General features: G+C 39.2%; 3 long non-coding RNA genes across 3 annotated transcripts; 1 reads left to right on the top strand and 2 right to left on the bottom strand.

The window, feature by feature from the left end:
* The first annotated feature begins 46,154 nt into the window (after window positions 1-46,154).
* LOC309848077 lies at window positions 46,155-75,996 on the top strand. The gene is made up of 3 exons (XR_014302812.1): window positions 46,155-46,365; window positions 72,555-72,605; window positions 75,789-75,996. It is a non-coding gene; the product is annotated as an uncharacterized lncRNA (long non-coding RNA).
* LOC309848076 lies at window positions 58,717-140,680 on the bottom strand. The gene is made up of 3 exons (XR_014302811.1): window positions 140,511-140,680; window positions 137,089-137,277; window positions 58,717-58,864 (listed from the first exon to the last, which is right to left on the bottom strand). It is a non-coding gene; the product is annotated as an uncharacterized lncRNA (long non-coding RNA).
* Window positions 126,432-130,785, bottom strand: LOC309848075. The gene is made up of 3 exons (XR_014302810.1): window positions 129,751-130,785; window positions 128,352-129,252; window positions 126,432-127,291 (listed from the first exon to the last, which is right to left on the bottom strand). It is a non-coding gene; the product is annotated as an uncharacterized lncRNA (long non-coding RNA).
* Window positions 140,681-144,179: the final 3,499 nt, after the last annotated feature.

The following is a 144,179-nucleotide window of genomic DNA, read 5'->3' as shown; positions in this document are numbered from 1 at the left end:
GAGCCAGGAACCGTGGATATAAATATTGTTTTAAAGTAGAGTCTCGGCTTTCATATGATTTCACAAGCATATACTTAAATAGATGATTACAATAACAGGTTGTTGTCAATTCTATTCCTTCTATTTGGGAGGACTGGAAAGAGTTTCTAAAGGAGATGTTGCCTACTGGAGCCTTCAACTATGAGTAGAGTTAGCCAGACAATGGGTAGCAGAAGACTGGGGCTGGGAAGAATTCATCATTTCAGCAGAAAATAAAAGCAAGTATAAGAGAAAAGTAAAAACACCTTACAGTGTAGAGCATAATAAAAGCAGTCCTAGATTGCTAGAGAATAAATAGCAAGGAAGGAAATGGGAAAAGAGAGATAGGCAGAAGCTAGCTCAGCAAAAGTCTACTGTCCCTTGTTTAAAAATTTAGATATACCTTAACCTAATTAAAGAGGAGAGATGTAGAAGTGTTTGAAACTGTGTTGTGGTTAAATTTGTGATGTCTAGGGGCGCCTGGGTGGCTCAGTGGGTTAAGCCTCTGCCTTCAGCTCAGGTCATGATCTCGGGGTCCTGGGATCAAGCCCTGCATTGGGCTCTCTGCTCAGCAGGGAGCCTGCTTCCCCCCCCTCTGCCTGCCTCTCTGGCTACTTGTGATCTCTCTCTGTCAAATAAATAAATAAAATCTCAAAAAAAATTTTTGTGATGTCTAGTGGCTAGGAGGATAAATATAAGCAGAAAGGCCAGTTCAAAAACTTTCAACAGTTCTGGAATGGTTAGTGGAAAACTGAATCAGATGACTGCAAAGAAAGGGTGAGTCACTCAGACATACCCTATTACACTCGCTAAAGTACCAGCAGACCTGAAACAGGGTAGCACACCTTGTTTCCCAACCTCCTTTGGGGAGTGGAAGTGCATGCACCGAGAAAGAATTCTTTGACGACTGAAGTGGAAGTGAGGACTGCTCAGCTCCCGTGGGGTCATACTTTGTATGAAGAGTGTATACTCAGTCAAGTACAGACATTTTGTATCGCTAGGTGGGGACACAAAGTTTGGGGCAGGGCTAGATGACTCTGAATAGTAGAAGGGAGACTGATCCTATATCCATCAGGAGTCCTGTTCCCTGGCTAGATTAGTGAGAGCAGGAGTAGAGCAAAAGAGATGGATTCTAGAAAAAAAGATAAAGATTGTCAGGACTTGATAGCTGACCAATACGGAAGGTGCCAAAGACCAAGAATCAGAAATAGTTACTAGAGTGCCTCATCACAACCCTTTATGGGAAATCCAGGTGGTCAGAAGTATTTCAGGTTGTGGAAAGTCTCAATTTAATAAAAATACTATGGTATATGTACCATGTATAACAGAAGATAAGCAGGAAGATCTACATGAAGGGCTACACTCCAACATGTTAGTAGTTCTTCAGTGAAGTATATGAATATTCCTACAAGTGAGATAAATAAAACAATTAAGATAACTTCATTTCAGTCCAGTCAGGCTTCACTTCGAATTGAGACAAGGTCAGATTTCATTACCAAGAAAATGATGAAAACTGTTTTTGGAGCTCTTTCGATTTCAGAACAGTGACACCTATATTTTGCTGGGACAGAAATAAGATTGTTGGGTTGGATTTAAGCAGGTGTACCCTCTATTTCTTCCTATCTCCAAAGGTGGGGACCTTCCTATCATGAACAGAGGTGGGAATATGGCTACCTCACCACATCTGCTGATGGCCATGGGACTCAAGAACTCTGTGGAAAATCATCTGGCCTCAGCCATATAATTAGAACTTGTGATTTTTTTATGATCTTGGTGTGTCCCCTAGGGGTCTGTTTTAGAGCAAGAGTGAATGAAGTCCCTGAGGGAACATCACTATGAGATGGCAAGAAATCTAGCCAAAATAGCCATACTGGGGAGCACACTGTATACTGGGAACCTTGACCCAGACAGCAGCTCCAGGTGGAGTAAGACTCTGCCTGGCTGTTCCTGAGCTAGATACTCTCTCTTCACCCATACCCAACTCCAGCAAAAACCTAAAAAGACACATAAAAACTCTCTCAGTGAGGTGGTTATCCCAGCCAGAGGGAGAAGAACACGGGATGTGAGATGGAGGGATTGTAGCAATTCAGAGAGTGGCCCAGGGAGACTAGGGGTCTGCAGGATACCCCTGAGGACAACAGAGAACTAGAGAAGGTTATAACGATGAACAGCAGAGCAAGAGCAACCCACAGAACAAAACAGGGCTCATGTGATAGACAACAGACTGTGGGATCTGCAGAGCTGTAGAGTAAGGACTGATCACAATGCTCGAGCACACAATCTCCTCACAATCTCCTCGAGAGAATAATGGCAAAGGCAGACAACTAGGATGAATGAGTTTCTCGCTTATAACAAGTAGGAGGTTGGTCTGTATTTGGAGCACTACTGTATATTTGATATCCTTCTGCTCAATAGCAAGAAACATGTGGAACACAGTGTTTTAAATGACTCACAGGCTTAGAGCTGGATGATGGTGCGACCAACAACAACAACAAAAAAATTTAAGTGATGTTTTCGAGGAAAGATGGTTAGTACATCTGGGGTCATACTCAGCTGGGGTGCCCATATATTACCAAGGTAGCAAGCTATAGGGTGTACAATCTCAAGTTGGTAGGAGATGTCTGTGCTGAAGATAATGATTTTAAGGTGTAAGTATAAAATAAAACCACAAGAATTTTGAAATTATTTAAGGAGATGAAAATATATTGATAGGCTGATGATACAACCCTGAAGAACACCAGGATTTCAAAAATGAGTAGTAGAGTAAAAACCACTATTGGCAGAGAGAAAAATAACAGTAAAAAGTTAACAAGAAGAACCACTTTGTACAGAGACAAGGCAGAATAAAGATTGATAAGGAGGCAATGGTTGTCAAGTGAGAGGAAGAATAAAATGTATCCACAAAATCTGGAAAAAGAAGGCCATGGGTGATAAGATGGGAACAATTTCCGTTCAGTGATGGAGACCAACAGTAGGCTGTAGTAAACAGGTGGGATGTAAGCAAAAAGCCTAAGTATAGAATATTCTTTCAAGGACTTTCAAAAAGACTAAATTTTTTTAGTAGTATTTGGTAATTAATGGGGCCCTTTGTGACACAAGGACTTCAAATCACATTAATGTTTAAAGTGTGACATCCCATCCTTTCCTGGGAAGGTATTTGTGGACAATTAACAAGACAATTGTTGATTTCCTGTTCTACTCTCCCTGCCTCTATTTTGGCATACCCAACCCTCCAGGCATCTGGCAAGGGAAGTGGGGACAACCTGAACCACAAATTTAGTGCAGGTAAGATGTTTGGACCCCCCAGAAAATGGGGGTCCAAACTGATTCACAGCAGTGGTTTGCTTTTAGAAACTACATTGGTTTCCTGCCCTACAAGAGAAGAGATTTGATGTGTTTACTTTGAAACTCATATATTCCTTGTCAAAATCCTTGACTTGCAACCAGCTGTCAAGCTGGTTACAAACATGTAACCACCTTTAAAGTATTTTCTTATAAAATAGGATAGCTGACTTCAAAGCCACCCCAAGTATCACGCCTATTTGTCTAAAATCTTTGACAACTGTACTATTATTATTATTAATAATAACAATATGATTATACCTCTGTATCTTTGACATTTCAGAGATCCTTCCCATTTTCTTATGAGAGCAGAGGACCTTGCAAAATTGCCAAACCATTTTCCTAACTATCACTCCATCTTATTTAACTTTTCCTACTTCCCTCACCATTCTAATCAAGGATGACTGGTAGTATAGAAATCTCACTGACCAAAGTTAACTGTGAGAGATTCTGATGTCCAGGTTGGAAAATACCTTCCAAAACAGGTGATTACTACCTTTTCTACAGCACCCATCATATTGAATGAAGTAAATGGCTAGTACAGGGTGGTCAAGACTCATTGACAAGAAGATCAACCTCCTGGTTTTTAGTCCTCGTGCCCTCACAATCATTTTTCCTTTGGGCAATAGAAGAGGCAAAAGTCCTTTTCTTTTTCTGTCTTCCTTATGGAAATATCCAGCTCCCATTTCTAAGGATATAGCTGCCACTATTTTGCTCCTGCTATCAGAATAATTGTGAGAGAACATTCAGAGGTGATTCACTGGGTTCATTAGCATTCTATGTGTATTTCCTTAGAGCCAAAATCTTCAGACCCCTTTATTCTCAACCCTGTGCACTGATTCTAAACCAATTTATTCTGGTCATCAAAAAGCTACCTTTCACCTATCTAAAGTTCCTTCCAGATGTCAGTTCTGATGGGCATGCAACAACATGATTAATGATTTAATTGTTTGTGATTCAACCAGTATGAGAAATCAGGTCTACAGTAACTCAAAGGTGATCTCAGGTGAGCAAGATTGATTTAACCCTTTCGAACATGAACAAATTATTTAGCTGATGAACCACCTCCAAACTCCTCCCTAGACCATTTCCAAAGATGGTACTAATTAGACCACATATTGCTCTGTCTCTAATTATAATATATTTAATTAGCATGCATGATTTTTCCCCAATTAAACTGTCATTATCATAAGGTTAGGAACCCTCCTGCCAGGGCAAACGGTGGGAATACACACAATGCAACCTTTATTAAAATCCTAACTTAGCTCAAATTCAACAATGTTCTTGGTTGCCACCACTAAAAAGTCAAAAGAATGTTAATTTATCTCTCTTGTCTGTCTCTCCAGAAATATATTAGTGACTTGTATATGTTTCTCTGAATTTACTGACCTCAATATTTCTACTCCTTGCTACCATTGCTTCTTCCAAAACCATAAGTTTCCCTCTTGGATCCTCATTTTGGTCAATCTGCCCCCAAGAAAAGAGTACTGCAGAAGTAGGAACAGGGTCACCAAAAGTCTGTTCCACCCAGTGTTACTTTAAATTCCAACTACATTCAAGACTGAGCTCAAGTTATGCTTTCTCCATGAATTCCTTTTTAAGCCTCCCAAACCTTCCTCTCCTCTGAAACTTCTCATTCTATGAATCTCATTGGGCATTTGCCCATGTTCTTTGTATTGCTAATTTATGGTCTTATGTACATTGACTTGCTCTATAACTAAATCATAACTTCCTTCTAACATTAATTCCTTTGACAGCCGTCTACAAAGCAGTAACAGTGTTCCAGACACAGAGCTATATGGTAAAGTTTTTAAAGTGAATAAGAAAAAAAAAAAAAGAACTTGTCTTCTAGAAGGTCAAAGTGCAATTAAAGAAGCACTGATTTGCATACTATTTTGTCTCCCCAGGACACAAATGTTAAATTAAGAAAGCGATAATGACATCAATAGGATAAAATGATATCTAGACTTGTCCAGTGGCTAGAGACTCAGATAATTCTTCATAAAGCTGTCAGTCCTTCATTATCAACTTCCTTAAAGAATTCACAGCAATGACTTCGAAAGTGCCTTCTTAAGATTATGGGAATCTCTTTTTGCTCTGGTATGCTGACCAACCTCAATTATCTCTTAAAAAACTGTCTTAATAAAAAAACAGCATGGTTCTTCCCTGGAGTAGCTCTGAAAAAGAAATAGTCTCCATTCTCTTCTACCTCCTCCACATTATGCCAGAAGTTATTTCCAGGCCCCATGATGTCAGTGAGGCAGTTAAATGATGCTCTTAGAAAAACTTATCCATTATATCTACTTCTTGAAGGACTGATCCCTTAAAGAATTAGGGAAAGATATCATCATGATCCAAGACCTATATCATAGGATATTGCTAGGTTCCAACAAATACAGCTGATTGTGACTTTAAAGTACTTTTTACTTGTGATTAATAAAAGGACTGAAAATCATGGGGGTAATTTGGTTATTTGCTTAAGATTCAAAAAAATATATTGTATGAAAGTTTATTTTAACCCATTATTCTAGGTATCATAAAGCAGAAAAGACCACCTTGTAAATTGTCATGATCCTTTTGGGATGATGAGAGCCCTATTTCTGACATCTTAGATAGTCCATCAACATTAGCTAGAAATTTGTATGATAACTTTCTTATTCTCCTTTATTGCCCAAATCACATAGATGGTCTGTGGGTCTGTGGTTAAAAAGCTCTGCCTGATCCTGGATAGTAAATGATTAATGAATAGCACTCTGAACAACTCTTACAGGGAGATGTTTAATATCACAAGAAAAGTCACTGCCTCATTCATTCTGCTCAGTGTAGTAGTAATTTTTCCTAGGATCCCAATTAAAAAGGCACTCTCCTTTCCAAATAGTGAAAAGGATAAAACATTACTCCAATAAAAAACATTGCCAAGGATGTTCTACATAAAGGAGAAGAATGCACCTCACACAATAGCAATAAGTCAACCCTCCAAATATCATTATGAATAGATATCTAGACAGGACTTGCTTGACCTAAATATTGCAGTGCATTCAATGTTCTATAAACCAGGGGGCATCTGGGTGGCTCAGTGAGTTGAGCCTCTGCCTTCAGCTCAGGTCATGGTCTCAGGGTCCTGGAATCAAGCCCCGCATCCGGCTCTCCACTCAGCAGGGAGCCTGCTTTCCTTCCTCTCTCTGTCTGACTCTTTGCCTACTTGTGATCTCTCTCTCTGTCAGATAAATAAATAAAATCTTCAAAAAAATATTCTATAAATGACAAAAGCATGCTCTCAGTGCACTCAGAACATCATGTTCGGGGGCCTGGGTGGCTCAGTGGGTTAAAGCCTCTGCCTTCGGCTTGGGTCATGATCCCAGGGTTCTGGGATCGAGCCCCGCATTGGGCTCTCTGCTTAGCAGGGAGCCTGCTTCCTCCTCTCTCTCTGCCTGCTTCTGTGCCTATTTGTGATCTCTGTCTATCAAAAAAAAAAAAAAAAAAAAGAACATCATGTTCACCAAGATCACTTTTGACTGGATCTCATACCTATTCATTCTACCTGCATGGTATGAAAAAACAGGGAGGGTCCAGAAGATACTCCTGACCTGGTATGACACTCTGTGACTAACAGCTCAGTCATCACTGTCCCATGGAGGCACACAGAAATTCTCGATTCTACTTTGTGTTTGCTAGGGCTGGCTCAAGTAGAAAGTATCACTATAATTCCATTTCTGCCTCATTTTTTTTAATTTATTTTTATTTATTTTTAACTTTTTTTAATCAACTAATTAACATATAGTGTATTATTAGTTTCAGGAATAGAGTTTAGTGTTCCACCAGTTACATAGAACACCAGTTTTGTGTCAAATGTCCTCCTGAAAGACCATCAACCAGTTATCCCATCCCCCCACAGACCTCCCCTCCAGCAGACCTCAGTTTGTTTACTAGAGTCTGTCATGGTTTGTCTTCCTCTCTAATTTCGTCTTATTTTATTTTTCTGTCCCTTCCCCTATGCTCATCTATTTTGTTTCTTAAATTCCACATATGACATTTCTTCCTCGTGTTAACTACTTTAGAAGCCTGTTTTTTTTTCTCACATGACCTCCATACTCTTCTTCTCCTACACCTCCTAAAATCTGCTCTCTGTCCCTTCCCTCAGAGAGAAAATTTGGGAATATCTTTGCATGATCCTTCCCAGGGCTATTTGTGTCAATAGCTAAAATGAAATTTCCTCTTCCAGCAGGAAAACTAAATCGGGGCCCTCCTGAGGAGAAGGTGAAGTCACAGCATGCACACTGTGGCCAAATCCACTTGGGAAATGACCAGCCTGGAGTTAGGAACAGGGCTCTAGGGAAATTAAAGCTCTGATTGACCCCGTTTCTTCCACATGATTGGTAGTCATTAAGTGTTACATATCTCTGACACCCTAAAATTTCACCATTATTTAAAGATTGAGGCTGTTAGGAAATCAGGATTCCTTAGCACTAGCTAAGAGAGGCGGAAAGTTTGCCAAATAGTTATATAGAAAAAGACAGCTGAGCCTGAGCTATGTCTGTTTAAAGGTCAAATTAAGCATATCCATACCATTTCTGATTAATGGGACAAGTAAATACAAGCCTCTACCTCCCTTTGCTTAAAGGAGATTTCACCATGACAAGCAGAGTGTCATTTATTAGGCTACTTTCAGACAAATCCACTCAAATTTACCTAATTACAGGATGTGCTCTGTCCAGAAGCTTCTTCAGCACATTCCAGTGAAGAGAAACATCAGTAATTGTTCAAAATGTGTCAGATACACAGCCTTTCAAGTACAGAAGTCTCTGCAAATGCCATTTCACACAACAATGATTCTTGATAGAATACCAAGGAAATGTGAAGCCAAAGGGGTATCAAAGGAAATAATACACTCTGCTCGATGCATGTCCCTTCATTCTATCAGGGAGCATTTATGGGATTTCAAATGAGGTTACAGATGCCAAGGTAAGGTTTAATACCTCTGTCATAGACACAAATGTACAGAGATAGAGAAAGAGAACCTAAGTAATGGGGACAGTGAGAACGCCAAACTAAATCGTCAGTTACCTACATCCGCCACTTTGACTTTCCCCTCTCTCTCTGCTTGATGGTTTGTGTGCCTAAAGAATGATAACAAACCTAGACCAGGCGTGATTTGGAAGGCAGCAGAACCATGCTAAAAGAACTTCAGAGCCAGCACAGAGATAAGATGAAGCAGATAGAAGGCAATACTCAAGGAATTGTAAAACAAGAATAGGCAATAAAGAAAAGGGACATTACGTACTTTCATCCCCTGTGTTCCTTTGCACAATCTTCTGTTACCATCTGAAACCAAGAAACCACTGGAAATGGATCTTCTTTACTTCCAGTGATTCCTGGACATAAAAGTGGTATAGCACTTTTCATCTCAGGGACCACAATATCATTAAAAGCCTTTTAATACCATGAAGTCTGATACTAAGCTTTCAAGTGAGTCCCTTAAAGAATTTAGCCACAGGTAGCAAACCATCGTTAGCTATGGAGTAAGGTCCTCTGCTAGGCAGACATCCATGTGCTGGGTGCAGTGGAAAGGTCACTGAAGGAGACAGACGCCATGTCACCGACTTGTGAAGTTCAGTCCAATGAGTCAGGGACAAGGGGAGAGGGGAGGTAGACCATGAATAAACAACTAGCCCCATAGGGTCAAATCTACCATTCTGGTGCTAAAAGTGGCATGGGTCACTCCTACTTATTCCCCATGGGTGGGTCCATGACATCGTCTTCAGATCTGGGTCTCTGAGTCACAGCCCTGAGACGCCACTCAAGTTGTAAGAAAGTTAGGATGAGAGGTCTTTTATTTCTGTTTATTTCCAATCCAAGTCATTGCACCAACCGTTTGAATGCCTCCAGGTGACTGAGTCATGAATGCTCTTGTCAGTGGCACTTGACATTAACTAGATTGATTGCACCAGAATAGAAATCAGCTGCGTGATAAGTGATGATGGCTTCTCTGAACTGGAGGGGGTGGGAATCTTTCTACTCCTTTCAAGACTTTCAAAGTCAGCAGCAGTGGAGGATAAAATTAATATCTTTTAATAGAAGGAGACTTATCACCTTCTCTTCCACTAGTATCAATATACAAGGATTCACTTCATACCAACGTTTTCTAATAGCACATTCTAACCGAACCAACTGGAACTGAACTTAAACCTCGTGTTCAGTTAGGATATTCGAACAGCCAGGGGCCTGACTGGCTCAGGAGGTAGAGTGGGCAATGCTTGATCTCAGTAGTGATGAGTTCGAGCCTCACATTGGGCATAGAGCTTACTTAAAATTAAAAAAAAAAAAAAAAGAATTATTCTAACAGCTAAAAACATATCCACATGGATTATCATTCTTTACCTCAATTTATTACTTATATTCTTAATCTGACAATTATAAACTTCTTAGAGTATTTTTGTTAAGCATCTGCTTGTGTTCATACTGAGAAACAAAGACTTGAAACATAATCTTAAGGATTTTATCACTTAGAGTGAGTAAATATGTATGAAATCATTTATAAATAAGCAAGTGCAATAGTATTTGAAACAGTATTAACTCATAAATACTAAAACTGCAGTTAGAGGCCATTAGAGTTCAGGATTATAATTCATACCACTTCATAAGTTTCTAATTGTATCCTAGAATGAAATTAAGATGCTAATGACCAAGTAAGCTAATGTTTCATCAAAAAAAGGGCAGGCTTCTCTGAGGGAGATGTGTGGATTACATACATGTAGCCCAATACAGAGCTATCTAAAAACAGAAACCACATCTTCTAAGTCTTGTGTATGGGCCCACCAGAGCCACCCTTAGGGTATTTGACCCCACAGGCAATTACATTTTGTGATATCCCCATGTAAATAAACAATTTGATTTAGAAGTATATTGAAAAGTTTCGAGCCTTCTTGATATACAGTGATATCCTAATGAAGATTTAGAATCATGGGTAGAGAAGATTTACATGCATACTTGTTTAGCACCCAATTGGTTAATGCAAAGATCCTTCATAATGTCTAGGCACCTTCCCTTCTTCAGATCCAGAAACTATTCTTTTGTGTTTTTGTCTGGCATACCATTCTTAGCTAATTTTTATCTCTCACCTCAATTAAAGAGGTAAAAAATGCTATTACTCAAAATTCCATGGCTCTTTGGAAACTATTTATATAGAAACAATATTGATCTTGCCCAAGCCACACCATAATAACTTTCATTTAATGCTGCTTACATCATTACTCATGATGCTGCCTTATCTATTGAATACTGGCTTTGCATAATTCTTTCTCAGGTTATTATGCTAGTTGATGATGGAGATAAATTCAAGTTTATCCAAAAAATGTAGGAGATGTGAATAATCCATTGGCTAGTTACAGTGAACTTATAGTTCAAAATTTCATAGTGTGACTGTAGAACAACACAACTTCCAATCACATCATATTAACCAGTCATGATCATGATTACTTCATTTCTACAACCCCATCTCCTTTGAGTTAACTGCATCCCTGCCTTTCAGTTATCACCACTAGACCCATGAATGGAAGGAGAAGAATGGTCTTATTCATGTAGTATGTCTAGTCCCTGTGGAGCACAGCATAAGATCAAGCCAGGAAAGCTCAATGTCACCACATTGATCTAGGCCACTCTGAGAAGACATTGTCTGAAGCGCCTGTTGGTACTGAGGAACAATGCTATTGAAAACCCTTGAAGAAGATAGGGGCAGTCAGGCCCAGAGGACTACATGACCTTGGCAAATAACTGGCAGAGGAGGTGGGTAACTGTCCTGAGTGCCAGTGCTGGGGCCATCACAGGATAAAGGATGGCTGCTGTTACTTCCACCGTCTTCAGGTGCCCATACATGGCACATGTGTGCATACACATATGTGCACACATGGCTTAAACCCACAGGTCATGAGTCCACCATTGGTACACCAGACCTCTGAACTCATCTGTGCCCAGTGTGAGTGAGGATCATCCAAAATCAGCATATCATCACCATCCTCCTAGTGTGGTCTCACAAGATTCCATGAAAGAAATTCTGCACTGGCCAGCAAGAACAATCATCTTGCTGCCAAACGGCCCTCTTGAAACTGGGACTCATCACAGAGCCCTGAGACAATCCCACTGGGCCATCTTCTAGAGGATGAAGGCACATAGTAGAAAGGAAAGATGAAGAGGAAGGGCCACACGGGTGCAGGTAAAGGTCCGGATACGTACTTTGATGGTACCGCCAGCCCTGATCAGTCCTAGACACAAGAGGGAGATTCACAAAATGTTGAAGTAAATGTTTTTAGTGACCAGGACCCACACACAACCAAGTCTGAGATTAGATCTCCCTGCCTAAACTGCCTTGCTGGAAGAAGTCCCTCCCATGCACTCGAAAAAGACTTCACAACTTTTAAGAAAGTTTCTCCAATATGAGTAACCATCCTGGGAACTGAGGTGTGTAACTGTATATACTGTATTATTGAATATTTTTGGCAGAAAGAATTTCTGAATGGACAAGGTGTTGATGAGAACCTAGGTGTTAATGAGAATCCTCCATTTATAATAATTTTACATATCAGATGACTTCTGGCTTCACATAGTTCAAGCTTTCTTTGTCTTCTACTATCTATGCATTTCCATTCCTACTATGATATGACCTCTGGTCTTCCACCTTTTAGCCATGACACTGGTTGAATTGGCATAGCTGGAGAGTGTTGGTAAGAATATTACTAGAAGGTGCTCTTTCACAGGGACAGCAATAATTTAACTGGATACATGGAATTCTTGGCAAACTACATACATATATCCCAGTAAGTCCAAACTGAGCATATTATCAGCACAACTTCCTCGTAGCCCGATCTCGAAATGCCTGTGACCAACCGGAGTCACCTGATAGAGGGTAAGTATAATAAATGGGAATCTGGACTAGAAAGAAAATTGGTCTTAACTTGTTAAAGCTAAAATATCTTACTCTTACAAACTTTGTAAAGCTATAAAATCATGTATACACATTAGTAGATCTCTTCCTTGGGCCTTGGAGGAGTCCACCACAGTGAGGATCTCTAAATTCATTGTCTTCATGTAAAATCGCCTCTGCTATAGAGACAAGCCACTTTCTATGACAGTGATGCCAAACATTTGAGTTTCTAGATTCATAAACTGATAGCAGGTTGTATGGGTTAAATGATTGGTGAGGGATACATTTCTAACATTTATGATTATTCTTTTCTGCTGCTAAAATTTATAAATTTTAAAGGAAAAGTTAAAAGAGCAACTCATGGACCTCTCTAACTTGTCTAGTTAGTTTCTATGAAAAGGTAGGCAGCAATCTGGAGTGGTTGAATAGAGATCCTGCTTCTTTCAAGAGAAACGTGACTTCAACATGACATATCTTTTAGACTACTTCCTTTTGACACTGAAATTAAACAAGAGGAGCACCTGGGTGGCTCAGTTGGTTTGGGCTCACTTTCGGTTTTGGCTCAGGTCAGGATCCCATGGGGCATGAGATCAATCCCCGCTTGAGGTCTCCTCCCTTTGCCCCTACCCTAACTCACGTGCCTGCTCGCTCGCACGCTCTCTCTCTCTCTCTCAAATAAACAAATAAATCTTTAAAAAAGAAATTAAACAATAAACCACAGTTTTCTCTTATAGAATCTCTATTGTTCTGGATATACACAAATTAACTTTCCCCATGAAATCAGCAAGAAGTCTTTGGAATCAGGGAAAACCAGCTTCTATTCATTCCTCCTATTTATTTAAAGCAGAATTGTATGATTTAACATATATAACTGCTTGCTTAATTATGTTTCTGGAATTGCCAACATGCTTATATATGTTTAATCACTGTTACTTACATTCTAATGGTCTTTCTATTCATCTGCTTGTGTTTCTGCACTATTGATGCCAGCTTTGCAAATGCCCAATTTGCTGAGATGTTTTTTAAAGAGTTCAATCCACCAGTAGGGACTACTTGGTTCTAAATTTTCCCATTTGACTACCAAAAACCATTCAGAGGAAGAGGGAAAATGGAAATAATCATCATTTTCAGTGGGACAAGTAAGCAGAGAAAACCCCAGACTCCAAATTAAAGTAAGTGCTGCCAAAAGCAGCTGGGATTTTGTCCTGCAGAGAGCCTCAGAGGAAACAGCAACAGAAAAGACACAGCAAACAGGGAAAGTGGGGGATCTGGTGTGGTCAGCTGCAGAAATACTAGCAAATACACAGGCAGCAGAAGAAAAAGAATGGGAGCTTCCCAGACAACACCCACATGATCATACCTTCAAAAGTGAAGGGAGTCAACTTGGAATGCCAAATCTGTTTCCCTTGGCAGCAGGGGCCAGTAAAAGAGCAGTGGAATGGACTGTTGGTAAAAATCCTCCTGAAAAAATTAGGTTTGGAGCAACCAAGAAGACATACCTAATGGAGACATCGTATATAAAAGAAATCATCTCTCATAATAGCGACAGAAGAGAGATCCTATCATTTAAAAACCAGAAGGCCAACCCTCCCTGTCTCCTCCCTCTACTACCATTATACTTGTCTAAGAAATTTCAACTCATTTAGGTATGGGGAGGGGGGGGATTCACATAGAATCCATGCAGAAAGAAAAATAAGTATAAGGTGATGGGAACTCACCAAGGGGAGGAACTGTTGCCATGAAAAGGAACAAAATGGTAACAAGACATTCTACCATAAATTTTTAAAACATATTATAAAGCAATTACAGCTATGAAGAAAGATCACAAGAAGAGGTAACAGTCAGATATCAGAAGAAAATGAAATAGGAATAAAAAGACATCAGGGGAAAAAAAGAAGAAGAAAAGGAAAAATTTTCCAGATGTAAAGACAAAACTGGAATGTAAACTGGGAAAAGGAATTCTGTGGGGAGCTCATTAAGAGACATACAGACGGAAATTGAAAAACCAAATGAAAGAAAATTTTTAAATGAAAATGGGTAAATAGTATTCTAAGAGGCATATTTGGAGTATCTGAAAGACAAAAAATAACTATACTCAACAGGACACAAGTTTTAAGGTACAAGAAAATTTTCCTGGAATTAAAAAGGACTTAATCTACAAATTGCAAGTATGTACTCTGCATCAGTGAAAATTTGTTCAGGTCAGTCAATATGAAAAAATATGCTGGTAAAGATACTATCATAATAAAGGACTTAATTACCAAAAAAAAAAAAAAAAAAAAAAAAAAAAAAAAGGCGAGAGAAGAAGAAAAGAGGAAGAAAAGAGGAAAAAGAACTCTCTGGGGAGCCAGGCAAAACTTTCAAGCTACATATATAAGAAAAGGAAAATTAAGCTGGCATCAGACTTCCTCCCAGCAAATTCAACACCACAAGTCAAGGGAAGAAAACCTACAAAATACTTGAGAAAAGGAAGCATGAGTGGAGGAATTGGCACACAGCCAAGGATTTTATATCCTTGAAAGTATAAGACACAAATTTTATCTTCAGCTTCTAGTTCATGAAGCATAAAGACTGCTGACAGTTTTGAACATGTAATAAATCAGGGACTCCTGTTTACATGAGCCCTTCTTGAGAAAATTGCCACTGGAGAGAAAACCCCAGCCAACAAAAATGGTGCACAGATCTTTGGCAAAAGGCTTGTGGTGAAACTGAATATATTAAAATATAAAACTAAGACAAAAAGAAACGTGGGAAAAGAGGTCATAAAATGACCTAACAATGTAGGAATGATATAATTTATAAAAACTAAGAAAGGGCACAGAGGAGAGGTAGAATAAGGTCACGGCTCGGCTCATCTTCATGTAAATCGAGTCAAAGTGTTATCATTCAAATGTAAGACATCAATAATGGGAGAAAATGCCTATTTCAAAATATGAAGCTAAATGCTCAACTTGACTAAAATTGGGTGATATAAGAGAGGGAGTATGGCCAAAGAAAAATTATGTAAACCAGGCAAATTATTGCTCATAGTATGGAACTAAGTGAATCCATTAAAAACAAAACAAAACAAACAAAAAAACAGAAGCAGCAGCACGTGGGTGGCTCAGTCAGTTAAGCATCTGACGCTTGATTTTGGCTCAGGTCATGATCTCAAAGTCATGAGATCTGCCTCGGGCATGGAACCTGCTTAAAATTCTCTCTGCCTCTGCCTCTCCATCTCCCACCTGCGCCTGCACTCTCGCTCTCTCACTCTCTCTTAATACAAAACAAAAAACAAATAAACAAACAAAAAACCCTCAAAAAGCAGAAGGAACTAAGGCTGTTATCTTAAGGTATATTTTTAAACACATATTTATGTATATTTAGAACAAAAAGAATCCTAAATATCAGAAAAATTAAAAATGGCAAAAGCAGCTAGAACAAACTACATAGTATAAGACCTTTATACTATATAAAAATAAGCACATAGAATACATTCTGAATACATGTGCCATATCAATAAATGAAACAAGCATAACTCATCTTTTAAACAAATAGATTTTCAGATTAGATCACATTGGAAAACCCAACTCTGCACTATACAAGAACAGACACACTCAAAACAATGTGAGTCAGAAATGAAAAAAGAAAGGATGGAAAAAGGTATTTTAAAAAATATATAATTGGAAAGAAGCAGGAGTTAGGGTATTAATTTCAGGCAAAATGAGATTCAAGTGGAAAAGCCCAGAGGTAGACATTTATAAATTGATTGATCATAAAATTTCCTGAGAAAATCAACAAACAAGGATCACCAAGCAAATTCTGGAAAAAGAAAAACAATAGTCTAAGACCTGCCCTACCAGACACAAACATGTGATGTTAAAGCATGTGGTAAAGCCTCCATAATTAAAACAGGGCAGCTCTGGTGTATGACTGGACAAACCAGTGATAAAAATAAGAAGGTCCAGAAACAGATACAAAAACATAGAAGAATTAGTAAACATTAAGGTGGCATCTCAAATCAGCGGAGTTAACAGAGATTATTTAATATAGTGTGTTGGAACAACTAAGTTACCTTGGGAATAGAATCAGAGGCCAGAAGAGGAGGAAAAAAAGATAAACTGTGGTGGATCAAAGATTGAAATGTAACCAATTAAATCAGGTAAAAAAAAAAAAAAAAAACACTTGGCAAAAACGTTGGGGGCAATTTTCTTTATAACCTTGGAGTAGAAGAGGTCTTTAACCATAATTTACAAATCTAAAAGCCCTAAAAAATAGATAAATGTGATGCTAAAAATAAAGACATAAAACAAATCTGAGTTTTGTTTTTTAAAAAAAGAAGCAGAGTGAAAGGAAAAAAACAACCACCTGGGGTAACATCTCAGCTAATACTACCCAGGCCAATACCCCTAATGGAGGAAAAGCTTTTTAAATCAAAAAGAAAATTTGATCCATTAGAAAAATGAGCAAAATATATGAGCAAATAATTCATAAGGAAAGAAATTTAATATCACTTAAACATATAAAAAGAAGCTGAATTCCTTCAGAATAAGAGAAATGCAAATATATATATATATATATCTATATTTTTATATATAGATATATATATATATATATATATTCTAGAAATTACATTATTCCTCTATAATTTTGAAAAATATTCCAAAATTCAGCAATACTGTCTACGACGCTATGAGCATACTTTTGCTTCTGCTTTGTTACTTACAGTGCAAAATGGTACAATTACTACAGAAGAGAATTTGGCAACATCTCCCCCAATTATACCACAATCATAGTCTGAAAATCTATCCTTCAGAGATTGCTGGGCACACGCAAAATGGTGTGTATAAAATGGCGTGCACCATTCCAAAGGTTGACAAAAACTTAAGTTTAAGTTTATAATGAGGGCAGCCCAAATAAATTATGGTAAATTGATTAAAAACTGAAGATTGCCTCTGTTAAAAGAAATGAAAAAGTTCCCCATATCCTGAGATGGAAAGACTTTTAGGATATAAGAAATGGAAAGAGGCAAGTTTCAAAACAATGGATATGGTGTGCATCTGGTTATTCTCCTTTTAGCCCTAACCAGATCTATAATTCATAGTCCATGCTTCTGGGCCTTGCTCTGTGCCCCCGAAGCTTGATCTGTGGGAATGGCATCAATAGGGCCCCCTTGCTGTCTCATTTCGGGTGGGTTGGGTCATTGGAGCCACAGACACGTGGGTGAGGGGAGAGAAGCCAGGGTGTTTCTTCTCCACTTCCTGTCTAGCCTTGACTGTGACTGCAACCTACAGGGGAAGCCTCCTCTGTGGCTCCAGCTCTCACTTGGCTGTGGTAAACCTCTCTCATCCCTTTGCCCCTTCTGGTGCTTCTCCCTGAACACTACAGTTCAATCTCTATAAAAACTTGTCTCATTAAATCTGTTCCGTTGAATTATCATAGTGGAATTCTGTTTCCTGCTGGGACCCTGACTTATGTAGCATACTATCTTTTTCCTAAGAATGAAAGAGAAATAAGTTGATTAGTGTTTGCTTGCACTTGCATAAAGAAATTGTGGAGGGAGACACACACACAAAAAAATCTAAATGCTGACCTTTAGGAGGTGATCAAGAAACGAAAGTAGGAGCAAGATTATTCACTAAACATCTTTTTGTGGTCTTTCAATTGTTAAACCTTGGGAATGTATTATCTTCTTTAAAACATTAAAAAGAAGCAAAATGAGGAACATATACAAGATTATGGAGGGGGATACGCTAAATCAAGCTTGGTTGATTAAGGAAGAAAAATGAAACTGCTCTCTCTATATTAATACAAAACAATCTCCTAAAATATATTAAGTGTAAAAAAGTATAGAAAATGTGTATAAAGTGCTTCTCTTTGTGAAGAAGGAAGGAAGGAGATGAGAGGGCAGGAGAGGGCAAACTGAATATGCATATACACACAGGTGTGTCTAGAAGACCTTAATGATACACAAGAAACTTGTAGCTGTGCATGCCTTGAAGAAAAGAATCAGGAGTCTGGGGCACAGGCATGGGAAGATGAATTACTTTTTACCTTATACCTTTTTTTACTTTTTAATATTTTTTTTACCAAAAATGCATAAGTAGCACATGTTTATTTTAGATAAGGAAGAAAATATGAATACATTCATGACATCCCCAATAATCCTGGCAACTTTTGTTTCTCTTTTTGCTACCCTAATTTTTTTTTCCTTCTTTTGTAATGATCATGAACAGGCTAAGGATATTTTATACATTACAACTTTTGACAAGGCAATTTCACTTTTCGTAATTTATTATAAGAAAATAATCAAGGATGTGTGCAAAGATTTGTTTATAAGATGTTCATGGCGGTATTTTTTATAACAGTGAAAAATTGATAGCGACCTACATGTCAGTAGTAGGATATAAATTTTAATGAATTATGGTACATCCTACCAAAGGTATAGCCTAGTGCTACTAAAATTATTGTTGCATAAGACTACTGGTTGCTCTGGAAATAGTTGGTGCTCTACTATCTAACATAAAATCAGGTTACAAAATACAACATGATTCAAGAACATTAGCTTATAAATTTCTCAAAATTAATTCAGACTCTATTAGGCATTCTACCAGTTGTCAGGGATGCAAGAGATTTGCCCCTCCCATTTTAGTCAATGACAGGGAGAAGCCAACCTACAATGACTATATAGTATAAGACTTGTTGATGGGGCAGTAGAGAAGCAAAAGAAAGCTAACTAAGCCAATTATAGCAGACAGAAGGGACAGAGAGTTAGAGGCTGGTTGATAGGGAGTGATATTCAGAAATGCTTCCTTTGAAGAAAATGATTATATCAGCTAGCTACTGCTGCCTAAGAAACCATTCCAAAATTCCCTGGCTTAAGTTAAGTGATTCTGTCGGTTGGCAATCTGAGCAGTTCTGAGGATCTACCCTGGAATTTCTCACATGGAATTTCTCAATGATAATCCAAGTTCCCTACTGAAAGATCTGAAAAGGCCTTACTGATACATTTGACAAAGGATGCTGGCTATTGACTGGGGTACCTCAGGTCTCCACATGGCCTCTCATCCTCCTGTAGGTTAGACCAGGCCTAACAGAAAGGTAGTCTCAGTATTCCAAGAGGCTGAAAGCACAAGTTACAAAGCCTGCAACTCCTATTCTCTGATGCTCACATAATGTCACTTCTGCCACATTCTATTGATCAGAGCAAGCCACAAAACCCACCAAGATTCAAGAGATTGGAGATATAAACACTACCTCTTGATGGGAGGGATAGCAGCATTACATTGCAAAGATTATGGACATAGGTTTGATTTACCATTACTATAATAATCTTTCACAGTGATGTAAATGAGAAATGAAAGACAGTAGAAAAGAGTTCCAGGAAGAGAAACCAGCTATCAAAGATCCCCATGGTGACAGAAAACACAACATGTCCAAGGAACATTCAGCTCAATGGAGATTGAGCCTCAAATTGATGAAAGGAGGGAAATCAGGGGGGAAAATTATAAAAGAAGTTATTTCAAAAATTAGACAAGTTCTTTGTCTGTATCTTTGGGGTAAATACCTAATAGTGCAATTTCTGGGTCTTAGGGTAGCTCTATTTTTAACATCTTGAAGAACCTCCATACTGTTTTCCAGAGTAGCTGTATCAGTTTGCACTCTGACCAATAGTTTAAGAGGGTTCCCCTTTCTCCACATCCTTGCCAAAACTTGCTGTTTCCTGTCTTGTTAATTTTAGCCATTCTAACTGGTGTAAGGTGGTATCTCATTGTGGTTTTGATTTGTATTTCCCTGATGGCTAGTGAAGTTGAACATTTTTTCACATGCCTGTTAGCCATTGGTATGTCTTCTTTGAAGAAGTGTCTATTCATGTCTTCTACCTGTTTCTTGACTGGATTATTTATTTTTTGGTAAGTTTGATAAGTTGATAAGTTCTTTATAATTGAGTTTGATAAGTTCTTTATAGATCTTGGATACCAGCCCTTTATCCATAATGTCATTTGCAAATATCTTCTCCCATTACATGGGTTGCCCTAGCAGCAACGGTTACAATACCAAACTGTAGAAGAAGGCTGAGATGTCCTTCAACAGAAAAATGGATAAAGAAAATGTGATTTGGGGCACCTGGGTGGCTCAATGGGTTAAAGCCTCTGCCTTCAGCTCAGGTCATGATCCCAGGGTCCTGGGATCAAGTCCCGCATCAGGCTCTCTGCTCAGCGGGGAGCCTGCTTCCTCCTCTCTCTCTGCCTGCCTCTCTGCCTACTTGTGATCTCTGTCTGTCAGATAAATAAATAAAATCTTTAAAAAAAAAGAAGAAGAAAAAGAAGAAGATGTGGTTCATATATATGATGGAATATTACTCAGCTATCAGAAAGGATGAACACCCACCATTTGCATTGACAGCTTTATGGCACTGTAACTATATCATTGTAACTTAATGAGTGTCTTAGCAGCTAGAAGTAGATTTGCTCTATCAAAGAGTATGTAAAACTTACTTTCAGAAAAGTTCAACCGATTTACACTCCTAGAAGTAATACATGAATAACTATTTTCCCTAGTCTTTCTCAATAGTGAAGTCTTAAAAGAGTCTTGGTTAACATGAAAGGCTGAAAATGAAGTATTATGTTGTGTTAATATCTCTGTTTTTATCTTAGTGAAGTTTAATTTTTCCACATTTATTGGCTGTTAGTATTTCATTAGAAAAATCCCTGTTTGTACTTTTGCCCATTTTACTATGAAAGTATTATTGATATGAAGAGACATTCCATATATTAGCCCAATGTCATAAGTATCATGTGTTTGTGGAAACAAATCCCTTCAGTCTATTTTACGAAGTAGGGAATTCGTAGCTGGGAAAGGAATAACCTCACAGAATGCAAAACCAGAAAGTAGAATGAGATCTTCCAAGGACTAACCAGAAAGTTGTCAGGAAGCTAGCTGTTCTTGCTTTCTAGACTCTTCTACTTGTCTCTTCATATCTGTCCCTTTCTTCTTTTCATAGATTAGTTTGCTTGACAAGACTTCCTTTATATATTCATGGAATTATGCATTCATGAGACTGCAGGTTGCTGTAGCACTGATGCTGAGCCCAATTCTACAGGCAAGTAGAGCATGAATGTCCACTGGCCTGTACTATAATCAGCTATGTTATCTGCTTTTCCACTTTCAAATGTGTGAGGATGAGAACCTAACTCCTAAACTGTCTTGCTTTGAGCTAGATGCATATCCCCTGTTAGATCAGACATGACTAGGGAATTTGAGGGGTCAGGGGAAGAATTCATATAGCCTCTGCCAATTTGTTTTCTTTTCAGAGAAGGAGATGTGGGCAGCCACACAAATCAGCTGATAAACACACTATACCATCTGGTTCTCACATAGACTACAAATATGTCTCTTAACCCATTTTAATTTACTTTATAGTCCAGTGGTTTTGACAATAGTAAAAGTTTTATTGTGGTCATGCCTATCAATCTTCTCTTTAGCCAATCAAAATTCATTATTTTCACACATTTAGCTGGTTATACCATTACATTTGTTGAAAAATGCATCAGTGCCCCCCTGACTTGAAATGACAATTTTTCATATGTGAATATTTGTATATATTCACACCTTTTCTACTCTGTTCATTGATGTGACTCTTCTACATCTAGCTATGCAAATATTCCCACCTTGTTATTCTGTCAATATTTTCTTAACTATTCTTAACACTTTTTTACAGGCAAATTTCACAATATGGTCACTATAAGCAGATAATTATTTCATTGGAAGTAACAGTTATTCCAATCCTTAAGAAAAACTGGATCCGGGTGCCTGGGTGGCTCAGTGGGTTAAGCCGCTGCCTTCGGCTCAGGTCATGATCTCAGGGTCCTGGGATCGAGTCCCGCATCGGGCTCTCTACTCAGCAGGGAGCCTGCTTCCCTTCCTCTCTCTCTGCCTGCCTCTCCATCTACTTGTGATTTCTCTCTGTCAAATAAATAAATAAAATCTTTAAAAAAAATTTTTTTTAATTAAAAAAAATTAAAAAAAAAGAAAAACTGGATCCTATTGAACATACTGAAAGTCATCCTGTATTTTGGTTTGAAACTTAATCCCTTCCTAAATTACTGTCAAGGGTAATTTTAAATATAATCATTTTCTCCCCATGCATCAAAGCCCATAAGGCCTCTCTAGAGGACATGCTTCTAATGTCTGCAGAGGCAGTTTTGATGTGAATGAAACTATCTGTTTATAGCAGCATTATCACCAATACTCAGACTATAGAGAGAGCCCAAGTGTCCATTGACTAATGAATGGATAAAGAAGATATAGATATATAGATAAATAGATACAGATATATACAATGGAATATTACTCAGCCATCAAAAAGAATGAAGTCTTGTCATTTGCAATGACATGGGTGAAGCAAGAGTGTATTATTCTAAGCAAAATAAGTTAGAGAAAGACAAATACCATATGATCTCACTCATACGTGGAATTTAAGAAAGAAAACTGGTAAACACATGGGAAGGGGGAAAAGAAAAAAAAGAAAGAGGGAAATAAACCACAAGAGACTCTTAACTACAGAGAACAAAATGAGAGTTGATCAAGGGAGGTGGACAAGGGATGGGATAGATGGGTGAAGGGTATTAAGGAGTACACTTGTTTTCAGGAGCACTGGGTGTCGTATGTAAGTGATGAAGACCTGAATTTTACTCCAGAAACCAATATTGTACTGTATGTTAAATACCTAAGATTAAATTTAAAAACAAAGAAAAACAAACAAAATACAATGCAGAGCTAAGGCTCAATTAAAATGTAACATTATTATTGTTATTATTATATGTTTCTCCAAATATGCTTAAAAATAAAATATAACATCATTTATTCTTATTTTATTATAACTACTTATTTTTTTTAAAGATTTTATTTATTTATTTGACAGACAGAGATCACAAGTAGGCAGAGAGGCAGGCAGAGAGAGAGAGGAGGAAGCGGCTCCCTGCTGAGCTGAGAGCCCGATGTGGGGCTCGATCCCAGGACCCTGGGATCATGACCTGAGCCAAAGGCAGAGGCTTTAACCCACTGAGCCACCCAGGTGCCCCTATTATAACTACTTATTAAAAATATCTTATTATGAAGTAGCGAGCAGAAAGTCATCCTGCCCATGCTAAATCTCAATTTCAACTAAGTTTTTACAGTTGTTTTTAATATGACCTTGGCCTTTTTAAACTATAATAGAGAAAGCAGTCAGAATGTCACTTCTCATATTTATTTCACAATTGTATATTGTCCCCAAAATAAAATTAGTCTTTATTTTAGGAGATGTTTCTTCTTAAAACCTAAAAAATATATATAATTAAGCCTTAGTTATGTACTTGAACAGAAAGAATCCCAAAAGAAAAATATTTCCAGTTCTTTTCTTTTTGCCTTTGCTTAAGACAGCCAGCCTGGCTTTATGAAATGCACAGGTGACCCATTTACTGAGCAGGATGGATATGATAGAACAAAAAGAAAAAAAAAAAAAACAAACACTTTCCTCTTTTTTACAATTGCCCTTTAGACAAGCCAGACCAGCTCTCCTTTCCCAGCCACTGAAGAAAGTCTCTCGGGCAAATTCTTTAGCTTCTTCTGTCACTATCAGGATTTAGGGTAGTCTCCTTTCCAGGTTCTAAAAAGTTCAGTCAGATCTACGTCAGAAGTATCCACCTTACATCCTAAAGGTCTCCCACAGAAACCCGCAGGAGGAAAAGGGTCAACTCTTTTTCTCCTTGTTCAAACTCACCAGCTGTTCCTTCTGGCTGCTGCTTCTAGTTATCTATTGCTGTGTAACAAATTATCCCAAATTTAGAAGCTTAGCACAACAGTCTTTTGTTTTGCTTACAAATATGCCACCTCTCCTCCCCGTGGCACCACCAAAGGCAACTCAAAATCTGGCGAATGACGCGAAGATTGAAGACTGGAATGATCTGGAGGCTTCTTCACTCAGTCATCTGGAGGTTGATGCTGGCTCTTGGCTGGGACGAAAGCTGGCCTATAGCTTGGACACCCACACAAGCCCTCTCCATGTGTCTGCTTGGCTTTTCTCGCAGCATGGTGGCCAGGTTCCAAGAGCAAGCATCTTCAGGAATGGAAGTAGAAGCTGTCAGTTTCTAGTGGCTTAGCCCAGGAACTGGAGCACTTTTACCATATTAATATCAAGCATTTGTGTGTCTGAATTTAAGGAAGGGAACTGAGACCCCAGCTTCTGATAGAAGGTATATCAGAGAATATTGGGTCATGTTTTATTTTTTTTTTATTTTTTATTAAAATATAATGTATTATTAGCCCCAGGGGTACAGGTCTGTGAATCACCAGGTTTACACACTTCACAGCACTCACCATAGCACATACCCTCCCCAATGTCCATCACCAAACTCCCTCTTCCTACACCCCTCCCCCCAGCAACTCTCATTTTGTTTTGTGAGATTAAGAGTCTCTTATGGTTTGTCTCCCTCCCGATCCCATCTTGTTTCATTTATTCTTTTTCTATCCCCCAAACCCCCCACGTTGCATCTCCACCTCCTCATATCAGGGAGATCATATGATAGTTGTCCTTCTCTGATTGAATTATTTTGCTCAGCATAATACCCTCTAGTTCCATCCACGTCATCCCAAATAGCGACTATGATGGCTGCATAGTATTCCATTGTGTATATATACCACATCTTCTTTATCCATTCATCTGTTGATGGGCATCTAGGTTCTTTCCATAGTTTAGCTATTGTGGACATTGCTGCTATAAACATTTGGGTGCACGTGCCCCTTTGGATCACTGCGTTGGTATCTTTAGGGTAAATATTGGATATTTTTAAAACTGGCACATTCTGCCACACTCCTCCAAAGTCAAGGCAGAAAGAGTAAGAGGCAAAATAGTCTTGATTATAACCTATTCTCAGTGACTTCTTTGTGACAGATGCTCCAATGCTAATTCTCTGGCTGATGGGTTCTCAGAGCCCCTTCACATTAGGAATCCCCCCGTTATCCCTCTACCTGGGCCAAATGATATCCTCCCCAGATGAGCCTCTAGGACATCCCTTTCAGTCCACATATCTAATAGAACAGCATGCAAGGCCTCTTTCTGCTGGGCTTGTCACGTCCCATAGGCAAGCAAACTTCATGGGCAGGTCATTTCTGAATGTCCAGAGAATCCCTCCATGGTCTACACTGGCCCCATACTCTTGCCCTACCAAATGCTGGGAACATAGACCACTCTCTCTGAGCATCTCCTTATACTGTCCTCAGACAGATCCTCAGGCCAAACCTTCACCTTTACATGATCTTTAAAGTGAAAGGTAAACACTGATCTTTTTTCCCCGCCCTCCTCCCTAAACTCCAGGAGATGGCTCTAGCATTCTCCTAAGCACTCACTCAGCACACCCTGCTCTGAGCCCGTAGTGGTGCTAGACCCCTGAGTATCATCAGCTCGGCAACATTCAACCCAGAAGATGACAGGGAGAGTAGAGATATTAGTGTCCTCCCCAGTGTGTGTGTTTCCACAAGACAGCACCCTCTCACGTCATGAGTGGTTGTCCTGCAGCCTTCTCTTTGCGTTTGAGGCATAAGAAAGGGAAATGCAGCACTCTCAAAATCTGTTTCAAAGAAATCTTTACTCCGCCTCTCAGTGAATCCTTGGTATTCCCCTCTACGTCCTGGGGTCAGGGAAGGTTTGCGGCCACCTCTCACACGCAACCCTTCTTTGCAGAAGGTGGAAAACTTGTTTCCTATGGTGCCTAGTTTGGGGTCCCAGTCTTCATAGCTCTAAATTTGTGGAAATAGTTCATTAAATATCTTATTCTATGAGCATCAGCAATTAGAACAACAATAATGTTGTAACCATCATGATAGGCATAAAGGACTTGTGGAGAAATAATCACAATGTGATTTTCTTCCTCAGGCTGTATTCAGATAGAGTTAAAATATAATATGGCATTAATTTAAGGTGTACTACAAAACAATTATATTTTATATATATATATATATATATATATATATATATAGTAACGTATATATGATATATAGTAAATACATATATAGTAAAATATATATGTATAGTAAAATGATTGCCATATAAGTTAACAGCCATCATCTCACATAATTGCAATTTTTTTTGTATGATGTGATAACTTTTAAAATCTACTCTCAGCAACTTTCAAATGTATAATACAGTACTGTTAACTATAATAAAAGGGTTTTTTTCTCTCCTATGGTCCCTTTAAAAGTATTCCATGAGGTCCTGGTCTTCCGTTGGCCCCATGTGAAAATTCAAGCCATCTCAATAGTTTTTTTCTTTAGAAATGGAAGACCTTCAAATCTATAATTAATGGCACTATCACAGAGAATCAGAATTATTTCTTCCTTTTCCCAACTTAACTGTGCAGCATTGGGTGGAGGGGCATTTGGCTGATTCTTTTTCCTGTGTTTTTTACCTCACTTTTCTTTCTAACCCAGCTTCTGACCCCTCCAGATCATAAAGAATAGAAACACGGTAGCATTGTGCTCTCTTAGCCTCATACATGTTGGAATCTGACTTTTTCTGATAGACAGAGTTAGCAGATAAAAATCCAAGACACCCAGTTAGCTTTGGGCTTCAGAAAAAAACATTCATTGTTTATCTGAAATACAAGTTTAACCAGGAACTCTGTATTTATTTTTGTCTTTTCATTCACTAAATCTACTGATGCCCCAGTGGGTACAGTACTTATAGGGGTTCTTGGAGGCATTCCTCCTGCCTGAGTCACTAGGATTCTCTTACTCAGTTTTCCCTCACTAAGAGTGGTTGCCTCTGTTTTCCAGCTGGTCTCTTACTCTTCCCAAAGAACTTCCTCTGTCCTGTGGTCCACTCACCCCAACAGGAGGCCCTTTTGGGTAGGATCTATGTTGCCTCTCTACAGTTGAGAACTCATCTGGCTCAGCAAAACCCATGAGCAGGAGGTCCACTCCAAGGAGACTAAAGGGCTCCTTGATCTGCTAAGGCAGCAATCAACCCTTTTGGCCTAAAGGCAATGGGTCACATTTAAGTTCTCCAAGTGTTCTCCTGGGAAGCCCAGGAGCAGGAGGTCAGGAGCCGGCACCCTTCACTTTAAATTCTGAGACTCTTGAACACACACACACACACACACACACTTCAGCCTGGGCTCAGAAAAATAGAAATGATAACTGAAGTAATCCATTAACAATACATAATGCACACTTGTGAATGATCAAAACCTATAATCCTTGTTTGCAAAGCAACATTTTACTTAACCTGGTTCTATAGAAGCACAGAACAGAAGAACTGACAAGCCAGGTTTTATTCCAATTCACTTAATGAGCTACAAAAAAAAAAATCTCTGGATGTAAATTAGTAGTGAGATATCTGATTAAACTGGATCAGTGACAGCACTTAGCTGGCATGTGGGTCCACCCTGCCTGCTTAGAGCATTTTCTTGGCAGGAGCCATGGGAAAGGTTGGGCTGTTGACAAGATAGAATTTGTGTACTTCAAATGTCTGCCCATCTACTCTAGGTGGTCACACTTTTGTAGCTGCAGACAAGTGAGGCTGTATCACTATCTTTAATTCCAGCCTACATGTTTCATAAAAGGCAACTTTATACAAAGAACTGGGAAGCATACTCACAAAACTGAAATCTAATCAGAGAGAGAAAATTCAAGACATTATTTCTGCCTTAAGCCAAACAGGGTTGCAATGCAGAAGGTCAGTGTTTCTTTTATATTTTCTTTCATTTTAATAATGATGTCCAGAGATGTTGTAAAATAAAAGGAATACTTATGGAGGTCTTGGTGCTTGTGGCCAAGAGAGTAGAACTTCAAGTTACTGGCCTGCAAAATGACATCTCAAGAACACAGCTTGACCGAGCCAATCCCAAGGCATAATGGCATGAATAGGAAGGAGACCATCTTCATCCTTAGTCTATTTGCCTTCCTGGGGCCCACATATACCCTTCTAATGGCAGTCAGCTCTTAGTACTGGAACTTCTAAGTACCCAGGTCTCAGGAACCCACGAACTATTGACCTGCCTCATTGTGCCTCTCTGACCTAAATAAAACCTATATTTACAATGTTTCATTGCAGGAAGGCACTATTGCAAGAATGCCTAGCTGTTCTAACAAGCTAACCTCAGTGAAGGTAAATGAAAACCACATCTTGCTCTACCCTCTTACTTTTTTCCAAGACACCTTTTTTATTTTCATAACTTCTCGAAACCTTTGATATTTTTGAAACTTTGGAGCAGAGGGATTCACTGTTAAACCTTAAGTGACTCAGCATTCCTGATCATTACCTCTGTTCACACTAGTGGCCAAGGGTCTCTAGGGTACACGGGGGTGACCCCACACATGGGATCGTGACCACCACATTAGCTTTGTGAAAATATTAACTGTGGCATGTTCAACCTTTCAAGAATTTCTTTGAGCAGTGCCAAATCAAAAGTGATTAGGCGTACTCTACCACAGGAGCTGGGGAGGGGGTTTTGTAGAGAAAACACACAAGCAAGGGAAGGAAATTACTTGTTGGGTTTGGACCTAAGCAGTTGCCTTATTTGGGTAAGCCTAGTTGGCTGTTTGTGACTGTGAAGTTTCTTTTCTGGAATATGAGTGCAATGACTCTGGCTCAGGTTTTGGTTTGCTGAGAAGACTTTCAAGGCATTGGAGTCACCCCAGTCTAATAGCTTCTTGTTTGATTATATTAACAGTTCCATCAAATTTTTTTCTTTTAAATAATAATTCATTGCAGTTAAAACCATCAAGTACTTTTATTTATATTTTTATTTATATTTAACCATCAAGTATTTTTATTTATATTTTTATTTATTCATTTGAGAGAGAGAATGCGTCTGAGATCATGAGAGTGGGGAAGGTCAGAGGAAGTAGCAGACTCCCTGCCAACGAGGGAGCCCCATCCACAACTTGATTCCAGGAATCCAGGATCATGACCTGAGCAGAAAGCAGTTACCCAACCAACTGAGCAACCCAGGCACCAAAGTACTTTTCTTTTAAAGTAAACATAATGGGGCCCCTGGCTGGCTTAGTCCATTGAGCACCCAACTCTTAGTTTCAGTTCAGGTCATGATTTCAGAGTAGTGAGTTGGAGCCCCGTGTTGGGCTCTGTGCTCTGCAGGGAGTCTGCTGGAGGTTCTCTCTCCCTCTCCCTCTCTCTCTGCTCCTCCCCCAACTCACACATGCACATGCTTTCTCTCTCTCTAAAATAAATAGATCTTTAAAAGAAAAATAAACATGAACCCAGTCTTTGAGAAACACTAGATTATAGGGACTGCATGGGTTGGAGGTGTGGGGTGATTCTCATCGCTACAACAATTCCACCAATAATATTGTCAGGTGTTTGTCTCTGAATGAGACATTCTGGTCTGTCTGATTGGGTCCTGTGCAGACTCTGCCCTCAGCAATGATTTTCTTCTCCCTTCATCAGAAGCAGCTTTGTGTACTGAACAGATGGGGGAGACAGTAACTGTGATACCAAAACATATGGTTTTTAGAACAGACAGGAATAATCATTCCAAATATTAATACAGTTTCTTTCAGGTTTTCATGTAAGTAACACACATGAATGTCAATAGACAAAAATAACAGATAACATTTTCAATCATCTCAAAACCTTCTTGGCTAAAATCAAAATGACAGCTCAGTTGGCTTCTTTTCCTAAAGTAAGCTTTGCCATCTGTATTGCTAATCTGATGTTGGGGTAAAAGATATTAGGTTGGGCCTAATAGAAACCAGATTCTTCATTCATTCATTCAAAAAATATATACTGAGCACCAAATATATGGCAAATGCTGATGGATTTGGGAAATAAAACAATAAACAGTTTACTGTCCTTGTTCTAAAGGAGTTAATGATCTAACAAAGAGATATATATCCATGAAGAAAGATAGAAGATGATAGACAGATAGACAGACAGACAGACAGACTGAGAATTCCAGTACAGTATGACAAAGTTCCAAGATAAAGAGTGTAAGACACCCTGGATACCTACACAAAGACAACTCATCCCAACCTGAAGTGGGTCATCAGCCGAGACCGCTGAGAAGTGGTCTCAAAGCTGAAACATGAATTAACATGTAGTGATTAGCCAGACAAAGAGCAAGTAGGAAGCGAGGTGGTGGAGAGGAAAAGACTTCATGCCTGTCAACAATGTGGAAAAGGGAAGGAGACAGGGACAGTGATACTGACTTTAAAACAGACTTGGATAAAAAAGGAAAAGAATAAACTCTACCATTGCTACTCATTAACCAAAAATCTCTTAATCAGAATTTAGCATTACCCCAGATCCTGAGCTAAGGTGAAAGAAATGAGTCGGAACAGATCATCTCTGAATTGCATAATACATTCCACAGATCTATTTGAAGTACAAGAATACCAGTTTGAGATCCCTAAAATAGATTTTATATGTACACATACAAACACAATTACATATACCATCCATCCATCCATGTATATAGAAACATATAGAAATGTGAAATATATAGTATATATATATATATATATATATATATATATATATATATGCATTTAGAGTCTAAATAATATAACTAAAATGTTTCACACCTTGAAGTATTTCTTTAATGCCACAGAACATTGAAAATTGTTGCTTTCCAAAGGAAACACTTCTGAGAGCAATTGTGCACACACCAGCAGTCAAGCTGTTAATTAGACTAGGAGTGATTTCAGGATCACTTTTTCAAAAATATTTAATGCAAGTTGAAGACAGTGGAAAGGTAGAAAATATGTAGCCCTACTAAAACTATGCAAATACTCTTGGCAAACACATCCATGCACTTATAAGTTTCAAAGATGTCCTGCAAGGCCAGAGCTGATATTCTCCTAGTATATCTTCCATAATAAAGGGCTGTAGTGGGTTTATCATAACTTGAAATTCTCCACCTTTATCCTGAGGAAACTGTGAGGTTCAAACTCTTGTTCAAAACATCTATGGCTGAACACAAAACAATAATAATTGTAATTCTATTTTTTTTTTAAAAATGAGCTTTTAAGACAAAGTCAGCAGCTGAGAATGTAAGAATATATATACACACAAACACACACACACAAATGGTTTAGAAAGAGGAAAGTGTCTAAGTCCATTAGTGAAATCTAGGTTTGAGAAAACCTACTAAAAATTCAGAGACAAATAAACAAGTAAATTGTTTTACCAGGCTCTAAATATTCTTCATACAATTGACAAGCAAGAAGAAGGAGAGGTCTCAACCACTTTTAGTGCTGGACAATATTCCATCCTTTGTATAAAGCACAGTTTATCCATTTACCTACTGAAGGACATCTTAATTGCATCCAAGTTTTGACACTTGTGAATAAAACTGCTATAAGCACCCACTCATGTGCAGGTTCTTGTGTGAACATAAGATTTCAACTCATTCGAGTAAATATCAATGAGCACAATTGCTGTATCCTATGATAAGTGTATTTTTAGTTCTGTAAGAAATTGCCAAAATATCTTCCAAAGTGGCTGTACCATTTGACATTCATGCAGCAGTGAGCGGTAGTTCTTGTTGCTTCAAATCCTCACCAGCATTTAGTGTTTTCGGTGTTCTGGATCTTGGTAGCTCCAATAAGTGCATAGGGGTACCTCATTGCTATTTTATTATGTATTATTATGTTACATTAAACACCATACAGTACATTATTAGTTTTTGATGCAGTGATCCATGATTCATTGTTTGAGTAAAACACCCAGTGCTCCATGCAGCACGTGCCCTCCTTAATACCCATCACTGGGGCTAACGCGTCCCACCATTCCACACCCCTCTAGAACCCTCAATTTGTTTCCCAGTGTCCATAGTCTCTCATGGTTCATCCCACGCTCTTATACCCCCCCTTCAGTTTTCCCTTCCTTCTCCTAATGTCCTCCCTGCTATTGCGTATGTTTCACAAATATGTGAAACCGAATGATAATTGATTTTCTCTGCTTGACATTTCATTTAGCATGATCTCCTCCAGTTGCATCCATGTTCACAAATATTGGGTATTCATCCTTTCTGTTGGCTGAGTAATATTCCATTGTATATATGGACCACATCTTCTTTATCCATTCATCTGCTGAAGGACAGCTTGGCTCCTTCCACAGTTTGGCTACTGTGAACATTGCTGCTATGAACATTGGGGTGCAGGTGCCCCTTCTTTTCACTACATCTGTATCTTTGCGGTAAATACCCAGTAGTGCAATTGCTGGGTCATAGAGTAGCTCCATTTTTAACTTTTTGAGGAAGCTCCACACTGTTTTCCTTAGTGGCTGTACCAGCATGCATTCCCACCAATAGTGTGAAAGGGTTTCCCTTCCTCTAGAACCTCTCCAACATCTGTTGTTTCCTGCCTTGTTAATTTTTGCCATTCTAACTGGTGTAGGTGGTACCTCAATGTGGTTTTGATTTGAATTTCCCTGATGGCTAAGGTAATGTTCAACCTCACTGCTATTTTAATTTGTATTTCCTTAATGGCATATGGTATGGAATATCTCATATGCTTATTTGCCATCCATATATCTTTTTTAGTGAGAGGTCTGTTCAGATGATTTTCCCATTTTTTAATTATTTTGTTTGTTTTCTTATTTTTGCATTTGAAGGGGTTTTTCCCTATATTTTGGATAATAGCCCATTATAAAGACAAGAGTTCTGAAAATTTTGCTCCCAACCTGTGGCTTATCTTCTCATTCTCTTAACACTGTCTTTCACAGCACAGGAGCTTTTAATTTAAATGAAGTTCACCTTAAGAACTATTTCTTTCATGAATCACACTTTTGGGGTTGTACTTAAAAAGTCATCACCATACGTAAAGTCAGTTGTCTTTTCTGCCATGTTATTTTCTAGGGGATTTATACTTCTGTATTTACATGTAGATCTATGACCCATTTTGAGTTAACTTTAGTGAAGGCTGTAAAGACTGTTTAGATTTTTTTTTTTTTTTATTGGCATATGGATGCCCTGATATTCCTGCACCATTTCTTAAAAAGACTATCGTTGCTCCCTTGTACTGCTTTTGCTCTTTGTCAAAGATCAGCGGGCTATATTTGTGTGGATTTATTCCTGAGCTCTCTATTCTGTTCCACTGATCTGTCCATCTGTTTTTTCACCAACACCATACTGTCTGGATTACTGTAGCCTTATAGTAAGTCTTGAGGTGGGTCGCATCAGTCCTCTGACCCTGTAAGGACCAGGTAGAGTTCCTAGAACTGAAACTCCATAAGGTGTAGGTCCTCCATAGCTGGGTTCCCCTGCAGTTTTTAATTCTCAGAGTTGTCCTCTCTGAGCCCCCAGCAATTTGTCAGATACATATGAGATTTTCCTAGCCCAGCATCAACTCCTGTGGAGGTTTCTCTCTACCTATAAGATGTGATTATCTGTATTCATCTGTCAGTCTCTCCAGTTTGGGGAGCACTGTTTACACCATGATCTCACTCCTCAACAGATCTAAGAAGAGTTGTTGATTTTTCTGTTTGTTCAGCTTTTTCCTTAATGCGACTTCAGCACGGCAACTTCTAAGCACTTTACATGCCAGACCTGAAACCGGAAGTCTGTCATTAAGTTTAATCTCAGTTCTTAGTGATCTCAGCCAGAGATGATAGAATTAAAGAGGGGATGTGGCTCTGAGCACATTCAAATGGGCAGCTATCATGAATACAACCATCACACTCAGCAGAAAGGAACCAATTTCTGGAAATTATCTTAGAATTCTAGACCTACTTCAGCAGCAACAAATTGTACAGTGAACTTTTCCAGAGTTTGTGGATCCTCTCTTCTCTGCCCAACCTTTTCTTATTTATTTATTTTTTTAATCCATCACTACCACTTTGGTAGACTTTTTCCTGGGGTAGCCTTTTGCTCATAGCCCTGACACCAACACTAAGCACTACTATGAGAGCTGATGTGCAAAGCAGAGCAGAAGAATATCCAAATCCTTTGGGGATCTTAAAGTATAGGCCCCTTTGTGACTGGTGATTCAGTGGGGTCTTTCCTAATCTCTTCTAGTACTAGATCTAGAATGGTGGTAAAGAACACAAACTCTGGAGCCAGACTGCTAGAGTTTCAGTTCCTGCTCTACCATTATAAGCAATTTGGACAAGTTCTTCAGTCTCTTTATACCTCAGCCACTTGGAAATGATAATAATATTACATAGGTCATAGGTTTTGTTAAAATTAAATAAGATATAGAAAGCTCCTAGAACAGTGTCTGGCACATACTAAGTATTACATAGTGTTAATTCCAATGAGATGTTTTCAATAAACCATTCCAGAAGCATAAAACTCTGGTGGATTGGGAAGGAGCGGCAGTAATGCCCATGATGCTGAGCCCTTAGCCCTACAGGTGGCCAGCAGGGACACAGGCCAATCATCTCTGGCCAAAAGCAACCAGATATGCCATTAAAATAATTTTGAATTTCTCTGTGTGTCAAGATGTGAAAGTGGGTTGGGAAGCACTACCTTTTTCTGTTTCCCACCAGGGTAGCGTACATTATTATAGGCACATAATACCTTGTCTATTCTATTTCATTTTACTGTAAAGAAAATATCCTGGGAAATAGCCTCTGACTTTTCATTCTAACATACTATTACCAGAGAGTCTGTGCTGATTACCCAACCACAGCTTTAAAATCTGAATAATTTTACACTGTACTTGTTGCTTCCTTAGGGTTTGGATTTTTGTGTGGGAATGACACTGAAATTCACCATGGGTCATTTAGGCCAAACTCTGGAGAATTATTTACATTTATTCCAGAAAATTCTTCTGTCTCCCGCTAAGATGGCAAATATCTAGTAAGTGCTGCTGTGAGTCAGTAGGAATTATCTGCACTGACCCTTTTAAGAACGACACACTTTTTGGATGTCTTGGGTTGAAAGTTGACTTCTTGGACCCTAGGTGAGGTTTGAGAGCTCTGGCTAAGGGCCCTGATCTGGTGGGAATTACCCATACTCTCCACTCAGAATAACTGTGGTACCACATTACACGACATCATAAATATACCATGCTGTTTTCATTTTGCTTTGCAATTTTCCTTAATATCAGAGACTCATAAATACATAGGGGACCTGTATCATATTGAAGTTGAATAATTTATCCCTCATGTTTCTTAGAAGGAAACAAATTCAAATTTGGATTGTTTTAATTATATGTAAACACCACACACAAGTGTGCACATACACAGTATCACTGAGACTTTGCAAGTTCTATTAAATTATTTTTATTCAGACATTTTTCTAGTTTATGAGCAATTACACCAGATAATAATAGAATTGCTCCTACCTGTAAATAGTCTGAGAATGTGATCAATACCAACATGCTGTTTAATTATTGTTATTGTCATTTTGAAAACTGAATGAAAGGGGACATCCATTAAGGGAAACAAAGGAGTAGAGTAAATGCTTTCTAAATTTTATTATTGCTGCTGTTACTTATCCAGAGGAAGAATATACTGAAATTTTCCAGAGTTACTTGGTAAACACAAAATAAATTCCAGGCAATTCTTTTGAAAGAAAGTATTATATAAGGTAGATACTTCAAAGCCTTCTCAACCTAACTCCACTGTAATGCTTCTAGACCTCCTTTGGTTCTCATTTTGTGGACTTTCAAGATCTCAATGCCCTTTTTCAGCATCTCAGTGTAATGTAAGAGTGTGCATTAAATGGAACTTGGTCCCCATTCATATATAGAAAAGGTCTTCCTGATCTTAAGATTTTGTATCTTAACACATTAGGTTGGCTGACATATTCATCAGGAAGAGAAATCATCCAGGAAACATTTCTGGCCTCTTTTTAAGAATTCGTCTATATCAGGACACAAAAATACATCAAAACTTTTTGTACGATAGAGTCTTCATCTTAGAGCTTGTATTGGGTGTGGAAATATTTTATTTCAGGCTTGCCCTACTCCACAAGCTTCAGTATTTTTTAATCATGTGAGGAAAATCGAAATGTTTTGATTGTAGATGATGTTCCCTCTGGCTCACAGCTTGTACAGTGTTTGGTTAGTGTCTAAGGCCAACAAACAGAGCCAGCAAATGAAAACTATAAGCCAACTTCACCTGCACCATTTTTTAATAGCGAGTATTGGTAATCACATAAAACCCAAACTCCTTTATAACATTTGTTTTCTCATCTTTTCCTTCATGAAGTTTGTTTTCTTGTCTTTAAAATGAAGAGGTTAAATTAAATGACTCTTGGAAATTTTGGCCCCTACCCTTGCCCTACCTCCAGGGAGGAGGAAGAGGCTAGAGATTGAGTTCAATCACCAATGGCCAGGATTTATTCATTCATGCCTACATAATGAAACCTCCATAAAAACCCTTAAACAAAGAGGTTTTGGAAGTTTCCAAACACATCGAGGTACTGGGAGGGTGGTGGAACCAGAAAGGGCATGCAAGGTGTGCAGCACTCCCCCTCAACCTTGCCCTGTGCACCTCTTTCATTTGGCTGAGCCCGAGGTGTATCCTTTACAATACACTGGTAAATATAAGTAAAGTGTTCATCTGAGTTCTATGCGTCATCCCAGCATGATATTGAATCTGAGGAGGGGGTTTTGGAAACCCCTAAGTTTGTCCATGGATAGGCAAACTGTGGGCAGTCTGGGTACCTTACTTGTGGCTGGCATCTGAAGTGGGAACATTCTTGGGAAACTGAACCACTTAATTTGTGGGATCTGCACTAACTCTGGGTAGTTAGTGTCAGAATTGAATTAAATTGCTGGACACCCGGTTGGTGTCTGGGAATCAGAAAGCTGGAGAATGGGGTTGGGAAAGACACCATGGACCTGGGATCAGGGACAAAAATGCAACATCCATGTTCCTAGGACCCATCTTTACTGCAGCACTATTTACAAAAGCCAAAAGGTGGAGGCAACCCAAATGTGCATCAAGAAATGAAGAGCTGAAAAAATGTAGTATATACATACAATGAAATATTATTCAGCCATAAAAAGGAAGGAAAGTCTAACTCATGCCACAACCTAAATGAACCTTGGGGATACTTCTAAGTTAGAGAAATCAGTCACAAAAAAGACAAATACTGCATGATTCCACTTATATGAGGTATCTTGGATAGATACAGAAAGTAGAATGGTGGTAACCAGGGGCTTGGGGAAGGAGAAATGAGGACCTGCAGTTCAATTGCTGGATAGTTTCAGTTTTGCAAGACGAAAATCTGGAGATTGGTTGCACAACAACGTGGATTACTTACACTACCAAACAGTGCTCAAAAATGATTGAGATGGTAAATTTAAGCAGGTAGGCTGACCCTGGGGATGAATGAAGAGGTCAGAATTCAACTTCAACTCCTGCCAAGGTAGAAATGCTAACACAAAGTCCCTTGCAAAGGATTGAGATCCTCAAAGACTCCACTCTGAAATGGAGTTATGGATTTAGAAGACTCAGGGGATTATCTATAGAGGTGACCAAGCCTTGTTCATAGACTGGTAGCACTCTCAGCTTCCTGGAAGAGGCAATAAAAAGTCCTCTCTGGAGAAAGACGTCACTCTAGGTATCAGATTACTTATATTTGTGACTTCTTAAATGTATGTCCAGGAAACAAAGAATTGTTTCCCTTTGGACAAAACATGAGTCATAATCAACAGAAACAAGGAACAAAAGAAATTGTGTATTGGAATCCAAACATTAGAATAATTTGATTCAAACTGTAAAAAATACTGTGCTTATTATGCTCATAAATATAAAGGCAAAACACTAAAATGTCAATAAGGAATCGGAAGCCATACAAGTAGCATCACCAAGCTACAATATAATCAGTTTGAATTTACAAAATGGAAAAAATACAGAACTAACAACTCATTAGATGGGCATCAGACACAAGACACAAGAAAAGAGAAAACTGGTGAACTTTAAGACAGGTCAAAGGACATTATTCATATTTAAAAACAACACTAACAACAACAACAAGTAAAGTCATAATAGAAGGTAGACATATAGTTGGTGTAATGAGATGATATATCGGTGTTTAATTTGAGTCCTAGAGAGTCAAGAAGGGGGTAATATTTGAAGACAAAATGACTGAAATTTCCCCATACATAAATCCAGTGATTCATGAAGCCCCTAAAACCTCTTGCCTATATGAAACTACCAAAAAAACAACAACCAAAAAAAATAATAATAATAACCCAAAAAATAAAAACGAAGACAAAAAAATAAAATATTAAGGCAGCCAGAGAATAAAAGTCACCTGCATTGGAGCAAGAATCTGAGAACTAGTTGAATTCTTAAGCAACAGCGGGAGCTAGAAAACAGTGAGGAATCCCTAAAAGAAAACCAGCTGTCAATCTAGAATTTGCTATCAAGAGAAAATTTCAATCCAGAATGGACACAAAATAAAGACATGTTCAGACAAATAAAATCTGAGAAAATGTGTCACTTATAGACTCATCTAAAATCAACTTTTTTTTTTCCTAAAATCAACTTTTAATGGTAGTTCTTAATGGCTTAATTTCTTTAGACTAAAACAAACAAACCAAAAAACAGATGGTGCCTCTGGGACTCAGACAGATTAGAAAGCAGTGAACTTGGTAAATACATGGGTAAATCAAATGAATTTTAGATTACAAAAAATTGCTATAACAATAGAAAAGATTATTTTTAAAATTCTGCTGGCCTCATAACTATGGTCATATTTCTAATATGTAAAAGCTTCTAAGTTGTGATCAACTAGTACATTCTCTTTCAAAATCTTAGCACAGGCTCAACTGAGAATGGAGTAGATGGAAGAGTTGACATTATGAAAAGCTCCACTGACTCATTTTCAGGACATAAATGACTGAGCTCTAGAATCATCCATGAGATTTGTTTCCTAGGAAACCCATTTCACCCAGAGTTCAAGTGGAGATTCCTTTGGGAAAAAAGGGTTGCTTGTTCTCAATGTTTTTTTCTAAGGAGAATAAAACACATAACTGCAGATATAAGCTCTTCCATATGACAGCTTTAGTTACATGTCACCTGTTAGGCAGACAAACTAATCTTTTTAACAGCTTAAAGTGTTTAGAACAGCTAGATCCAACCATATGGCAGCAGAAGACAGCTGTCTAGGACTACACCTCCCTCCCCTCAGTTTTTCCGAATGTTTCTTTCTTCCCATCTTGATAAATCTGCAAAGTTAACATGTAATGCTTCATTTCATTGGCTTTATTTCAACATGGAATTTTTCACTACAATCTAGATGGAGCCCCAGATATTAGGTCCAGTCTTGTTCTTGATTTCTCCATCATTTCTCCTACACAAAACTGGGGCAAACTCATCTTCACCTTGCTCCCTTTCCATTTCCAATAGCAGCAGTGACCCCCATGAGACAGGTTCTATTTGTTCACCTTAGTCACTTTCCTTTAAAATTCAGCCTCAACTCACTAGTGCTGCTAGTCCCAATGTGACCTTTTGACCGCTACTTATAATTGGGTGTCTGCTCCAGGGTTTCTTTTCAACAGTCCACCCTTACTCCGGATCCTTCGCTAAAATTATGGTGACAATCCTGACATCAGATAAGAAAACTCTGAGGGCAGGATCTAGTAGGATTTCTGTGCACATCGTCTTAAACATCCAGGGCTCCTGCTCATGGCTTTCCTCTTCACACTGTTAAGTGTGGTGCATCTCCAACATCAGCATCACCTGGACGTTTCTCATAAATGTGCACTGAATCAGAAAGTCTACATCTAAAGTTAAGCCCAAGAGCCTTGTTTTAATAAGCTCCAGGTGATGTGTATGCATATACATGTTTGGAAAGCATGGTTTTCAGGGGTGACTGCTCTGGCCCTACTGTGATTGAGGCCCTCACAACCAAGTCCATCGAGTAGTGGAGAGTGCCCCCTTAAAACATGTGTCCCCCTCCCAGGACCCACTCCCACTCATAGGACAGAGGAAATTTGCACCCAAAGGGGTCTTCTTCCAGGGCCTGCCTCTCCTCCCCAGCCATTCTTCTGAGGTGACAAGGCTACCAGAAGGATGACCAGGAGCAACTCTGTCAGCAGGTAAGAGTAGAGCAAAGACTTGGGAGCAGTATTATCCACGTGCATAGGCAGGAGTGCCCTACAGCACAGAATCAGGCTGAAGGCCATAGAAAAATTGAAGAGGCTTTCACTGGCACTCTTTCCTGAGGGATGTAAGGAATGCCCGCTTTGTTTCTTGGTTTGCCCACCAGGAGAGGGGGGTTTGTGGTTCTGTCTCCTTCCTCACACATTTTATCGAATTCCCCAAGGAGTGCCAAGTTTGATGACATCTTTATTGGATGATTGGAGCTTTCACTATAAATGTTAAGATCCTCAGGTGTCGGTCTTTTGCTTCTCTCCTGCTTCCCTGAGGGCAGGCATGTTTAAAAGGCAGACAGCTGTTCCTCCGGTCACAGGAAGCTCTCTCTCCCGCCCATTAGTACACAAACAACTCTCTTTTCTCTCTCTCCTCTTCTTCAGCCTCCGTGTTTGTGCCCTCTTACTGCTCTCCCACGTCACACACGCGCACGTGCACATGCGCATGCACACATGCACCTGGCTAGGTCTGACCTGAACTCTGCCTCTACTCTAGTACCATCCTTCTGCTCTGTACAACCAGCAGTCAAATGCTAAAAGCAGGACAACCTTCACACAGTCCTGGGGAAAGCTACGTTTGCTTTATGCCCTCCACTCAGTCAGGTCAAATATGGTGGGAGGCATGCGCAGGCTCAGCCTTACCTACCTGAGCCCAGGGCCAGCAGGTTCTCTCCTATTCCATTACAAAGTTGGAAAGAACATGAAATCTGGGCCCTGACTGCCTGGACTCAATCCAGTTCCACCACAAACGAGCTGTGTATGCATGAACATCTTTCCTAAACTTGGGGTACTTAAAATTTCCTCATTTGAAGGACAGGAGTCTTACAGTGCTTAAATCAAAAGCTCTGAATTCAAACATGAATATATAACGTATGGATTAATAAAGGTAAATCACTTAAAACTGTGTCAAATGCTATTTAAGTGTTAGCTGTTAATATTACTCTGAGTTGTAAAATTCTGGCTTGGTCACTGGGATGAAAATAGAGCAGGCCTTCTGGCTGAATTGAATTCAAGGCTGCTGAAGACTTTCCTAACACTGGAAGAGAGCAGGGATCATCCAACTCGTCCAGATTCACTCACTGGATAGAAGGGCTTAAAGCCAAAGCATCATTCACTTATTCACTTTAGTACAGTCAGTCAATAAGTATTGTGGACATATTATGTAACCAGCCCCACTGTCAGTCATAAATGATGCAGAAGTCCTGCCTTCACGGAGCTTACGCTCTTGCTGGTAGCAGTGCCTGCCTGCTTGCTTTGCCTTGGTTTATCCTAGAGAAGAGAGGCTGAAAGCAGGACTCGGTTGACCCAGTGCTTCTGGGCCAAATGATATCTTTAATATCATTTTTTAGTAAAACCCCCAAAATACCACCATTTTCAGCCTCCACTTCTTGAGACCTGCTCCACTTTGTTCTTGGCCTTGTCTATGAGCCCTTTTTTAGACAGGTCTTTTGAGTTTCACCTTTGAAGTGCACTGAAAGAATTCAAGATTTGGACTTGGAATAATCCTGCCTTCAAAATTTAATTGTTGCATGGGTATACTAATTCATTTCTGCTATTACAAATAATACAAATAATTTGTTGCTGCTGTAACACATTTAGTGTCTTCAAACAACAAAAATGCACTAACATTCTGGATGAGAGGGCAGAAGTTCAACATGGTTGTCACTGGGCTAAAATCAAGGTTGTCAGTAGGACCAATTCCTTCTAGAATTCATTTCTTTGCCTTTTCCAGCTTCTGGAAGTCACCTGCATTCTTTGGTCTGTGGCCCCCTCCTCCTCTTTAACATCAGTAGCATAACATCTTCAAATCTCTCTATTGCTCCTCCCTTTTCCACCTTAAGGGACCCTTGTGATGATAGTGCCCCCCAAGATAATCTCATCTTAAGCTCAGTTGATGAACAACCTTAATTTCATCTGTAACCTTAGTTCTCCTTTGTCACATAATATAACATATTCATAGATTGTAGGAATCAGCACAGAGACATCTTTGAGAGACCATTATTCCGTTGCCTAGAATGAGTTTTCTAATCTCATTGAGACTTGTTTTCTTCATCTATGAAATGAGTATTATATTATTATGAAAGATAATAGACATTATTATAAACATTTTTTTAAAAATTGTAGATATTGGGGTGCCTGGGTGGCTCCGTCAGTTAAATGTCTGCATTCATCTCAGGTCATGATCCCAGGGTCCTGGGATTGAGCCCCACATTGGGCTTCCTGCTCAGTGGGAACCTGATTCTCCCTCTCCTGCTCCCCTTGCTTATGCTCTCTGTCTCTCTCTCTCTCTCTGAAAAATAAAGAAATGAAATCTTTTTTAAAAAATCACAAATATTTAATTATTTATCTGACACAGTGAGCTCACTTCCTTCAGCACCTATAGATCACATCACCTCTCTTCCTCAACTCCACACAATTTATTTCCCAAAGCCAGGCTGGCAAGATCTGATAGAGGGGCCTCATAACATGGGTGCTCTTTTAAGGACAGAATCAGAGCTAAGAGACCAAGAAGTACCATTAGACTTCAGCAGTCATTTACATAAATGACTGTTTGATATAAATTAGGTTTTATGAAATTGTTTCCTGAGAATAATTATCATGAAGGTGAAGGAAATGGAAAGTGAGGGTCCTAAAGCCTTCTCTGGTCTGCAATTGCCCAAGGATGGTCTTGGTGATAATATTTTTTCAGAGGGCCCAGATCCCAGAAGCACAAAAATGATATTCCTTGTCAGGCTTTAAGTTATTTCACTGTATAATCATTCACAATGAATACAGTCCCCTTAAGGAATATAATCTTTGAGGTCATAAGTGCAGAGAGTGTATCTTGTTTCATATTGGATTCCAGTTTTACAAGAAAAGGTTGGTGCTTATTTTGATGGACCTAATATTTTTAAAGCAACTGAAAAACAGATATAATGAAATAGACAAAAATGGATTTTTTTTTCTCCTCAAAACTAATGTTTATGACATTCTGCTGCTTGCATGCAAAGAGAATAAAATTTGGTGACAGAAGAAAAATCTGTTGCTTCATTGTAAAAGGCTCCTGTTGTGATCTGAAATGGGAGTCACTCTCCAAAGGAATTGAGATGGATACTAGTCATTTTTTCTGAACATTTTCTTGAAGATTCTGTCATTCTTCCAACATCTGAGCCACTTCCTCTGTTTGGAAAATATTCCATCTACTGAGTCTTGGTGGAAGACACAACCTTCTTCCTCCTTCAGAAACTAAAGCAGCAAGATATCACTTTCTCAGACTCCTTTGCAGCTAGGGCATGACCATATAACCTAAGTTTCACAGTCAGAGCACCAGATTCTAACCATTAATTAGAAATCAATGACCAGGTAGAATCTTTTCTGACAATAGGTAGAGCCAATGTTGGCAACCACATCCAGTACAATAGCCTGCAGTGGCGACATCCAATGTCCAAGAGCATAGCATCAGCAGAGTAAGCTATGGGAACCAGTGCTCAGAAGCAACATTAGAATGTCACTAGACCAGAATTTGAAATATTGTCTCAACTACATAGCCCCAAGTCTTGTTCTTTAACTATCCCAGCAATTTTACCAGATCTCTAAACTTCTTTTAATAATTTCTCTGCTGCTTAAATCAACCATACGGATTTTTATAACTTGTGACCAGAACCCCAAATCTTCCGGAGAGATTAGTGCTTTGTGCACCCAAAAAAGAATTAATGTCTCTGAGGAAATTGGCCTTGCCACAGTCCCTCTTAGTATCTGAATAATTGTGAATTTTGCTTCACCTTATGCCAAGTTTCATACAGTTAAAATGTCAGGAAAAGATATTAAAGATTATCTCATTAAAGGTTATCTAATTTTTGTATTTTACATCTGAGAAACCCAGGCCTAGAGAGGCAAGTTAAAAGTGAAGTCCACACAGCACAACAAGCACCTATGAGATGCTCCTGGGGCAGTAGCAACCTTGACTTAATTTAGTCCTCAATTCTTTTGATGGGCTATTTAATTTCTTAATTAAATTCTTCTTTGTTTGTTTGATGTCCCATGCATGAAATTCAATCACCAGCCACCATATTGGCCTCCCTAGCAAACGAGCCCTATCTATCCAGTGATTCCATTGAATAACTATAGAACTGCACATTTTCTAACTTAAGAAATCCATAGTGAGAAGGAAACTCCATTTATTTGGCTGTTTTTTTTTTTTTTAATTTATAGCAACCTTTGGAAACGAATTATAATTAAACAGGAAAAAAATATAGCTTAGGATAATCCTGCCTTGCATATATATCAAGCCATAACTGGACAGATGAGTGTAACTCTTTCAGGAAAAATGTGGTGGAGATAGTTCTGGATTGGTCACCCTTATCTCTCCTCACTCAGAAAAACTGTTCTTGAGTTTGTATTTCAAACAATAGGAGTCTTTTTTCTATTTCTGGTTTGAATATCTCTCAAGAGAGATGTGAAGACACAGAGCACTTGTTTTGACAAAAGGTGTCCTCTTATTACTTTTGTTATTGTTATTATTAGCACAACCATTAGGTAAGTCTTAGCATGTCCACAGTAGAGATAAGAATCAAAGGTACAGAGAGCTAACTTGTCCAGGACTGGAGAGTGGATAAGGTGTAAAGCAAGCATTGAAACCTAGTCTCTCTAACCACAAAGTCCAGGCTCTTTCCACTCTACTTGGCTACCTTCTCACTCCGGACTACAGTGTATTAGACAGCAGCCTCTGAAAGTGACACGTCAACAAGGTAACTCCAGGTGGACTTTGGTGTACCCAGAATGCTTCTCACTCTCTCTTACTTGCTCTTGCTCTTTCACTCTCTCCCAGGAAAAAGGGACAAGCCTAAACATCTGAAGTGTTTCCTGTCACAGAGAGGCAATGTTACCAGTTTGAACACAAGATTAGGTCAGACTGGACTGCCAGATGAACCAGTAAGGCTGGACACGCTGAGCTAGAAGTCACGGCGGGATGACTGTGATTTATCTCTGGAGCTGGAGGCCCCTTTGAGCAGTCATTTGCAAGATGACTTGTAACAAAGGAGAGTGTTGGTGATCCTGAGCTGAAGCTTAAGGAGCTTGCTGAGGAACAGACCACACCTGTAGAGTTTCCCTGTTTTTTGACACTGATGCCAACTTGTGCATTAAATTCTTCATTATCTTCGGCCAGTCAGGTGCTGGCACTGTTGTGATGATTCTGTCTAAACCTCACAACAAACTTCTCTCCCTGTCGGGGTTTACCATGTTATCGTCATGTACCTGATTCAAGGGCATTGAAGCAAGTTTAAGAATTTTAGGATTTCCAAATCCTTCAGATCCACTCACTGAGCTTCCTTGACTGGATTATATTTAGACATTAGTGTGGCTTGATTTCTGAGAGTTTACTAAAGCAAGAAGTTTAAAGTTACTCACACCAGAAGATTATCCAGCCTTACTCTCATGCTTGGCTGTCACAGATGTTTTTGGTACCTGTCCACATGCCTTCTGTACCCATCATGCTATATATAGTCATTCCTCATCTTGTCCAGGAAGGGATACATTCGAAGACTCCCAGTGAACACCCAAAACCCCAGATAAGACTGAACCCTATTTATAATGTGTTTTTCCTATACATACATAGCTGTGATAAAGTTTAACTTATAAATTGGACACAGTGTGTGATTAAAAAGAAGTAACCAGAAAAATAAGACAATCATAACAATATACTGTAATAAGGTTTATGAGAATGTGCTTGCTCGCTCTTCTTGTGATGACAATAAAATGCCTATATGATGAGATGAAGTGAGGTGAATAATGTAGGCATTGTGATGTAGCGTTTGGCTCCTACTGACCTTCTGACAATATGTCAGAAGAGGTCCTTCTGCTTCTAGTCTCCAGTTGACCATTGGGTCTCGGAATCAGAAAAATAAGAAATGGCAGACAATGGGGGGGACTACTGCATACCTAACACAGGCCTCTAAGAACAAATGCCAGCAACTAAACTCTTCCTTGAATTGAACAGACCAGAAGCTCGAAAGAGTAACATCCCTGGGAGTAGTTCTCATCAGTGCTTTCCAAGCATTAGGACAGTAATGCAGGTAATGCTTCTTATCCACGCAGGATTACTAATAGTGCCTCCCTTCATTCTCAGCAGTGCACTGCCAATAAGATACATGGTCCCCTTGGTCCCTGGTGACTTTGAAAAGAGCTGTTTCAGTAGGGCAGTAGAGGTGAAAACTAGACTAGAGTATGATTGGGAGATGAGAAAACTGAGTCAGCTTGTGTAGACGAGTGTTTTGAGAAGGTTTTGAAAGGAATCGCAAGGTGAGGCAGCTGGAGGGTGCTCTGGTGACAAGGAAGGTTTTTTGTTTTGTTTTTTTTTTTTCAGTATGTTTTAGGTGTATGATGATGGAAGCAATCCTCTAGTGGGCACAAGATTGATGATGAAGGAAAAAAAAGAGAAAACCAAAGAATCAAAGTTCTTGGGGAGTGGAGGGGATTCAATGTAGACCAGCAATTGCCATTAGCTACTACTTTATTGCCTGATATAGTAGGTGTCAAAGAACCATGATTTTTAGTTACAAATAATGTACATCTATTTTGACTTTGTTTTAACTGTTCTTTTTGATATTTATCAACACAAGTTGATCATTTAATGCTCAGGAGGATTGTTTCATTAACATACTATAATGGCTAAAAAAAAAAACACCATACTACAATGGCTTCTAAGAATCACGTTCACCTAATAAGAGTAACTTAGATCAGCATTTCCAGCAGTAAGAGTACTAGAGATGCCAGCACCCCAGGAATTATTAAGAGTACTCAGGGTAGGAGGAGAAAAAATATGGTGGAAGAGTAGGGGACCCTATTTCAACTGGTCCCCTGAATTGAGCTGGATATCTATAAGATCATTCTGAACACCCATGGAATCAGCCTGAGATGTAAGAAGATATATCTGGATCTCCACAAACAGAAAATCTCTGGCAGTTGGTCTTGAGGTATGAAACAGGGAGCTGTAATTCCACAGGCAGATATTAGAACATAAATGGAAGGGGGAGGGAGCTGCCAAAAGCCCTTGAGACAGAAAGGTGAAATAACACAGGAGCGCAATAGCATCCCATGCTGGGAACTAGGCACAGACTCAGACCAGTGAGGGCAGGGAAAGAACTTTAGGGTAGCCTCCCAGACTGAAAGCTGGAGCTGCAGGGGCATGCATGTAAACTGGGGGCAGCTGGCAGTTTTAGAGGCACAAAGGCAGAGATGTGCCCAGACCAGGAAGACAGGGCTGGGAGTACTGCTGTGGGGCACACAACCCAGGACACTGCAGTTTTTAACAACACAGATAGCAATGGAGACAGTGTGGCCCAGAGAGCTCAGTGAAGTTCAGACTGTAATCTCTGTTCTGAGACAGAGGTTTGGATATGGTCATTTCTGCTCTCAGAAAAGATGTGGAAACCCACCAGGGAAAGCCACTAGAGAACAAAAGCCTGGAAAAAAACAATTATCACTGAGTCCATTTCCCCCCTCACGGGGGCAGGGCAACTCTGCCCAGACAGGGTTCCTTGAGTAACAGCATGGCAGGCCCCTCCCCCAGAAAACAGGCTAGAAGAACAAGAGGCCAACAACCCTAAGGTCCCTATAAAACAGGTACATCTTGCTTGGGTTGTGGTCAATAATTTGGACTCTGTACATTCGCTCAACTACCCCTCAACAGGACTAAGAGGAGGAACCCCCAACAAAGGAAAGAGACAGAGAATGTGGCTTCTACCATAGAACTAATGGATATGGATATAACCAAAATGTCAGAAATTGACTTCAGAGTAACAATTACCATGGCAATATCTAGGCTTGAGAAAAATATTAACAACAACATAGAAGTTCTAAGGGCATAAATGAGATCTAATCAGGCAGAACTTAAAATGCTATGAATGAAACAATGGGATCAGGAGGGAGACAAACCATAAGACTCTTAATCTCATGAAACAAACAAGGTTGCTGAGGGCTGTGAGGGGAGGGAAAGGGAGGCTAGGTTATAGACATTGGGGAGGGTAAGTGCTGTGGTGTGTGCTGTGACATGTTAAAGCCTAATGATTCACAGATTTGTACCCCTGGGGCAAATAATACATTATATGTTAATTTTTAAAATGCTATGAATGAAATTCAGTTTAAGCTGAATACGGTGACTGCCAGGGTAAACAAGGAAGAAGAACGAATTAGTGAAATAGAGAATAAGATGATAGAAAATAAAGAAATCAAGGTAGTATGGGGAGAAAAAATTAAAACCCAAGGAGTCAAACTGAGAGAGATTAGTGACAGAATAAAACTTCCAATGTCAGACTAATTGGGATCCCTGATGGGGTGGAGATAGAGAGAGGTCTAGAACATACATTTGAGCATGTAGTACCTAAGAACTTCCTTAATCTAGGGAAGGAAACAAGCATTCCTATCCAAGAGGCAGAGAGGGCCATTCCCAAGGTCAATGAGAACAGACTGACAATGCAACATATAATATTACAATTTGCAAATCTTAGATCCAAGGAAACAATCTTGAAAGTGGCAAGAGGGAAGAAATTTCTTACATACAAAGGGAGGAACATCAGAATAGCATCAGACCTGTCCACAAAGACGTGGAAAGCCAGAAAGGGCTGACAAGACATATTCAGGGTACTAAACGAGAAGAAAATGCAGCCAAGTATACTTTATCCAGTAAGGCTGTCATTCACAATGGATGGAGAGACAAGGAGCTTCCAAGACAGGCAGAAACTGAAAGAATATGTGACCACCAAGCTGGACCTGCAAAAAAATATTAAGGGAGGTTGTATAAAAGGAGAAAGACCCCAAGAGTGATATAAAACAGAAATTTACAGAGACAATCTATAGAAACAAGGACTTCACAGGCAACATGATGACAATAAAATCATATCTTTCAATAATCACTCTCAACATGAATGGCTTAAATGTTCCCATGAAACAACATAGGGTTGTAGATTAGATAAAAAGACAAGATCTATCCATATGCTGTCTATAAGAGACTCGTTTTAAACTTTCTACTTTCAGTCTGGAATTGAAGGGATGGAGAAGCATTTTTCATGCCAACAGACAAGAAAGTTGGGATAGCAATTCTCATATCAGACAAATTAGATTTTAAGCTAAAGACTAGAGTTAGAGATATAGAAAGACAATGTATCACACTTAAAGGGTCTATCTAACAAGAGGATCTAACAATTGTAAATATCTGTGCCCCCAACATGGAAGCAGACAACTATATAAGCCAACTGTTAACCAAAATAAAGAGACATATTAATAATATTATGCTAATAGTAGGAGACCTCAACACTCCACTCTCAGCAATAGACAGATCATCTAAGCAGAAAGTCAACAAAGAAACAAGAGCTTTGAATGACACATTGGACCAGATGGACCTCGTAGATATATACAGAACATTCCACCCTGAAACAACAGAATACTCATTCTTCTGCAATGCACATGGAACTTTCTCCAGAATAGACTACACCCTGGGTCACAAATCAGCTCTCAACCAACACCAAAAGATTGAGATTATTCCTTGCATATACTCAAACCATAATGCTTTGAAACTGGAACCCAATCACAAGAAAAATTTTGGTAGAAATTTAAACACTTGGAAGCCAAAGACCATCCTGCCTAAGAATGTTTGAGTCAACCAGGAAATCAAAGAAGAACGTAAACATATACAAAGTAAAACACATCCGTCCAGAGCCTATGGGATACTCCAAAGGGGGAAATACAGAGCCATGCAAGCCTCACTCAGAAAAATAGAAAAATCCCAAATACACAAATTAACTTTACACCTTAAAGAACTGGAGAAAGTACAACAAATAAAGCCTAAGTCACATATAAGAAGAGAAATAATTAAGAGGAGAGCAGAGATCAATGAATTAGAAGCCAGAAATACAGTAAAGCAGACCAATGAAACTAGAAGGTGGTTCTTTGAAAGAATTAATAAGATCAATAAACTGCTCAGCAGACTTATCCAAAAGAAAAGGGAAAGGATCTAAATTAATAAAATTATGAATGAAAGGGGAGAGCTCATGACTAACACCAAGGAAATAGAAATGATTATTAGAAATTATTATCAACAACTATATGCAAATAAATTAAGCAACTTGGAAGACATGGAGGCCTTCCTGGAAATCTGGTAACTAAGAAGACTAAAACAGGAAGAAATTGACATGATTAAACCAATAACCAGTAACAAGATTGAAGCAGTGATCAAAAGCAAAGCCTCCTAAAAAAACAAGAGTCCAGGGCCTGCTGGGGAATTCTACCAAACATTCAAAGAAATAATACCTATTTTTCTGAAGCTGTTTCAAAAAAATAGAAACAGAAGGAAAACTTCCAAACTCATTTCATGAGGTGAGCATTACCTTGATCCCCAAACCAGGCAAAGACCCCCCCCCAAAAAAGGAAAATTACACACCAATATCCCTGATGAATATGGATGCCAAAATTTCTCAACAAGATCCTAGCTAATAGGATCCAACAGTACATTAAAAGGATTATCCATGCGGAGAAAGGGGAACCCTCCTAACTATTGGTGGGAGTGCAAGCTGGTGCAACCACTCTGGAAAACAGCATGGAGGTTCCTCAAAATGTTGAAAATAGAACTACCCTATGACCCAGCAATTGCACTACTGCGTATTTACCCTAAAGATACAAATGTAGTGATCCGAAGGGGCATGTGCACCCGAATGTTTATAGCAGCAATGTCTACAATAGCCAAACTATGGAAAGAACCTAGATGTCCATCCACAGATGAATGGATCAAGAAGATGTGGTATATATACACAATGGAATACTATGCAGCCATCAAAAGAAATGAAATCTTGCTATTTGCGACAATGTGGATAGAACTAGAGGGTATCATGCTTAACGAAATAAGCCAATTGGAGAAAGAGAACTATCATATGATTTCCCTGATATGAGGAAATGGAGATGCCACATGGGGGGGGGGGGGTTAAGTGGGTAGGAGAAGAATAAATGAAACAAGATGGGACTGGGAGGGAGACAAACAATAAGTGACTCAATCTCACAAAACAAACTGAGGGTTGCTGGAGAGAGGGGGATTGGGAATGGGGGAGTTATGGACATTGGGGAGGGTATGTGCTATGGTGAGTGCTGTGAAGTGTGTAAACCTGGCAATTCACAGACCTGTACCCCTGGGGATACAAATACATTATATGTTTATAAAAAAATTTTAATAAATAAATTTTTAAAAGTGGGTAAAATAAAAAAAAAATTTTTTTTAAGGATTATCCATTATGACCAGGTGGGATTTATTCCTGGGATATAAGGGTGGTTCAACATTTGCAAATCAATCAGTGTGATAGAACACATAAATAAGAGAAGAGACAGGAATCACATGGTGCTCTCAATTGATGCAGAAAAAGCATTTGACAAAATACAGCATCTTTTCCTGATTAAAACTTGAGTGTAGGGATAAAGGGAACAATCCTCAATTTCATAAAAACCAGCTATGAAAAGACCACAGTCAGTATCATTCTCAATGGAAAAAGCTGAGAGCTTTTCTCTTAAGATTAGAAACATGACAAGGATGCCCACTCTTACCACTATGGTTCAACATAATACGAGAAGTCCCAGCAATAGCAATCAGAAAACAAAAAGAAATAAAAGTCATTCAAATTGGCAAAGAAGAAGTCAAACTCTCTTCACAGATGACATGATACTTTATGTGGAAAATCCAAAAGACTCCACCCCCAAACTACTAGAACTCATACAGCAATTCAGTAATGTGGCAGGATAAAAAAATCAACACACAGAAATAAGCCACTTTCCTATACACTAACAATGTAACTGTAGAAAGAGAAATTAGGGAATTGATTCCATTTGTAATAGCACCAAAAACCTTAAGATACCTTGGGATAAACCTAACCAGAGAGGTAGAGGATCTATAATCTGGAAACTAAAGAACACTTATGAAGGAAATTGAAGAAGACACAAAAAGATGGAAAAATATTTCATGCTCATGGATTGGAAGAATAAGTATTGTTAAAATGTCTATGCTGCCCAGAGCAATCTATACATTCAATGTCATCTTGATCAAAATACCAATGGCATTTTTCAAAATGCTGGAACAAACAATCCTAAAATTTGTATGCAACCAGAAAAGACTCCAAATTGCCAAGAAAATGTTGAAAAAAAAAAAAACCTGGGGGCATCACATTGCCTGATTTCAAGCTATACTGCTAAGCTGTGATCACTAAGACAGCATGGTACTGGCACAAAAACAGACACATAGACCAATGTAACAGAGTTGAGAGCCCAGATATGGACCCTCAACTCTATGGTCCTCTAATCTTCGACAAAGCAGGAAAAAAATATCCAATGGAAAAGACAGTCTCTTCATTATATGGTGCTGGTAAAATTGGACAGCTATGTACAGAAGAGTGAAACCCGACTATTCTTTGATACCATACAAAAAGATAAACTCTAAATGGATGAAAGATCTCAGTGTGAGACAGGAATCCATCAAAATCCTAGAGGAGAACATAGGCAGTAAACTTGTCAACATTGCCCACAGCAACTTCTTTCAAAACATGACTCCAAAGGCAAGGGAAACAAAGTAAAAATGAACCTCTGGGATTTCATCAGGATAAAAACCTTCTGCACAGCAAAGGAAACAGTCAACAAAACAAATAGACAACCCACAGAATGGTAGAACATACTTGCAAATGACACTACAGATAAATGGCTAGTATTCAAGACCTATAAAGAAGTTCTCAAATTCAACAGGAACAAATAATCAAGTCAAAAATGGGTAGAAGACATGAACACACACTTTTCTAAAGAAGAAATACAAACGGCTAACAGAAATGAAAAAATGTTCAACATCATTAGCCATCAGGGAAATTCAAATCAAAGCCACATTAAGGTACCACCTACACCAGTTAGAATGGCAATAATTGACAAGAAACAACAAATGTTGGAGAAATTGTGGAGAAAGGGGAACCCTCTTAAACTGTTGGTGGGAATGTTAAGTTGGTGCAGCCACTTTGGAAAACAGTATGGAGGTTCTTCAAAAAGTTAAAAATAGGGTTACGCTATGACCCAGAAATTACACTACTGGGTATTTACCACAAAGATACAGATGTAGTAAAAAGGAAGGCCATATGTACCCCCAATGTTCATAAGCAGTAATGTCCACAATAACCAAACTGTGGAAGGAGCTGAGATGCCCTTCAGCAGATGAATGGATAAAGATGATGTGGTTCATATATACAATGGAGTATTACTCAGCCATCAGAAAGGATGAAAACCCAATATTTACATCAACGTGGATGGAACTGGAAATTATGCTAAGTGAAATAAGTCAAACAGAGAAAGACAATTATCACATGGTTTCACCTATTTGTAGAACATAAGGAACATCATGGAGGATATTAGGAGAAGGAAGGGAAAAATGAAGGGGGGGAATCAGAGGGGGAGACGAACCATGAGAGACAATGGACTCTAGGAATTAAACTGAGGTCTTTGGGAAGGGGGGCTAGGTAAGCCCAGTGATGGGTATTGAGGAGGGCATATATTACATGGAGCATTGGGTGTTATACTCAAAAAATGAATCATGGAACACTACATCAAAAACCAGCAATGTACAGTATGGCGACTAACATAATAAAAAATGATTAAAAAATAAAAGAGTGCATAAAAATACAAAAAAAAAACACCAGAAACAAAAAAACAAACAACAAAAAAGCATACTGAGGAAAAAGAGTTCTATGATCACGTAAATTTGAGAAACTCTAACTGTACTCAGATATTGACAAGGCTCTCCAATATAAACTTCAGTTTAATTTTATTCAACCAAGAATTTCCTCAGAATGAGAAGTGAGAATTTATGCTAAAACATATTCCTTTATAAGTATGCATAAATACTCTTCTGTCAAATTTCTTAGCATTCATATAGCCTCAAAAATACCCAAACCTTGGAATATTCCAATATCTTGGAATATAGAAGAGCAAGGTATTATCTTCAAAGTTTACCCACTTACTTAAGAGATCATTATCCCTAATTTATTGTAGAATTGAGGCCTATAAATTCATTTTTTCCTCTCAGAGAGGAAAAATTATTATTTTTCTTTACTGTTCTCCTTCCTATACTTTAAGCTGATTGCCACTATTGATAAAATAATACAGGCAATGCTAGTGACTCAACTTTTAATAAGTTCTTCATGTAAATATTGTCAAAGGTCTCAGAAAGTCTAAATATATTTCATTCATGTGTTTCTTTTTATCTACATGCATATTTATTCCCTTGTAGAACTCTAGAAGATCAAAAAGCAGTGCCAATTTGTGAAGGAAAAAAATTGCAGTGCTAAAGAAAAAGCCAGAGGCTGTTCTTTCATAGAGCTGGAAATAAAAGTGGAATAAAATTAAATAGAAAATTTCTTCCCATCACATGTTCCCAACAACTTTGGACAACCTTTTGCAACTTGAACATGGGTTTGAATACTTTAAACATGAAAAAAAAATGGTGGGAGGAAAACAGGACAATGGTACTTACTCTGGCATAAGAATAGAATGATTTTATTGTGTAAATATGAAAAGTCTTCTGCCTCATCTTCAAAAATGTTTCAGAGAAACTTAGAACAATTTGTAGCCCATGAAATTCATATAATACACAACTTTCATCCATCATGCAAATAAGGTTTGATTTTTAGTACTGAAGTGAAATTTGTCCCAAATTTTATATTATATGAGAAAATTAGTTGTAAAATACTTCAGCACAATGAATCCAACCTTAAATGTTACCAGAGCAATCATTGTTTCTAGGTAGCTGATACTGTTACAGAACATTACATGACTTTCAAATCATGGGTCCTTTGTGGAGCTTAAATTTCCCAAGGCAAACATACTGGACATTAAAATAAAACAGGATCAATACCCTTGAGTAAAATTCACCTTTGATAATAAGTATTAGGGCAAAATTAAAATCTCAGAGCCTCTTTATCTAGTTATTTAAACATATTCTGGAGGATTTGCAGCTTCCTTCCATTAATAGCTATGTAAAGTCAAATGTCGTTTAATTAAGAGCCAGGTATAATTATCTATAATGTTTCTGCAATACTTTTGACTGAGGCTGTCCAAGGACATGAAATTGAACAAGTCATATGCCATGTTTATTGTATTGCTTTAGAATATTAACATAATAGTAAGGCAGCCTTATTCCCATAAGACAATGTCAGAGGTCAAAAGACTACATCACAAGTATTCACAGCAGTCCCAAATGCCATGTTTCACACAGTCCGTGTTCATTCTAATAATCATTCATCATTTTAAGTAAAGATAAGACAGTAGAAGTCTACTGTATTTGTTCACACCAACCAATTAATAAGTAGGAACTGAATACCTACTAACATGACACATGATACAAAAAATAAAAACAATGTCCTTGAAATATAACTGATGACCTCGAACACTAGATAGCATAAGGTCTTGCACACAGTAGGTACTCAAATGTATTGCTCTGAATATCTGAAAAATAGCAAATAATTCGAGATGACACACAATTTCATGCTAAAATATTTAGTCTATACCAATGGTTCTCAGAGCATCAACATCACTTGAGAATGTATAAGAAATGCAAATTCTCAGACTCCACCTCATACCAAATCCAATCTGAAACTCTAGGGGAGGGCCCAGCAATTTCTGTCTTAATAAGGTTTTTAGGTGATGACGGATGCACATAAAGTTTGGGGACCACCAGTATGGTCTGCAGATGCTGCCTGTTTTAGAGAGTCAAAAAGAACCCTGAGGAAGGAGAAACCAGGACATGCTTCATCAGGAGGCAGCAGAGGGAGACTTCCTGTTCTCTCAATACAGTTAAGATAACCAGAGAACCAAAATCATGGATAGTTATCACCCCCGGGATTCAACATACAAACCCGAAGTCTGTATTTATTCTGACATCATTCAAACAAGAGAAATGAGGGTGCATGCAGTTGATCTAGATAAAACAATAAGAGTGAAAGAACCCGTAAGGAGCAAAAATAATGTTAAAGTACGCTCAGGTTTGTGAGATGAGAACAGAATACAACACGGGGGACACCTGGGGGGCTCAGTGGGTTAAGGCTCTGTCTCCAGCTCGGGTCATGATCTCAGGGTCCTGGAATCGAACCCCGAGTTGGGCTCTCTCCTCAGTGGGGAGCCTGCTTCCCTCTCTCTCTCTCTGCCTGCCTCTCTGCCTACTTGTGATCTCTCTGTCAGATAAATAAATAAAATCTTAAAAAAAAAAAAAAAGGAATAAAGAAAGAGAATACACTATGGAAGAGACGACTCTGGGAGAATCCGGCTGCCACTCGCTGGATGCTTATTAATAACACAGGAAGACCGTACTGCCAGGCCTCCCTGTGGTTAGACTAGGACCTTGTAACGGGGGTCTAGTCAACATACTATAAGTTGCAGCGGTATTTGCCACATCTAGACCTGAAAACAAATCCTGTGTTTATAAAGGAAAGATTCCTATTTCCCCAGTGGTGGCCAGGTATCCAGCTCACATCAATCCATCAGCCGCATTCTGGTGGGCAAGGCCAGGCCTGGCAGACACCTAACCCTCTGTTTCCAGAGGCACAATCCTGAGACACTAACGCACCCTAGTCCACCACAGCTTAACCAATCACATGGGTCTTGTCTATGCTGCCATTATCCTCCAGAGCTTTCTGTATCAAAGAATTGTGTATAGGTGCTCCCAACGGGCTCAATCAGGTGAACATCCAACTCTTGATTTCAGCTCAGGTCATGATGTCAGGGTCATGGGACTGAGCCCCACACTGGGCTCCAAACTCAGCAAGGAGTCTACCTGGGATTTTCCCTCGCCCTCAGCTCCCCCCCAACCACGCTTGTGCTTGCGCTCTTTCTCTGTCTCCCTCTGCAAAATAAATAAATAAACCTTTTTAAAAACTTGTGTACAAAGCATGGGAATAACGGTTGAGGAAAGTGAGTGTAGGCCACTGCTCTTATTGCCTTTCTCCTGTATATATAAACATTTTGACTTTTGAAATGTGGCTTCGATAAAAGTAGGAAGAGAACAGAACAAACAGCAAGCTCTGGATTGGGATCAGCAAGAGGATAATGGAAAAGTGCTACATAGAAGGTATTTCTGCCAAAAGGGAGATTCCTTTTCAGCTCAAACTTCAGTCTGACTCCAGGAACAAGTTTTTAAAAACCACCTCCATGACCAAAGCACAGGAAATATCACCCTAGGAGCAGAGATCAAACAACGCACTCATGGGAAGACTCTACAAGCAGAACAGGAAATCATTCATAGGGAAGAAAGACTGGCAGGAGAATTCTTTATGGCACCGTGTTCCTGGGCTCCCCACCAGCAGTGGTCCTCAAGGAACGGGACCCACCATGCCCACCCCTTCACCTGCTTGCCATGAGATTCCAAAATTTCAAAACAGTGCTCATCAGACTTAAGTGTACATATTGGTCAGTTCCACGCTCCTCTCTGAACCAAGAAATAGAAAAAGAGTTTACTAGGAGCCAGGCCCCTGTCCCAAACAGAGAACTAATCAGAGTCCTGCTCCTTGTTCCTATAACACATCACCTCTCTGGGCCACATGCCTTGTGGCTCACCCCGTATGTCTCCCCCACAGCACAACCATCCTTGTTTCCTCAGAATTGACCTGAGGATTAAATGGTTTATCCCTCTTCCCAATTTGCCCTCCCTTCCTCCTCCTGCCTCCCCCCCCCCACCCCAAGTACTTAGGGTTTGGGTTTTTGTTTTTTTTTTTTTTTTTCTATTCTAACTATTCTATTCTATTCTAACTTGGGACTTAGGTAAGTTGAAGTCTGTTAAAGAATTTAAGATGGAGTGGCAGGAATAAATTCAATCAGAAATCTCACTCTTTAGCTTACATCTCACTCTTTAGCTCAGATTCAGAAAACACCAAAGCATACAGGGAAGGAGCTCTCAGAATGTGCCAAAATCTCACTGTGTCTTAGAATTTTTTATGCACATGTCTGATTCCTCCACTAGGAGAAACCCCTGACACAGAGGAACTTTATCTTACTTGCCCTTGTGTCTTTAAGAGTACCTGGCACAAAGCTTGATTTAAATACACAAACAGTTTGCTGAATGGAATAGCCCCTGACACAAAATAGCACAATGGATTAACTGAATGAACATGTGTTAATCTATTGGTTCAAGTGGAAAATTCCACTCCAAAAGGCTGAGCAGCTACACACAGCAACAGAGCAAAATGGAAACCGTACTACCATTTGTTCGTGAAGATTCTCCAGGATTAACTGAAACCACCTGGTCATGTTTCCCTCCCTCCCCAGCATCCGGTTTGACATCTCATAGACCAGGTCTCTGGCTTGGCTACCTTAGCTTCCCAACTGAAAATGAGAGAACTCTTACTTTTATTGGCCTCTTCATAGGTGTCGAGTGAGTCTTGAGAGTGTTCCAGATGCATACGCTGCTCCATGTTCTTTTCCTGCTCACGTCAGTGAAAAGGGAATAAACTGCTCCCTCGAAACCCGTTCCCATTCCTTCCGGTGACTCGAATACCAGTGTCTGTCCTGGGTAGCTGTTCCCTGAAAGAGTTAAGGTGCCTCCTTTTAAAAACAATCATAGAGGAGCAGATGGCACATTTGCTAACCGAGAAGATGTTGCTCTCACTTGGGTCTAAATTCCCTCCCTCCACCTGGCATCCCAGACAGCTGTGTCAGCTCCATCTGCCCACCTTGAATTCATCAGGTGAATGCTCCATTTCCTTAATTGAGGTTAAGCTAACCCAAGTAATCAAAGACAGGTATGGAATGTTCCCTGTCAAAACCATGCCTCTGATTATGTGACACTAACAACTATGATTGCACTCAGCTACACTTCAGTACATGAAAAGCTTAGAACGGTGAATGAAGAGATAGGTAAACATGACAGGCAGGCCACTTTTCAAGGACTCATGAGCAGACTCCAGATGTCATTCTTCCTCTTTAAGGTAAATACTCTGGGAAAGCTTCCACTTGCCCTGAAGAAAACTGATAGGTAGCATTTCCTGAATCCTGCCTGGGAAGTCCAAGGCCACCCTCACACCACTTGAGTCTTCCAGGAGTCAATGAGTTTTCTCATTGCTGCTGCCATAGGGGGGCCTCTCTGGGGCACAGATGGTGCCAAGCCTCCAGATCCTGGCCATCACCTGTGTTCATTTATTGAGGGCTCCATTGATCTGGACACCGGGAGTACAATGGGGGTAAGATTGACGAAGCCGCTGGCCTCATAGTACTTACATTTGAGGGGAGAGACAGATAACTAATAGGTACAAACAAATGAATTTCACAATTCAGTTAGTGACAATAATTCTGAAGAATACAGATTAATATAGTGCTTGGACAAGACAGTTGAAGGGGAGTAATAGCAGTAAGCGAGGTCCATTGGGGAGCTGGGTAACAGGTTGTGTGGTAAAGAGTAAGACAATCCTATTCTGAGCACTGTGGCTCCCTAAGCAAGTGCCATTTTAGAATAAAACTTTGCTGCTTTGGTCACCAGACTCTACTCATAAAGTTGCTTGAAACCATGATGGTAGGTCATACATATGTAGCTGGCTAGTATAAATGTATAAATGGTCTCCCCCCCCCCACCCCTCAAATAGCTATGGAATAATAATAAAAGTAATTATAGGTTAGTCCAAAATGAAAAAAAAAAAATTCTACTACAACAGTCACCAAACTGAAAAAGAAAAAAAAAGAAAAAGCAACTTCTTTTCTCTCCCAGAAGAGTGAAGAAACTAGATAAGTAAATAGAGGCAAAGATCTACTCTCAACAGAGACAAATTATTGAGTGTGTTTGCTGGCGAAACTGGCTGGAGCTCCCATCTGTAAGAGGAGGCCACACTTCCCTATAATAGCCCGCAAATGTGGTGCTATTAACTCCAGATTCCAGATGTGACTTTATATGCTAAAGGTAATCACACTAAACACATGCTCACTCATGTTCAATACATAAATAAAGGCCTTGGTTTAAATTTCAGCAGGTTAGGGAACAAAGAGTTCTTATTACTGATGATTCCCCACTGCCTTCTAAGGAATGTGGGTCCCGATACCTGGAGGATTTACTAAATGCAAATTTCATTCTCAGTGTAGAATTTGGAAAAACTTGGAAAAATATTAAGCATTGGGGGAGGAGGGCGATTGCAAGTAAAAAAAAAAAATTAGGATGTTTAAACAGTAAGTTCTCTCACATATGCGGGATATACATTGACCTTCAAAATGATATCTGTTCCACATGATTTTAAAGATGAGTCCTATGCTACTTAATTTTTCCAAACCATGAAAAATAAAGATAGAAATATTTCCAAGGAATTCTCAAGACTAACATTTTGCTGAAACCAAAATAAAATAATAGCAATAAAAAAAATACAGCACCATCTTATGAATCCTAAATAAGTCAACAAATTTATTATATGAAAAGCATAATAAAGCCCACGCAAGTAGACTTTATTCTAGGAGGGTGAGAACAATTCAACATTAGGGAATTCATTAATATTATTTACTCCTTGGAGTAAAGAAAAACAGTATCATCCTTTCTACAAACAACAGAAAAACATTTGATAAAATTCCATATTTATTCTTATTTTTAAAGAAACTTTTAATAAAGTAAAAATAAAAGGAAATTTCCTTGAGGTATCAACCTATAGCAAATTTCATATACTGAAATTTTAGAAGTATTGCCATTAGAGTCAGAACAAAACAAGAATGATCAGAAGCACCAGAATTACTCAGCATTTTCCTGAAAGACCTTGCCAATGCTATAAGACATGGAAAGAAAATAAGAGATATGAACATTTAAAAAGAGAGAAAACTTAATTGGGACATGATATAATTTTCTATTTAGAAAATTTATATTGGGCCCCTTTCTTCCACTTGACATAAAAATGAATTATAAAAATGAATTATATATATTTAAATACCTAAAATTTATAATACAATTATAATATTACAATTTTCAGATAGATAATTAAATCACAAACTAATTCACTTATAATTTTATAACCTAAGCCTTTCAGGAACTACAAAATCCATAAAGGAAAAGATTAACAAGTTAACCATTTAAAATTTTAAACTTCTTAATAAATCAATTCAGTAAAATTGCAGGATAGAAAGTTCATATCCAGAAATTGATAGCATTTCTATACACAATAACAAAGTAGCAGAAAGAGAAATTAAGAAAACAAGTCCATTTACAATTACACTAAAAATAATAAAATACCTAGGAATAAACTTAACCATGGAGATGAAAGACCTATACTCTAAAAACTATAAAGTGTTACTGAAAAGAAATTAAAGAAAACATGAACAAATGGAAAGATATTCCATGCTCACGGATTGGAAGAATTAATCCATGAGCATGGATTTAAATGCCTATACTACCTAAAGCCTATTCTAGCCAAAGATTCAGTGCAATCTCTATCAAAATATTTTTCACAGAACCAGAACAAATAATACTGAAATTTCCACGAAACCAGAAAAGACCCTGAATAGCCAAAGCAATCTTGAAAAAAAGAACAAACCGGATTGTTATAATTCCAGATTTCAAGATACACAACAAAGCTACAGTAATCAAAACAGTAGGTATTGGCATAAAAATGGATACATAGATCTATGGAATAGAACAGAGACCCCAGAAATATATCCACACTTATATGGTCCATTAATCTAGGACAAAGGAGCAAGAATATACAATGGGAAAAAGTTACTTCCATAAACGGTACTGGAAAAATTGGACAACTATATTACCTTTCTTCTAGGAGCCTCCCTGGACTTTCAGAACAAGTTATAGTTATGCTCCAGATTTCCCAAAGAACTGCCTTCTTGTCCTTGGACTGCAATTGAGTCTGCATCAACCATGCTACTTTACCAGACTCCTCAATTTAACTAAAACTTCCTAGAAGACTGGTGTACCAGGAGTCCCCAGATCTGCCTACAGTTTCCATGGTTTGCTACAAGGACTCACAGGATTCAGAAAGGCTGTTATACTTGTGGCTGAGGCTTATTACAAGGAAAGCGCAGTGTTTAAAATCAGCAATGCAAAAGCACATAGCCAAAGTCCAGCAGAAACTAGATGAGCTTCATGTAACTTCTCTCAATGATGTTTCATGGACGGTGTTGAATTCTCCTAGCATGTGTGACCATAGGTACAAAGTTTTGCTAACTAGGGTACATTACACAAGCCTTGGTGTCAACGGTAATGTAGATAGGGAGAACCCGCATGACCTTGATGACTCAGTCTCTAGCCATGGCCCCATCCCCAGGGCAAAATGATGCAGCATAGCTCAGGACCCCAGGCAAAAAGAAACAGGCATTTACCATAAATCACATTTTTAGCACAGTCTATCTAGTTTGGCTCAAGGTCTCAGATATACAAAGTTGCTTATCTGGCAGGATGTTCCAAGGGCTCCGAGGTTATCTCCCAGAAGTTACTCAAGCTCTAGTCTTTTCTTTGGAATGTGTAAGATTCAAGCACTCCAAACCTCTGAATTAACCCTTTACTGCACAGCATATCTTGTTTCTTGTTTACTATAAAACACTCAAAGAATAATGCTTCCCAGAGCACATTAGGGGCTTATTGAGTTAAGCTGAATTAAATCAAGAAAAATCATTTTAACTGTCCACATACATAATTTTTCTCCAACATTTTATTTGGTAAAATGTGAAACCTAATACATAATTTTAAAAACACCACAGTCAATCCATGTAGAACCTTCACCTTTATTTCTCCATCACCAATTACTAATTTACTACCTCACCAAGTACCCAATATTTGCATTGTCTGTGCCTATGTATGTGCACGTACTGTTTGCTAACCCACTGAAGTGAGTTGCAGACTTCACAGCCTTTCACTCCTAAGTACTTAAGCATTTATCTCCAAGAAAAAGAGCTTTCTTCTATATAACTACAATACCTAAGACATCTAACATTGAAAGATTAATATTATATATCATGTAATCATGTCCAGGTTCCTATAAATTGTCCTCCAAATGCTCTTACAGTGATTTTCTTTAAGCAACAGATCGTGTGTTAAATCTGGTTAGCTTATCATCTTAACATTTCCTCCACCTTTTGTTTTTCTTCTATGACACTGACATTGACATTTGAAGAAAGGAGGCTGGTTGTCTTGTAGCCTGCGCAAAAGTCTGGATTTATCTGTTTCTTCATGATTTGATGCAGGTTAAACATGTTGGCAGAAATGTTACATCAGTACCATTGTCTACAGCTACATCCCATGGCACCACATCTGATGCTACATATCAGTTCATCTCATTATTGGGACAAATATCATTTCAATATCAAAGATCAATATCAACTGCGATATAAGTTTGATCCCTTCCATAAGGTAGTATGTAACAAATCGCACCATTGTAAAGGTGTTTCCTCCCCCTAGGAAACTGATAAGCAATCTGTGAGGATAGGAGGGAGGCTGGTGGGTATCTTACCCATTGGTTTTAGCAACAACTGATGATCCCATCCTTGTGTATACTGACCACTATACTGGTGGCTATAAAATAGGGCTTTCTAAATCTATTGCTCTTTTCTCATTTATTAACTGGAACTAATCTATAAGGAAGAGTTTTGCCTCATCCTCCTTAACTATCACTATGGACACATGTACTTATAATGTTTCATAATCCATTTACTATCAATTAGTTTCTAATTTCTTCAATTAGAAGAAAAGTATGGTTATATAATAAAGCTATGAAGATGGTTATGAAACAGTTGATTTCATTTTTAATTGCAGTATAATATACATATGACATTCACAGAAGTGTCCAGATTGATAAATATTCACAAATTGATGATCCTCGTGTAAACAGTCACTGAGACCAAGCGATAGATATTACCGTCACCTACAGAGGCTCCCCGGGTGTCCTTCACCAGACCCTATTCACCAAGAGGTATCCTAAACTCGAATATAGACTGAGGGTTTTTCTTTTAATTATTTTTACACGTTATGTAAGTGGAATCATACAACATATTCTTTTGTGTCTGTCTTCTCTTCTCAAAATTACATTTGTGAGATTTACCTGAATTACTGGGCATAGCTGTAGATCATTTATTCTTGTTGCTATACAGAAATCCAGAGTGTGACTATATCATAACTTATTTATTCATTTTAACTATTGATGGCCATTTCAGTAGTTTTAAGCTTGGGGCTGTGAACATTTCAGTGTGCGTCTTTTGATGAACAGATATATTCCTTTCTATTGGCTGTATAGCAAAGAGTAGAATCGCTTGATCATAGTGCATGCATATATTCAGCTTTAGTAGATAGTGCCAACAGAGCAACCATTATTTAAAAAGAAAAATTCCATCTCCTATGAAACTAAGTGATAAGGTATTTCCCACTAACTCCAAAATAAGAGCAGGTGGGGAAAAAAAAACAGTAACAGTTAGGAGATCCGTGCAGTTTTAGCTTAAAATTAAAATGAAATAAATGACCCCAACTTTGAATCTATTTGGGGGCAAAACCCTGGAAAGTTATGTCAAAATTAGAAAACAAGTAATTTGACTATACCCCCCAGTGGCATGTACCCTAAGGACAAAAACAACTATTAGATGTCTTCGACAGTTTTCATTAATCATTGGAAGTGGGATTGATATTGTTATTCTGAGACTGTTATGAACAGTAATGTGAGATGAAACAAATGAATAATACTGGCAGAGTCATTGAAAAAATGGGAATTTAGGCAGGGCTGAAAGAAGATTTAGATGTAACTTGATGAGGTTAAGTAAAAACCCTGTAGTCCTGAATTAGATTTAGAAGCTTCAATAAAAACTCGTAATGAATTTTCTTTTAAAAAGAATATCAGATCATTCTCCACCGAAAAGGCATTTAAAAATGACCAATCCAAGAGTATAGTCTAGTTCCTACATTATGTTCCTTAAATATAATTTCTCACTAAAAGAAACCAAAGCTCTTTGAAGAAGTGGTTGATTTCTAACTCTGGAACAGGAAATGTTCATGAGCCTAAAATAAACATTATGACTGAGAAGATGACTAGCATGATATCAAAAGGACTCAGGAACCACCTGAATATGCTTCTACTGACCTAAGGGGAGACAATTTGAATGACAATTTGGATAATAATTCCAAAAGATTGAAAATCATCCAGTATGTTTAAATCCATGAATTTGTAATGGTACTAAAAATTTATTCATTTTGCTTCGAGAATGCTTACGAATTACCTCAAAATAACCATAATTAATGAGGGAAATTTTCTCTTTATAGAATGATTTTAGCTTATGATTTCAGATTAATAAAGAAGCGATTAAATTAAAAGATCATTATTCTATATCACTTAATGAATTAACTAATGATCATCAATGGTTGCTAGCATTACAAAAGTGAGACAATTCAACATTATTTTCCTCCTGATGGAAGCACACATCACTATCTACAAAGTTTTGCCAAAACTAACCCTTAATCTATTTAACCCTTTAGACTAAACTACTAATTTTCATGAAATACAGAGGACAATGGAACAAGTTACAATACACAACACGGACACAATGAGTTTATTACTGGGAAACTATATGACAAAGGACTTAGAGTCTACAACAAAATATAAATAAAAGTGAAAGGAAAGAAAATGGACCAGAAATTCTGATTTTAAAAATACTCAAGAGACCTTGTTTAGGTTCAGTTTCAAATAAACTGCAAATAATAAGCCTTGACTGGTTCTTCAGTGCTATCAAAGAAATTATTGTTGTTTTTAGGAATTACATAATAACAGTATTTTCATTATGTTTAAGAAGGAGAGGGGTACCTGGGTGGCTCAGTGGGTTAAGCCTCTGCCTTCTACTCAGGTCATGATCCCAGGGTCCTGGGATTGAGCCCCACATCAGGCTCTCTGCTCAGCGGGGAGCCTGCTTCCCCATCTCTCTGCCTGTCTCTCTGCCTGCTTGTGATCACTCTCTCTGTGTCAAATAAATAAAAAAATCTTTAGAAAAAAAAAAAAGGAGAGTTCTTGTCTTTTAGAGATATATCCTGTAATATTCACATAATAACAATTAAATCTGGGAGATACGGGGTGCCTGGGTGGCTCAGTCCATTAAGTGTCTGCCTTGGGCTCTGGTAATGATCCCAGGGTCCTGGGGTCGAGCCCCACATTGGGCTCCCTGCTCAGCAGGGAGTCTGCTTCTCCCTCTCCCTCTGTCTGCTGCTTTGCCTACCTGTGCTCTATTTCTCTGTCAAATAAATAAATAAAATCTTTTTAAAAATCTTTTAAAAAATCTGGGAGATATATGCATATGGGGGCTTATTATACTGTTCCATTTTTTGGATATGTTTAAAAATCTTTGTAAGAGTTCGAAAATACTAAGCTTACATAAAAGTAGTGAGTTTGAGTTGACTCTAAAGAATAGGATGTTTAGTCCCCAGTTTTCATTCTCTATTGTTCTTCCAGGAAAAATAATCTTATGTTTTTAACTTGTCTCATTGTTCTTTTCCCAAGTCTCTGAATTTGTGAAGTTTCACTTTCAATTTGTTTTCTCACAACAGAAAATCAATAGTAAGTAATTTGACAGAATCTTTCAAGTCCCTTTCCCAACTCAGACACAGTCTCAACATCAGGAAGTTCAGAAAGTATCCTTTTTAGGTCTTTTCCTCTATAAACTGGTTCTTTTGGTTCAAGACACACATTGTGAACATTGGTTCACACATGGCCACTTGCTTTAGTTATTTTTAACAATGTAATAAGGATTTACAGACCCATTACCCAAAACAAAAACTGGAACCTTGAAGATAATCTACAACTAGTCATGTCTTATCTCAAATTCCTGCCTTCTTCCATACCTGCCCAAAGTAACCATGGTCCTAAATTCCACACCCATCATTCTTCATTTGCCTTTTAATACAGTTTACTTGTATCCATTTTAGTTGTTTTCAAGTTAATAAAAAGGATATCCTGCTGGGGCCCCTGTGTGGCTCAGTTGGTTGAGCGACTAACTCTTGATTTCAAGTCAGGTCATGATCTCAAGGTCCCGGTTCAAGTCCCACATCAGCCTCTGCACTCAGTGGGAGTGTCTGCTTGGGATTCTCTCTCCCCCTCTCTCTCTCTCTCTCTCTACACCCCTCCCCCTACTCTTGTTCTCTCTCTCTCTCTCTGAAACAAATAATAAATAAATCTTAAAAAGGATATCATACCATAATATATTGGGACCTACCATTTTTGGATTTTTGTTTTTGTTTTTGTTTGTTTGTTTTTATCTGACAGATCACAGGTAGGCAGAAAGGCAAGCAGAGAGAGAGGGGGGACCTACCATTTTCACTTAATAGTACATCACCAAGATCTACCCATATTTTAGGATTACCCTGTAGTTGTTTGTTTTGACTTTGTATGAATAAGCCCCATGGATTTGTTTCTAAAGTTGTTCTGTGATCAAAGATGCTATGAACCACCTTGTACATATCTCTGGTTATACAAGCTTGAGAGTTTCTCTTGGAGATAGTCTGAAGAATGAAACTGCTGAGTGATGAGGGGCGGGGATGCTTCCCCCTCACTTTCCATCTGAAGACCCTTTCCTGTGGAAACACAGCCTCATTCTTGAATCAGGAAGGTGACCCCACTCTGCTTTGGTATGGTTTGTCACTGGCTCTCTTTTCCACCTCCTGTTTTTCCAGCTCCTTAGTAATCTAAGAGATTTTTTTTTCACATTTAGTGCTTCAGAATAATTGAAGAAAAAGTACTAGCAAAAACATTCTGAGCTTGGAGGGCTTCAGGCATCTTTAATTGGCACAACTTTTTCAGTCAAAGCAAAGGAAATTAAACTGACTACTAACTATCTGCATTTCTTTTGGGTGTTGTAATCAAGGGGAAAAAATGACCTTCCTCTCCATATAGAGAGACATCAAATCTATTCCAACTTTCATTTTAAAACACAATATTGAAACAAATTTATCTTGATCTTTTTTTCTGCTGTGTTTACTGTTCCTGCTTTTTCCTTTTGAGAGAAGGATTTTTAAAATCAGTAACTCTTGGGGAGCTACTGACATTTGTGAATCTCTTAAAGCTAAATTCTTCTCATACTTTATGACATGAGCAAAACTACTTGAGGAAATTAATAATTTGCTCCCTGACTTGAATGAGAAATTGAGTAAGGAATGTAGGCTTTTTCCACCCATTTGCAGAAGGTCTATACCATATGCTCACCTTAAGTTAACTACCACCTCGAGAATCAGGTGCTGGCTGGCTGTCGTGGGGGAATTTTTTTTTTATTTTAATCAGGGAAAGAGAACATGAGTACTTGAAAATTCATAATATTAACAGTCTAATTAGAGTTTCTTAAATGCTGTTTTAAATTGGGATAATTTTAAATTATTGGATGTGACAACTATATAAACATAAAATGCTTTAATTAGGGACTTGTTTGTGTGAAAAAAAAATCTACTCGAAGCACCAATCTGTCACTCTGCATTAACTTCCAACAGCCACAGATTCCCACTGGACCCCTGAATCTTAGCAATAAGTCTATACCCATCATCTGCTCTCTACATTCTAATCCTCTCTTGTTTGTAGCCAGGTCTCTGCTCTTTAAAGAAAAAACTCAGGGCAACAAATTCAAGTTGAATTCTCATTCAAATTCATAGCAACTCCTAGTGTTTCTGAATTTGCTTAATGTTTTCACTGAGCACAGTTCTTCTGGGCCTTCATAAATATCATGCCATGTTACTGATGAAAAAAAGTTGTGTGAGTAGCTCCGTCTTAAAGGGTGATAAAACAAACAAAAATAAAATCTCAGAGTCTCCCTCAAGTACTTATTAACTTTTTAGAATCACTTTCTCCTTTCAGAGTCTGATGAAAGCTAAGAGCTCTTTCCCATCATCACAGGGAAAAAAAAAAAAATCTATAATCACAAAAATGTTTGCGTATAAATTCAGAGAATTTATGCAGCTCCTGTTGGCCACATCTATCGCCATCTTTTAATTTCGATTCCAACTCTGGTGAGGTAAAATATTCATTAATCAGTACCAATGTGTAGAATACCTACTATGTACCTGACACTGTTCTAGACAGTGCAAGTATAGTGGAGGACACAGCTTGGCCTGGTCCTTGTCCTCACGAGGCTCACAATCTCATGGAGGTAACAGTTATTAACTGAGTAGCCATACCAAAAAATGTTGAGTAGGAGTTTTGTGAGACATACAAAAGAAGGACTGAGTCCTATCAGAGCCAACAGATCGGGATTTGGCCAGATCAGGGAGCTTTTAGAAAAATTCCCTGAAGTTAGAGCAACATGCTAAGGTCCGAGTTAACAGGTGGAAGGATGGAATGGACACTTGAAGGAGAGGAACAGCAGGTGCAAAGGCCCTGTAGTAAGAGGGAACATGGTATGTAAGAGTGGCCAATCACAGAGAGACCGGGAGAGTGAGACCAAAGACAGGGTTGAAAAGATAGGCAAGAAAAAACCATGCAAGTCTTTACTGTCATGTTTGAAGACATTTTTTTTCTTTATTTTAGAGCAATAGGAAGTCATTAGACAGTTCTAAACTGCGAGGTAGGCAACATAATTGGTTTTAAATACTGGAAGGTTCATTTTGCATGCAATGTGGAGAGTAGATTGGCAGAGGACCACAATGGATGCTGAGAGATCAGTGGGGAGGTCATTGCAGGAGTCTAGAGAGAACAACACTAGATAAGGATAATGACTGCAGGGATGAGCGTGGTGGGACTCAAGAGGCATTTAGTTGAGATAATTAACAGGATGCCATAAAACACTGGCTCTTTCATCACATGCCAATACATTGAACAATGTCAGCCACATGCTATGCTGGTGCTCCACAATTACATATTGGGTGAATAAATGAATGAATGAATGAATGGATGGAGAGAACCTAAGAAAACATAAAAATATAAATAGATCAAAGTTTTTTATGTAGTCATAATCACTGAAACAACGTGGGGTACAGAAGTTGCTAAGGTGGAAATAGTTAAGTACTAACATAATGTGTGAAAGAAGAATTCTAGATAATTTGACCCTGAATGAGGGGAAGATGGTATGGAAGGATCTGGTTTGACTTGTACAAGTTCTACAAAGTGACAATGAGTGGGTAAATTACTGAGAGCAGAAGTCAGATGAAAAACAATGAGAGAGATTCACTTTTGTTTGATATCAGCCTTCTGTGAATGTGTAATTGCCTCAGGATGTGCCAAATCAATAATGATTCGGGATGAAGATTTGCTAGAACATAAGCAGCTTTAATAGCCAGTCCCATGCACCTCCCAACAGTCCCCAGATGACTCAATTTAATAAGTTCTTTTACTTCAAACACTAGAAAAGCAGATTGTTGTATGGAAATGCCCACATTTCAGATATTTTAGAAAACTAGCAATTGATGTGGGAATAAGACTCTTGAGTTTCATGACTCTGACACAGTCATGGCCACTGGAGTCCAATCTGGGAGATCCTTAATAAATCACTGTGGATATTGGCTCTTTATAAACCCAAATCATTCACCTTGATTCCACCACAAGGAAACAGCATGTGCATGAAGAAACAGGACGAGCTCTACATTTCTGTTTCCCAACCTGACGATAGAAAAATTTCCATAAGATTCTGCTCTGTTAATAAGAATGCAAATGAATGCACACATAAGGGAGATTCATTTTCACTTCTAGATTCTGTGTGCATTGAACAATTTGGATCTTTATTACCTTTGACTCTAGCTCTTAGACGAAAAGTTAAATTAATGGCCACATTCGCTGTATATTTTGAAACCCACCTTTCAGATTTTTAGAAAGGGGATGGATTATGTGCAGGCTTCATCCTTTCAATAGAGCTTTCTATCAGAAGCTGCTGTTTAGTGAAGATTACAGGTTTAAGGACAGTCTCATCAATAAAGCTAGAGGTACAAAAGAGCCTCCAAATGTTTCAGAAGAGGGTAAGGGATTCAGCAACCACTGAACATTTTCATGGAGAGGTGGTATCTTTAATATTAGGATGAGAAATACATTGTAACCAGCTTTTCCTGCATCACCATCCAGGCTTGGGTTTCTTAACAGTTCTGTGAATAAGTGCTGTTTCTAATTTCCCCTACAGTCTTGTGATTTATGGGGTATGACTTGGTAACTAACTATGCTGGAGAAAAAATATAGAAATTGAAATTTCTGAATAAAGATGAATGTAAGGCATTACTTTGAACAAATAAGGGAAATGAGGGGCACTGACAAATTTTCTGTCATCATCTCTGACCATGGATGGCTTGACTAAAGTAGTTGGCTTGAAATTATACTAAATAAAACTTTGCTGTCCATTGACCAACTAGTTGGAGATTTCCTGAGCTAAGTTTCTTCAGGAATATAGCGCCAGCTCTTAGCACCCAGACAGCACCCTTTGCCACCAATCCCCCATCTTCACAAATGACTTCATCCTCAAAGTTGGTCCAACCCCACTTATAGCAAATGTTTGAAACATTCCTTCATTCATCCACCACAAAGATGTCTAACTCCAAATATATGATAGATGCTGTGTCAAAGACGGGTGCTAATAAATGGCTCTATTTAGATAAGAGGAAGACTAAAATTATCATTTTTATATACCCAACTCTTAATTATCCACATTAATAAAGGAATCAAGGAGATAAATAGTCCAAAATAAGGGATAATGCAAAAGCAATTTATATTTGGCTTCAGTATTCATTATGTGATTTTGAGGGTGAGCAAATTAACTTTCTAATTATGACTTGGCTTTTCAAAATGAGTTTGTATTCTCAACTGGCTTATGTTGAAACCCAGCTAGTTGTGTGCTAGAAGCCAAGAGAATTTGACCTGGAATTTGTAATTTTCAGCAAATGACTCATGCATATAATCAAAAGTTGATTTGTTCTGCCATTTGAAGAAGGTCTGTATCATTCCAATAGTCTCTGGAGAACAATGGTGTAATGTAAATTACATCAGTACAATACCAGCCATAACAGACTTCAAGACAGGATTACTAGAGATAGTCATTTCAGGAGGAAGACACAACAATACTAAATGTATATCTAATAGTATAACCCCAAAATATGTAAAGCAAAAAGTTCTCAAAACTGAAAGAAGAAATAGACAAATATTCAGTCATAGTTGGAGAATTTAGCACACTTTGGCTCAGTAAGTGAGAGAATAAGCAGACAACAAATTACCAAAGATAATAAAATTTTGAATAACCTATAAAAACAACCAGACCTAATTGAAATTATGGGAGACTACAATTCAACAACAGCAGAATACATGTTTCTTTTGTGTTCCTACAGAACATTTATGCAAGCCTGACTTCTAGATCCCATCCTAACATATAATCTAAGGTAAGTCACTTTGCTTCCTTAAACTTCCATTTTCTTTAATTTGTTATACAGAATTTCTGGGGAGATTAACAGAGAAATATAAATTAAAACACAATGTAAAAATAAAAAGAGCTATATTCATAACAGTTACCAGTACAATACAGGATCAAGAATGTCTAAATAGAAAGACCTTAGACTACAACAGGTTGAAAGAGTATATTAGGGAATTTATTTCAGTGCTGACATTCACATATGTCAGTGCCATACTATTTAACTTAGCACGTAAGTTTCTTGAGAGGGGTTGAGAATGGAGCTATTGATGGAAATAATGGGCCATTTTACAAATGCTGCTTTTCCTACCTCCATTTGCCTTCATGAAACAATAGGATAGTACTTCAGATTAATTATCTTTTTCATTTTCACCAGTTTACATCTACTTAGCTACTTCCATTTGTTGAAATAAACACACAAAAAAGTCAAATGCCTTCATATCACAGGTTCTTACATTCTAAAAATCTAGAAAAGACAATACTGTTAGAGTCTAAACTGAGTTTGCTTGGACAATAAATATGAAGAGTTCTTTCTTGATATTTTTCTTTATTTTAATCTTTAATAAGTAAGTAATTACTCTCTAAAAGTGTATCTGTATTCCGAATCAATTATATGCAGGGAACTATTGTGAGAACAGAATGAGATGATATGAGACAGAACTAAGGATCCGATAGTACTCTACTCAGTATGCAAGAGATTGTTATTGTTTTTCATCTGAGTTATTGAGGGTCTATTCGATCAGCCCCTCTCTTCAACATACATGCACACACAAAAATGCTTTGTAGAGAGGGAGCCACGTAAAGTAGAAAACGTCCAGAAATGACTGAATAGAATAAAGGTTAAGAGAATGACATCAAGAACTCCTAGAAATGGACATTATAGACAAGTTACTGTAATTACTCAACTCATTCTATTTGATCTCAAAAACCAAATATCAAAATTATTTCACTAAATGAGCAGCCAAATTTGATCAAGGTAGAGATGCAGTCTACAAGATTCTGAAGAGGAATAACTGGAAGGGGAACAGTTGCCAAAGCAGAACAAGGCTAAAACAATGGCTCAGGGTTTACTCAGAGTGTCTGAGCACCTAGCAGGCCCAGCACAGTGGTGGAATCACAACGGGTCCTCAAGAAATATTCGTGTATTTGTATTGCAATCAAAACTTTCTCAGAGCCAATTTGATCTCCCTAGGCAATCGATGTTCTAGCAAAGTTAGGAGAGTTTTATCACTCTCAGTAACATAAAGTTGTTGCCCAAGAGCTGATGTTAAAGCAAGTTCTACTTTGATCATTTGTAAAACATGATAGGCTTGAGGGGGCTTTAAGATGGATATGACACTTATTGCAAAGAACTCTGATATCTTCCTAAACTTCTACAAGTCTCACATAAACTATGTCTAATCTCTGTTCTCACCCAATAAACTATATTTGTAGCAGTAGTTAAAAGTAAGTATATGCATAAAGAAATCATACTTGATTTATATGTTCAATTACATTTGTGACACTTAACATCTTTATGATGATTTATAATTTATAGATTTCTTACTATTATAACTTCTTACCTTTCATTATGTTATTTCCCAATTTTGTACACAAACCATACACCAAAATAGACCTGATTATTCCCAAAATACGTATGTAAAAGTGAGGCTGAGTGACTCAATGGAGGCAGTTCTCAAAATTTTATGACAGAAACATCCCTAAAGTCAGAGGAAGATTAACCCTCAGAGTCTTGGAGTTAAAAGCAGTCTAACAAGGTAAACCTTCAGGACTCTTATTTTATCTTTATATTTTCTCCGAACTTCTGGATCTGAGTAGAATATAGGAGTGGAAGCAGGTCCACTGCAATAACCAGGCAATAAATAAATAAATAAATAAATAAATAAATTTTAAAAAGCAGGCTATTGTTCCCATTGCAAAATCATATTATTAAAGACATTAGATATGTATTGAAGCAAAGAGGACTAAATGAATTTAATACAACAAAGGATAGGGTCCTTCTTATATGAGCTAATATTGATATCTATTTCTACCTTGAAGTCACTTGCTGAGATTAAGTATTGATTATGAATTGGGCTTGCTTTTGAAGAGAGAGTCTTTAGGAAAGGGGGAAAAAAAAAACAAGCAAAGTTTTTCATGACACTCCATGGGCTGGCATATTGACTTAGAATCTAGAGGATCCCAAGACCATGTCTCAGTTTTCTCAGTGACAAAATTACTGAGTCTTGGGATATCTTGGGAGGTAGCAGAGCTCAGATAAAAAAGCAAAGTAAAAGCACGCACAGCATCTTGTGCTTTAGAAACAAAATTCTACTAGAAGGAGTCCTGTATTTAACAAAAAAAAAATTTTCAGGAGACATGTGAAGAGGTAAGGAAAGTGACTGACAGTTAAGAGAAAACATAAACATTACAAGCAAACCCACAGTTGATACACATATCAGTTATAAGGAAAGGATTTTAAACATAAACATGTTAAAAAAAAAAGAGAGAGAGAAACAATGATTAAAATGAATGAAAACACAGACCATTTCAATAAATAATTGGAATCTGTAAAAAAAAAAATCAAATACACATTCTAGAACTGAGAAATGGAATATAAAAATTAAAAATTCATTAGACATGTTAACAGCAGATTTGACAAAGCAGGAAACAGGATTAGTAAACTCAAAGACAAATCACTAAAAAATATTCAAATTAAAACACAAAATTTTATAAAGGAAAAAAATAGAACAGATGGTAAGAGACATACAGAACACAAATGATCTGACAAATGGAGTCCCCAAAGGAAAGGAGAAAGTAAAGAAACTGAAGTAGTAGTTACAGAGATGATGGCTGAAAATTTCCAAAACTGATAAAAATATAAAACCAACAAATTTCAGATGTGTCAGGAATACTAAGTGGGATAAATACAAAGGAAATCATACCTAGGCATATCATAGTATAACTGTAGAAGACCAAAGATAAATTTAATTTTTATTAAGTAAACTACGCCCAACATGCAGCTTGAACTCACAATCCTGATATCAATAGGCGCAGGCTCTATCCACTAAGCCAGTCAGTCACCCCACCAAAGATAAATTTTAAATATGTGAGAGAAAAAAATGATACAACACATTGAAATAATAAAATAATTTTGTGACTGATTTTTCAACAGAAACTTGGAAACAAGAAGACAATAAAACAATGCCTTTAAGATGCTACAGGAAGGTGTACCTGGGTGGCTCAGTCATTACGTGTCTGCCTTTGACTCAGGTCATGATCCCAAGATCCTGGGATTGAGCCCCACATTGGACTCCCTGCTCAGCGGGAAAACTGCTTCTCCCTCTTCCACTCCCCCTGCTTATGTTCCCTCTCTTGCTGTCTCTCTCTCTCTCTCTCTCAAATAAATAAATAAAATCTTTAAAAAAAAAAAAAGGCAGGAATCTGCAGTAGTGACCCATGGGCCAAATCTAGCTAGCAACTTGTTCTTGTAAATTAATGTTTACTGACACACAGCCTTGCCTATTTGGTTAAGTTTTATCTATGGCATCTTTTATATGACATTTGCAGGGGTAAGTAGTTTCTACAGAAATCATATGACCCTCAAAGCTAAAAATATTTACCATACAGCTCTTTTCAGAAAAAGTTTGCATACCCCTACATAAAATAACAATTAAAGAAGAAAAATGCTTAACTCAAGAGCTAACAGGGAAGATAAAATGGAACAAAAATATTGGATTACCATCAAAGAGGCACAAAATAAACAATACAGAAACAAAACCTGACAGCCTTCCCTTTGACATCAGGAACACAACAAGGATGCCCACTCTCACCATTCTTGCTCAACATAGTACTAGAAGTCCTAGTAACAGCAATCAGACAACAAAAAGAAATAAAATGTACTCAAATTTGCAATGAAGAAGTCAAATTCTCTCTCTTCACAGATGACATGATACTTTATATGGAAAACACAAGAGTCGACCCCCAAACTGCTAGAACTCATAGAGCAATTCGGTAATATGGAAACATACAAAACCTATATACAGAAATCAGTTGCTTTCTTATACAATAACAATGAAAATATAGAAAGAAATTAGAGAATAGATTCCATTTACTATAGCACCAAGAACCATAAGATATCTGGGAATAAACCTAACCAAAGAGGTAAAGGATCTGTACTTGAGGAACTACAGAACACTCATGAAAGAAATTAAAGAAGACACAAAAAGATGGAAGAGCATTCCATGTTCATGGATCAGAAGAATAAACACTGTTAAAATGTTTATATAGCCTAGAGCCATCTATACTTTCATTGCCATCCCAATCAAAATTCCACTGGTATTTTTCAAAGAGCTGGAACAAATAATCCTAAAATTTGTATGGAACCAGAAGAGACCCTGAATTGCTAAGGAAATGTTGAAAAAGAAAAAACCGGAGGCATCACATTTCCTGATTTCAAGCTTTACTACAAAGCTGTGATCATCAAGACAGCATGGTACTGGCACAAAAAAACATAGACCAATGTAACAGAGTAGAGAGCCCAGATATGGACCCTCAACTCTATGATCAAATAATCTTCAACAAAACAGGAAAAAATATACAGTGGGGGAAAAGACAGGCTCTTCAATAAATGATGCTGGGAAAATTGGACAGCTATGTGTAGAAGACTGAAACTTGACCATTCTCTTACACCATACACAAAGATAAACTCGAAATGGATAAAAGACCTCAATGTGAGGCAGGAATCTATCAAAATCCTACAGGAGAACATAGGCAGTAACCTCTTCAACATCAGCCACAGCAACTTCTTTCAAGACATGTCTCCAAAGGCAAAGGAAACAAAAGCAAAAATGAACTTTTGGGACTTCATTAAGATCAAAAGCTTCTGCACAGCAAAAGAAACAGTCAACAAAACAAAGAGGCAACTCATGGAAAGGGAGAAGATATTCGCAAATGACACTACAGATAAAGGGCTGATATCCAAGATCTATAAAGAACTCCTCAAACTCAACATACAAAAGCAGATAATCACGTCAAAAAATGGGCAGAAGATATGAACAGACACTTCTCCAAGACATACAAATGGCTAACAGACACATGAAAAAATGTTCATCATCATTAGCCATTAGGGAGATTCAGATCAAAACCATATTGAGAAACTACTTTACACCAGTTAGAATGGACAAAATTAACAAGATAGTAAACAACAAGTGTTGGAGAAGATGTGGAGAAAGGTGGGAATGCAAAGTTGGTGCAACCACTTTGGAAAACAGAGTGGAAATTCCTCAAGAAATTAAAAACAGAGCTACCCTATGATCCTGCAATTTCACAACTGGGTATTTACCCCAAAGATACAGATGTAGTAAAAAGAAGGGTCATCTAGGGTGAAGAGGGTTATGTACGTTGGGGTGGTTGGGTTATGTACATTGGGGAGAGTATGTGATATGGTGAGTGCTGTGAAGTATGTAAGCCTGACAATTCACAGATCTGTACCCCTGGGGCAAATAATACATTATATGTTAATAAAAATAATTTTTAAAAAAAGAAGGGGCCATCTGTACCCCAATATTCATAGCAGCAATGGCCATAGTCACCAAACTGTGGAAAGACTCAAGATGCCCCTCAACAGACAAATGGATAAGGAAGATGTGGCCCATATATACAATGAAGTATTATGCCTCCATCAGAAAGGATGAATACCCAACTTTTGTATCAATATGGACAGGACTGGAGGAGATTATGCTGAGTGAAATAAGTCAAGCAGAAAGAGTCAATTATATGGTTTCACTTACTTGTGGAGTATAAGGAATAACATGGAGGACATTGGGAGATGGAGCAGAGAAGTGAGTTGGGGGAAATTGGAGGTGGTGACAAACCATGAAAGACTGTGGACTCTGAGAAACAAACTGAGGGTTTTGGAGTAGAGGAAGGTAGGGTGTTGGGTGAGCCTGGCAGTGGGTATTATGGAGGGCACGTATTGCATGGAGCACTGGGTATGGTGTATAAATAATGAATTTTGGAACACTGAAAAAAAAATTAAATTAAATTAAATTTTACAAAAAGAAACAAAGATCAAACTAAAAATAAAATAAATGGTAAAATGGTAGGCTTGCACCTAACTTAAACAATAATGAACTAAATATTTCAATTAAAAGACAGATTTGCATTCTGGATAAAAAACATAAAGGATAGGGGCACCTGGATGACTCAGTGGGTTAAAGCCTCTGCCTTCGGCTCAGGTCATGATCCCGCGGTCCTGCGATCGAGCCTGGCATCGGGCTCTCCGCTCAGCAGGGAGCCTGCTTCCTCCTCTTTCTCTCTGCCTGCCTCTCTGCCTACTTGTGAACTCTCTGTCAAATAAATAGATAAAATCTTTAAAAAAAAAATAAAGGATAAAAGACTTACTTTAAATATAAGAAAACAGATCATTTGAAAGGATGGAGAAAGATTTACCATGCAGGCACGTACCAAAAGAAAGCCAATAAGCTGATAGTAATATGCGATGACGTTCCAGTGAAGCTTGATCCTGAGGCTTGGGTGAGCTTCCTGGATTGGTAATACACTATACATGGCGTCTCATATCAGTTCTAGGAAGTACTGCATCCTGACTTCACATCTAGAACCTCCCTGGTCTCTGCCCTATGCATCTCTTCTGGCTAATTCTAATCTATTTATGGTAATAAAACATAACCATGAGTATAGCAGCTTTCAGTGAGGTCTGTGAGTCTTTATTGCAAATTATTGAGCTGAAGGGTGGTTTGGGAAACCCATCAACTTACACTTGGTGTTGGAAATTGAGGGCGATTTTAGAAACTGTGCCCTCTAAACACTGTAGTTAACCTAAACTCCTCAGACAAGGGTATGTTTTGACTGATTTTGCTACAGTTCTACTCCCACTTCTTAGTGAGTCAGGCAAAATTAGAGTTGTCACATAGCATGGTTTCATGGCTATTTGTTTATCCTTCCATTTTTTCTATTGCTCCAGACATGATTTACAATATTACCATCAAATTGTATGCTCTGTTTCAATCTGGATCCCTATGATTTTTATGGATAATAGGAAAACATCCCCAAAGGAGGAAGAAAAAAAAAAACAGAAAACTGAAACTTTCGATGATTCTCCAGGTCCCTACGATCTCGACGTACACAGCTGACACAACTCCTTTCCCTCCCAGACCTTGGGCTGTATTTAGACCATCCTTTGTTTGTTCAGGCGTCTGTAACTTGATGTACATAATTCCTTTGGAGTAATTCCTTTGGATCTCCTTCCATATCCTCTTTCTTGTCAATTCCAACCTCCTTCAGCAACACAACTCAAGTCACTGCTTCTCCATGAAGTTGTGTCAGTGATGGCTCTGACCTCATCAGGTTGATGGGGACATTCAATGAGGTGATATTTAGAAAGGACTCAAGATATTACCTGACACATGTTAGCATTAGCTGCTGTCACTATTACTATTGGTGAACTATCGCTATAATATTCTCCCTATTTTATTCACAGTGTCTACAATTAAGCCTTTAATTGAATCTGTAAAAGTTATTCTTTAATTTTATGCCCATTAGCTTCTGGATTATTATGGCCTGAGGACAGGATCTTTGTCCATTACTTCCCATATGATGGTAGAGAAATTCAGGCTCAAAGTAACTGCTGGATCTTTTTAACTTAATGATAAATTCTGAGAACACTGGAAGGGACAACACATAATCTAGATATTCAGATAAGGGGCATATTGGAACCCCTACAATGTGTTGGTGTGTATCATTAATTCCCTTAGGTCTTATGTTTCCCAGTTCTACATAGATTTTGGATTTATGGTCATGAAAATTTGTACCTGTCACTGGGAAGTAAGAAGTATAAAGAAGTAATGGGCATTAACTTCTCCACTTCATGCTCAGTCTCATTATAAAAGACATCACTGGTGTTAACCAATACCAGCTTCTCCTCTACTCCTTAAGCACATAGAAGACTAGATTTCCCTGCATTTGAAAGCTATATTGTGACTCTCCATGCTTTCTTCCCTCTCTAAGATTGGCGACATTACAAATGGTAGAACCAATCAGTGACTAAGACCTAGGGATTAATTTGTTACACCATATACCTAGTCTTGTCTAGCTGCTACACTAAGTAAAAAACATTAAGAGCAACATCATATTTACTCACTCTTTTGCAGGCACTAGTTTGTTGTACCACAATTCTTAAAGCACCAAAGAACCAGCAAGTTTATTGGTCCCTCTACAGTCTAGTTGTAGTTTCATTTTGCTTTTATAAATATTTTTTATTATAAAGATATTCCAACAAGAATAAAGGTTTACAAAATGGTACAGTTAACACCCAAGCACCCACCATCTAGATTCCACAATTACCATTTTGCAACATTTGCTTTATCACATATCTCTTCATCTATCCATCCCTCCTTCCTTCCATCAATTTATCTTTGACTTCTTGATGCATTTCAAAGTAAGGTATGGATATCAGTGTATTATATCTGCTTGATTGCTTTCCCCATTCCCACACTTCCCACATGAAAAACAATGTCCCCAGATCAAATATCAAGGAAGTAATGAGTGGAATTTATCAACAAATATCCATTATTGAACACAAACTCTGTACTATGTACCTCAGATATAAACAGATGAACTTCAAGGCCAGAACTGCATTGTCTCCAGCACTTCCCAACACTAAAGTGCTCTCAGTGACCTGTACTTTTGGGCAGGGAAGATGCTGAGCTATCCTTTTGTACCATCTTTTGTTCTTTCACAATTGGTTGTAGAAAGTGCAGTCCTCAGCTTCAGACACTGAAACCCAATGAATCAAACATAATGAGTCTGACATGTCATTGAATAAAACCCAGGAAAAATGCTGTGGGTTCCACACCATTGCCTCTATTAAAGTCATGTCCTAGATTTTTATTATTTTGTTGCTATAGACATTTTAACAGATTATTGGACACTGTGTTTCTTTGTGCTTTTCCTATTTTCTCTGGATTCACTGATTAAGATATCTTTCTTAAAATATCTACCAAAAACAAAAACAAAAAACAAATTATAAAAGGTCATGAAGAGTGATAAGAATCACTTAAATATTTTAACATATAACATTGAACGAAGACTTGTGTAATATTACCAGCACTATTATAGAAATCCCATTTTATCCTCCCCTTAACCCTATTAGGTATATAAGGTGAGTATAGTTATTCTTGTTACCATCTTACAGGTAAGAAATGGAACCTTAAAGATAATGAGCCTCATACGTCATAAACGGTAGATTAGGGGTTCAAACCCCAAGCTTTTGGCTCTAAATCCCATCACTTTCTCTCTGCATTTGCTGTAAGAATAAAACAAAATATTGCTTGGGACAACAAATAGTTTAATATTATATGAAATATATAGCTTTGACACTAAGTGTTAAATATACATTCCATCCAATCTGCATTTTGTCTCTGCATGTGGATGTATATATGTGAACATAAATACATACAGGGAAAAAAAAACAAAGAGAAATCATGTGGGGAGTTCCTTTCATGTGTCAAATTTTGGGCTGAGGGCTTTTTAAATAGTCTTATTTAATACTTTGAGAGCTCTTATAAATATCAGTATTCCTAATGTATAAAGAAAACTGAGGCTCAAAGCAATTAGGTAATGTGCCCATGTAATATCGGTACTAGGTAGGCAAATGCTCAGAACTGTCTGGCTAGAAAGCATGCTCTAGAGCATGACATAATAAAGAATGAATAATTTGAATAAGGAACTAAAAGAAAATTGGATAAATATGAAATTAATCAATTTTTTTGAAAAAATAAAAACCTGTTAAATTCAGTTTTTAAAAAATACATGGTGCTTGTCTTTATAATCATGATTTGTTCATCTATTTATTTATGCCAGAAACCTGCTCCCTGCTGGGGATGGTGTAATGAATGTGACAGGGATGGTGCCCCCAACCTTGGGGAGCTTGAACTGTAGGAAGGAATGCTAACACCACCACCAAAAACCCAAACTGAACTCAATTTCTCTCCAGACCTGTTGTGTATAGTCTTTCTCATTGCAATGGTTTCCAGATGCTCTTGCCAAAGTTTTGGAGTCCCCTTTGACTCATTTCTTTTCCTTTGCCTTACATCCAATTTGTCCACAACTCCTGCTAGCTCTACCTTCAAAATATATCCAGAATCCAAATATTTCTTACGGAGTCCACTGCTATGACCCCAAAGTCACAATAATCTCTCAGCTGGATTACTGCCATATGCTTTTCACTAGTTATGTCCTTCCCTCCCTACAGTCCCTGCAGTGCTTAACACGGTGAAGTAATCCCATTAAAACCATGAGTCAGATTATTTCATTCGTCTGCTCAAAACTGGTGGCTCCCAATTTCTCTCAAGTCCTCAACTCAATGAACACATGGGCAAAGTATCTAAATAGTCATTTCTCCAAGGAAGATGTACAAATGGCTAATGAGCACATGAAAGGATACTCAACATCGTCAGTTATCAGGGAAGTGCAAGTCAAAACCACACAAGATACAATTTCACACCTATTGGATGGCTGGAACCCAAAAAGACAGAAAACCAGAAGTGCTGGTGAGAATGTGGAAAATTAGAGACTTCATTCACTGCTGGTGGGAATGTAAAATACTATAGCTACTGTGAAAAACAGTCTAGTAGCTCCTCGAGGGTTAAACATAGAGTCGCCATATGACTCAGCTATTCCACTCCTACAAATATACACAAGAAAAATGAAAACATACATCCACAAGAAAACTTGAACATGAACATCCATAGCAGCATCTTTCACAAGAGCCAAAATGTGAGAACAACCCAAAGGCTATTAACTGATGAATAGTTACATAAAATGGGATATATACATACAATGGAATATTATTTGCCCATAAAAGGAAACAAAGCACTCTTCCATGCTACAACATAGATAAACGTTAAAACATTATGCTAAGTGAAAGATGCTAGTCACAAAAGCCAATGTACTATATGCTTCTATTTATATGAAATTTCCAGAATAGGGAAATCTATAGAAACAGGCCTGGGAAGGTTGTTGGGGAATGGAGAGTATTATTAAGGGGTTTGGGGTTTCTTCATGAGATGAGGACAATGTTCTAAAATTGATCATGATAATGACTGCTTAACTTGGTAAATACACTAAAAACCATTGAATTATAAACTTAAGGAGTATTGATTCTATGGTAGGTAAACTATGCTTCAATAAAGTAGTAAAATTGTGTGTGTGTGTGTGTGTGTGTGTGTGTATGTGTGTGTGCATACGTGCACACACATACATGAAGTCCTTAAAATGGCTTCTGAGGTCCTATGTCATCTGATCGCCACCTCTACCACTATTCTCCAATCTAGCTTATATTTTCTTTCTCCTCTTCACTAAGGAGTAACCATATAGATCTTCTTGGTCTCCCTTGGATATATAAGGTATGTTTTGTCCTTGAGAACTTTGTACTGGCTGTTCTCAATCTCTAGAATGCCTTTCTCCAACAATATGGACATGCTCACTCTTTCTCTTCCTTCAAATCTTTGCTCAAAGTCAACTTGTGAGTGAGACCTAAATCAATCACCCCATTTAAAGTGCAATCCACTCCAAGCACAACAAATGCCTCTCATTCTGCTCTGCTTTTTTCCCAAGAGCATTACCTTTTGCAGGAAAGTCTTTGGATACTCACCCACACCTGCTTCTCCTCTCCTTTCAAGCATGTAACAGCACTTAGCTTCCTTGCCTAACCCATATAAATGGAGCCATATGATTAGTTCTGGCTAAAGGATTGTCAGCAGAAGGGACATGTGCCATTTCTGTGTTAAGGAACTCAACTGCCAGTTTTGGCTTTTGGTGATCTCTTCCACAGTTGGGACAATCATGAAGGTGAGTACATTCTGAGTCCAAGGGGTTGAAGATCCATACATCCCAGATTGTAGATCCACTGCACTAAAGAGAGCTTGCCCAGAGAGTCATCTAGACCCACAGCATATTTTTAATGAGTATAAAATGTTGTCATGCTAAGGCATTGAAATTATGGACTTGCTACCACTGCATAACTTAGTCTCTCCTAAATAATAGATCTTTTAATATTAATTCCTTATTTATTTTCATTTTCATCTCAGTTTTTTTGTGGTTGTTGATAGTTTTGGTATGGTTTGGTTTGGTTTTTTATTCCCCATCCCCTCCCACAAGAATGTGAGGGCATAAGGACAGAACACCGTATTTGTTGTATCACTATTATACCTCGAGCCCCTGAAACATTATCTAACATATAAGATGTGGTCAATAGATATTTGCTGAATGAACAGAATGAAGGAATATGCAATTATATAAAATACAAGTGTTATGAAAAGGATTACCAAGGATCATTAGCAGAGCGACTTCATCAGTGAGTTAGAAAAGTAACTTCTGATGAAATAACTCTTTTTAAATATTTGATTTATTTATTTGGTGGGTGGGTGGAGCATGATCAGGGAGAGGATTAGAAAGAAACAGATCGCTGAGCAGGGATCCGGATGTCAGTGGGGCTCAACATGACCTGAGTCAAAGGTAGATGCTTAACTGACTGAACCACCCAGGTGCCCCGATGAAATGACTTTTAAGCAAGGCTCTGAGTAGTTACAACTCTGGCCAGTGCTAGAAAGGTCTTACATCCTTTCATGAGAGCGTATATAATGTGAGGATCTGATCTTATTAGGGCAAATAACAGTGTAACAACAGCAGCTGTTTGGAGTGATGCAAAAAGAAAATTAGAGCGTTATCAAACCATTCCAAACACCTACAAATCCAACAGGAGATTGAAGAGAAGAAGAGCAGCAATTATAGAAACAGAAAATCGACCACTTTCTGAAAGGTAGGACCTGTGGAGAAGTGAATCCAAAGTGATGGGAAGATAGACTGCGTGGGGAGGGGCCAGCTCCCAGCAAACAGTGGGCAACAAGAGCACAAGATCATAACTTCTAGAAGTCTGCTTCACTGAGGGACATCACTCCAGAGGCTAAGCGGGGGTGGAGTCCTCACGGGGACAGCATGGTCTCAGGTCCCGTGAGGTCACAGAAGGATCGGGGGTATCTGACTGTAGCAGAGCTCACAAGAATTAGAACGGGGAAACCAGCTACAGAGACAGAACAGAGGAGTGAGCTCTCAGCTTGGGAATACCTTAAACTGTGATCTGTGGCACAGTCAGACCACTACTCTTTGAGTAGGGACCCCACAAGTGGCAGATCTGGGGAGACCCCCCCTTTGGAAGAACAGCAGGGATGTGCTGGGTTTGGAGACTAAACAGGGCTGTGTGCCAGAGATAGAAACATTCAGTCACAGGCCAGGTGAGCTCGGAGTGCAGCTGGAGGCCAAAAAGATGGGAGTGATTGAGCACTTCTCTCCAAGAAGCACTGATGAGTGGGGCCCTGAGCTCTTGGCTCATCCGGGCTAGACTGGAAGGCTGCCATTTTCACTCCTATCCTCCAGAGCTCTATGGAAAACATTCAAGGAACAAAAGCTGCTGAGAGCAACCCCAAGCAGATTACTTAGCCTGACCCCTGGCAAAAGCAGTGCAGTTCTGCCTCACGCAATGACACTTGAGAATCACTACAACACATCCCTCCCCCAGAAGATCAGCAAGAATAACCAGTCAAGACCAAACTCACTGATCAAGGAGAACAGCAGAATTCCAGAAGAGGGGAAAGCAAAGCATGGAACTCATGGCTTTCTCCCCATGATTCATTAGTTTTTCAAAGTTAATTAAATTTTTTTAATTTTTTTCTTATTCTAATTTTTTCAAATGTTACTTTTTCCTCTTTTACATTTCTTAACTAGTTTATCTTAACAATACCTTTCTATAAAAAAATTTTTTGAACCTTCATTATTATACTCATATTTTATCCTTCATTGTATATAACTTTATTTTTTGTATACACATAGAGTTTTTTCTTCTAAAAAAATTTTAGGGGTTCCTGATTGACTCAGTGGGTTGGGCCTCTGCCTTCAGCTTGGGTCATGATCTCGGGGTCCTGGGATTGAGCCCCACATCGAGCTCTCTGTTCGGGGGGAGCCTGCTTCCTTCACTCTCTCTCTGCCTGCCTCTCTGCAAACTTGTGGTCTTTCTCTCTATATATATGTCAAATAAATAAATAAAATCTTAAAAGAAATTGGGGGGGAGACAACTTCTTCCAATAGATCAAAATATACCCTAAATCTAATACAGGATTTATTCTAGTCTCCAGCCTGAGCAAATTCTCCCCACTTTCTTTTTCTTTCTTTTCCCAACCAACTTATCTTATCAACTCCTTTTTTAAAATTGTTTTAAAATCTTCATCTTTACAGTCATATTCCATCACTTCTTCATGTTTACCCTTATGAGTGTGTGTGTGTGTGTGTGTGTGTGTGTGTGTTTCTTTCTTTAAAATTTTGGGAGGTAGTTTCTTCTAAGAGACCAAAATACTCCCAAAATCAAGTGGATGGCTCTGTTCTATTCACTGTCTAATATATATGTATTCTTTTTTTTAAGATTTTATTTATTTATTTGATAAACAGAGATTAAAAGTAGTCAGAGAGGCAGGCAGAGAGAGAGGAGGAAGCAGGTTCTCCGTTGAGCAGAGTGCCCAATGTGGGGCTCAATCCCAGGACCCTGAGACCATGACCTGAGCCGAAGGCAGAGGCTTTAACCCACTGAGCCACCCAGGCGCCCCTACATATATTCTTTTTTCTTTTTCTTTTTCTTTTTCTTTTTTTTAACTTCTTTTTACCCCCTTTGTTCTTCTTACAATTTGAGGTTTCTTCTGATTTGGTTAACGCACATTTTTCTGGGGTCTTTGCCACCCTTTTAGTATTTTATTATCTCATTCATATACTCTTATCTGGATAAAATGACAAGGCAAAAAAAACTCACCACAAAAAAAAAAAAAAAAAAAGAACAAGAGGCAGTACCAATGGCTAGGGATCTAATCAATATGGACGTTGGTAATATGTCAGATCTATAGTTCAGAATGACCATTCTCAAGGTGCTAGCTGGGCTCGAAAAAGGCATGGAAGATATTACAGAAACCCTGTCTGGAGAAATAAAATCTCTTTCTGGAGAAATAATAGAACTAAAATCTAACCAAGCTGAAATTAAAAAAGCTAATAATGAGGTGCAATTTAAAAAAAAAAAAAAAAAGGAGGCTCTTACTGCTAGGATAAATGAGGCAGAAGAGAGAATTAGTGATATAGAAGACCAAATGACAGAGAATAAAGCAGCTAAACAAATGAAAGACAAACACCTACTGGATCACAAGGGGAGAATTCAAGAGATAAGTGATACCATAAGACGAAATAATATTAGAATAATTGGGATTCCAGGAGAAGAAGGGTGGACAGAGGTATATTGGAGCAAATTATTGTAGAGAATTTTCCTAATATGGCAAAGGGACCAAGTATCAAAATGCAGTAGGTGCAGAGAACACCCCCTCAAAATCAGTAAGAATAGGTCCACATCTCGTCATCTAATAGCAAAACTGACAAGTCTTAGTGACAAAGAGAAAATCCTGAAAACAGCCTGGAACAAGAAGTCTGTAACATACAATGGTAAAAATATTAGATTGGCAGCAGACTTATCCACAGACACATGGCAGGCCAGAAAAAAACTGACATGACATATTCAGAGCACTAAATGAGAAAACGATGCTGCCAAGAATACTATGTCCAGCTAGACTATCATTGAAAATAGAAGGAGAGATAAAAATCTTTCAGGAAAAACAAAAACTAAAAGAATTTGTAAATACCAGGGCGCCTGGGTGGCTCAGTAGGTTAAGCCACTGCCTTCGGCTCAGGTCATGATCTCAGGGTCCTGGGATCGAGTCCCGCATCGGGCTCTCTGCTCAGCAGGGAGCCTGCTTCCTTCTCTCTCTCTCTCTGCCTGCCTCTCAGTGTACTTGTAATTTCTCTCTGTCAAATAAATAAATAAAATCTTTAAAAAAAAAAAAAAAAAAGAATTTGTAAATACCAAACCAGCTCTGCAGGAAATATTGAAAGGGAACCCCTAAGCAAAGAGAGACCCTAAAAGTAGTAGACCAGAAAGGAACAGAAGACAATACATAGTAACACTTACCTTAGAGGCAATACAATGACATGAAATTCATATTTCTCAATAGCTACCCTGAACGTAAATGGGCTAAATGCTCCAATCAAAAGACACAGGGTATCAGAATGGATTTAAAAACAACAACAACAACAAAAAAAAAACATGAATATGCTATCTGCAAGAAACTCATTTTAGACCCAAAGACACCTCCAGATTTAAAGTAAGGGGGTGGAAAACCATTTACAATGCTAATGGACATCAAAAGAAAACTGGGGTGGCAATGCTTATATCAGATAAATTAAGTTTTAAGCCAAAGACTATAATAAGAGTTGAGGAAGGACACTATATCATACTCAAAGGGCCTGTCCAACAAGATCTAACAATTTTAAATATCTATGCCCCTAACAGGGAAGCAGCCAACTATATAAACCAATTAATAACAAAATCAAAGAAACACATCAACAATAATACAAAAATAGTAGGGGATTTTTACACCCCTCTCACTGAAATAGATCATCCAAGCAAAAGATCAACAAGGATATAAAGGCTTTAAATGACACACTGGACCAGAGGGACATCATAGACATATTCAGAACCTTCCTACCCAAAGCAAGAGAAAACACATTCTTCTCTAGTGCTCATGGAACATTCTCCAAGAATAGATCACATCCTGAGTCACAAATCGGGTCTCAACTGGTACCAAAAGACTGGTATCACTCCCTGCATATTTTCAGACCACAATGCTCTGAAGCTAGAACTCAATCACAAGAGGAAATTTGGAGAGAACCCAAATACATGGAAACTAAAGAGCATCCTACTAAAGAATGAGTGAATCAACCAGGAAATTAAGAAAGAATTGAAAAAATTCATGGAAGCAAATGATAATGAAAACACAACTGTTCAAAATCTGGGACACAGCAAAAGCAGCCCTGAGAGGAAAATATATAGCAATACAGCCTTTCTCAAGAAACAAGAAAGGTCTCAAATACAAACCTAACTCTACACCTAAAGGAGCTAGAGAAAGAACAACAAAGAAAGCCTAAACCCAGCAGGAGAAGAGAAATCATAAAGATCAGAGCAGAAATCAATGAAATAGAAACAAATAAACAAAAACAGTAGAACAAATCAACTAGGAGCTGGTTCTTTGAAAGAATTAATAAGATTGATCCCAGCCAGGCTTATCAAAAAGAAAAGAGAAAGGACCCAAATAAATGAAATCATGAGTGAAAGAAGAGAGATCACAACCAACACCAAAGAAATACAGACAGTTATAAGAACATATTATAAGCAACTATACACCAGCAAATTTGACAATCTGTAAGAAATGGATGCATTCCTAGAGACATATCAACTATCAAAATTGAACCAGGAAGAAAGAGAAAACCTGAACAGACCCATAACCAATAAGAAGATTGAAGCAGTCATCAAATATCTCCCAAAAAACAAGAGCCCAGGGCCAGATGGCTTCCCAGGGGAATTCTATCAAACATTTAAAGAATTAATTCCTATTCTCCTGAAACTGTTCCAAAACATAGCAATGGAAGGAAAACTTCCAAACTCATTTTATGAGGCCAGCATTACCTTAATCCCAAAACCAGATTAAAAAAACCATCAAAAAAGAGAATTACAGATCAATAATAGCCTTGATGAACACAGATGCAAAAATCCTCACCAAAATACTAGCCAGTAGGATCCAACAGTACATGAAAAGGATTATCTACCACGACCAAGTGGATTTATTCCAGGGCTGCAAGGTTGGTTCAAAATCTGCAAATCAGTCAATATGATACAATACATTAATAAAAGAAAGAACAAGAACCATATGATATTCTCCATAGATGCTGAAAAAGCATTTGACAAAGTACAGCATCCTTTCTTGCTCAAAACTCTAAAGTGTAGGAATAGAGGGTACATACCTCAATATCATCAAAGCCATCTATGAAAAACCCATAGGAAATATCATTCTCAATGGAGAAAAACTGAAAATATTTCTGCCAAGGTCAGGAACACAGCAGAAATGTCCATTATCAGCACTGCTATTCAACACAGTACATAGTCAACAAAGCCCTAGCCTCAGCAATCAGACAACAAAAGGAAATTAAAGGCATCCAAATCAGCAGAGAAGAAGTCAAACTCGCACTCTTTGCAGATGATATGATACTTTATGTGGAAAACCCAAAAGACTCCACTCTAAAACTGCTAGAACATGTACAAGAATTCAGTAAAGTGTCAGGATACAAAATCAATGCATAGAAAACAGTTGCATTTCTATACACCAACAAGACAGAAGAAAGAGAAATTAAGGAGTCAACCCATTTGCAATTGCACCCAAAACCATAAGATACCTAGGAATAAACCTAACTAAAGAGGCAAAGAATCTGTACTCAGAGAACTACAAAGTACTCATGAAAGAAATGAGGAAGACACAAAGAAATGGGAAAATGTTCCATGCTCATTGTGAAAATGTCTAAGCTGCCTAAAGCAATCTACACATTTAATGCAATACCTATCAAATACCATCAATTTTTTTTAAAGAAATGGAACATATAATCCTAAAATTTATATTGAACCAGAAAAGACCCCGAATAGCCAGAGGAATGTTGAAAAAGAAAACCAAGAGAAGGGAGTCAAGGGAAATTGGAGGGGCAGATGAACCATGAGAGACTATGGACTCTGAAAAACAATCTGAGGGTTTTTGAAGGGGTAGGGGTGGGAAGTTTCTGAGCCTGGTGATGGGTATTATGGAGGGCACATATTGCATGGAGCACTGGGTGTGGTGCATAAACAATTAATTCTGGTACACTGAAAGTAAGTTTAAAAAAATTAAAAATTTTAAAAAAAAGAAAGAAAACCAAAGTTGATAGCGTCACAATTCCGGACTTCAAGCTCAATTACAAACCTGTCATCATCAAGAAAGTATGGTACTGGCACAAAAACAGATAGGTAGATCAGTGGAACAGAATAAAGAGCCCAGAAATAGACCCTCAACTCTATGGTCAACTAATCTTTGACAATGTCCAATGGAAAAAAAAAATCTCTAATCTTTGACAATGTCCAATGGAAAAAAAAAACAGTCTCTTCAACAAATGGTGTTGGGAAAACTGGACAGCCACATGCAGAAAAGTGAAACTGGACCATTTCCTTACACCACACACAAAAATAGACTCCAAATGGATGAAGGACCTCAATGTGAGAAAGGAATCCATCCAAATCCTTGAGGAGAACACAGGCAGCAACCTCTTTAATTTCAGCCACAGCAACTTCTTCCTAGAAACATCACCAAAGGCAAGGGAAGCAAGGGCAAAAATGAACTATTGGGACTTCATCAAGATCAAAAGCTTTTTCACATCAAAGCAAACGGTCAACAAAACCAAAAGACATTGACAGAATGGGAGAAGATATTCACAAATGACATATCAGGTAAAGGACTAGTATCAAAAATCCATAAAGAACTTATCAAACTCAACACCCAAAGAACAAATAATCTAATAAAGACATGGGCAGAGGACATGAACAGACATTTCTACAAAGAAGACATCAAATGGCCAACAGACACATGAAAAAGTACTCCATATCACTCAGCATCAGAGAAATACAAATCAAAACCACAATGAGATACCACCTTAAACTGGTCAGAATGGCTAAAATTAACAAGTCAGTAAATAACAGCTGCTGGAGAGGATGTGGAGAAAGGGGAACCCTCCTACACTGTTGGTGGGAATGCAAGCTGGTACAGCCATCCTGGAAAACAGCATGGAGATCCCTCAAAAAGTTGAAAATAGATCTACCCTACAACACAGCAATCACACTACTGGGTATTTACCCTAAAGATACAAACGTAGTTATCTGAAGGGGCACATGCACCTGAATGTTTATAGCAGCATTGTCCACAATAGCCAAACTATGGGAAGAACCTAGATGTCCATCCACAGATGAATGAATAAAGAAGTTGTAGTTTTTATACAATGGAATACTATGCAGCCATCAAAAAAATTAAATCTTGCATTTGCAATGACATGGATGGAACTAGAGGACATTGTGCTTAGAGAAGTAAGTCCATCAGAGAAAGACAATTATCATATGATCTCCCTGATATGAGGAATTTGAGAGGCAAAGTTGGGGGGCTGGGGGGTATGGAAGGAAAAAATGAAACAAGATGGGATTGGGAGGGAGACAAACCTTAAGAGACTCTAAATCTCACAAAACAAAATGAGGGCTGCTGGAGGGAGTAGGGGGAGAGGGTAGTTGAGTTATGGACATTGGGGAAGTTGAATTATGGACATGTGCTATGGTGAGTGCTGTGAAGTGTGTAAACCTGGCAATTCACAGGCCTGTACCCCTGGGGCTAATAATATATTATGTGTTAATAAAAAAATTAAAAATAGGGGCGCCTGGGTGGCTCAGTGGGTTAAAGCCTCTGCCTTCGGCTCAGGTCATGATCCCAGGGTCCTGGGATCGAGCCCCGCATCGGGCTCTCTGCTCAGCAGGGAGCCTGCTTCCTCCTCTCTCTGACTCCCTCTCTGCCTACTTGTAATCTCTGTCTGTCAAATAAATAAATAAAATTTTTTTAAAAAATTAAAAATAAAATTAGGAAAGCATGTGAGATCATAAATAATAGGAAAAATGTGAGGTACGATGGTGCCATAATAGTTATATAAGAATATAACAGTATATACTAATGAATTTGCAGAAGGAATTGTGGAAAAAATAAGAAATTAACTGGAATTTTAGCTGTACATGCAAATGAGAAAGCAAAAGAATGCAGGCTGTGGTCTGAAGCTGGCCACAGGGAAGCTCTCACCTAAACTCAAAGGCAGGAGTGCCTGCGGCATGGATACAAGACAGTGGGGAAGCTGGCATAAGTAGAATTAAAGAGAGGAACACTTTGAGGGCAAATCCCCATTGCAAAGGCAAGTGGAATCAACAAGATGGAGTTGGTTCACTGTAAGCTGTAAATGCCTAAGAAGTTAATGAGAGCAAAGTTGAATAACCTAAATCATCCCACCATTCAGCAAATGTTTATCAAGGAACTACCATATACAAGTTTTTTAAGGTTTTTTTTATGTATAAAATACATTCCTTAATCTTCTGGGTTTAATATTTGTAACAAGTGTGAATGTTCGTGTGTGCAAATAGTTACTCATACTCATTTCAGAGATTAAAACTGTAAATTTGATTCAGACTGACTCCCCAAATATATCAAAACCACGGCAATTCCATTTCTTTGGCAGTCCTTTTACCTGAATAGATGCTTACTTAGAACTCTTTGCTTTGAATTAATAAGGACATAGTTTAGTTACCTCCAGGGATTTGGACCTTTAGAGGTTGTCTTTAGAAAGATTTGTCTTGGGAGAGGTCATTTGGTCTATAGCTCCAGCTGAAAAGTTTTATGGCTGAGGCTAATTAATTTCCTTAGTATAATTTTATTGGTCCCTTCCCTAATCTCTGTCTCTAATAGGCAAATACACTGGAAACTATTCCAATTTCACAAAGAAATAAGAGAATTACTCCGCATTGGTGGAAAAACAAAGCTACAAGGAGAAACAAGAATCAATGATCAAGAACATAAAAACAAGGGGTAAAATCATGCCTGATCAGTAATATGCATCTAAGAATATCAAAAACATGTTTAGATGAATTATTTTCCAACAGCATAAAACTTCCTAGCCCCTTCCACTTAGCAGTATCACAAAAGTACTCTACAATCAAGTCTTCCAGAATGCCAAAATGATGTATAGTTTCTATTAGCCAAACTGTCTAAGAATGATGTTTTGAAAAATAAATATATAAAGTAACACCTGTAAATTATGAGACAATTTCAGAAAGAACTGAGTACTTATCTTTTTCTCCCTAAGCTGACCTAACAAATCCTTCTTAAATACTTAGCTGGATGGAAGTCTTATTTTAAAGAATTTAATGCAGAGACTTGTCTTGAATACAGTATATATTGAATTGCAATAGGAATTATACACTATAAAACAGAGTATGAAAATTAATATCTCCTATGAAAGTTAACAATTCATAAGGTGCACTGATGTCCATTAGCATGGTAAATTCTTTTCCACCCCCTCACTTTAAATCTGGAGGTGTCTTCGGGCTTAAAAAGAAACCCCAAGCCCAGCAGGAGAAGAGAAATCATAAAGATCAGAGCAGAAATCAATGAAATAGAAACCAAAAAAACAATAGAACAAATCAACGAAACTAGGAGCTGGTTCTTTGAAAGAATTAATAAAACTGATAAACCCCTGGCCAGACTTATCAAAAAGAAAAGAGAAAGGACCCAAATCAATAAAATCATGAATGAAAGAGGAGAGATCACAACTAACACCAAAGAAATACAAACTATTATAAGAACATACTATGAGCAACTCTACGCCAATAAATTTGACAATCTGGAAGAAATGGATGCATTCCTAGAAACATATAAACTACCACAACTGAACCAGGAAGAAATAGAAAGCCTGAACAGACCCATAACCAGTAAGGAGATTGAAACAGTCATTAAAAATCTCCAAACAAACAAAAGCCCAGGGCCAGATGGCTTCCCGGGGGAATTCTACCAAACATTTAAAGAAGAACTAATTCCTATTCTCCTGAAACTGTTCCAAAAAATAGAAATGGAAGGAAAACTTCCAATCTCATTTTATGAGGCCATCATCACCTTGATCCCAAAACCAGACAAGGATCCCACCAAAAAAGAGAGCTATAGACCAATATCCTTGATGAACACAGATGCGAAAATACTCAACAAAATACTAGCCAATAGGATTCAACAGTACATTAAAAGGATTATTCACCACGACCAAGTGGGATTTATTCCAGGGCTGCAAGGTTGGTTCAACATCCGTAAATCAGTCAATGTGATACAACACATCAATAAAAGAAAGAACAAGAACCATATGATACTCTCAATAGATGCTGAAAAAGCATTTGACAAAGTACAGCATCCCTTCCTGATCAAAACTCTTCAAAGTGTAGGGATAGAGGGCACATACCTCAATATCATCAAAGCCATCTATGAAAAACGCACTGCAAATATCATTCTCAATGGAGAAAAACTGAAAGCTTTTCCGCTAAGGTCAGGAACACGGCAGGGATGTCCATTATCACCACTGCTATTCAACATAGTACTAGAGGTCCTAGCCTCAGCAATCAGACAACAAAAGGAAATTAAAGGCATCCAAATCGGCAAAGAAGAAGTCAAATTATCACTCTTCGCAGATGATATGATACTATATGTGGAAAACCCAAAAGACTCCACTCCAAAACTGCTAGAACTTATACAGGAATTCAGTAAAGTGTCAGGATATAAAATCAATGCACAGAAATCAGTTGCATTTCTCTACACCAACAGCAAGACAGAAGAAAGAGATATTAAGGAGTCAATCCCATTTACAATTGCATCCAAAACCATAAGATACCTAGGAATAAACCTAACCAAAGAGACACAGAATCTATACTCAGAAAACTATAAAGTACTCATGAAAGAAATTGAGGAAGACACAAAGAAATGGAAAAATGTTCCATGCTCCTGGATTGGAAGAATAAATATTGTGAAAATGTCTATGCTACCTAAAGCAATCTACACATTTAATGCAATTCCTATCAAAGTACCATCCATCTTTTTCAAAGAAATGGAACAAATAATGCTAAAATTTATATGGAACCAGAAAAGACCTCGAATAGCCAAAGGGATATTGAAAAAGAAAGCCAACGTTGGTGGCATCACAATTCCGGACTTCAAGCTCTATTACAAAGCTGTCATCATCAAGACAGCATGGTACTGGCACAAAAACAGACCCATAGATCAATGGAACAGAATAGAGAGCCCAGAAATAGACCCTCAAATCTATGGTCAACTAATCTTCAACAAAGCAGGAAGGAATGTCCAATGGAAAAAAGACAGCCTCTTCAATAAATGGTGCTGGGAAAATTGGACAGCCACATGCAGAAAAATGAAATTGGACCATTTCCTTACACCACACACAAAAATAGACTCAAAATGGATGAAGGACCTCAATGTGCGAAAGGAATCCATAAAAATCCTTGAGGAGAACACGGGCAGCAACCTCTTCGACCTCTGCCACAGCAACATCTTCCTAGGAACAACGCAAAAGGCAAGGGAAGCAAGGGAAAAAATGAACTATTGGGATTTCATCAAGATCAAAAGATTTTGCACAGCAAAGGAAACAGTTAACAAAATCAAAAGACAACTGACAGAATGGGAGAAGATATTTGCAAACAACATATCAGATAAAGGACTAGTGTCCGGAATCTATAAAGAACTTAGCAAACTCAACACCCAAAGAACAAATAAACCAATCAAGAAATGAGCAGAGGACATGAACAGACATTTCTGCAAAGAAGACATCCAGATGGCCAACAGACACATGAAAAAGTGCTCGGCATCAGGGAAATACAAATCAAAACCACAATGAGATATCACCTCACACCAGTCAGAATGGCTAAAATCAATAAGTCAGGAAATGACAGATGCTGGCAAGGATGCGGAGAAAGGGGAACCCTCCTACACTGTTGGTGGGAATGTAAGCTGGTGCAGCCACTCTGGAAAACAGCATGGAGTTTCCTCAAAATGTTGAAAATAGAACTGCCCTATGACCCAGCAATTGCACTATTGGGTATTTACCCTAAAGATACAAATGTAGTGATCCAAAGGGGCACATGTACCCGAATGTTTATAGCAGCAATGTCCACAATAGCCAAACTATGGAAAGAACCTAGATGTCCATCAACAGATGAATGGATCAAGAAGATGTGGTATATATACACAATGGAATACTATGCAGCCATAAGGTGCACTGAAAAAATTGTACAGAATTCTCTTGGGGGAAAAAAAGGACTCAAAGACTTCTGATTCTACCAAGATAGAGTAGCCCCATTCTTTCAGATCCTCCCTCTTGTAACTAAATAATCCTGGATATAATCCAAATAGCACAGGAAGACTCTGCAAAGTAGAAAGAAGAAAGACAGTCTACAGACTCAGGGCAGTGAGCACCCCGGGATTCCTTATTGTATCCTATATATCCGGACTTGGAGACTATGGTTCAGACAGGGCCAAGAAGAAAGTTAATCTTTAATATGCACACACACCTCATTCCAGTCTCCCTCCCTATCCCATGGAAGCAGGCAGAAGTGATCCAATCCCCTTATTGGATGGTCTTGGCATGGCCAAGAGAAAGCTTGTCTTCCAGCCTCCAACCAGTGAAACCAGATAGTGTTTTGATTCCTCTACCTTGGTAGTGTCGATGGGCTCAGCAGAAAGTTGATCTTCCATCTCTGCCTAAGACAATAGTGATGTTGTTATACCCTCCCATCGGGGCTGAACCTCCACCTGGTGGCACAACATCATTGAATCTTCAGGAAATGATGTTGTGTGTGTGGGCGGGGAAGGGGGGGGGGGGGAGGGGAGGCCCATCCCAAAAGGTCATCTGCTGTGTGATTCCATTCATGCCATAGTCTTAAAATGACAAAATCTTAGAAGTGGAGAACAGATCAGCCAGAAGTCAGAGATTGGGAAGAGAGAGAGCAAGAGATAGGTATGGCTATAAATGAGCTTAGGCCTTGACTGTATCAATGTCAGTATCAATTGGTTGGGATACTTTTTGGTTTTGCAAGGTGTTACTATTAGAGGAAACTGGGTAAAATATCTTTGAAATCTCTCTGGATTATTTCTTACAACTGCACCTGAAACTACAATTATCTCAATGCAAAATGTTCACTTTAAAAAGACTTATTCAAAAAGACTTGAGACCCCTCTTTTTAAAGGGATATGTCCTACAATTAAGAGATTAAAGAGTATAGTTGTCTTTGTACTCTAATATAAAATTGTGGGTTTACAAATCAGAACAGTAGGGGCAGTTACAGAAATTTTTTTGGCAATTAGGCAAAAGTATCTTTCAAATGATATAGAATTTGAATACTAAAATGCTATCATACCATTACTCATTCACCCAATCATTCAGCAAACATTTGTTGAGAGCCTATTATATCCCCTATTTTATGTTACAGGAATAAAGTAATGAGTAAAGAAGACCAAATGTCTGCTCTCTGGAGATTGATTTTTGCAAAAAAAGAACTCTTTCTTTCACAGTCATCAACAAAGTCCTTTTCCACTATGCAATCAGAGTAACTGTTTCTCTCCAGCCTTTGTCACTTACAAATCAATCATGCTGGAAGATTCTGGTGTTAAAGTACTTCCAAAAAAAAAAAAAAACTCTTATGTTCCCTGCATACTACTTGGTTGTATTGAAGTACTTTCTTTGTATGAATAATCTTTAATGGAACTAGAAAGCTTTCTGGAAAAAGACTAAGTAGGACACTAAAAGAATATGACACCTGAGAAGCAACTTGGATTTGACTGGAAAACATCCCTAAGCTGAAAATATTTACAGTAGAATCAATTCTCAGACTGTTTTTGTTTGTTTGCTAATTTCAGTGCTGATGGGACATAAATCAAAGGCAAGAAACCAAAAGTAAATTGGGGTTTCCCCTTACTGAGATTCACGATTTCAGGACTTCTAGTGACCCATTTGAAACATCATTTTGTGGGTCATAAGGACAAAGATTGTATCAAAGCACAAAGGTCTTCTAAAGGAAAAACTTAACTCTATTATTTCTAAAACAATTAATTATTTCTAAAACAACCTAAATTCATCTTTAAAATAATCGCTCGCTCCACTGAATTCTTTCTTTGCATAAACAGTCATCAAACGCCTACTGCCAGCACACGAAGAAGACAAAGATGATTCTGTGAAGGACCCTTTCTTCAGCAAGGAAATAGTCTTAATGAAGTTAACTGATTTGGAACAGAGTATCTGTGTCTACAGAGCAGGAAAAGATGACTCATATGGAACCAAATGGACTTGTCCTCTCATACAAAGTCTGATTTCCTCTTCTAAACGGTGCAGTCATGGCATCAGCACACTCCCATGTGGAAGGCCATAGGAAAATAGAAAAGATCAAAAAATACAGAAGCCAGAGTAATCACAGTTATTGAGCCACAGCGAACTTTCCACATAGCTCTAAAATGCAGCCTCTTTATGGCATATATTTACATGTAGTTTGCTATTTTATGCATGTCCTAGATAAGAACAATGAGTGCATGCCCCATTACCATTCAAATACCAACTGGAGAGTTTACAGATATTATCACTTTGTATAGAGAGGCCATAAACAGAAGAAACACTTAAACTTTCTCTATTTCCACACTGCAGTCATAAAGAAATTGTTTATCCAGCTAAACCCTTCCATGTGAGACACAAGAGCACTGTAACCAAATATTCAAACCCAGTGGTAGGGGCCTGACTCCTTATGGTAATATGGCAACGAACTAACAAGCGAGATAGTGATCTTAACTTCAATGTAGCTATTCCACTAGATAAATCAACCATGGAACTAAGTAAGTGGTCTTCATGTTTACTTTCATTCGGTGAAAATCCTTAACAGTTGCCCAAATCTACCTTAGGTGTCCATCTTAATTCTCATACTTCACCCATTTGACGTCTATAATCCACAAAATGAAAGTTGCAGACTGATCAGTGGGAATTAAAAAAATGCTCAACTCTTCAGGACTTAAGAGAAAATTTAACTTGGTACTTTGAATTCCCACTCAACATAGTTTAGATAGTTTACAGCTGTCCAAAGTAAAAATACTGAAACCAAATAAAAGCTGTACTGGGAAAACATCATAAAAGTTTAATATCATTCCACATGTAAAATATAGTTACAGTCATTTTGAAAATATACCCACCTAGGCATTTTAAGACATCTTTTAAACTATACCATCCAGTTCTTTGGTCCCTGAACGAAGTATAATATAAAAAGTAAAGCCACTCAAATGTACAGATACGAACTCAGTAGAAGTCTGTTAAAACTATTTGTGACCCCATCCCTCGGCCATGCATTAGGTCTTGGATTCCCTGCACATCAGAACTGTTCTGAGAACTGTTCTGATAAGCTCCATTAGAATGAACAGATAGAAAAAGCCTATTTCATTTGAAGACTGTTCTTGGTCTTGTTTGAAATAACCCTCTTCATCCAAAGACCTGCAGGGCTCGAGTTGTTGGGTAAAGAAAACATCCCTGTCACCATTCAGACACTGCTGTCACCAGGCATCAGTAGAAGTGACTTTCATGGCCTACAGGGGAGATATTGGTCCATCAGTTTCAATGACCTCTGAGCCACTTTATTAGGCCACAACCAAGAGAGTACAGTGAAGCGTGACGTGCGGCACTTCACAAGAGCAGTGCAGCCAGATGAGCCAGAGGGGGCCCAGAGTTGATTTTCCTCTTCTCCTAAGATTAATCTGGTCCAGCAGCTATTCTTTGGAAAGGTGGTCACTATCCTCCAAAGTCACTTAGAGAGGGGTCATAGCTTTTCTAGAAAACTACATGATAAATCAGGCCATTTACAAGAAGGAGCAGGATCACACTGTGGAAGTTGAGGAGCCACATGAGGTCCTGGGCTGGGGTTAGGAAATCCTGTGCTACAGAAGAATCACCAGTGCTAAAGAGGCACCCCAAGATCTAAGGGCATTAAAAGCAGGTGCTATGTGGGATGGGGGAATTTAAGGGGCTAACAGACACATGCAATTATTTACAGCAATTACCATCCTATGCTGGTTGCAACTGAGCCATATCAGGAATATCAGGACCATTCCACCAGATGGGAACAAGCGGTTTTGACTCCTCGTGAAAAAAAACATGTAACATCTGAGCTTTCCTAACCATAGGACACAATGATGGGGAGAAGATGCATTGCCTTAGAACTCATGTGATTTGCCAACAGCAAACAATGTGCATTTCCCAGGCCTGAAAAGTCACTCAGGTTGTATAGAGGTACAGATTGCCTAGAAGTATGGTAAGCTTCCAAGATCAGCTAAGTCAAACTTTTATCATGCAGATGAAAATGCACCTGGCAGTGACAGATGACTTACCTAAGATTAGCTAGGGAGTGGCTGAACCAAGTCTAGCCTCTCTGTGCCTCCCTAATGCCCGCCCCACATCCTTTACTTGATGGTTGCCTAATTTTTCCCTTTTGAAAAAAATTATAAAAATAATACCTGCTACTATGGGTTGAACTGTATCCCCCCCTTCCAAAATCATGTGTTGAAGTCCTAACCCCCAGGATCTCAGAAGGTGACCTCGTTTGGAAATGTAATTACTTAAGATGAGGTCATGCAGGAGTCGGGTGGACCCCTCACCCAATAGAACTGTTGTCCTTCTAGAAAAGTGAAATTTGGACATGGAGACAGAAATTCATAGAGAGAAGATGATGCAAAGAGATACAGGGAACTAGATAGCTATCTACAAGGCTCGGGAGAGAAGCCTAGAGCAGATTGCTGTCCCACAGCCCTCCGAGGGAATGAACCCTGCCAATTACCATTTTGGTTTCCAACTTCTGGCCTCCCATACCAGGAGAGAATAAAATTCTATTGTTTAAGCCACTCAGTTCTGGTACTTTATTCCCGCAGCCCTAATAAGGGACACACTGGCAAACCATGCAGATGTTTGTACAGAAAAATCAACACTCTCCCTCTTACATCTGCATCTCAAGCCTTTCAGATCATGAAAGTCCACATCTTAGGGTGTATCTTCCCATATTCCTACATTCACACATACATAATTTTTATTCATTTCTTTATGATGGAATTATATGAGATAGTACCCTCCCTCCAATGTACCTTTTATTTTAACTGACAAGACATATATCATGAGTGTCTGTCCAGATCCACATGCACAGCTCTCACCCATTCTTTTTAACCATTGCATTCAATTCAATCTCATTTTTGTTTCATTCTCCTACTGGTAAATAATTAGGTTATTCTAGATTGTAAACGGTTACAAACAATGCTGCAGTAAATATCCTTGGGCAAATATCCTGTTTTCAGTTTTAAAGCATAGATTTCTTAAGTTAGAATTTCTCAAACAGTATGATGCATTTCCTATTCTTTCATGTTTCTTGTCCAACTTACCACAAGATTCTCAGCTAACCACTGCACACATATCTCAACGCTGGGAACAAAAAGCTATTTGGAGAGTAACTATCATCGAAAGAGTTTGACCAGACCCTCAGATGGAGGTCTTCTTTGTATTCTGGTAGATCGGGGAAAATAGAATTAGTACCACTTCTTTCTTAACCTTTACACACCACTTTTTCCTTCTTTTGAAAGGCTATGTGTCATGTAATCCACTGGTGTCCCCCATGAGTGCCCCATCATTTCTTTATACATTCTGTAAGGCAATCCCAGAATACCAGTGCAAAAGACCAATCAGACTGGTCATGGCTAGCTGGTGATGCTTTCAGCTAGAAAGGACTTTCCTGATTCTAGCAAAAACCAGGGCAAGATCTCTGTTCCCCTACACCCACTCTCAGTTAACTAGATGAATCTTTAGAATCTCATGAAGGGATGGGGTATGGCCAGGCATTTCAACAATCTAAACTCCAGTGGCAACCTGGGGGGTCAGGGAGGGAGAGGAAGCTGGCAGAAGTGGACTGCAGCCTGCAGAGACCACAGACACAAGCCAAGATTCCAAGGCCATGTTTAGAGGCTGTTACTGAGGCAATTCTGCTGAAGTCAGGACTCTTGAGAGAAAAGGGCAAGTCTAAAGCGTTTCTACTGCTGAGCAAATCGGCCATGACTTGCTATGCAGATCTTCAGGAAAATGAAGGAATAAAGCTGAACTTGGGGATTTAAAAAAAAAAAAAAAAAGGCACTCAGCTTGCAAATGCTTCTGTCATGTCAACGGAGGCTGAGACTAGCACCTCAAGAAGAGTGGCTCTTCGCTGACAGACGGCTCATGTGTTCCTTAAGAAAATGAGAATTCAGAACACGGTTCGGTCATAACTTATTTATTTGGAGATTTTCTTCATTTTATTTCAGAATATTTCTCCTTGTCATTTCATAAGTGAATTTCTCCCTGGTCCCATCATTTCCAAATGCAGACAATATTCAGTGAAGAAGCTAGAGCTTAAGCAAGGATCCATGGGGTTTCCCCTTAATGAGAGTCTCCCTGGGCTTCAGTGGCTGTCCCCTTTCTAGGCCAGTAATACCTCCAGCCCCAATTAAAGCTGTAAAGTTTTCTCTTTCTAACATTTGATAAATACAACCGTCTTCATATAAAATCTGCAAGAGTAAGTACTTTACTTCCATCACTGCCAAACCACAAACACATCAAGATTTCCCACTCTAAGAAGGCTGCGTGTTTTATACGGTATATTTATGTCTCATTGTAAACTATTCATTGGTTTATAGACTTCTGGTCCTCTAGGAAGCATCACAAATCCTTATTATACTCCTGGATCTTAAATTTGGTGTTAGGATCTCTGATTTATCTGCCAGACTAACTCACATGTAAACAGACATCTCTCTTAAAACTACCTACTTCAAATTTAAGAGCTGAAAAAGTAATTCATGCTAAAGCTCTAGCCTTGAAGCTCATTGCAATTACATTATTGATAATAGTAAGGATGGTGATGGAAAAGAAAATGCATTTACTTAATTCTTTCCTCATTTTGACTTTCCTTTGCCCAAAAAAAATAAAACAGAGACCAGAAAAGTGTGATTTGGGAAGTCTTTCACAGACAAGTGTAAGCTGTCTCTCTGAGGACAGTAAACTTTAAGTGAAGAACTGAATCAATCAACATAAAGTGACTATGAAGTCCAATAAACAAGGCAATAAATAATGATCATCTAATGAATGCAGATCAAAGACTCAGCCCAAGGACATTCCTTCTTATCAGTTCTCACCTTTCCAAGAAGTACAAGTATAAAGAAACCTCCATATGAGTTTATGTTACAATTTTTTACTAACTGCGACGTAAAATTGTTCTGGTGGGAATGTGGATAGAAAAAAATTAATCATCCAGGTATCTTTTGAGAGAATCTGATTATGTGGGTGTCATTCCACAGGTTTTTAAGATGTCATCCTCCAGATGCTCTCCTTTAAGGATCTTATATATACCATAGTATCACCAGCTACAAAATTAGAGAAGGCAAGAAACACTTCTCTTTGACATTTTCAAAATACTAAAATACATAGGCAGATAATGTTTAGTAAAAATGATTAGAAACTACTGAAAATAAATTTCTAGATGTGACATTCACATAAGATGTGTGAAAAAAAAACCATCAGAATTCACTTAATTCCCCTTCAACACAATTTAGAAATGCTTTATTGTGTGATACGCAATGCACGATTCCAGGTAATAAAGAGGTAGATATATCTGGCATGTTCCCTGTCTTCAAGGATCTTCCAAATTAACTTGCTTTTTTTCCTTCTGCATGAACTAAGTGGTCTTTAATTTTCAAAGTAGAAGGAAACTTTGATCAATAGTTGGTATATCAAGGTCTGGGTTAGTTGTATGATCAGTTCTCACGTTCAAGAATGAGAAAATGATGACCGCTCAAACCACATATTCTTAGTAATTGTGCACCTGTGTGTGGAGTTGTCTAGAGCAACCATTTGATACTTATAGAAATCAAGATAGGATAATATACTTAGGAAAGATCATGATTTGGTTTAATCTCTAATCTTGGTTGAATCTTTTTTTTTTTTAAGATTTTATTTATTTACTTGAGAGAGAGACAGTGAGAGAGAGCATGAATGAGGAGAAGGTCAGAGAGAGAAGCAGACTCCCCATGGAGCTGGGAGTCCGATGCGGGACTCGATCCCAGGACTCCAGGATCATGACCTGAGCCGAAGGCAGTCGTCCAACCAACTGAGCCACCCAGGCGTCCCGATCTTGGTTGAATCTTAAGAGTATTTTGAAATTATTCTAGAGGTGATAATGCAAAGAAAGAATGATGTAATTTTATTCATTAGAAGACTCAGAAAAGCTATGAATTTTCTGAGTTAGGGATTAAAAATAGCATACAGAAATAACAACTATGGCAGAATATTACTTTGGGGTTTTTTCCTAAAGAATCATTTTGAACAAGATACATAACAAACTTGGCATAGAAGATCAGGGATAACCTTTAAAAATCTGAAATTATAGGGTTAACTATTAAAAACTATTATTGTCTTTAATGAATTAAAGACATATTTTTAAAGATTGGTTATAATTGACCCTCTATAGTTATAGTTTTTAAGACTTTTGAATCCTACAGATTCACAGAATTATATATCTTGATATCTTATGAAAAGATAACTGAAAAATAGTATAGTTCAGGGGATTTAAAAACCACCTGCACAAGAGTACCCAAAGGGTATTGATTGGTAGATTAATTTCAAACTAAAGGGTGGCTGTTAATTTTATGCTAAGAGAATCTGTCCGTGCTTCTGTTCCGTCCAAATATTAAGAGTGACTTGAATGGAGACATGGATGATAGGCTTATCAAATTCATAGATGAAACAGAGCTGAGGCAGATAGCAACTCTGCTGGTTGATCAAGTAGAGTCAGTTAGTCTCAATGGAGTAGAATGATGAATTGGATTTACATGAAAATAAATAGGATAAATGTGAAAGTCTGGCACATGGGTTTATGAAAATTCATGAGTATAGAAGAGAGATGGTGTGACAAAACTATAGTATGCTCTCTCACAGATTGTAATTCCAATATGAAGTCAGATAGACAGCTGTGGGTAAGAACTAACATTTATTGAGTGCCTTAAGCTCTTAACCATGAACATCGAAGAGACAGGGCCATTATTATTATTCCCATTTAAGAGGCACACAGACATAAAGTAATTTCCCCTATGTCTTACCAACTACAAGAAGTAGTTCTGAGATTTGAACCTATAGAAAACTTGCCATAAAAACCTTGCTTTTTTTTCAAACCATCATCATGTATACAGTTTAATAAAGATACTCCAATAACTAATATACTCTTATGGTGGCCAACAAAAGTAAGAGGTAGTCATAAACCATTTCCAGTTAGGCACTCGTCAGATCACTGATGGAAAGCTAAGGAAGAGTAGTGCATACACCCAATATGCTTCAGAAGGAGAAGAAAAAACAACTAGAATCTATCCAGACAATGAAATACTACTCAGCATTAATAGGGAACAAGCTATTGACACATAACACAACATAGATGAATCTCAAATAACATCATGTTGAGTAAAAGAAACCTAATGAAAAAGAATGCATGCTGTTTGATTCCTCTAATCTTCAGTTCAAGAGAAGGTCTCTGGTGATATAAATCAGAAAATCAGTTGCTCCAGGAGGGCTGTCTGAAAAAGAGCCTAAGGGAAATTTCTGGGATGATGAAAATGTTTTACATGTTGATTAGGAGAGTAGTTACAGAGGTGATCACACTATTGTCAAAAACTCAACAAAATGTTCACTGAAGATCTGTACATTTGATAGCATAGAAGGTATACCTGAATTCAAAGAAAAAATAATGTATACAAGCTGGCAAGTGAGGAGAAGAAAATAGTAAAAGATCAGGAAATTATGGCCCATGTGAAACATATGACCCAGGACGTATTATCTGCAAATGTTTATTTTATTAGCGAGAAGTCCAGGAAAAGGGAGATAGAATGAAACATGATATTCATATTAACAATGATAGAATTCCTGGGACACCTGGGTGGCTCACTCGGTTGAACGTCTGACTCATGATCTCAGGGTCCTGGGATTGAGCCCCGAGTCAGCCTCTGCACTGGGCATAGAGTCTGCTTAAGGATTTTCTCTCTCCCTCTCCCTCTGCCCCTTTGCCCACTCACATTTTCTCTCTTTCTAAAATAAATACATATTTTTTTAAAATGAATCTATTCCATAACAGAAATAGTCCTAAGTAACTTTTAGGGAATACAATTAGGACTAACAAGTAGACATTTCACCTTAATAGAAGAAAAGATTTTCTATGACTGGAGAAGCCCCAAAGTGGCATTATCTGCCTGTGAAGTGATAGATTCCCCACTGCACAAGGTGCCAGGCAAAGCTAGAAAGTCCTGTCAGAATGTCTGTGCAGGGTGGTCAGTACTTAAGGCAGCCCTCTCCAGCATTCAGGTCCTATGCGTCTGTCTTCTAAAGTCCCCTCTGACCTACATGGATGAAATTCATATCCTATACATCATCCAAACTCTTGACCTCACTCTCAACCTACTCCCAACCCCCAGGACATACAAGCACTCATGTCTACCAATGTCTGGGCCAGTGATGAACAGAAACAACATCTACCCAGCTTCCCCACTCCTACCCTACCACATGCTCTAATCTCAGATCTTCAGAACAGCGCTAAAATACCTTCACACTTTTAGACTTGGGGGTACTCCATAACTTTGCTGTACCAACACCATATTCTTTATTCATCTGTTTAATGACATTTATTATTAAGAGCTTACTGTATATCTAGCATGTTCTGGATACCAGGAGCAAAAAAGACAGCCATCCCCAACTTGGTGGAGTTTGTGTTACTAGCAGACATCAAGCTGGCAGTGTTTAACTCTGATAGACACACAGCAGATGGTGAATAAATATCCATTGACCTAGCCTGATATGAGAAAGTCTTGTAGTATAATTATAGAGCAACCTCAGGGAAACACAGAGGTTACTCAGGGTTTGAACACAGCATTTTGCTCTTTAGCCCAACAAAAATCCCTGTTAGAGACACCTGGGTGGCACAGCTGGCTAAGCGTCCAACTCTTGGTTTCTGCTCAGGACTCAGGTCATGATCTCGGGATCTTGAGATTGAGCCCGGAGACATTCTCTGTACTTAACACGGAGTCTGCTTGAGATTCTCTCTCTCCCTTTCCCTCTGTGCCTCTCTACACTCTCTCTCTCTCTCACACACACACACACTCTCTGTCTCTCTCAAATAAATAAATAAATCTTTTTAAAAAAAAATCTCTGCTAAATATCAGATAGTTGAGGAAGTGCTCATTTTTGAGCACTGGGGCTTCTGAGTTTATAAAATTAGGCTAATGTTACGCACCAGAAGGACTCAAGAGCCTGAGTGGAACCTAAAGAAACTGGCGTCAATAAAGTGAGAGGAGTGACATTACTGAACTCTATCCAATAAATCACAGTCTGTTAGCTGATATTCATTTATAATTTCAGGCACAGGGATAAAATTATCCACAATGGATACGTTTAAATTGGGTGAAAAGCCCAAGGAGCAAATTCTGAAAGCAACAAATCCTTCTAGAATAAAAAACAGCAAGCAATCTCAGCAGCAAAAGCTTTCAGGGACTCGCTTCTAACCCTACTTAGTGAGCCAAGATAAAACGTTTCAAGTGTGCACCAATTTAATAAGTTAAGTTGATCACACCCACAGTAGGCCTGTTCAAACACTAGCCCTAAACTTCACAGACTAATTCTCAAAGGAAAATGAGGTATTTTTTACACATGTACCAGAGATGTGGAGTTCCAAGGGGAATTGTACGTAAACTATGTAGGTGCGGGCATGGCAGTCACCACTGGACGGGTAGCTCTCTGTTGATCCTTTCCTTCCTCGTGTAATAATAAATCTTTGCAAACCTGTTTCCTTACATCTGTACACATTCTTTTATACAACCTCCAGTTAACTGCCTACCACATGGAGTTCCGTTCAATTTTCAACAGAAGAAAGAAGACATTTGCTCAAAGGCATAAAATCATTAGGGGGGGTGGGGGAGGGACGAGTATTTGTGTGTAATTGCACTCATGCAAATCAATGAACTCACACATTCAGGCAAGGGAGAAGAGGAGGAGGAAAAAGAAAATCGTAGAAAATTCTGACTCTAAGAGTGAGCCTAGGAAGTAGGTAGATGCATTAACAAACAGAAGCCCTATCCAGAGAGGACCCATAGCCACAGGCAGGAGGGGCAAGTGGGGGGCAGGGCACGCCAGCAGAGAATGGCTGGGGAACATAACGCGAAATCCTACTTAATGTCCGAGAAGCTTCAAATTGGGGCCGTGCCTTGCCACCTCGCTGAGTGTTTAAACTACACTAGCAGTGAAAATAAATTACTAGCAAAATGACAAAACTGTTTCCTAAAAGTAAGAATAAGAAATAACTTTATTCCCCTTTGGGGACTTTTCCCAAGTTACCCTGTATTATCTAAGTCACCCCCTATTATACCAAATTAATCCAAGAAAGTGAAATTGCCAGAGGGAGCTGTCGTCGGGCCCAGAGGCTCCCCCCTGGGCAGATGATAATCTGATAAAATGGCAGGATCAGTGACTGACCAGTTCCAGGATCAACATTGGAGTTTTGAATGAGGAAATTTGTAAAAAGAAACTAGGGAATAAATAGTAGATTTTTTTTTAAGATTTTTTATTTATTTGTTTGACAGAGAGAGAGAGCACAAGTAGGCAGAGCAGCAGGCAGAGGGAGAGGGAGAAGCAGGCTCTCTGTCCAGCCTGGAGCCCAACATGGGGCTCCATCCCAGGACCCTGGGATCATGACCTGAGCCGAAGGCAGCTGCCTAACGACTGAGTCTGCTTGAGATTCTCTCTCTCCCTTTCCCAGGAGCCCCATTATATACATATTTATATGGAAAATGAATAGGTCTGATGGGAAATAAAAAGATAGCTTAGTACCTATAAATAAACACTTGAGAGGGAAGAAATAGTGAAATGGGGCAAAAAAAAGGGGGGGGTCAACCGATTAGAACTTTTAACTGAGGAAATTTTCTAGAGAAGAGAAAAAAAATCACTTGCTTTCCTATTTAACAATGACTTTTCAAATTCTGAGAAAGAGAAGAGTTTAATATAATCTGATGCCTTTCTGAACGTTACATGTCAGGTAGTGTGCTGGGAGCCATGAGGACGCATCAAGAGGTTTCTTACGTAAAATATGCCGTCGAGGATTTTACAATGTGGTGAGGGGAGTTAGGCACACAGACAGATCCCACCTTACAAGCAGGACGCCCATTCTAAAAGGTCAGTTGTGAACTAGCTCTTTGAAAGATGGAGTAATTCCTGTGAGAAAGAGAGAGAGAGATGTAGAAATACTGCACTACCTAATTTCTGAATTTTCTGACTAGAAGATTCAGATTAAAGGGAAAGTGACTAAAAGGTAAATTATAAATTTATATTTTGAGTCAATTAGAAATCCAAACTGACATTTTCCACTGCTTAACCAACAATCCTAACCCTATGCTAAGTCCCTGGAAACTTTCTATAATAATGGATTCTAGATGGATTTGTTTTCAACTCTGTGGTCATATATTGGTTTGGTGTATTTCAAGAGCATTGAATACAGCTCCAAAATGATGGATTATAAAATGTTAACTTAAAAGAGATTTTATTCTAAAATACAGTTTTGTATTTCAGGTTTTATTTGTGAAATTTTGCGCTTTTTGTTTTGAAAACAGGAAGTATAAAATTCCCCCTCAAACTTCCAAAGCACAATTAACAGTGAACAGAGGTATTTACCTCTAAAAATTCTTTAGCCAATAGTGACAAAGGGAGTGAGATTGCTGGGCAGCTGGCTTCCCAGCTGAGTATAAACAAATAAAAAGTCTGCCGGCACTTCCCAAGCTGTGGCCAGAAAGAAAAAGCCTGCAAGAATGTGGATTAAGAAAGATGAGAACTGGGGCGCCTGGGTGGCTTAGTCAGTTACCTTCAGCTCAGATCATGATCCTGGAGTCCTGGGATCAAGCCCTGCCTTGGGCTCCCTGCTCAATGGGGATTATCTGGTTTTCTCTCAGCCCCCCACCAACCCCCTGCCCACCTCCCTGCCCCCATGCTCACTCTCTCTCTCAAAAAACTAACTAAATAAATTCTGGAAAGAGAGAAAGAGAGAGACGGAGGTAGGGAAAGAAAGATGAGAACCTACATCAGTGGGGCTATTCCCCATTAGAGAGATTTTGGAAATTTCTTATTCCAAGTTTATCTACCTCCTGCCACCCAGTTTCTGCTGTGGAAGAATGCTGTAGAATAAGAATGTTGACATTAAAGCTACAATTGAGTATAATCTCTTCCTTATGGGATTAACATCTGATATATGTGCATTTTAAGCATAAATACTTAAAACTGATTTTCCTGGGGAGCCTGGGTGACTCAGTTTGTTAAGCTTTGGACTCTTGGTTTCAGCTCACGTCATGATCTCAGGGTCAGGAGATCAAGCCCCATGTTGGGTTCAACAGAATCGGCTCTATGCAGAGTCAGCCTGAGGGATTCTCACTCTCCGTCCACGCCTCCCCCCATCATGCTCTCTCTCTCCCCCTGTCTCACTCAAGCAAATAAATAAAATCTTTTTTTAAAAATTGATATTCCTGGGGCACCTGGGTGGCTCAGTGTATTAAAACCTCTGCCTTTGGCTCAGGTCATCATCCCAGGGTCCTGGAATTGAGCCCCGCATCAGGCTCTCTGTTCAGCAGGGAACCTGCCTCCTCCTCTCTCTCTCTCTGTCTGCCTCTCTGCCTACTTGTGATCCCTGTCTGTCAAATACATAAATAAAATCTTTTAAAAAATAATAATAAAAATTAATATTCCTGTTCTGTTAAAAAAAAAAAAAAGGTAGTAAACAATATTGGAATTGATTAGAGTTGTTTAGCTACAAATCTTGTGGTAAGTCCTTAGAGAAGTCTAATGGGTGCGCAATTCTTCCATTACACAATAGCCCCCAGCCAAGAGGAAAAGAGCTTGAAAGCCAGCCAGCAATCTGCTGGCCAATGTGTTATCCTGTCCAAGAGCAAAATGTCCTTTCTCTGCCACCCTCCCCAGGCTAGAAACCCCAAGAAGACTCCAAGCCACTGCACCCATTGGGCTGTTTCCCTCTCCTTCAGATGGTGCCTTTCCCGAATTCATCTTTTCCTAGTTCATAAAAAAGCATTGCCTGATAAACCCCATTGTCTAAACAATAATCTGGATCCAAAGTGAGTACTATTTTATTTCACTGGCAAGGATCATCATAAAATAACAGAAAAGTAACACTCTCTCCTTAATCGTGTTTGTGGTGTGTAGAACTTTGTGAAACATTGTTTAACTAGAGGAAATATACCATGTATACACAGTGGCAAAGCATTCAGAGGAAATTCGAAAGTCTTATATCCTTGGTTATATTCCGTGAGAATAAATAGTGAGGAAGTAAAACACAGCAATTAAAGACTCTATCTAGAGCCATATGCCCTGAGTTTGCAGTCCAGCTCAGACCTTTCCTAGATGCATAATTTGGGGCGAGTTTATTAAATTCTAGGTGCTTCAGTTTAACCAATTGGAAATAGAATTAATAATAGTATGTACCACAAATTTTCAGAGAGATCAAATAAATCCATGTAAAGAGCTGAGAACTCACTTATTCTGGAAGCTTTTTTGAAGACTCAATAAAACTTTCTACTTAGATAATCATGTCATCTGCAAATAAGGAATTCTTTTTTCCAAAATGAATCTCTTTCATTTCTTTTTCTTGTATTATTGCACTGGACAGAACCCCCAGAAAAATAATTTAAAAAGTGATGAGAGTAGCCATCCTTGCCTTGTTTCTGATGTTGTTTCAGGAGAAGAGAGGGAGCATTAGGTTTTTGACCATTAAATAGAACAATAGCTATAGATTTTTTATAGCTGTGCATGAATTTTTTTAATTTCAACATTGTAGTCTCCATCCCTGGAAGTTTTATTTTTGTCTTTTTTGTACCTTCCATCTCTCTACTTAAGATAGTCCATCTTTCTTCTGGTCTCTTGAATATTTGGAACACTATCATAATAAGCTTTAATGACTACTAACTCTACCATATCATTTCTGAGTTAGTTTCATTTGACTGATCTTACTTTTTATGGGTTGTATCTTCCTGCTTTTTTGCATGCCTGAGACTTTTTGATTGGATGCCAGACATAGTAAATTTTATCTTAGTTGATATACGGTATTTTTCTAGTTCTTTATATATTCTAGAAATTTGCTTTCAAACATAATTAAGTTACTTGGGAAGACTTTGAGGCTGCTGAATTCTTCTTAAGCCTCATTTGTGAGAACCAGATCTGCATTTAGTCTGAGTTATTTTTTCCCAATACTGAGGCAAGACCCTTGGAGTTCTATCCAATGCCCCCATGAAATATCACATTTGCCAGGCCAGCTCTTGGGAACAAGCACATTCCTCATTCAGTATGAATCTGGCACTATTCTCTCTAACACTTTATGGAGGTTCCTACCCCTGCTGCTGTATATTTTGTCACAAGCATGTGCTGAGTCAGAGTCCACTGAATACCCAGAGGAGACGCTCCCAACATCCCAGGACTTCTCCCTTTGTGCACCTCTCTACTATCCTTTATTCTGCTCCGTAAATTTAGGCACATTGGATTCCCTATACTCAGGGAGATAACTCTGGGAGATAGGTTTTACTAATGGGCAGCTTCCCCATTCCTGCCCTGAGTCCTGGCAACTTTCCTAAGGCCATCACCTGCTGCATAATGCTCCCCACTATTCCATCTTGACCCAGAGCAGGACCACAACAATATCTGCAATAGCAAAACACTGGAAGCAACCTACATACCTTCATTTGGAAATTGGTTAGGTAATTTGTGGTAATAAAACATATATGTCTGCTTTGTCACCTTGGCTTATTTCAAACATAACTTTGTGTCAATGTTCTATAGGGAAAGACCACTAGAACACATCTATAGTTGAACAACTTAGGGTTATTTCTTGTCGAAACATGGAAGACAACATCCCATGGGGAGCCATGGGGCATCTTAGAGGCTATCAGAAATGTCATGTAGGGTTGGGGCTCATGTTAAGTGATTTTATAGAGAATCCCAAGAAGCTGACTCAGTTCCAAACTGTATGCTGTCAGAAAGTGGAGGTAATACTATGTTTGAGTGGTTTAATAAATGCTACCTAGAAGAAAGGAAGAATAGAGAGAGGCTAAAGCTGTAATTAATAAAGAAGCAGCCATCACTCATATTATCCAGGATGGGGCAAGTTTGATCATCTTTGTGGCTTGGACAGTGCTATGTTTTGTCCATATTCTCATGTGGTTTCATTTTTGTCTTGATTCATCCCACTCACAGGGTGATCTTGTCTGATCGTAATGTTCCATGAAATTATGTTAACAAGAGAACATCAAGGCCAGTTCTCACATGTCATGGTCTGTTTTTCTTTTTCTCACTAGTAATAAAACAACAGACTGATGGTTCTCACTAGTGGGAAGACTAATATATATAATTAGAGGATTAATGGATTCCCCGTCACTTACAGAACTGCAGGCAGCCCCATGCACAGGGGCTAAGCCCAGGACAGCAGTTCGCCAACAAAACCTACCAAAATTTCTTGGAAGAAGAAAGTAATGGGACCTCAGAATCGACTCCCATGTGAAAGAGTATCCCTGAGAAGAGAGTCTATTGCTGGAGACAAGGGCTTAAAGAGCATTTTGCAAAGGAGGATTGGATGAACCTAAGGAGGGAGAACAAATCAGAGTTGGAAAAAGCATGTATGAATGGCATTTTCTAATGACGATCAAAGTATCACAATACGTTCCCTGTGTGGCTCAAAGGGAAACCTACCCTAGTGATGGTTCAGCCTCTCATGCCATAATATTCTTACAAGAGTGCCTGATCCTGGGGCTCCTGGGTGGCTCAGTGGGTAAGGCCTCTGCCTTCAGCTCAGGTCATGGTCCCAGGGTCCTGGGATCGAGTCCCACATCAGGCTCTCTGCTCAACAGGGAGCCTGTTTCCCTGCTTCTCTGCCTGCCTCTCTGCCTACTTGTGATCTCTCTCTGTCAAATAAATAAAGAGAATATTTTTTAAAAAGAGTGTTTGATCCTTGGATAAAGAAATATATCTATGTACCTTACAGTCCAGACTACACACCAGAGCATTGGTGTAGTGATGCCCAAAACAGGACAAGATGGTCAAGAAAGACAGGGGGCTGTTCTACTCCATTTTGTCCTGGGATTCAACAAAGTTGGAGGAAGGGATAGGAAAAAAATATTAAATCCTCAGGGAGAATTCCTAGAGCCTCTCATTGGTGGGCAATGGAATAGAAAGCAAAAATCAGTAAAACCAAATTTCTTAATTGCCTCCAGAGGTAAAGAAAGACAACTTTTAGGAGAAAAAAAGCAACACTAATGTTTTAAATAGAGTGATGCATTCCTATGGGCCTTATGTGTCTATTAACCCTAGTTCAGGCCACCACCATCACAAAGCCGGGTTAATACAATGTGCCCCAACTGCTCTCTTTGCTTTCACCCTTGTCTCCTAAGGGTTATTCTCCAGAAGGTAACGAGATCCTCTTAACAGATCAATCAGGCCATGTCTCACATGCACATCCTTGAGAAAGGGAAAAAAAAAAAATTCCCAACCAGTGCCTCTCTCAGCTTCTAGAGGAAAGAGCTGCAGTCCCCCCACAGCCACCCGGGCCTAGCCATCTGGCTCTGGCTCTTTCCCTGGCTTCCTATCTCAATTCAAATACAATTGCAGAGTACAGGTTGTTGGGGACTGGGATTGGGAAATCATTCTAGGGTCCTGACCAACATGTAATGTCATAGTGTAGAATGGAATTGTCAGTAAACTAGAGGGTAATAAAGAGAAGTATGGACAAATAGCTCTTGTGTTTCTCTGTGTGTGCATGCATGTGTACACATTATAGGCATACCTGAAAGGTGTCGCAAGCTCCAGTCCAGACCATCACAAAAAAGCAAGTATCATAATAAAGAAAGTCAAAGTAATTTTTGTTTCCCTGTGCATGTAAAAGTTACATGTGCTCTATACTGTAACCTATTAAGTGTGCAATAGCATTATTTCCAAAAAAGAATGTACATACCTTAATTGAAAAACACTTTATTACTAAAAAATGCTAACCACCATCTGAGCTTTCAGTAAGTCTTAACTGATCACAGGTCACCCAAATAAATATTGTTACCCAAAAAGTCTGAAATTGTGCAAGAATCACCAAAGCACGACAGAGACGTGCACTGAGCAACTGCTATTGGCAAATGGTGCTGGGAGCCTCGCTCAGTGCACGGTCTCTGAGAAGCTTCAGTTTGTGAAAACCGTAGTATCTGCGGGGCACAAGAACACGAAGGACAATAAAGTGAGGCGAGCTTGCTGTTTCCTAGGGCTATCATCACAAAATACTACAAACCGGTGGCTTAAAGCAATAAAATATATTGTTTCACAGTTCCTGGGGCCAGAAGTTTAAAAAAAAAAAAAATCAAAGCGTCATTGTGGCCTTGGTACTGGCGAAGCCTATAGGGAAATCCTTCCTTGCCTCTTCCCGCTTCCGGTGGTTGCTGAAAGCCACCAGCATTCACAGGCTTGTGGCTAGAACACTGCAGTCTCTGCCTCCTTCATCATGTGATGCTCTCCCCGTGCCTGTCTGTGTCTTTGGGTCTATTCTCTTCTTCTAAGAACACTTATTACTTTGATTAAGGGCCTGCCCTACTCCAATATGATTTCCTCTGGACCAATGACATCTGCAACAACCCTATTCCCAAACCAGTTCACATTCAGGGGTACTGGGAGTTAGAACATCAGCATGTATTTTTCAACCCACAGCTGTGTGTGTTGTATGTGGAGTCTTAAAGTAAAATGTACATTGTATTGTGTGTCACAGTCCAAGCCGTTTGGAAACTCAGCCTCGGCTCACGCTACCTCAGCAACTCTGGCCCTCCCACTCTCCCCACAACAAAACAAGTGTGAGCCCCATGCAGCGTCTTTGCAGGGCTGCTCTCCTATCCCAGGGAGCTCTCTCCATGCAGCCATGTGGCCAACTGCTTTCATTTCCCCAGGAGTCTACTTGACCAGTCAGCTCCTAAGGGGAAACTTTCTTCTCTGCCTTCTTTCTTTCTTTTTTTAAGATTTTACTCTTGGGAGGAAACAAGATGTTGGAAGAGTAGCAGACTGAAATATCTTAGGTCCCAGAAGTTCAGCTACACGGTTATCCAACCATTCCTAACATCTACAAACTCAGTAAGAGATAGAAGAGAAGAAGAGCAGCAATTACAGGAACAGAAAATCAACCACTTTGTGGAAGGTACGGAAAGCAGAGAAGTGAATCCGAAGTGACGGGAAAATGGACCGTGGAGGGGAGGGACCAGCTCCCGGCAAGCAGTGGAGCAGCGGAGCACAAAATCAGAACTTTTAAGAAGTCTGCTCCACTGAGGGACATCACTCCAGAGGCTAAGCGGGGCTGGAGCCCTCATGGGAACCGTGTGGTCTCAGGACCCATGGGGTCACAGAAACACCAGGGCTGTCTTAGTGTGACAGAGCAACCAAGTATTGCAGCAGGGAAGCCAGCTACAGAGAAGGAGCCAAGGAGTGACCTCTCAGCTGGGGGTTACCATAAACCGTGATCCAAGGCACAGTTGGGTAGCTGCTCTTTGATAAGGGACCCCACAAGTGGTAGATCCGGATAGACCCCTTTCTTCCTCCTCTGGAGGAGTGGCACGGGAGCGTGTTGCAGGAATCTGTGGGGTTTGGCAACTCCAAATGGGGCCGTGTGCCAGTAATAGAAACACTCAGCCACAGGCCGGGTGAGCTCAGAGCGTGGCTGGAGACCAGGGAGATGGGAGGGATTGACTGCTTTTCTCTGAGAGGGCACTGAGGAGTGGGGCCCTGAGCTCTCAGCTCTGATAGGGCTGGAGACTGGGAGGCCGCCATTTTCATTCCCATCCTCCATTGCTCTACAGAAAGGGTTCAGGGAACAAAAGCTCCTGAGAGCAAGCCCAAGCAGATTACTTAGCCTGGCCCCTGGCAAGGACAGTGCAGTTCTGCCTCGGGCAACGACACTTGAGGATCACTACAACAGGCCCCTCCCCCAGAAGATCAGCAAGAACATCCAGCCAAGCTTCCTTCCGACCAAAGCCTCCCCGGATCTGGGAAGCCAGCATCGCGTCCCCAGCACCCGGAGGGACTCAGGTGTGTGGGTTGAATTGTGTCCCTCAAAAAGAGAGAGCACAAGGAGGGGAAGCCGCTAGACCCTGGGATCATGACCTGAGCCGAAGGCAGACACTTAACGACTGAGCCACCCAGTTGCCTCTTTTCTAGATGCTTCTGAAAAATCTACCAGCATATCAAACCTCAAAAACATACTCATCTTACCCCTAAAACCAGCCCCATTCCACCTGTCCCTTTTTTTTTTAGTTTCTTAAAAACCCAAAATTAAAATTGTAACATGTTAAAGCAGAATTTAAGGTCAAAAAAAAAAAAAAAAAAAAACATCCAGCCAAGGCCAAGTTCACTGATCAACAAGAACTATGGAACTCCAGAGCTAGGGGAGAGCAACACATAGAATTCATGGCTTTTTTCCCATGATCTTTAAGTCTTGCAAAGTTAATTATTTTTCATTTTTTTCTTATTCTATTTTTTTAACATTTCCTCTTTTCTCTTTTAACCTTTTTTAACTATTTCATCTTAACAATACCTAAAAAAATCTTTTTAAATTTTCATTGTCATAGTCATATTTTATCCCTTCATTGTATTTAATAGTTTTGTATACATATAATTTTTTTTCTTTAAAATTGTGGGATACAATTTCTTCTAATAGATCAAAATATACCCTAAATCTAGCACATGGCTTTGTTCTAGTCTCCAGCCTGATCCTATTCTCTTCTCTTTTCTTTTTCTTTTTTTTTCTTTTTCCAACGAACTTATTTTATCAATTCCTTTTTTAGAATCTTTTTTAAATTTTTATCCTTACAGTCATATTCCATCCCTTCATCATCTTTACCCTTATTTTTGTATACATATATAAGGTTTTCTTTCTTTGAAATTTTGGGAGGTAGTTTCTTCTAAGAGATCAGAATACACCCCAAATCAACTGGGTGTCTCTGTTCTATTCATCAGTCATATATATATATATATGACTGGGTCTCTTCTGATTTGGTTAGCATGGTGTATATTTTTCTGGGGTCTTTGCCACCCTTTTAGTATTTTATTCTCTCATTCACATATTCTTATCTGGATTAAGTGACAAGGCAGAAAAACTCACCGCAAAAAAAAAAAAAAAAAAAAAAAAAGAACAAGAACAAGAGACAGTATCAACAGCTAGGGATCTAGTCAATATGGACATTGGTAATATGTCAAAACTGGAGTTCAGAATGATTATCAAGGTGCTAGCTGGGCTCAAAAAAGGCACAGAAGATATTAGAGATGCCCTTTCTGGAGAAATCAAATCCCTTTCTGGAGAAATAAAAGAACTAAAATCTAACCAATTTGAAATTTTAAAAAAGGTATTAATAAGGTGCAATCATAAATGGAAGCTCTTGCTGCTAGGATAAATGAGGCAGAAGAAAGAATAACTGATATAGAAGACAAAATTATGGAGTTTAAAGAAGCTGAACAAAAGAAAGACAAACAACTCACTGGACCATGAGGGGAGAATTCAAGAGATAAGTGATACCATAAGACAAAACAATATTAGAATAATTGGGATCCCAGAAGAAGAAGAAAGAATGAGAGTGGCAGAAGGTATATCAGGAAAAATTATAGTAGAGAATTTCCCTAATATGGAAAAAGGAACAAGCATCAAAATCCAAGAGGCACAGAGAACCACCCCTCAAGTGCTCACTTTGGCAGCACATATACTAAAAAAAAAAGAGAGAAACTCCCTCAAAAATCAATAAAAATAGGTTCACACCCCATCATCTAATAGTAAAACTTAAAGTCTTAGTGACAAAGAGAAAATCCTGAAAGCAGTCTGGGACAAGAAGTCTGTAACATACAATGGTAAAAATATTAGATTGGCAGCAAACTTATCCACAGAGACCTGGCAGGCCAGAAAGAACTGGTATATGATATATTCAGAGCACTAAACGAGAAAAATATGCAGCAAGAATACTATATCCAACTAGGCTATTGTTGAAAATAGAAGGAGAGATAAAGAACTTCCAGAACAAACAAAAATTAAAAGAATTTGCCAACAAAACACCAGCCCTACAGGAAATATTGAAAGGAGTCCTCTAAACAAAGAGAGAGCCTAAAAAAAAAAAAAAAAAAAAAAAAAAATAGACCAGAAAGGAACAGAGACAATATGCAGTAACAACTACCTTACAGTCAATACAATGGCACTCAATTCAGATCTTTCAACAGTTACACTGAATGTAAATGGGTTAAATGGCCCAATCAAAAGACACAGGGTATCAGAATGGATAAAAAAACAAGCCCATCTATATGCTATCTATAAGAAATTCATTTTAGACCCAAAGATACCTCCAGATTTAAAGTGAAAGGTAGAAAACAATTTACCACGCTAATGGACATCAAAAGAAAGCTGGGGTGGCATCCTTATATCAAATAAATTAGATTTTAAGCCAAAGACTATAATAAGAGTTGAGGAAGGACACTATATCATACTTAAAGGGCCTGTCCAACAAGAAGATCTAACAGTTTTAAATATCTATGCCCTAATATGGGAGCAGCCAACTATATAAACCAATTAATGACAAAATTAAAAAAATATATATCAACAATAATACAATAATAGTAGGGGATTTTAACACCCCTCTCACTGAAATGGACAGATCATCCAAGCAAAAGATCAACAAGGAAATAAAGGCTTTAAATGACACACTGGACCAGAGGGACATCACAGATATATTCAGAACATTCCATCCCAAAGCAACAGAATACACATTCTTCTCTAGTGCTCATGGAACATTCTTTTTTTTTTTTTTTTAAAGATTTTATTTATTTGACAGAGAGAAATCACAAGTAGTCAGAGAGGCAGGCAGAGAGAGAGAGAGGGAAGCAGACTCCCTGCTGAGCAGAGATCCCGATGCGGGACTCGATCCCAGGACCCTGAGATCATGACCTGAGCCAAAGGCAGCGGCTTAACCCACTGAGCCACCCAGGTGCCCCTGCTCATGGAACATTCTTTAGAATAGATCACATCCTAGGTCACAAATCGGGTCTCAAATGGTACTAAAGTATTGGGATCATTCCCTGCATATTTTCAGACCACAACGCTCTGAAGCTAGAACCCAATCACAACAGGAAAGCTGGAAAGAACCCAAATACACAGGGGCTAAAGAGCATCCTACAAAGAATGAATGAGTCAACCAGTAAATTAAAGAAGAATTGAAAAAATTCATGAAAACAAATGAAAGTGAAAACCCAACTGTTCAAAAATCCATGGGACGCAGCAACAGCGATCCTGAGAGGAAAGTATATAGCAACACAAGCCTTTCTCAAGAAACAAGAAAGGTCCCAAGTACACAATCTAACCCTACACCTAAAGGAGCTGAGAACAACAAAGAAAGCCTAAACCCAGCAAGAGAAGAGAAATCATAACAGAGCAGAAATCAATGAAATAGAAACCAAAAGAAGAATAGAACAGATCAATGAAACTAGGAGCTGGTTCTTTGAAAGAATTAATAAGATTGATCCCACCCCTGGCCAGGCTTATCGAAAGAAAAGAGAAAGGACCCAAATAAATAAAATCATGAATGATAGAGGAGAGGTCATAACCAACGCCAAAGAAATACACACAATTATAAGAACATATTATAAGCAACTACACACAAGCAAATTTGACAGTATGGAAGAAATGGATGCATTGCTAGAGAAATACAAACTACCAAAACTGAACCAGGAAGAAATAGAAAACCTGAGCAGACCCATAACCAGTAAGGAGATTGAAGCAGTCATCAAAAATCTCCCAAAAACAAGAACCCAGGGCCAGATGCCTTCCCAGGGGAATTCTATGAAACATTTAAAGAAGAATTAATACACTCCCCTGAAACTGTTCCAAAAAATAGAAATGGAAGAAAAACTGCCAAACTCATTTTATGAGGCCAGCATTATCTTGATCCCAAAACCAGACAAAAACCCTACCAAAAAGGAGAATTACAGACCAATATCCTTGAGAATATAGATGCAAAAATTCTCACCAAAATGCTAGCCAATAGGATCCAATAGTACATTAAAAGGATTATTCACCAGGTTCAAGTGGGATTTATTCCTGGGCTGCAAGTTTGTTTCAACATCTGCAAATCATTTAATGCGATACAATACATTAATAAAGAAAGAACAAGAATCATATGATACTCTCAATAAATGCTGAAAAAGCATTTGACAAAGTACAGCATCTTTTCATGATCAAACTCTTCAAAGTGTAGGGATAGAAGATACATACCTCAATATCATAAAAGCCATCTATGAAAAATCCACAGCAAATATCATTCTCAATGGGGAAAAACTGAGAGCTTTCCCCCTAAGGTCAGGAACACAGCAAGGCTGTCCACTGTCACCACTGCTATTCAACATAGTACTGGCTTCAGCAACCAGACAACAAAAAAATAAAAGTCATCTGAATTGGCAAAGAAGTCAAACTCTCACTCTTTGCAGATGATATGATACTTTATGTGAAAACCCCAAAATTCTCCACTCCCAAACTGCTAGAACTCATACAGGAATTCAATATAGTGTCAGGATAAAAAAATCAATGCACAGAAATGTGTAGAAGACATGAACAGACGTTTCTGCAGAGAAGACAACCAGATAGCCAACAGACACATGAAAAAGTGCTTAACATCACTCGGCATCAGGGAAATACAAATCAAAACCACAATGAGATACCACCTCACACCAGTCAGAATGGCTAAAATTAACAAGTCAGGAAATGACAGATGCTGGCGAGGATGTGGAGAAAGGGGAACCATCTTGCATTACTGGTGGGAATGCAAGCTGGTGCAGCCACTCTGGAAAACAGTATTCAGGTTCCTCAAAAAGTTGAAAATAGAGCTACCTGGTGATCCAGCAATCACACTACTGGGTATCTACCCCAGAGATACAAATGTAGTGATCCAAAGGGGCACATTACCCAAATGCTTATAGCAGCGATGTCCACAATAGCCAAACTATGGAAAGAACCTAGATGGCCACCAACAGATGAATAGATAAAGAAGTTATGGTATATATACACAATTGAATATGCAGCCATCAAAAGAAATGAAATCTTGTCATTTGCAACGGCATGGATGAAACTAGAGGGTATTATGCTGAGCAAAATAAGTCAATCAGAGACAATTATCATATGATCTCCCTGATATGAGGAATTTGAGAGGCAATGTGGGGGTTAAGGAGATAGGGAAGGAAAAAATGAAACAAGATGGGATTGGGAGGGAGACAAACCATAAGAGACTCTTAATATCACAAAACAAACTGAGGGTTGCTGGGAGTTGGGGGGGTTAGGGATAAGGTGGCTAGGTTATGGACATTGGGGAGGATATGTGCTAAGGTGAGTGCTGTGAAATGTGTAAGCCTAATGATTCACAGACCTGTACCCCTGGGGCAAATATTACATTATATGTTAATAATATTTTTTTTAAATAAGATTTCATTCTTAAGTAATCTCTACATGCCACACAGGGCTTGAACTTACAAGATCAAGAGAGATCTCCAAGATTGAGAGTCACATGCTCTATTGACTGAGGCAGCCAGGAACAACACCCCCACCCCCCCGCAACACACACACCCTTATTTAGACAGCACCTTCTGTCATTTTCAATCCTTCAATACTGCTCTATTTTCCTTCAAAACACAGGGCACTCCCTAACTTGGTTTGATAGACACTATTTACTTACTTCTCCTCTGCTAAGATGTAAGCATCCTGTATGCAGGAACTGTGTCTGTATCCCCAGCCTCTGGAACAGCAGGCATTCAAATACATGTTGTTCAGTGTGTGAATCTAATTCTACCATGAAAATAAGTGAACGCCAACCAGAGGAGAGCAAGCAAAGGCTATTTACTTGGAGCTCCGCATAGCAACAGAGCCAGGCACCACGACAGGCGTCCGCAGACTCACAGGCGGACAGAGGAGCCGGAAAGCTTTATAGGAGAATAAGGGAAGCCTGCAGGTGTGCCTTATTTGAGACTGTTAACATGGGGAAGCTGTGGGCAGGCCAACTAAAAAGTGGGGAATCCTAGGTGATTGTTTCGGGGTGCATATTGGCTTTCTCTGGTTAGTCCCAAGTTGGAAGTCGGAACAGAAATTAAGAAAGTGGTCTGTGATGAAACAAGTCCTGGCTATTTGGGGATGATTTTGCTGAAGTTATTGTCTGCTTCCTCGATCCATTGCTGAAGGTATTGCTCTGAGCTCCTACAGGTGTGACGTATACGTAGCACGCAGGCTTCCTGGGCTGACCACTGTAGATAATGGCTTCCTGCACTGCTGGCCATGAATTGTAGGTTAAAGTTTTATTTTTACATATGGTCTGGCCATTGTCCATTTGTAAACCTGCTCTCTCATTTGAAAGAAAAATAGGATTTAAATGCATAATGAAGGAATTGAATGGCTATCGCTGGGGGTAGGAGATGAATAGAGACACACTTTTATTTTAGATAATATATGCATGCACTGTCTATATTTTACAATGAGTTTGTAGTGCTTTTAATGTAGAAAATTAAATCAAAGAATATAATCAAGTAAAGTCAATGGCATGTCACACTGCCTCCTCTGATGTCTGCAAATCCATCTGTAGAACCATTTGCTTAGTCCTGAGCCTGCTGTCATTTTTCTTTGTTTTTCTATTTTTTATTATTATTTTTATGGAAACAAGTTGAACATTATGAAATTGTGCTAAATCCTTCCTTGGAAATTTCAGTTTATTTATTGCAAGTGAATTTCTGGTGATCCATTTTTCAACTGAACCTTTAAAACTGAAATTAAAAAAGTAAACTTTCATTCAACACGTATCCAATAAATGTGAATTGAGTGATTAACATTCTTCAGACCTGTGCCTCTATAAAAAATGAGGGAAATGTCAACATCACAAGAATGGCCGGAGTTCAAATTCAAACGGGTTGACTGGAATGTTCTGCTTTCCTAGAGACATAGCGCCATCTTGTGGAACTTCTGGATATTTTCGAGGATGAGAAGGCTCTGTTGCATTTTCACAACCATATAACTCCAGAAACCAAAACACTCCATTCCCCAAGCAGTCTGAGTGTGGGAGGCTTTGATGTACTCATTTATTCTGGTTATTAGCAAGGAAAATAATCTATAAGGATCATTTACTAATGTTCTGTGAACGCATTTGTTTTCAATGTTATCACCTGAGAACTGAACCCATTGTACCTTGTACAGAGCCTCTTAAAAGGACTTAAAAGATGATACTAGAATGATTTGCACCTGTGTCAGGGACCAGAGCCTGAGATCTCCTTACCCTTAGGCCCTGCCAACTCCCTGGCACACAGAAGATGTTTCATGTTTTGAAAGAATGACAGAAGCCTCAGGTCGTGATATAGCTCAGAAAGAATGTCATTTAGGGGGCGCCTGGGTCGCTCAGTGGGTTAAGCCTCTGCCTTTGGCTCAGGTCATGGTCTCATGGTCCCGGGATCGAGCCTGCTCAGCAGGGAGCCTGCTTCCCTTCCTCTCTCTCTCTGTCTGCCTCTCTGCCTACTTGTGATCTCTTCTATCAAATAAATAGATAAATAGATATCAAATAAATAGATAAAATCTTTTAAAAAAAGAAAGAATGTCATTTAATTCATTTATCATATATTCAAGTACAGTAGTAAGAGATGTCGTGTTTTTAAGAATATGTGGGCTCTCAATCTGAAGAGAAAAAATACACAAATAATCATTTTCAAACCAGAAATGCTACATTCCAAGAAATGGCATGGATGATAAGTTCAGGCATCATTCATCATTCATCGTTTGGGTGGGAAATTACTTCCTGCTGGGATGATTAAGAAAAGCCCAACATTTCAAATTCACTTGAGATAAGACCCTAAAACCACTCTGATCAAGGCATCACTGTAACCGAGACAATGATTCTATTTGTAAAATCATTGCCTTTACATAACTGTACTTAATGGACTATCAGAAAAAAACTTTGTCTCAAGGTGTTCCTTGCTACATAGGAGCACTGTAGTCAGTTTTTACCATAAAACATATCACAAAAGCAAAAAAAAATAACCTAGAGCAGGCATTCTGTCCGTGTTCAGAGGTGGAGAAAGTCCTGCCCACCCACTGCAGACTTCTCTGGAAGTTCCTCCCCACGTGTAGGACTCATTTCCACATGCCCGTGAGGGTATGAGGAGCCAAACGTCCTTTGTCTCCATGTCCATCCCTCAATCCATGGCTCTACCCTTTGATGACTTATGTGGGCAATTTTAAGAACATATATTAAACAACTACTGGGGTGAACACTTGGATGTAATTACTTTATTATCATCCTCACACACCGCGTGAAGGAGGAATTACTTCTCCGTTTTCTGAGTGCAGACACAAAGCCTCAGAAGCTGAATTCTCAAGGTCAAGTAGGTAGAAGCCTCGGGATTTAAACCCACATCTCTTAACTCCAAGCCCACTGCTCTTTGCACAAACCAAAACAGCCTCAAAGGTCGCTTGATTTCCGCAGCAAGGCTTCCCAATAATCGCCAGTTCTGCTATTTATAAATACACACGAATGAGTTCTGTGGTCACAGAAAAGTCATTTCCACTCGCTGGGCTTCATTTTACTGGATTGTAATAAAGGGAAGAAAATTATACCTGTCTGGCCTACTTCCCAAGTTGCTTCAAGAACAAAATCAGATGCAGGAGGTCTAAGTATATTGCTCAAGAGTGTGGACTCCAGCATCAGCTGCCCGGGTATAAACCCCAAACACACACAAGACTGACAAACCACACAGCCTTGAACTGCTAGTTTCCTCTCTCTGAACTTCCGTGTCCCACACACAACATGAGAATAATAAAGGTCCTACTTCCTAGGATCATTCTGAGGATTAAATAGGATAACTTAGGCAATGTCGTCAGTAGGGGGGCTGGAACACAGTGCTTACAAACACAGCAAACAGCACCTGGAAAAGAATCAGAATTTTTACGAGTATGGGATGATTACTGCTGTTTCTTCTAAGCCACGATAATAAGTCCTGCCTAGTCCTACTCTCAATTTTAACTTTTTTTTTTCCATTTATCTTTTACTTAACCATTCTTTAAAAATCACAGGTAAGAACACTTGATAGGGGCTCCTGGGTGGCTCAGTTGGTTAAGCATCAGCCTTTGGATCAAGTCATGATTCCAGGGTCCTGGGATCAAGCCCCACATTGGGCTCCCAGCTCAGCGGGAGCTCTCTCTCTCTCTCTCTCTCTCTCTCTCTCTCTCTCACTGCCAAAAAATTAATGTATTTTTTAAAAAAACACGTGATAAAGTATAAAAACACTTAAATACTAGAGACTCAAAGTAGGGAACAAAGGATGAATTCTCAGAAGAAGCCTGTATCTGTCAGAATTCCTACAGAAATAGATTACATACCCAAAGTGTTAGATTTTAATTCAGGGCTTTTTGCAGAGGTGTGGATGGGACTTGGGGAGTCCCCAGTGATGGAGAAGCAGCAGGACTTGCATAGGCTGGAAGGTTCTATCCTGCTCAGCCTGAATAAAGGTGTAGACAGGAGTGTTACCAGACCTGAAGTGAATGGGGCCACACACCCAGAGAGCAGCCATTGCGGGGGAGGAGAGAGGTCCACAGCCAGTAAATATCCAGCCTCTCATTTCTTTTTGTGCCTCACATTCACCAAACTCAAATGGAAATTGGAGGCAAGGAAGCCCAGGATACAGTCCAGAGAGGGTAAGTCTCTCCTAGCCAGCCCAGGATACAGAAGAGAAGAGAAGAAATCCGAGCAGCAAATGGAGAGTGGCCGGCACATAGTCCTAAGTGAGGACTAAACATAAAATATACTTAGCAAAGTATATAGTGATCTCCTGCAGCATAACCTCTGGTCCTAACTCCACTGACTGAAGCAAAACAACCTCCTTCCAAATCCGGGCCCTACTGCTTGCTGGATGGACGCCCTTGACGTTGCTTACCTTCTCTGTTCTACAGTTTCATCTGTAAAGTCAGCATCATAGTAATACTTACCCTTTAGGGTGGCTGTGAGAATGAAGTTCATATTTGTAAAGTGTTCAGAGCAACACTGGGCACTGAGTCCTGTGTCAATTTCAGCTCTTACTGGGATGTTATTATGACCCCCTTGTCCTGGGTGAGATGACAGGAATCTGTGGAGGTTTATGTCATACACAAGTGAACCCTTTGGGTAATAATAAGAGAAGCACATGACTATAATTCTTACATGCCATGATCACCAGCAAAGCACATTGACCCCAACTACGGTGTTAAGAGGTGGCCTTGATAGGTATAAACACTAACCACATGTCGATTCATCATCAAAGCCCATCCCGGAATCCTGCAGATTTCCTGCAGTCTCTGTTTACCAGATCGAAGAGAAAAAGAGCCAGTACACCCAAAGGTCACACCTATAGACGTGTCCATGTAAGAAGTTCACCAAATACATGAACGTATATTAACAAACAGCCCCTTCCATTTTTCCTTCCAAAGCAGTGAAGATGACATTTCCCAAATAAGCTTCAACTTGCAATTTTCCTTTCCTTCAGACCAAAATTGTTTTATTCCAATTTTTGCAGATGGTGTCAAGGTTCCTGTCAGCAAGACCAGATGGAACTTGAAGCTGGTAAACAACAGCAGAGGCGCAGGGTCCCTAGAAGTCAGCCCGACGTCATCGCACGCCATCCGAGACGCCAAGCATCTGAAGGCCTGGCAGCCGTCCAATCCACAGGACATCCTGGATCCAAAAATACAAGCCTGTGTTGCAGGCAGGGAGCGGAGCTGGTCTGCACTCGCGGAGGTTTGGTTTGGTTTGCTTAAGGAAGAGCTAACACAGAGGAGTCATTGGATGGGGGGGGGGGCGGTGACTGAACTCCTTCAAAAGGCAGCTAGAGAGAGGATCAAAGCAGGAAACTATCTGCCAACAGAAACACAGGTGGACTTCAGAAGGACCGAATGCACATCACACCAAGATATTTAGGATGTAAAAATACCCAATTCTGTGCTCTCACATACATTTCCCCCAGATACCTGCATCAGCCTCCTCTCAACATAAAGTACCCCTCCCTCACACACAGCTGTGCAACAAACACAGCCACACCCCAACCCCTCCCATGCAGACCACTACATTTCCACCAAGAAACCGTCTTTGTAATAAAACCCCACTTTATAATCTTGAGCCTACGTGGGTGGCATGTTGTTTTCTGTTTTGTTTTGCCTGCCCCCATCATCAAGTAGCTGTCGCCCAGACCAATGCCGTGGATGCCTAGGGCCAGCCTGTACCTTAGATTCAGAGTCCGGGGGCATCTCAAGTTCAGAACGTGAACACGTTAGAGGTTTTACAGTGATCATCCTCTGGACGTCTTCCAAATACCATGTGAAGGAAACGGGACTGGTTTTTATGTCCCCATTTTACCTGTAAGAAACCGAAGGCTTCCTCTCAGGGTTAGTGAAAGTCTGAGAGACTCCTAGGAAAAGTGTTATGGCTGTTTCCAGTACACCAACTGTAAGGAGAAAATGTGCAGAAAATTTAAGGCAAACACTACAGAGGGGGAGGAAGCTCCCCAGCTGTTGGAGAAGAGTGGAACTGAGTCCGGGACTGTACTGGTACTGAAATGAGTTGTTGGGTGAGACTCTCATTTCAGCGAAGAATCCCGTCAGCTTGGGCCCGCCATGAATTCCTTTAATGCCGACGGCCCATCTGAACACTTGTAATCAGAATGGGGAGAGACGGGGACACGGGCTTTCCTGCCTCAGGAGGTGACTGAGGAGGACATGGGCTGAAGCAGAGTCAATGCACCCCTCACCCCTCAGAACAGAATCTCAAAACTCTCCAAGGCGCAGCGAAGAGAAGGCCCCAGCAGAAGGTGGGTCCTGGGTTCCCTCGGGATCCCAAAAGGCGTTCGTGGTTTCCCAGCCCTTGACACTGAGAAATGAGAGGCCCGCCTAGGGCAGGGACAGAGGCCTCCTCGTTCTGCTCGAGGAAACAAGACAGAATGCACCGGTCCAAGCCTGCCAGACCCAGGTCCTCACGCAGGCCCTTTCTGCTCAGTCAGAGGCAGAGCGCGACCGCCGCCGCAACACCAGGACGGCGCTGGGGAGGCTGCGCAGTGGCCAGGAAACCAAGTGGGAGCGCAAAGGGCAACCCAGGTTGCAGAGGAAAACGGCGAGATACAGGTCCATGTAGTCCCTGGCCCATGCCCCCTTTTCCTGTCTCACTTCACTTCCAAAACACAAATTGGAAAATAAAATGATTAAGGATCTCAAGATGGCGCCCTCAGAGCATGAGACCAAGGGCAGAGCCCTTCTGAGCCTAGGCCCTGGGCAGCGGCACTGGGCGCACGTCCGTGAGGCAGGCGCCCCCTGCTGGGGGGGAGGAACGGGCAGCAACAAGCTGCAAGATGGCGCCCACGGTGGACCGGCAGTTAGGAAGGAAGAGGTGACGGGTCCGTCAGATCTCTCACACAGGGGACTTAGGGAAGGTTGCCTTGAGGACCCTCAAGAACCAAAGGACGTGCCCTGAGAGAACCAGCATGTGGATGTTCACCCTCTAACAGGGCAGATCGTTGAGATGGGACCAATACCCCCAGACAGGGGAAGGAAACCAACTGCCTCCAGTATGAAATCGTGTAATAGGAATTACAAATGCCATATTGAGGACAATATGAGAGAGAGAGTCAATTCTCTCCCGGCCCTTATACATAAAGATGGCACTTTGCCTCCCAGCCCCTCAATACCAGGGGCAAAGCATGGGGAGAAAGCAGAGCACACGTCCCACGAACACTCCTGGCCTCCAGATGGAAACTAAGGAAGATGAGGGAAAGTGGAGAAGCCCGGAAATGGGTATTTGGGTGAGGCTTTCAAAAGAACAGGAAAAGCTTTTAAAAATAAAAAATAATTTAAACTAATTTAAAATAAAAACAGAAAAGTTTTAAGAACTGGAATAAGACTATTTTAATTCCAAAGGTGAGTAAAAAAAAAAAAAAAAAAAATTAGGGCATCTTCCCCAACGGTCATTAAGGGTGTCAGCTTCTCTGCAGGGAAGAGACACTCCACTGACACAATCCAATAATAAAAAGACAAAGTCGTTACACGTTTATATCTGACAAGTCGAAACTGCTCCATCAAAATGATTACACACAACCTCAGTGATCGCTCCAAAAAATGGAGCAGAGATCCTGCCCTTGCCTCTGAGAGCTTTAAAAAGCAGGTTCCCTGAATACAAATCCCTGCTCCTCTTCTTAAGACTTCAGGCCATGCATCCATCACGTGACTTCCCAGCCAAAAATAGTTGACCTACGTCTCCCAGGATATGAATGCTTAAGCAATTTGCAAATGACTTCCTGTTACCAATTTTTGCAACAACTTGAGAAGTTTCCTAATTATTTGGTTAAATTAATTCTAAGGCAAGCTAGGCCCTCATTCAGAGTGTGATTTAATTAAATATCCTCATAGGAGGCTCAGTGAGATATGCAGATAACAAGTAAACTGACTTTCAGGTACACTGGTTCCCAGAGGATTAGCTGTGTGGACCTTACGTCAAGGTGATGCTTTGGCAAGACCACACTATTCTGACTGCTTGACCGATCCGTTCAGTGAAATAAACTGCAAGTCTGCTTAACGGACTGAATGTACCAGTTGTCGTGATAAATTGACTGGAGAAAGAGTAGTTTCCATGACAAGTAAACAACATGGAAGGCCATGGCTTTGACTTGCGGTTTAGGGAAAATGTGAATTCTTGCGCCTAGTGCTCTAAAAGCCCCTTTGGTGCATCTTAAAGGCATTTTTGTACTGGAGCCACCAGCAGAAGACCTGTCTTGTGGAAGCATGGAACCAAGGGTCAGCAAGCTGCAGACCACAGGTCGAATTCTGCCCATTTCCCGTTTTTGTAAATCCATTCCTCTGGACGCATGGTCATGCCCGTTTATGACATCCTGTTCGCAGCTGCTTTCATACCCGATGGCACAGGTGAAGAGGCCATCTGATGAGCAAAACCTGAAGTATTTACTAACCTGATCCTGCACAGAACAAGCTGGCTTTCCTGGCAGCCGCTCAGGCCCCTTTCTTCCTCAGGTGATACCACAGACAGTTGCTTCCTGAGACTCTCTCACTCTGTCCTTCCACTTCAGTTCAGCATCTGACCCTCTGCCATGATCACGAGAAGCATCACTGTAGAGTAACGAAGGCGTAGTCATTGTTCTACAATTGCCCTCAGACTCCCCCTAGGCTTGCTGTTTGCTAACTAGGATTTGGGGAAGTCACCTGCATTCATAAAGAATGTGGGCCAGACAGTATCTAAGGTTCCCTCTAGTTTTAATACAAGGAACTTTTTATGATCAACAAAGAGCATTCTTTCTATTTGAAGAAAATACCTTTTACCACTGATGGTCATAGGATTTCTCTGAAAATCCTCACTTGTCCTTCCTAACAGAATCCTGCTGGTGTTGGCTTTTCCTTCCATGGCTTCTGTGCCTCAAGAGAAACTGGCCCATCACACTCCAGGGACTTTTTAAGTCAGTCCTGGAAGCACTGGTCCCTTGCCAGTTACTGAATTAGGACATATCACAAATCCCAGCCAGTGAGAAATAGAATGAAGTCTGCTGTGGTGGAGGAAGCAAAGAGGTACTCTGAGGAAAAGTTTTCTTCAGATTAAGGAAGAAAAGACTACCTTGTCTTGGGGCGCCTGGGCGGGGCTCAGTCAGGTAAGTGCCTGCCTTCGGCTCAGGTCATGATCTCAGGGTCCTGGGATCCAGCCCCATGTCAGGCTCTCGGCTCAGCAGGGAGTCTGCTTCTCCCTCTCACTTTCTCTCTGTGCTCTCCCTCTCTCTCTCTCAAATAAATAAATAAAGCATTAAAAAAAAAAAAAGGAACATCTTGTCTTTTTCTAGCAATTGTTATGATTGAATGTATTGCTAGGAAACCTGCTGCCATCTTGTTGTGGGTCTAAGGAAGACACCAACCCAAGGGAAGACAGAGAAGCAGACTTGGCTCCAAAGTACATTTAAAGCCTGCCCTGCCTCTGGATTTTTTTAATTAAAAGGAAATAAATTTTCTTACTGTTTAGGCCAATTTTATTTATTCCCATTAATTGCTGACAGAAGACAACTAATCTCTGGTGGAATCTGGAGCTAAGTGCAGTTCTGGCGGTATTGAGGATGGCCAAAATTATGCAGACATTATCCCCCAAAACAGTAATAACTAAGCAGCAAAGCTCTGTTTTCCTAAAATAAACTTCTCACCTACGACTCCATGAACACTGCTGTCTAATTGATGCTGAGTATCTAACTGGAACATTTCACCCAAAAACAATTCAGGAGCATTCTTGTAATGCAACAGAAACAAAAATATTTTTCAAAAAGACGAAAAATTTTATTTTTGTCAGTAGCTATTTTAACATGACAAACACATACAATGTGATGTTTCCCTAAGTCTGGACTAAGTGGTTAACCTTACATTTTCTTAATGTAAAGTTCTCAGTACTAAAGAAACCTCAATCTGGTGACATTGCTAAGACTCCAAAAAGAGAGAGAAAGGAGAAAAAAAAAAAAAAAAGGCCAACATAAGACTAAAAAAATGATGGAGATCATGAGGTCAGTTAAACATTTTAGAACCAAACAATCTCCCTATCTTGGAGGGGGGGGGGGGGGTTAAGCTAGAGCCCTGTGCCAGCCCCCATGCAGCCATAAGAGATGATCCCAATTTTCCTACTGTTTACATGCTTCCCAGTAAACTAGCTCACTCTTCCCAAGGCTAAACACACTACAGCTGAACATCACACTTTGGAATGTTCTTTCTACATGTCCTAACAAGACTCAGATCAATGTCTTCCCCCATCGACTCAACTGTCCAAGGATGAATCACCATCATTTTCATTATAACAGGGCAGAGGTTCAGTTGGGAAACACACTAGCACATTTCATGTACACTTAACCATTTCACTGAGTCCAATCCACAGGATGTAATAATAAAGCAATTTTATTTCTATCTCTCTCTGTCCCTTAAAATGGTCTCCATGAGACTGTTTATTGCCCTGGATAAAAATGAAAGTTGAGGGGCACCTGGGTGGCTCAGTGGGTTAAGCAGCTGCCTTTCACTCGGGTCATGGTCCCAGAGTCCTGGGATCGAGCCCCATGTCTGGCTCCTTGCTCAGCAGGGAGCCTGCTTCTCCCTCTCCCTCTATCCTTCCCTGCTGCTCATGCTCTCTATTTCCCTCTCTCTGACAAGTAAATAAAATCTTTTAAAAAAAAAAATGAAAGTTGATGCCATGAATTCCATGGTTTCTTTTAGGTCATTAAAAAATTGAACTATCACTTTAAGTGACAGAAGGCAGTTTCCACTTGGTAATTAGAATACACAGTCCTACATCATAACCAAAACCTGGTTTGGTACAAGGCTGAAACTTCTTACCTCCTTTATGTGTATTTGCAGATGGAAAGTGAGCAGATAATGGGATGTGGTCAACTGCTTCTTCTTCTTCTAGTCTAGGCTTCCATTCCCACCTACAACTTGCTTATGGCAGTTCCCAACCCCTCCAGAGCTACAGTGAGGAGGAGGAGAGGAGGCAAAGGACAGGAAAGTTCCAACCTGACTGATACCATCATAAGATGGTATCAACACCACCCCAGTCCAGATTGCAGGTGTGCGTATTAGATCTGCGAGTGGTCTCCTTACACCTGAGTGGGGGGAATTCTTCTTTGACTCAAGAAAATAGAGGAAACACAACTTATACCTCTCTGTAGGCTTTATTTGATTTGTCCTCCCTGTGGGGGTCATATCAGCAGCTCTCCATCAACATCCTCCTCCCAAGGTCATCCCCAAATATCCAGTCTCTGCCCCTTTATTATACCTTCTATATGAGTAAGGTCATTAAGAGTCATCATTCCTCCACCTCACATCCATTCAGATGGCTAACATCAGGAAAGCAGAAAAAAAAAAAAACAAATATTGACAAGGGTATGAAGAAATTGAAACACTTGTACCCTGGCGGTAGAAATGCAAAATGGTGACTCCCTTATGGGAAAAAGTATGGCAGTCCCTCAAAAACTTAGAATTACCTCATGATCTGGCAATTCATCTTCTGGGTATATACCCAAAAGAATCAAAAGGAAGTTCCCAAACACATATTTGTACACCCATGTTCACAACAGCATTATTCACAATTGCCAAAAAGTGGAAGCAACCCAAGTGTCCATCAATGGATGAATAGAAAAACAAAGTGGTGTCTACACCCAATGGAATAAATTATTCAGTCTGAAAATGGAAGGAAGTTCTGACATGTGCTACAACATAGATTAATACTGAGGATACTATGTGAAATGAACAATCAAGTCACCAAAAGACAAAACTATACAATTCCACTTATACAAGGTACCTAAAATATTCAAATTCACAGAGACAGAAAGTAGAACAGTGGTTGGCAGAGGCTGGAGGGAGGGGAGAATGGGGAGGTGTCATTTGATGGGTGTAGAGTTTCAGTTTGAAAAGATGAAAAAGTTCTATAGATGGATGTTTGCACAACGGTGTAAATACACTTAATGCCACCAGGTTGTACACTCAAAAGTGGTTAAGCCAGTAATTTCATGCTATGTATATTTTGCTACAATTACAATAAAGGGCACCTGGGTGGCTCAGTTGGTTAAGCATCTGACCAACTTGATTTCAGCTCAGGCCATGATCTCAGGGTTGTGAGATCGAGCCCAGCATTGGGCTCCACACTCAGTGGGGAGTTTTCTGGAGATTCTCTCTCTCCCTCTCCCCTGCCCTGCCCTGACTTGCCCTCCTCCTCTCTCTCAAATAAGTAAATAAATCTTAAAAAATAATAAAAGTAAAACTAAAAAATATAAACAGTCTTGATTCCTTCTGCTACCATCTACTTTGAAAATATACTTTCTATTTTAGCCTCAACCCAAACCTCCATGTTAATATCCTACCACATATTCATCAACTACAAGGTGTAGTCTGACTTCATAAATATTAAAATGTGAAAAGTAATTTGTCTTAGAATCAGCAAGATGTGGTATTTGAGATTTTCAAGCAAATCAGCCACAATTCTAGAATTGTTACTAAACCTTGGTGGCCAGTTTCTCCTGAGCCTATTACCTCATAATTGTTCTAGCAGAGTATAAGACATTTTTCCTTGAATGCATTTTCCAATCCCCAACTCTCACCAGGCTGATTTCGAAAATTAACTTGTCTCTCTGGAACCACTTCTGAATTAAAATTAATGTTCCAAGTCTCTTTGACCCACACCCAATCACTCATACACACAAAGGAGAGGACCTTAATACTATAGAAGTATTTTCCCGTTCGGAATTTAAAATAGCATTACCTCAACATTTCCAATTACGGAAAACTTACCACAAGAAAAAATAATAATAATTGGATGCTTATTCTGAAGCAATATTTGGAGCTGAATTAAACTCACCGTGTCTCATTATTTTTACCCTTGTTCTAAAATATAATAGGAGGTGCCAATACAACACGAGGAAATCCTTGAGAGGAAAATGGTAAATCATTCATATTATGGCAGGGAGAGATTTACAGGTGTAATGGAGAAGCATAAATTTAGCAGGTGCAAGATTAAAACATAGTATATATGAAGTTCACTTAGCATTAAACTCTGAGCTTAACTGCAAACAAGTATGTTGAAATTGTTAACTCTAAAGAGATTGAAGAGTAATGGTTAGCAATGACAGGCAAAATATCAGTTTGACAGCAAACCCATAGCAGGAAAACACTAATCAATATACATTACCAAATTGTTCATGGTCCACAGTCCTTTACACAGGGAGAGAGTGTAATGGTAAATTAAGAATCGTATAGTACAGCCTAGCAGTTAAGAAAGTCAGGCTCGTTTTGTGAAATTCCCTGGGTTCAAATTTCAGCTGGCCACTTATTAGTTCCAAAAACTTTAATGAGATCCTCAATCCTTCTGTCTCTTCATCTGTAAAATGGAAATGAAAATAGCACCTAATTAATAGAAAGGATGGGAAAATTCAAGGAAATAATGAAGCTAAGATACTAAGCATACCGCCAAGCATGTAGGAACTTCTCAATTAATGTTATTTCTCTACTTAATAAAAAATATATAAACTCTTCCTCGATAGAAGAAGTTTGGAAGAAATGTATCATTTATTTATCTAGTTTTTTCAACTTGGATTTTACATGCTCTTGCCTACATAAATGTCACCAAAGTCATCTCAAATTAATGAACAGGTAGCTAGTTAATCTACAGCAGCGGTTCCCAAACTGGAGAGTTCATCAGAATGACCTAGAGAGTGTGTTCAAAACACAGATTGTTCAGCCCTGTTCCCAGAGCTTCTGATTTAGTAAGTCTGGGATGTGCCTGAGGATTTACATTTCTAACAAGTTCCCAGTGATCCTGATCCTGCTAGTTCGCCAACCACTCTTGGAGAACCACTGGTCTACACTACCCTACCACCACGACTACCATCATCTTCATTTTCAGAACTTCACCCCTAACACTCTTTCTGACACCAAAGACTAAACCTGAGTGTTTCCCTCTGGAAAATGGCTACCACTCTGTTCTGATGGTTAATTGATAACATGTTACCTCACCCATACAGAGCCACCCAAAAAAGGGCAGACACCTTAAGACCCCACCACATCTGGATCCTAAGCCCAGCACAGCCAGACCCCATGGCCCATTAAAAAGGCTCCCACTAAATCCTATGCCTACTGTGCACTCCCCACAGAGATCTAAAGAGCACTCATGTGCCTGGGAATCAAGGCAGCAGAACCTGATTTTCTAGCATTCCTAATCAAATGCTCCTAGGTGTTTCCATTTATGAGAAGGTTGTGATATCACAGTTTCATATGCCCAAACACACACACACACACACACACACACACACACGTAGACATAATGAATAACAGTGTTTATTAAGTGATATGTAGTTGGAGATATGACCCTAAGAGCAATGTTAACTAATTCCCCATACCCTCACAGGACTGTTATCACTCCTTCATGATCTAGAGAGACACATGAATCAGCCAGAAAATCTCTTAGCCAAAAACACATAACTGATTAATTTTCTATCTACCACTGCTTTTAAAGAAATTCCTTAGGGGCGCCTGGGTGACTCAGTTGGCTGAGCGTCGGACTCTTGGTTTTGGCTCAGGTCATGATCTCAGGGTCAAGAGATCAAGTCCCAGGACGGGCTCCAGGCTCAGCATGGAGTCTGCTGAGTATTCTTTCCCTCTTCCTCTCCCTCACACCCTTGCTTTCTCTCTATAAAATAAAATAAAATCTTTAAATTCCTAGTAACAGCAAAACCAGAGTGGCAGACCACTTTAACATTCTACCAATTCCAGCTCAGCATGGGCACAAGAAAAATTTTTAGAGAAATTGCATGCACATGCACACATGTGAAAGAAAGGGGCAAAGGGAGAGAATCCTTTTTTTTTTTTTTTTTGAGAGAGAGAGAGCAGGAGGGGCAGCATGGCAGATAGGGGAGGGAAGGGCAGATGGAGAGAGAGAGAGAGAGAGAGAGAATATTAAGCAGGCTCCACACCCAGCATCAAGTCGGATGATGGCTCCATCTCACCACCCTGAGTTCATGACCCTCGGCATAACCAAGAGTCAGATGTTTAACCAGCTGAGGCACCCAGATGCCCCAACAAAAATTTTATGTGCAGGGCGCCTGGGTGGCTCAGTGGGTTGAGCTGCTGCCTTCGGCTCGGGTCATGATCTCGGAGTCCTGGGATCGAGTCCCGCATCGGGCTCTCTGCTCGGCGGAGAGCCTGCTTTCCTCTCTCTCTCTCTGCCTGCCTCTCCGTCTACTTGTGATTTCTCTCTGTCAAATAAATAAATAAAATCTTTAAAAAAAAAAAAAATTTTTATGTGCAGGAAGCAAATGCCTAATACAAGCATTTATTCGGTAGAAAACTCTATTGGAAACTTCCGGTTCATTTCCATCACTGTCTGCATTATAAAACCTTCCCAGCCCCAGTGTTAGATGACAACCCCACCCTAGAACTGACCTGAGCTTCAAACGTCTCTATCTATAGTGTCTTGACTCAGGAATATCTGACTAGCCATTTTTCCCTGAGCCCACAATTCACACCTTTTGCTCAGATTGAACCTTGTGGAGTTTGACATTGAAATCTGTCTGAAAATATCTAGGATTTGCCATCCACCACTGGACTCCACATCTAGTGTGTGCTTTTAAGGCTCTCATCAGTGTTCCCCCAGCAGCCCACGGGTGGAAATTTGGACCTCTCTCTTCTGTATGTGCTCCAATAATCCCAAAACCAGGTTGTGTCATTACAAACATGCATATAAAACTGATCCTACATAATATCTACAGATCATTGGTTTCATGAAAATAGTAAAAGACTGAAATTATCTCACCCTTCTACCCTACCAGGATGGAAAGTCCTTGAAATACAGAAAAATTATCATTTACAAGAGATTATATCAATAACTTTTATAAGGCAAATATATTTAATCAGAATAACACACACAGAGACACATATTCTAAGAAGTTGTCCTCTCTTCCATGCCACAGAATTTCAGACTCCTGCTTATTTTTCCTAGCAGCCAGTTGATAGATACTGTCTAAAGTTGATAAATCGACAAATAGATAAGCATGCTATTTAGAGCTACAATAATAATCAGCAGAAGAACAAAATTTAAACCTATACAAGGTCATCAATACTAGGAAACTTGATTTGAGAGATGAAAAGTGAAAATGGGGGCGCCTGGGTGGCTCAGTTGGTTGAGCAACTGCCTTCGGCTCAGGTCATGATCCCGGACTTCCAGGATCGAGTCCCGCCTCGGGCTCCCAGCTCCTTGGGGAGTCTGCTTCTCCCTCTGACCTTCTCCTCTCTCATGCTCTCTCTCACTCATTCTCCCTCAAATAAAAACAAAAACAAAAACAAAAACAAAAAGAAAAGTGGAAATGGGTCAGAAGAAAGACTTTGCTTTATATTTTATACCTTCCTGTACTGCCCATGTTTCTTATTATATGCATATATTATTTCTATAATTGTAAGAAACAAATTTAAAATGAGTAAATAACATCCTCATTCATAAGGAATCGATTAGCTAAGTAAGTTAGCGAATCTAAGTTGGCCGCCAAACTGGGAGGGCAAAGAGAGAGCAAAGAAAGAGATTGATAGGTGGCAGTTTTAATAAGTGAGGAATGTACTTACAAGGCTTATCTTGGGTGACCAAAAGATGAGGAACAGTGGGCAGAATGCACATTCCAAGAACATGGGAGGGGGCGGGGAGTCTCCGAATGCCCAAGTGTAGCTGCTGAGTCAACTGGTGGATCATGTGTCCTCTTGATGACCTTCTCCAACAATGCCACGGAATCCAACAATGCAGCTACTGAAAAGGAAAAAATAGTACAATATACAGTGATATAAAAAGATAACCTTGGAATGCCATTAAATTTTTCAAAAATAGTTGCAAAACAACTATAGCCTGATTCAACTGAAGCAAAAATTACACACATGCACATACAAGCACCCACAGACACACACAGATGGATTCTAGAAGCATAGGTACACCTGGGAAATTCACCAAGCTATTAGATTTGGGAAAATAAAAAGAGAAAGTCCTCCCTTTTTTTTTTTAAGTTTTCTATGCTTTTGTAACTTTTGAACTGTATATGAGGAGCAGATATATTACCTTTGCAACTTAAAAGGTGAGATTCTTTAAAATAAATATACACATGCATGCTTTTTGAGACCCAGAAAACATAAAGCAGAGGGCTTAAGTCATATTTGTAAATTAACAGAACCTTGAGAAAGAAGGAATCGTAAGAGGCCCAGAGAGAACTGGTGCCTTGCTCAGAATCACACTGTTGGAAAGTGTCAGAACCAGGTTTGGACCAGCAGAGGAAGACTGCATTAAACATCCCAAGTTCTTCTAAAGTAACTCATAACCACTGTGCCTCATCACTATTCATTTATCAAATACTTCCTGAGATAGTGTAAGCTGCTATACCAAAATGCCATAGAGGGGTAGCTCCAACAATCAACACTTATTTCTCAGAGTTCTGGAGGCTGAGAAGCCTAAGATCAGGGTGCCATCATGACTGGGTTCTGGTGAGAGCCCTCCTCAAACTTGTAGACACCTGGCTGCCTTCTGGCTGTATCCTCATGTAGCAGAGAGTTCCAGTGTCGTCTTCATCTTAGAAGAACACTAACCCTGTCGTAGGGCCAGCCCTGATGACCTCATATAAACCTAATTACCTCCCAAAGTGGTCTATCTCCAAATATCATCACACTGGGAGTTAAAGTTTCATTACATGAATCATGGGGGGTGAAGGGGGAGACACACAAACGTTCAACCCATAATAAATACTTTTTCATATAAACAATAGACAGAGCCAAGTCTCATCCATTTCACAGATGAGTAAACCAATGTCCAAAGAGAACAGAGACTCCCCACAAAGTCGTGCAGCTGTTTATTGACAGAACCCACTCTCACTCAGGTCTGCTCACCCTTGTTTGAAGCTTGTTCAACTACACAGCATAAAATAAAAACTTCCTTTAAAAACAGAATATCGGGACGCCTGGGTGGCTCAGTTGGTTAAGCAGCTGCCTTCGGCTCAGGTCATGATCCCAGCGTCCTGGGATCGAGTCCCACATCAGGCTCCTTGCTCAGCAGGAAGCCTGCTTCTCCCTCTGCCTTTGCCTGCCATTCTGTCTGCCTGTGCTCGCTCTCTCCCCCTCTCTCTCTGATAAATAAATAAAATCTTTAAAAAAAAAAAAACAAAAACAGAATATCATCCTATTCTTCTCACATTATCCTTTCCTCAAAAAAAAAAAAAATTTTATTCAATGAATCTTGAAGGAGAGTCTTCCACATAAGACATTAGATTGTAGCGAAGGAAGAGTACTTTGTAGGTTATGAAGCAAAATGAGCAGCTTTATTAAGCTGTGATTTGCTCACAACCTCTCATTTTAACAGCCTGTATCCCTAAGCATGTCGAAGCAATCTGTCATTCACAGAAGTGTGAGGATTCACAAATAAAACTGAGGCCCCGCCCCACTCAGAGGCCGACGGGCTACCTTGCCAGGTGCTCTCAAAGATGGTCTAAGTCCCCAGGGTCCTGAAGAAAACAAAGATGTTTCCTGCAACTTAGCCACCTGTCAAGTGTTCAGTAGCCACGTGTGACCAGCGGCCAAAGTATTGAAGAAGATGGCTTTAGAACTCATCCAGGTCAGAGGTTTTCAGACTTTTAAAGAACAAGTTCTTACAAAGTTCTGTGCAAGACCCCAACACACGAAAGATAGAAGTGGGATGGCTGTAGCTGCAGGCAGAAGATCGGAGCCTACCCTGCTTAGTTAGACTCCATGGCCTTCCCACCCGTCCTGACTCCCACACAAGTGGCAGGAATCTCCAAGGAACAAAGTCTGAAAGTCATTCCACTGTCACTCCACCCCCATATATTGATGGGAGGGAGCTGGGAACAAGACAGCTGAAGCGGCCTCGCTGGGCCAAGCCTGAAGCTGCAGGCCTCCTGGCTCTCAGCCCAGTACATTTCCAGTCTGGGCAGGGGGCAAGCCGGTCAGAAATGGTCAGGTAACAAAAAGACACAAAGGCTCCTTCCAGCCCCCAGCTAGAACCAGCTCCACTGTCCATTTCCATGGGAAGAGCACCAACAAGGAGATATTTTCTGTTTTTAGAGGAAACAAATAGAAGAGATGGAGTATAAAGAACAAAGTGGTATCCATTCATATTAAATGATTCCTTTTAAAACACTGTAAGAGAGGTCAAGGGAAGTATCATTTATTAAGCCCTGACTATATTGGCTGGGGAAGCAGTGTGGTTGAAGGTCATTATCTCCTTCTCCCTCATCGCATTGCTCCTCAAAAAGCCAATGACACAAAACTATTGGTCCATATTTTAAATAGAAGGACCCACTGTGCAAGGAAGATCATGCCCACATATGCCACACACTCTCCTATTCTGTGTTCCCCCGTGCATGGGTGCTGTTCGGCTGAACCAAGACATCCTTGCAGGTCAGTCCTTCTGGGCTCTCTCATTTCTTCCTGTCTCCTTAGACTGGGGTGTATGGTAATGAGATGGACAACTACTGGGGGAGGGAAGGGACGGCGAAAGAGAAGCCAACAGGGGCCATGAATCTAAATCACGAATCGTAACTGAGATTTTGGGAACCTACTGGTGATAAAATGACCTATCCATTCACTCATGTAGACCAAGTATCTGTGAAAGGTGTGATAACCAGATAATCCCCACCCCCACAGAACTCTGTGCTTTGTGTCATTCTCTCCCTTAGGAACTCAATGAAAGGGAGAATTATATGCAGAACAAGGCAAGGAGATTCCTCCATTCCTTGCTCTAATTCTATCACGGTACCATGAAAATTCCACCATATAATCCCTGATACTAAACACGAATTAGTCATTTTGTTAGCATTAACAGGTTAGCCGTTATAGTGACACTCTGAAGTAGGTATTGCTACCCTCCATTTTTTTTCTTTCTTTGACATTTTTTTAATTTATTTATTCATTTTCAGCATAACAGTATTCATTGTTTTTGCACCACACCCAGTGCTCCATGCAATCCGTGCCCTCTATAATACCCACCACCTGGTTTCCCCAACCGCCCACCCCCTGCCACTTCAAACCCCTCAGATTGTTTTTCAGAGTCCATAGTCTCTCATGGTTCACCTCCCCTTCCAATTTACCCCAACTCCCTTCTCCTCTCTAACTCCCCTTGTTCACCATGCTATTTGCTATGCTCCACAAATAAGTGAAACTATATGATAATTGACTCTCTCTGCTTGACTTATTTCACTCAGCATAATCTCTTCCAGTCCCGTCCATGTTGCTACAAAAGTTGGG

Source organism: Mustela nivalis (assembly GCF_964662115.1).
Source record: "Mustela nivalis genome assembly, chromosome: 14".
NCBI classification, from domain to species: Eukaryota; Metazoa; Chordata; class Mammalia; order Carnivora; family Mustelidae; genus Mustela; species Mustela nivalis.
The sequence above is the reverse complement of the archived record's forward strand: the minus strand, read 5'-3'. Positions and strand labels throughout refer to the sequence as shown.